At 42.4% G+C, this 144,179-nt stretch overlaps 2 protein-coding genes across 5 annotated transcripts; one reads left to right on the forward strand and one right to left on the reverse strand.

The window, feature by feature from the left end:
* Nucleotides 1–24,050: 24,050 nt before the first annotated feature.
* Chmp3 (charged multivesicular body protein 3) lies at nt 24,051–57,033 on the forward strand. 2 transcript variants are annotated; one of them, XM_052722039.1, is made up of 6 exons: nt 24,051–24,252; nt 31,364–31,424; nt 37,995–38,174; nt 51,237–51,358; nt 54,754–54,868; nt 56,506–57,033. In XM_052722039.1, the coding sequence occupies exons 1-6, from the start codon at nt 24,208–24,210 to the stop codon at nt 56,655–56,657; spliced, it is 675 nt and encodes a 224-aa protein (XP_052577999.1). In that variant the 5' UTR covers nt 24,051–24,207; the 3' UTR covers nt 56,658–57,033. The 2 variants fall into 2 exon arrangements, with proteins under 2 accessions (XP_052577999.1, XP_052578001.1); XM_052722041.1 differs by lacking the exon at nt 24,051–24,252 and adding an exon at nt 24,656–25,574.
* Nucleotides 57,034–65,872: 8,839 nt separating this feature from the next.
* Kdm3a (lysine demethylase 3A) lies at nt 65,873–110,589 on the reverse strand. Of its 3 annotated transcripts, none has more exons than XM_052719846.1 (26): nt 110,459–110,589; nt 109,681–109,896; nt 101,667–101,822; nt 100,358–100,468; nt 96,894–96,996; nt 96,178–96,302; nt 95,886–95,958; nt 95,697–95,785; nt 89,759–89,922; nt 88,208–88,722; nt 85,939–86,143; nt 81,671–81,885; nt 79,700–79,852; nt 79,462–79,557; nt 78,961–79,088; nt 77,423–77,618; nt 75,232–75,404; nt 74,688–74,924; nt 73,553–73,724; nt 72,773–72,866; nt 72,018–72,148; nt 69,909–70,028; nt 69,691–69,830; nt 67,531–67,707; nt 67,311–67,445; nt 65,873–66,555 (listed from the first exon to the last, which is right to left on the reverse strand). In XM_052719846.1, the coding sequence occupies exons 2-26, from the start codon at nt 109,864–109,866 to the stop codon at nt 66,475–66,477; spliced, it is 3,975 nt and encodes a 1,324-aa protein (XP_052575806.1). In that variant the 5' UTR covers nt 109,867–109,896; nt 110,459–110,589; the 3' UTR covers nt 65,873–66,474. The 3 variants fall into 3 exon arrangements, with proteins under 3 accessions (XP_052575806.1, XP_052575808.1, XP_052575807.1); XM_052719848.1 differs by having other exon boundaries at nt 110,506–110,527; XM_052719847.1 differs by lacking the exon at nt 110,459–110,589 and adding an exon at nt 110,120–110,289.
* Nucleotides 110,590–144,179: the final 33,590 nt, after the last annotated feature.

The following is a 144,179-nucleotide window of genomic DNA, read 5'->3' on the forward strand; positions in this document are numbered from 1 at the left end:
CATGGTGTCAGGGACCAAACATGAACCATGGAAAAGTACTAGCTAGGCCAGAGAACAAGCCGCAGGCCCTAAACCAGATGCCCCCAAAGATAAAGAACATCCCGCGGTCAGGTAGCATAGCAACAGCGTCATTGTTCATATCACTGAAAAGGACAAGATCACCACCAGAACACTGAAGGCCCAGATGGACTGACCCCATGCTCTGGTCCCAGCTTTCTTTTGTCGTTTTTCTTCTTAATAAAATTGCTTTTCTTTCAAAAAAAAATAAATAAAACATGAAACTCGGGGTTGGGGATTTAGCTCAGTGGTAGAGCACTTGCCTAGCAAGTGCAAGGCCCTGGGTTCGGTCCTCAGATCCGAAAATAAATAAATAAATAAATAAATAATTTTTTTTTTTTTTTAAAAAGTATGAAACTCTGAAACCTGTTAGAGGAAAACAGAGGACATACCCTTCAAGTTATAGAGACTGGCCTGATAACACAGGAAATAGTCCCAAGAACCAACGAATGGGACTTCATGGAGTCCAAAAGTGTCTGCATGGCAAAGTAACTCATCGGCAGAGCAAACAGCCTACAGGATGGGAAAAGGTCTTTTCCAGCTATTCCTCTGATGAGGGGCTGATACCTAGAATACATAAAGAATTGTATAAATTAAACACCAAGGACAACACAAACAATAAAAAACGAGCTAATGAATAGACAGTTCTCAAAAGAAGAACCACAAATGCCATTACAAATATTATTTTTAATTGTCACCATACTTAGCCATCAGGGAAATGGTAATTAAAACTGCATTGAGAGTCCATCTCACCTCAATTAGAGTAGCTAAGATCAAGAAAGCAAATGATGGGGCTGAAGAGATGGCTAGTGGCTGTAAGAGCACTGGATGTTCTTCCAGAGGACTGAGGTTCAGTTCCCAGCACCCATGTGGTGACTCACAACCATCTGAAACTCCAGTCCTAGGGGATCCAATGTCCTCTTTGGCCTCCACAGGGACAAGGCATGCATGTAGTGCACAGACATACATGCAGGCAAAACATCCATATACATATATGTATATTTTTTTAAAGAGGCATGGAGGTACAAACCTTTAGTCCCAGGACTTGGGAGACAGAGACAGGTGAATCTCTGTAAGTTTGAGGCCAGCCTGGGCTACAAAGTGAGTTCTAGGATAGCCAGGGCTACAGAGTGAGAGCCTGTTTCTGTTGTTGGTTTTTGGTTTTTTGTTTTTATCTTTTGGAGGGCCCACCACACAGCTCTCAAATAATTCACACATGGAGGCTTATTTTTAATTATGAATTCCTGGCCTTAGCTTGACTTGTTTCTTGCAAGCTTTCCTTAACTTAAATTATCCTGTCTATCTTTTGCCTCTGGGCTTTTCCCATTCTCTTACTTCTGTAAATCTTACTCTTACTCCGTGGCTTGCTGTGTAGCTGGGTGGCTGGTCCCTGGAGTCCTCCTCTTTCTCTGGCTACTAGATCTCTCCTCTCTCAGATTTCTTCTTCTATATATTCTTTCTGCCTGCCAGCCCCACCTATCCTTTCTCCTGCCTCTCTATTGGCTGTTCAGCTCTTTATTAGACCATCACGTGTTTTAGACAGGCACAGTAACACAGCTTCACAGAGTTAAACAAATGCAACATAAACAAAAGTAACACACCTTAAAATGATATTCAACAACATGCTTCAAAAAAGAAAAAAAAAGAAAGTGACAACAAATGCTGGTGAGGATTTGAGGAAAGAGAAGCTTTCCTTACTCATTGCTGGTGGGAGCTCAAGCTAGCACAGTCATTATGGAAATCAATAGGAGTTTTCCTCAAAACATTAGGAAGAAGTACCATATGACACAGCTAAGCCCTCCTGGGCACATGCCCCAAAGACTCCATATCTTACCACAGATACTGCTCTATTCACAATAGCAAGAAAATGGAGTCAGTCCATTATGTCCATCAACAGAATAGATAATGAAAATGTGATATATACATATATATAATACACACACATATATAATACATATATATATTCCTGTATCTATATATGGAATTATATTCAACTGTAAAATAATAAAATTATGAAACTTGCAGGAAAATAGATGGATCTGGAAGGCATCACATTAAATGAGGTGACACCGGCTCAAAAAGATAAAAATCCTGTTCTATCTCATATGCAGATTCTAACTTAATACTGTGTGTATGTAAATAAAAGTGTGTAAGCATTGGGATAGGCTAAGAAACTAAATAGGAGATCCTGGGGAGGGGGACAGCAGAGGGGCAAAGGTGAATGAGGAAAGAAGCTCCTGGGGTGAGAGGGTGCGACGGATGAAGGGAAATGGAGGAGAAGAGAGACAACAAAAACAAGTTTAGTTGGAAATGTTCTAATGAAGTCTACGTCTTTATGTGCTAATAAGAAGAGCATTTTTTGTTGTTGTTTTTGTTTTTTTGTTTTTTTGAGCAGGGTTTCTCTGTGTAGTTTTGGTGCCTGTCCTGGAACTCACTCTGTAGACTAAGCTGGCCTCGAACTCACAGAGATCCGCCTGCCTCTGCCTCCAGAGTGTTGGGATTAAAGGCGTGCACCACCACCGCCCGGCAAGAAGAGCATTTTTTTTTTTTTTTTTTTTTTTTTTTGGTTTTTCGAGACAGGGTTTCTCTGTGTAGCTTTGTGCCTTTCCTGGAACTTGCTTTGGAGACCAGGCTGGCCTCGAACTCACAGAGATCCGCCTGGCTCTGCCTCCCGAGTGCTGGGATTAAAGGCGTGCGCCACCACCGCCCGGCAAGAAGAGCATTTTTGAATAATCATTTTTTGAAAGGTCACTATAAGATTGGTGTTGGACTATTAAGAACTGCTGGTAGCAAAAGGCCATGGGAGCATACAGCAGGTGACAACTAGTGTTCAAAAGGTCAACCTATCAGAACCAAGGGTTCTGGTAGAGGACTAAGCCATCACTCAAGGTGTGTTGGAGTTACTGCCTTTTGAATGATTTGGCTGTTTCTGGTTGCAAACTACTTATTGTATATATAAGTATATAGCAATTACAGCTATGATATCTCCCCATTACCATGCATTTTTATAAAATGTATCTATGTAATCTCATGATTCATCTCAATCTTATGGGCACATATATCTGTGGGTGGTCAAGAAGATGACTTTTCACTTAGCTGTATAATTTTGATATATAGAAAATATACTAGGACATGCTTCATAGCCAGATCCATTGTGCCACGAGACTGTAGACACTTAAAGACTGCTTTGTCCCTTTTTCTCAGACTAACACAGAAAATAATAATCTCTCCTCAGTCTAACACAAACTGCATGCATTTAGCTCATTTTTACCTCAGAGCAAGTTCAAACTAGACTAAAGGCCTTTGTAAGTAGATCGTAAGTTTGAAACTTTACAGTTATGGCATGAGGTCAGAGTTGCAGGTGTCTTACCAAGGCTAACACAAAACACCCTAAGAAAAGCCTGCCAATTCTTTGCATGGCAAGTCTGCTGATAAAAAGCTACGTCTCAGAGACCTTGGAACCTTGTGTTACTATGGTAATGGCTCTGCTCCTTATCGTCTAGTCTAGGAATGTGCTATGACCTTGAGGGTTTTGAAATTTTTCTCAGGATTACAAGGAGTCTCCTGTTAGAAATGTAAGGAGTCAGGCAAGAAAGGAGCTAAGAATTAAGCTGAAAAGAAGCTGTAGATTTAGAGAAGCAGTAGAACAGAGAACAGCAGAGAGATCAGAGGCAAGTTGAAGCTACTTAGAACAATAAAATGATGGACTGAAAGAGGGCAGTGTACGTAGATTTATTGATACACCCTCAGATAAGCAGATTTTTTCATAGATAAGTAGATTTCCCAGCTGGTTGTAGATTTTTCCAGGAACTCTACGAGAAGGTTATTCGGGGCTGGACCCCAATAGCCTTCATTAGTAGATGGCTGGAAATGGCCAGGAGATGACCCCAGGTTTACCTTGCTTTCTCTTGAGACACAAGCAATGGATAACAACCCCTTTAGACCCAAAGGTTGGTCAGAAATAAAAACAGTTAGAGGCCTGGAGAGACGGCTCAGTGGCAGGTGCTTGCTGCCAAGCCTGATGACCTATGCTCATCCCCAGAATCTACGTGGTGGAAGAAGAGAACTGACTCCCCAAAGATGTCTTCTGACCTCTACAGGCATGACATGGCACAGGCTCCCCGCCCCCATGTGCACACACATACATAAATAAAAACATGTAAAAATATTAAGAAACAAAGATAAATCCATTTCAAAATTATTATATGTCATCTAGGAAAATTCTGTTTCCCAAGATTGGTTTATACTTAACATATATTAGAATGAAATCCATCTACAAGGTATAGTTTGGTTTTATTAGGCAAAAATTCCTACTAGTGGTTGGACTGTAGTTTTCTTGTCCAAAGCATTTCAGTTTACAGTCCACCCCATAAACAGGAAGACTGGACAAGAGGCTCCTAAGATGGGTGTCTTACAGAATGAGCAAAGCCAAACTGGGAAGCTGAAGAAAAATGCTTCTTTTTTTTCTTTGCATTTTCTCCATTTTCATGTCAGATTCAGAGAAGGATTAAAAGCATAGGCCTTGAAGTATCCCTTGAGTCAGGGATACTCATCTATTTATACTATTTTCAGGGATCAGGAGGAAAGTGCATAAAAGCCTTGGAAAATGTGTGTGACAAAATGTCTGTGTGAACATATGGCAGGGGCGTGTGATCCCGTTAAACACGTGCTGTGCTTGGCAGGAGGAAAGAGCTAGAGTGTCTGCTCACTTAGTTCTTCCCACCCCCTCACAAGTGCGAGTCTTAGTAGGAAGAAGGATACACAGCATGCTTCCTGCAATTCATACAAGAAGGACAAACTACAGCCACAGCAGTAGCTAAGAATGGGGACAACATCAGGGCAGGAGTAGAGAGTGTGTGTTACCGACGGTGGCCCCCAAGGCATGCGTGGAAAGAAGCTGCATGTTCTCCTCCCAGTTGCCAAGGAACAGCTATGCTGGTGTGCTCATGGCTCCACTAGTCTTTGTGGTCTTTCCATTCCATTGAGAGCCAAGTACCACATTCAACCTTCTTCCACAGGAGTGTGGCTTTAGAATTTGAAATGTCAGAAACTGGGAGGGCTGTTCCTCTTGCTGGGATTCCCTTCAGCTCTCTGCTAGCTCAGGCAGTAGGTTTCAACTGCCCAGGGAACAGTCACTGATTTCCTTTGTCTCCTAGTTATTTATAGTGTGTGTGTGTGTGTGTGTGTGTGTGTGTGTGTGTGTGTGTGTGTGTGTGTGTGTGCAGACACATGCATTATGAAGTAGGTGTGGGCAACTTGCAGGAATCAGATCTCTCCTGGCATATGGATTGAACTCAGGTCATCAGACTTGGCAGGCAGCCAGTGCCTACTGAACCGTCTTGCTGGCCTCAAGGTTCTTACTGTAAAAAAATAAAAATAAATAAAAGTCTAGAACATTGTACATTCTTTATTAATACTTTTCCTCAGTAGGTTATATGAGACTTGGGTTCACTGTTATTTTCCTAAAGCCCATAGGAATGCCTGATGCATAGCATTTGATGTGTTTTGTTGAGTATTTGGCAATCCTCCTGGAAACATCACTGGCTTATGGTTTTATTTTGTTTTAGAAAGTGGTTTATTCTTTAATAATTTATTTATTTTTATTTTATGTACATTGGTGTTTTGCCTGCATGTATGTCTGTATGAAGGTGTCAGGTTCCCTAGAACTGGAATTACAGACAACTGTGAGCCGCCATGTGGGTGCTGGGAGTTGAACCCAGGTCCTCTGGAAGAGCAGTCAGTACTCTTAACTGCTAAGCCATCTCTCCAGCCCAGAAGTGATTTATTTTTGAAAAGAAGAAAGGGCTGTGTGTGTGTGTGTGTGTGTGTGTGTGTGTGTGTGTGTGTGTGTTTTAAATGAGTGTGACATCACACTCATTTAAATTTATTAAAGAAATTCAAGTGGAAAACAATAAACAAAAAGATCATCAGACTAGTAAACAGGGAAATTAAAATTGTAGCCAGGTGGTGGTGATGCACGCCTTTAATCCCAGCACTCGGGAGGCAGAGGCAGGTGGATCTCTGTGAGTTCGAGGCCAGCCTGGTCTCCAAAGCAAGTACCAGGAAAGGCGCAAAGCTACACAGAGAAACCCTGTCTCGAAAAACCAAAAAAAAAATAAAAATAAAATTGTAAATAATATTTATGGACTTCTAGGGTAAGATAGCAGACTAGAACCTGCCTCCAAGTAATTCTGTGAGCGAGAATCCTGGTGACCGAGGACAGATTATTCCAGAAAGGAAGAGAAGAAACACTGGTGACGGGAAATCACAGAGAAACAGGAAGATTGAAGCAGGAGGCAGGGAAAGACTCTGGACTCCACGGCTGCTCCAGTCTCAGCTTCTACGGGCAAAGAGAAGCTGAAGCTGTGACCGAAATGGGGCCGAGGCAGCCCTGCTCGCCACAAGACTGGCAGGGAGCTCCCACTGCACAATCAGTTAGTGCATGGTTGGTATTCGTACAGATTTGCAGTCTAAGCCACAGGACAAGTTCAGTTTGCTTGAGTCTTCAATCCAGTGGAATACTTGTGACAGTGAGTTCTTCTGGGTAGCAAACCATACATCCACTTTGTCACTCTTAGTATCCTTGAGAAGGGGCCTATTGTTAGAGACTTACATATTCTGAAGACCTGAAGACAAGGGACAGTTACAAGGGGGAAGCCTGGGGACACTGCTAGAGTGACTAAGAGGCAGACAGCCACACAAGGCAGTGGAGGAGGAGGTTTATACATCAACATGCGGAGTGTAGTCAGCAGAACAGTTAAGACTGTGAAGGGCACAGTGGTTGGTGGCCCAGTAGCAAGCAGCAGAACCCCATCACCAGATGGTAACCATGGAGACTGGTGACAGTGCAGGGCCCATTGCCCGAGGGTAACTATGGAGACTGATGATAGTGCAGGACCCATCACCAGATGGTAACTATGGAGACTGATGATAGTGCAGGACCCATTGCCAGAAGTAACTATGGAGACTGATGATAGTGCAGGACCCATCGCCAGATGGTAACTATGGAGACTGATGATAGTGCAGGACCCATCACCAGAGGGTAACTATGGAGACTGATGATAGTGCAGGACCCATCACCAGAGGGTAACTATGGAGACTGATGATAGTGCAGGACCCATCACCAGAGGGTAACTATGGAGACTGATGATAGTGCAGGACCCATCACCAGAGGGTAACCATGGAGACTGATGATAGTGCAGGACCCATCGCCAGAGGGTAACTATGGAGACTGATGATTGCTGTGGGATGGTCTGTATGTCAAATGTGTTGCTGATTGGTCAATGAATAAATCACTGATTGGCCCGTGGCCAGGCAGGAAGTGTAGGCGGGACAAGGAGGAGAATAGAGCTGGGAAGTGGAAGGCTGAGTGAGAGAGACACTGCCAGCCGCCATCAGGACAAGGAAGATGTAAAGTACTGGTAAGCCACAAGCCACGTGGCAAGGTATAGATTAATAGAAATGGATTAATTTAAGCTGTAAGAACAGTTAACAAGAAGCCTGCCACGGCCATACAGTTTGTAATCAATATAAGTGTCTGTGTTTACTTGATCGGGTCTGAGCGGCTTGGGACTGGCGGATGAGAGAGATTTGTCCTGACTGTGGGCCAGGCAGGAAAACTCTAGCTACAAATGGCGTCCAACGTGGTGGCAAGAGTTTCCACCTAAAACCTGAAAAAAAAGATTCTAAAACGGAGCTAAAAACAGCTTCCTAATTGTCTCTCTCAAATGAGCAGCAGCTGCCGGTTTGAGCTACTGGCGGGTTGCTGGCGTGCACGCTCGACCTGCAGTATGGCGGGAATGAGGCCTCTGCAAGTGGCACATTAAGCTACATTGTGCATTTAGCCTTTGCTGGTACAAAACAAAAAAAGAGGTTTCTGGGCTACATGCTGCTTGGATAAAAGCATAGACCCACGATAGCTCCCAGAGCTGGCGGTAAGCATACTGCCGCCATGTTGGGAAGCTGAGGTGGGCGGAGCCAGCAGCCACAGCTGCTACAGCTTAAAGCAACAGATTCATAATAAGACAGATTCAGATGTAATAGTTTAAAATGTGTGTAAAATATACGTAGGCTTAAAAGAGACAAAAAAAAAGGTGATATATACAGTATAGAAACAAATACATGGTTTTAAAAAAAAAATAAAGTCTTTAAAGAGACAGTAAAATTAATATAAAAAATAAGCCACGTAGAGATGACTATTACACAGAGAGTCTGGATTGTGTTGTCTTTGGGACTCTTAACTACAGAGAGATATTTGATTGTAAAGGAAGCTGAGTTAAACCAGTATGTATATTTTAAAGATACTTTGACTTCAAAATTTGGATGTAAGGATATGTTGCTTTGGAAAAGAGTCTCTTTTGTTTCCACAGAAAGCAAGAGGCTATGGATTTGTTCCAAATTAAGACACATCAGGTTTGACCAGCCAAGACCACCTGAAAGGTCTCCGATGACACCATGGCCCAGATGATCCAACATCCAGAACCGTTTCAAGGCAACTGGCTCAGATGATACAGCCTCACGGACTACTCCATGATCCTAAAATTTTCTTTGTTTCCCCAGAAGATACAGCGCCCCCCTCCAGCAGGAAGTAGTAAGAGAAGCTACGCCCAAATTCCCAAATATACCAAGCTGACTTTGGAGATGTATAAAGGTTAAAACCTTCCTTTTTAAGAAAAGAAAAGGGGAGGTGCTGTGGGATGGTCTGTATGTCAAATGTGTTGCTGATTGGTCAATGAATAAATCACTGATTGGCCCGTGGCCAGGCAGGAAGTGTAGGCGGGACAAGGAGGAGAATAGAGCTGGGAAGTGGAAGGCTGAGTGAGAGAGACACTGCCAGCCGCCATCAGGACAAGGAAGATGTAAAGTACTGGTAAGCCACAAGCCACGTGGCAAGGTATAGATTAATAGAAATGGATTAATTTAAGCTGTAAGAACAGTTAACAAGAAGCCTGCCACGGCCATACAGTTTGTAATCAATATAAGTGTCTGTGTTTACTTGATCGGGTTTGAGCGGCTTGGGACTGGTGGGTGAGAGAGATTTGTCCTGACTGTGGGCCAGGCAGGAAAACTCTAGCAACAGATGATAGTGCAGGACCCATTGCCAGAGGTAACTATGGAGACTGATGATAGTGCAGGACCCATCACCAGAGGGTAACCATGGAGACTGATGATAGTGCAGGACCCATCACCAGAGGGTAACTATGGAGACTGATGATAGTGCAGGACCCATTGCCAGAGGTAACTATGGAGACAGACTATAGCAGAGCCCACAGCCAGTGTACTACTCAGTCTTTCCAGCTGCCTCCCAGCTGCCTGGATCACAGCCTGTGGGGCTGAGAGCTCTTGAAACTCAGCTTCCTCCCTCTTTCTGGACGGTTCCCTGTTGGGCAGGACCTGTATTATGTACATGAGACTGGTCCCCAAGTGGGGATGGCAGAATTTGGTTTGCTTCCCCAGCTCTCTTGTCTTGGATGTTGGCCACCTCAGCGCACACAAGCTAGGACGTCTCTGAAGTGACTGTAACAGTCACTTCTGGCATGCTCCAAAACTGAGTGTGGTACTCGAGACTCAACGACATGCTCCAAAACTGAGTGTGGTACTCGAGACTCAACGACACAACCATTGCAGTCACAATAACTGTAGTTACCTGCACTGAGCCCCACCAAGACTGGCCCCGTCAGTCGCCATGGGCGGGGAAGGAGCGCATAAGGCCCATCGCTTCCTGCTGAATCATCAGCTATTGATAGATTAGGGCAGGGGCAGTCATGGTCTCCAGCTGTGTATTCGCTGCTAAACCTGTCAGGCTCCTCCACACAGCTCCGAACCCGTGGTCACACAATGGTTCTGCTTAAGCTCAGTGGGTAGAAATCAATGAATGTGACGGGCTTGTGGGGAAGGGAGCGGGTAGATAGGGGTCCTAGGAAGATGGAGAGGGCTGAGAGAGGTCAGTCTGCATTACGTACATGTGTGAAATTGACAGCAAATTAATAAAGAACTTAATTGTGCCTTATTGTATGCCGGGGAAATAAACTCCATTCTCTACAGAAACAAACAAATAAAAATCAACAACCTCAGGGTGGCCATCAGTGGCTCTTGGTACACAAGAAAAACTTCTGAAATGAGTGGCAGCCCCCGTGGAAAACGGACCGGTCACTGACCAACCTCAGACCAGCCGACACTAAGACAGACATGAGACCCCAGCCTCAACTGTCACCTTTCACTTGGGAGAAACCGTACTAGAGGACTCTGGAAGAATCCAACACTTCATCATCTAAAAGAAAAACAAAATTTTCTTGTCCCCTGCCCCTCCCCCGATCCTCATACACTATTTCTAGGTTTGTTTTTATTAATTTATTTTGACAGGTTCTCATGTAGCCCGGGTTGCCCTTAGCTCCTGACCCTTCTGTCTCCACTTTCAGAGTGCTGACATTACAGGTACATACGTGCCACCAATAAAGTAAACCTGGCTTACTTTCGTATTTAAGAGCTCTTACACGTTTTTTTCATTTCTTCTACATTTACCTATTTTATTTATATATTTTTACTGTATAACCAGATTTTTATCTGTTTTCTTTTGCTTTCCCTAAAATCCATTTCTTCCCCTCACCCCAGGATTTTTCATTTATTTTACTTAACCTCTGTGGTGGTTTAAATGAGAAATGCACCCCCCATCCCCATCCCCCACCCTCCCGCAATAGGCCCCTATGTTTGTTTGGACACTTGGTCCCCAGTTGGTGGTGCTGTTTGGGGGTGGTTACAGAACCTTGAGGAAGTGGAGCCTTGCTGGAGGAGATGTGTCACTGTGGGGTGGGGTTGAGGTTTAATGGCCTGCAGCCAAGTCTAGTTCCCCCTGCTTCCTTTGTGTGGATGAAAACGTGATCAGCCAGCTTCCTGCTCTTATGTCTTCTCTGCTTCTTGCCTGGTTTTTTCTACCTTGATGGACTCTATTTCTCTGGAACTGTGAGCCATATGAGTTCTTTCTCTTCTAAGTTGCTTTGGTCGTGGAATTTTATCACAGCAACAGAGTGGGAACTGTGCAGCCTGGCTTCTTCCTGCCCCTTTCTGTGCCCTCCTCCTTTATTGTCATTGCTCTTATCTTGATTATGCTTTCATTTCAGAGCTTACTCCATTACTTTTCACACGCATGCACGATGCAGGGTCTAGTGGTGCCGGCCTATAATCCCAGCAGCTCAGGAGAGGAGAGGATCTCAACTTCAAGGTCATATTGGGCTACAGAGTGATATGCTGTCCTAAAATAAAAGAAAGGAAATCAGGAAATCAGCTCACTGATAGACTACTTTACTAGCATGTGTGAGGCTCTAGAGCATAACACCCAGTAACCACATAAATTAAAACACAAGATAAAATAAAAATGCTAAGAATAAGAGCAGAGAAATGATATTAAAATCTGTAGTAGGTGGTGTTGAAAACACCAACTCACAGTGGTAACTCATTAGAATACCAGATCTTTCAGGAGAAACTTTAAATGCCAGGAAAGCAGGGAATGATCTATTTCAGGCTCATAAAATAACTGCCAAAAATTTATCATATTTAGCAAAGTTATCTTTTTAAATCCATGAAGAAATAAAGACCTTCCAGGATGTCTTAGTGAGGGTTTCTATTGCTGTGATAAAATACCCTGAGCAAAAGCAATTTAGAGAGAAAGGGTTTATTCAGGTAACAATTTATCATCCAGGGAAGTCAGGGCAGAAACTCAAGGCAGGAACCTGGTGGTAGGAACTGATGCAGAAGTTATGGAGGAGTGCTGCTTACTGGCTGCTACACCAGGTTTGCTAAGTTTGCCCAGGGGTGGCACCATCCACAGTGGGCTGGGCCCTCTCACATCAATCATTAATCGAGAAAAGGCCATACAGACTTGCCTACAGACCAACCCTACGGAGGCATTTTATCAACTAAGATTCCTTCTTCCCAGATGACTCTACCTTATGTCACATAGATATAAAAAGTAGTCAGGGCAAAGGTTTCTCCATCTTGTCTCAGCTGAAGCCATCTTTGGTTTCTAATCCCTGCCCTGCAAAGTCCCGTGGGAAAGTGCACAACCCTGTTCTAGAAACTCGGGGTGCTCCCTCCTGCAACTGCCAGCCACGATGTAGTTGTTCTGTGTTCTTTGTCTTTAAAAACTACTCCCCTACTCCCTGTAATGTGCATTTGGCTGCTCTGTGAGGAGCGTTTCTCTCCAGGCAGTCTCTGAATAGCTTAATACAGACTCTCAGTTCGAATTTTGGTCATGCTGAGTGGTCTCTGGGTCTTTACCCTGTAATACCAGCACACAAGATAAGGACAAACTGAAACAATCCATAAGTCAGTTATGGAAGATACTTAAAGGATTCCTGCACACAATGAAGGAAGAAAGTCCCAAACACAGAAGCTCAGGAAAGAGCAAACTTCATAGGAGACACGGATGAATAAATGAATACATGTCCACCAAACCACCAACAGTATGGACAGAACAAGTAATATTCAGCCAACCAGGAAAACAACCAAAATGACAGGAATCAGCAAATGCTTCTAAATAACCTAAATGTAAATGGTTTACCAGGCTAGTTGATTGGATTAAAAGAAAAGATCCAAATGTTTGTTATCTTCAGGAAACATACCCATGGGCCAACATGCAGCTAAAAAGAAAACATAAGTTGATATGCTAGGTAAACGGAAGCTGAAGACAAGCGAGAACGGGGATACCCATGTCTGACCACGTAGACTTCAAGCCAAATTTAGTCTGAAAAGACAAAGAAGGCCACTACATGTTAACAGAGAGAAAGGCGCATCAGTAAGTTCTAATAATTATAAATATACAAGTACCAGACATTGGTGTATCCAATTCAATAAACACTATTGGACAGAAAGAGACAGAGAGGTCCAAATACACTAGAAGTGGGTGATTTCAGCACCACACTCTCATCATCAGCTAGATAATTCAGATAAAAACAATTAACAATGAGGAGCTGGAGAGATTACTGAGTGGTTAAGAACACCTGCTGCTTCATCAGAGAACCAGAATTCAGATCCCAGCACCCATAGCTGGTGGCTCACAAATGCTCGAACTCCAATAGATCCAGTGCCCTCTTCTGGCCTCTGTGGGCACATACACACATAGATACACACACACATACATTTCTCAACAGAGAAATGTTAAACTGTCCTATGGATCAAATACGCTTAACAAACATCCACGGCATATTTCTTCTGAAAGCTGCAGGGTACACATTCTTTTCAACATCCCATGAAACTTTCTTTAAAATGAATCATATTTCAGGCCACAAAACAAGTCTTAACAAATCTTTAAAAAAGTGAAGTGGGGCTGGGCGGTGGTGGCACACGCCTTTAATCCCAGCACTCGGGAGGCAGAGACAGGCGGATCTCTGTGAGTTCGAGGCCAGCCTGGGCTACCAAGTGAGTTCCAGGAAAGGCGCAAAGCTACACAGAGAAACTCTGTCTCAAAAAACCAAAAAAAAAAAAAAAAAAAAAAAAAAAAAAATGAAGTGGAGGCCAGAAGGTGGTGGCGCACGCCTTTAATCCCAGCACTCGGGAGGCAGAGACAGGCGGATCTCTGTGAGTTCGAGGCCATCCTGGTCTCCAAAGTGAGTTCCAGGAAAGGCGCAAAACTACACGGAGAAACCCTGTCTCGAAAAACCAAAAAAAAAAAAAAAAAAAAAAAGTGAAGTGGTATGTTGTATCTTACCAGATACTTGAATAAAACTAGAAACTGGAGGTGCAGAAATGGCTTAGCAGTTAAGAGGATGTACTACTCTTGCAGAGGGCCTGAGTTTGGTTCCCAGCACCCATGATGGCCAGTTCACAAAGGCCCCTAAGTCCAGCTCCAAGTAATCTGATGCCCTTCTCTGGCTTCCAAGAGAACTTGTACTCATTCATATGCACAGACATACACATACACAGACAGCACATAGTTAAATAGAGTTCTTTAAAATTAGAAATCACTGACAAAAGAAACTACCCAAAACTTAGATCATGAACAATATATCTTAAATGATCAGTGGGTCACACAAAACACACCAGAGAGAATTTTAGAATTCATAGAAGAAAATGAAAATGAAAACACAGTTTATCAGAAACTTTGAGATACAGAAAGCAGGGAAAAGTCTTAGAAAAACCTAAACAAGACAAATTCAAAATCAGGAAATGGAAAGAAATAATCAACATCAGAACAGAAAATGATGAAATGAAGAATAAAAGAACAATATAAGAAATCAGAGAATCAAAGAGCTAGTTCTCTGAAAAGATGAACAAGATTGACAAATTCACATCCAAAACAATCAAAAGTAATAGAAAAGACCCAAACAGATAAGATTAGAAATAAAACAGGACATTAATACAGCAAAGGAATCTAGAGGTCGGCATTAGGGAGATGGCTCAGTGGTTCAGAGCACGTACTGCCTTTCCAGAGGACCTGAGTTTGGTTCCCAGCACCCACTTTGGGCAGTTGTAACTAGCTCCAGTAGATCTGACACCCTCTTCTGGCCTCCAAAAGCACCTGCACTCACATGCAACCCCCGCTCCCCACAAACACACATAATCAAAATAAATCTGAAAAAGAAAGAGAAATCCAGCAGGTCATTAGAGAATATGATGAAAATGTATACTCCTCCTCACAATAACTGGAAAAATCTACAGGAAATATGTAAATTCCTAAGCACACATGCAAAATTAAATCAAGAGAATGTGAACAACTTAAATAGATTTATAATGAATGAGAAGACAGAAACAATAATTAACAATTCCCCAGTTGAGATAAGCCCAAGACCAGATGGATTCAGTGCTGAATTCTACTTGGCCTTTAACAAAGAATTAACATTCATGCTCCTTCCTACTTCATAAAAGAGAAAAGAGAAAATTACCACTGAATTCATTCTACAGCCAGTGCTACCCTGGTAACAAACTCAGATAAGGACAGAACAAAAGAAGGAAACTATAAGCCAACTTCCCTGATGAATGTAGATGCAACATTTCCCCAGATGATACTTGGAAACCAAATTCAACAACACATAAAAAGGTCATGTGCCATGATCAAGTTGATTTTATTCCAGGGCTACAAGAAAATTTCAACATATGCAAATCAGTTAGTGTATTAGAGCACATAAATAGACTGGGGGCTAGAGGTCACATGGTCATTTCAACTGATGTAGAGAATGCCTTTGGCAAAGGTTAGCATCTCTTCATAATAAAAGTCCTGAAGAAATTAGGAACATAATGAAGGCTAAATATAACAAACCTGTAGCCAGTATTATACTAAATGGGATGTAGCACGAATCCTAATTGGTTTTAATAATAAACACCCAGAGTTAGCCGGACATCCGTGGCACACACCTTTAGTCCCAGCACTTGGGAGGCACAGCCAGGCAGATCTCTGTGAGTTCGAGGCCAGCCTGGTCTACAGAGCAAGATCCAGAACAGGCATCAAAACTACACAGAGAAACACCAAAAAACAACAACAACAACAACAAAACCCCCAAAAAACAAAAAAAAAAACCCACAGAGTTAGGTATAGGGACAAATGCTGAAAGATCAATGAGACAAAAGAGCAAGCAAACAAACCACCTCTTACCTCACCAATTCCTCAACCTGAAAGAGAAAGAGCTCCTGTCTCCTCCCGCCTTATATTCCTCTCTCCACCCAGCCATATCACTTCCTATCACCACCTCCCTAGTGCTGGGATTAAAGACATGAGATCCTAAGTAAGTGCTGGGATCAAAGATGTGTGCCACCACTGCCCAGATCTGTTTCTTTTTTAGAGTGGATCAATCTTGTATAGCCCAGGGTAGACTTGAACTCACAGAGATCAGAGGTCCATCTGCCTCTGCCTCCTGAGTGCTGGGATTAGAGGTGTGAGCGACCACTGCCTGGCCTCTATGGCTAACTAGTAGCTTAGCAACACACTCTGATCTTCAGGCAAGTTTTATTTGTGGGATCACAAACAAAATATCACCACAAGGGGAGAAAGGTGAAAGCATTTCATCTAAATCCAGCAACAAGGAAAATATTTTCTCTGTTCATATTCCATAACTTGAAGACTTAGGCAGAGCAATAAGCAGGAGAAAGCAACAAAAGGGACACAAATAAGAAAAAAGGGTTAAATTCTCCCCATTTGCTGATGATAGCAGCTTATACTTAGAAGGCTCTGAAGAGCATCAGAACCCCTTTATATCTGGTCATCACTTTCAGAATATCAGAAGGATATAAAATTAACATCCAAAAAATCAGTACCATTATTATATACCAATAATGAACATGTTGAGAAATATCTTAAGGGGAAAGTTCCAATTCACAATAGCTTAAGAAAAATAAAAGACAAACACCTAGAAATAAACCTAACTGTGGTTTGAATGAGAACAGCCTCCACAGGCTCATATGTTTGAATACTTGGTCTCCAGTTAGTGGAACTGTTCGGGAAGGATTAAGAGGTGTGGCCTTGTTGGAGGAGGTGTGTCACTGGGGTAGACTTTGAGGTTTCAAAAGTCCGTAGTAGGCCCAGTCTAGTCGTTCTCTGCCTACAATTTGCAGATAAGATGTGAGCTCTCAGTTACCACTCCAGCACCATGCCCGTCTGTGTGCCTCCATGCTCCCTACTATGATGGCCATGGACTAACCCTCTGAAACTAAACAGGCCCCTAATTAAGTGTTTTCTTCTAGAAGTTGCCTTGGTCATGATGTCTCATCACAACATTAGAACAATAACTAAAACACTATCCAAGGAAGTTAAAGACCTCTGCAACAAAAATTTAAAACCCTGAAGGAAATCGAAGGAGAGACCAAAGATGGAAAAAGCTTTATGCTCATGAGCCCACAGAATTAATATTGTGGAAATGGCTGTTACTTCAAATGATCAGTCCAATTCCTATCAAAATTATAGTGACATTGTCTACAGAACTAGGAAAAACAACCCTAAAATTCATGTTGTGTGACAAAACTTACCCTGGGGAGATAAAACACTCGTGCCTACCCACCCCAGACAGGAGGCCTGCAACAGTCCAAAATATCAACACCATCAAAGCCTAACTTAGTGAACCAGAGTTTTACTGGGGTTACTTACAATAGTATGGGTGAGGAGTTACAGGAAGAGAAATTGAAGGGACACTAGCTCACTTGAACATGTGGCTCTGGCAGGCCTTGCCCTTCTCCCCATTCCCTCTGCCTTTCCAAAACACCATTAGATGGCATTCCTAAAGCTAGCCACCAAGGTCTAGTCCCTTACTTGGCCACTTCCTCCTCTGGAGGCTGACTACCAAAGTTCAGCAATCAAAAACCCCCTTTAGTTTACCTAATTAGCATTCCCAATTTAAAATGAAATGCCTCTTCCTAACACGAGGTTCCCCCCTCTTTACCTCATAAACCACCGTTTCCCTATGGGCCAGTCTGTCTCCTCTCTACCCAGAGGCAGTCCTCTGTCCTCTGGGGCAAACACCCCTGCCCCATTTCCCTGTCCCCTTCTCCTTCTCCCTCATCCCCATCTCCTTTCCCACCCCATCCTAGCCCATTCTAACACAGACCTCCCCTTCTTCTCCTCTTAAAAATTACACAGGCAAGGTCATTTGCTGCTATTTTTCTGCCTGAGTCAGAAAGCAGCCACTTTAACTTTTCTTTCTAGCTTAACAAAGGATCTCTCTGTGAAAACAGGTGTTTGGGTGTGATTTGTGCCCAATCTGGGGTCCAGGAGGAAGCCCTGCTGTGTGGGGGTCCTCTTCAGAAATGACTCAAAGACAGCTGCATTACCAAGCCCCTCCCCCCCAGGATTGGTGACAGCTCACAAAGCTGGGAACCTGGAGCACAGCCTGTTCAACAGGTTGGAGAGTGTCCTTCCCAGATGCCTGAGTTGGACTACACCTCTTGCAGGCAGCTGGTCTGGTCTGTGAGTTTTCTTTACAGCTTGGCTTGTCTGAGGGTCTTCTTTGCAGCTTTTACTGCTTTCTCTGGCAGGGTGGGGGTTGAATGAATCCGGTCAGTTTCAGGAACTTCCTGGAGCTATTTAGAGTTGTTTACCTTCATGTCAAAGGCGCTTCCCTGCAGGATGGAATGTTTCAATAAAAGGAAGCTGTTGTACAACATCTTTTGGACACAGAATTAGTCAAGGCTATTTGGAGTGAAAAGAGCAAAGCTAGAGGGTTTCCAACCACATCACAGATGCATAGGAATAAAAATGGCCTTACACTGTACAGAGCAACCGGCTACAGTGGAGAACCCAGAAGGAAGCCTACACACACAGCTACAGTTACCTGGTGCCCAAAGCATACTTTGGTAAAAGTCCACCTCCTACCAACAAATAGTGCTGAGAAACTGGATCGCCACATGCAGAAAAATAAAACTAGATCCCTATATCTTGGCTTGAACAAAATTAAATCCAAAATGCATCAAGAACCTTATTTTAAGACTTGAAATTTTGAACTTTCTGGAAGAAAATATAGGAAAAACTTTAAAACGTGGGAATAGGCAAAGTGTTTCTGAAAAGGACTCTAACCACCCAGGAAATAATTACAATAACTGACAAAAATGAAATGACATGAAATGAAAAAGCTTTTGTACAACTAAGACCAAAGAGACAGCCTATATATACAATGGAGAAAAATCTTTGCCATTTCTACATAAGAATATATAAAGACCTCAAAAAAATCAGTTCAGGCATGGTGACACCAGCCTTTAATCTAAGCAATGGGGAGGCAGAGGCAGGCAAACCTCCATGAGTTTTGAGGCCAGCCTGGTCCATATAGTGAGTTCCAGGCCAGTCAGGGTTATATAGTGAGACTCTATCTCAACAAACAAAAACAAGAATTAAAAAAAATTAAACACACACGCCAAACCAAGGGGAGAAAAGCACCCCCCCACCCCCCCACCCCAATCAACAAACAGGCGAATGAACTGAACACAGAGTTCTCATACAGGAGAAAAATGTCAACATCCTTGGACATTAATGAATTGCAAATTAAAGCTACAGTGAGTGTCCACCTCACTCCGCTGGGAAGGCCTTCATCCAGAAAACAAACACACACTGTCATGGATTCCGTGGGGGAATGAGCACAGCTTCGGTGGGAATAAAACAGTACCCACTACTGAAATCAGTATTGAGGAACCCCAGAAAACAAACAAAAGTTCCATAGATCCAGTCACTCCTTTAGATACATATGCAGAGCCGTCTGAGCCTACCACAGAGATACTTGCATGCCTCTACTTATTGTGGCAATATTCAAACAGCTGCTTTACAGAGTCAGTCTAGATGTCCACCAACACCAGGAGACAAAGAAAATGTGTCATAAATGCTCAATATAGTTTTACCCAGGCCATAAAGAAAAGTAAAATTAAATCATTTGCTGGGAAAAAATGTATAGAACTGGAGAACTTCGTCTTAAGCAAACAAACAAATACAGACTTAGACACATGTATCACACTTTCTCTCATGTGTAGAATCTAGTTCATGTGTGTCCACATCATGAAACTACTTTTGTGTGAGACTATTTAGGGATACGAAGGGAACCACTGAAGAGAGAGAAAAGACAAGAAAGATTAATGAGGTGAATAGGAACAACTCATGTAGTTCAGTGTAGCACGAATTCTAATTGGTCTTAATAAAAACCCAGAGCCAGATATCAAAGTAAATGTTGAAAGATCAGAGAGACAAAGGAACAAGCCACGACCACCTCTTACCCACCAACTCCTCATCCAAAAGCCTGAGCTCCAGTCTCCTCTCATCTTATACTCCTTTTCTCCACCCAGTCACATTACTTCCTGTCTCAACCTCCCTAGTGCTGAGATTAAAGACATGTGTGCCTCCCAAGTATTAGGAGCAAAGGCATGAGATCCTAAATGCTAGGATTAAAGGTGTGTGTTACCACTGCCTGGCCTCTATTTCTCTTTTAGACTGGATCAGTCTTATGTAGCCCAGGGTGGCCTTGAACTCACAGAAATCCATCTGCCTCTGCCTCCCAAGTGCTGGGATTAAAGGTGTGTGTCACCACTACCTGGCCTCTATGGCTAACTAGTGGCTTAGTGCCGCACTCTGATGTTTAGGCAGGCTGTATTTGTTAGATCACAAACAAAATATCACCAGAGTTCTGTCACATGGGAGCATCATAATGACACCCATCATTTTGAAACATGAACACATACATACTAATTTAAAATGTAAAGGGACACAAAATAGTATTAATGTCCACAGATTAGCAAACATTGAAATGGTTTTTGAGGCTTTATTTTTATTTTATGTGAATGGATATTTTTGCTTACATCTATGTCTATGCACCACATGCATGGTTGGCACCCCGGATATTTTTGCTTACATCTATGTCTATGCACCACATGCATGGTTGGCACCCCGGAGACCAGGGCACTGGATCCCCTGGGACTGGAATGTCAGATGGTTGTGAGCCACCATGTGGGGACTGGGAATTGAACCTGGGTCCTCTGGAAGAGCAGCCAGTGCTCTCAACTGCTGAGCCGTCATCTCTCCAGCTCCAGATCAACAAACAATCAATTCTATTCACTGTTAGCAAAGATTCAGGGGAGAACGCATTGTAAGCATTATTTGTATAAATTCCAAATAGTATAATGCTTATGTTCAGGCCACCTCTATGTCCAAATGAATCTGTAATGGTGATACTATGTTGAATCCCTGGAAGAAAAGGTAGTATATCTTAAAATTTCAGCTGTGCCTACATTTTGAACAGCCTTTAGTAAGGTAAAAATGAAAATAATGTCATTCAGCAGGGAAATAATTAAATTATTATATATTTTTCTATAGAATTGTAAAGCTATAAATATTGACACTGATGAAAATTTATGTAAAAAATTAAAGGAGATGCAGAACAATAAAAATGTTGACAAATGAGCCGGGCGGTGATGGTGCACACCTATAATCCCAGCACTTGGGAGGCAGAGGCAGGCGGATCTCTGTGAGTTCGAGGCCAGCCTGGGCTACAGAGTGAGTTCCAGGAAAGGCACAAAGCTACACAGAATAACAATACAAATAAATAAATAAATAAATGTTGACAAATGAATTGCAGACAATGGAAAGAGCTTCTGCCCAAAAAAGGAAACAATAACAACACACACACACACACATGCATGCATACATGAACACCCTTTACCCCCCACTAAATGGAGGTAGTATAGAGAATTTGTGGGGTATGGTAGTTTAAATGTAATTGGCCCCAATAATCTCATAGGGAGTGGCATTATTAGGAGGTGTGGCCTTGTTGGAGGAAGTGTGTCACTATGGGAATGGACTCTGAGGTCTTTTGCTCAAGCTTTGCTCAGTGTGACACCGACCATTCCTGTTGCCTGCCTAGCAAGATGGAAGAACTCTCAGCTCCAGCACCACGTCTGCCTGCACACTGCCTTGCTTCCCGCCATGATGATAATGGACTAAACCTCTGAGCTATAAGCAAGTTGTCCCAATTAAATGTTTTCCTTTATGAGAATTGCCGTGGTCATGGTGTCTCTTCATTAGAAACCCTAAGAGAGGGGTAAGATTTAAAATAGAGTTTTGCCAATTTAGAAACTAGACTTAAAACATTCCAACTATACTGAATAATGAAAAAATTATGAAAGTAGTAAAAGGTTAAGAATCTTAACACATTGTCTAAATTTTTTCCTCATTAATTTCTTGTCCTTTACGGTGTCTTCAATTTTGACAGCTTCCCAAACCTCTGCTGTGAATCTCTCATAAGTTAGCATCTCATCGTTTCCTTTCTTAGAAGCTTTTAAACTTTGGTGTAGCCTGTCTGTTTGTATTTAGTTCTGTCGCCTAGGGCTTCTAGTTTAGAGTGAAAAGGAATCAGGAGAGACTATCACATGTTCCCCCATTCTACAATTGTTAAAATAATTGCTTTAAATTAATGTAATAATTAAAAATAAGCCTCCTGATGTGCCAAATGGCACCTCTTACCAAATATTTCCTTTTTTTTCTTAATTTGTTTCTCATTTTAGTGTATTTTTTTCTTTCCTGAAAATTATAATCCTTTATGCTAGTTGGACAGATTTGTGTTTTGAATCAGATTTCTGTACGGAGTATGAGAATAGCTCAGGTGGGTTTCAACCCAAGGTCAGTTCTTCCCACACTGTCTCAGATTTATTGTGTAAATTTATTGGGATATAGCACGGCTGAAGACCCTGTGGTCATAGCCCATGTGTCTTCCCAGTTGAGCCAATATGGTTCCTTTTGACCAGAGTTGGGTCCGTTGTCTTGGGCTTCTCTTTGAGGCTACTGCATGTGCTGGAGAGAGGCTTCCTACACTCACCTTATTGGGCAAGAGAACAAGTACCCCTTATCGTCAGTATCTTTGTGATCAGGCTCTGATAGACTCTCTAAATTAAAAGAGGCAAGTTTGCTATAAGCAACTACAATTTGTTGTTGAAGGAGTGGGGCGGGGGGAGCTCAATTGCTAGCAAATAAACCAATGCTCTGAAAGCAAACAAAAATAAACAAAGCTCTGTCTGCATGCTCTGAAAATGAAATATCCAAGCAGTACAGAATAAACAAATGGACCACTGACAAAAAACAAGGAAGGTCCAGGCTTAGAGAGAACTCAACATCACCTGAAAAGAACTCAACATCACTTAAAGAGGTAGCTCAGATAGGTGCAGAAGACTTTTCCTTGGTATCTTGTGCCCATCCAGGTGACGCTTTGAGTGAAAGTGGATCCATAAACCTTTTTATTTTAAAAGAAATTAGGAAACAAAAGGCCAAGGAAGGAGTTGGGGGAATCAATCTGAACAAAACATTACATTCATGTATGAAATTCTCAAACAATAAATTTTAAAAAATGAAGTTGTGAAGAAAAATGGACACATCAATAGTTTGGTCAAAACTGGAGGTGTCTGATTCCCTCCCCACCCTGCCAGTGGCCATATTACAATTTATGGAAAGATATGATACAAAAGCTAGAACATATGAAGACTTAACTGTAAGATACACTAACTGGTCCCTTCCCGGAAGAAACAGACCAGAGCCTCAGGTTGTCCCTGTTCTGTTAGAGAATAGTTATTTAGTTTTATTTATTTTTTTTATCATTAAGGTTTCAGTGCGTAAAATAGGGTTTTAAAGAGTTCTCTATTAAAAAAAAAAAAAGAGCAAGATGATTCTGGAGAAGTGGCTCAGCATTTAAGAGCACTTCCCGGCTCTTCTAGTGGGCCCAGGTTCCCCTGCACAGTTCCTTCTCTATGAATCCATTTCTTTGATAGGTGCAGAATGGAAGTCTTTTTTTTTTTTTTTTTTTTTTTTTTTTTTTTTTTTTTTTTTTTTGGTTTTTCGAGACAGGGTTTCTCTGTGTAGCTTTGCGCCTTTCCTGGAACTCACTTGGTAGCCCAGGCTGGCCTCGAACTCACAGAGATCCGCCTGGCTCTGCCTCCCGAGTGCTGGGATTAAAGGCGTGCGCCACCACCGCCCGGCCAGAATGGAAGTCTTTTGTCATCCCTTCTTCAGAAGTTAGCTTCGGCTCTGACACCTACATGTCTATGAAACGTTAATCCTAGAAGTGTCTGATGTTCTCGGGTTTCCGCATAGATCACTGCTACAGATCTGGAAATGGTGGCAGCCCGAAGAAACGCTTCCAGAGTTGGGATGCAATGGGAGGGCTGAAGTTTTGACTCGATGAAAAGTTAGAACTTTTTTTTTTTTTTTTTTTGGTTTTTCGAGACAGGGTTTCTCTGTGTAGCTTTGCGCCGAAAAGTTAGAACTTTTGAGACTTCCAAAAACGAGGAAAGAAGATGACGGTCGAGCTTGTGAGCTAGGCGCTACGGGGAGGGTAGGTTTGCAGCCTGTGAGGTGACTCCCGGACAGACGAGGCTACTCACAAATATCTGGGAAGTGGTTGTAAATGTGGGTGACAGCGTTGAGAGACAGATTTCTAGGATAACTCACAGGTCTTGAACGCAGTCAATAAATACAATCACTTCTATACTTCACTTAAGCGCCCTGAACTTGCGCAATGGCGTCACCGGATTGTAAACCCCACCCAACTCAACTCTGCGCCTGCGCAGCGCGCGTGCGTACTACCCCTGCTGCCGCCGCGCCCTTCTCCGGGCGTCTGGATTCCCTTCCTCGCGGCCCCGCCCAGGCGGCTGCCCGTGACCTGCCTGGGCGCAGGGAGCGGAAAGTCGGAAAGGGTGAGGGGAGTCCAGTTCGTCATGGGGCTGTTTGGAAAAACCCAGGAGAAGCCTCCCAAAGAGCTGGTAAGGGCGGACGACCGGGGAGCCTGCGCGCTGGGCAGCGGAGCTGGGGACGAGGCGGCCGCGCTCGCAGGCTGGCCCCTATTTCCGGGGCCTTCCACTCGGTCGAGGGGCCGAGGGAAGAGTTGAGGAGCGGGCTGTGAGGAAGAGCGCGCGTTCGCTGCTCGGCGCCCGACCAGGGTGCGAAGGGCCAGTTTCGGAACGCCTCGGCCTCGCCCCCGGGCGCTGAGGCGAGACGCAGCCGGGCCCTGAGAAACCACTCCCCCCTGTGCGCGGTGGTACGGGCCGCCCGGAACCTTTCTCACGCACAGGCCCCGCCCCCGTACACCGGGGACCACCCGGAGGACCTGCCCCGGACCGGAAGGTTGTGTACGTTGAACCGGGTCAGGAACCCTAGAAGGTGCAGGCAGGCGCCTGCAGTGTAGGTGCTTCGTTCACCTCTAGGTACAGGGAAGACCGACTTGTGTTTGTTTCAGAGGCGCAGTAGTTCTGCCGGGACCCTACCCATAAGAATGCTGCCGAAAATAGTTCTGGACCTGCTCAGAACTCTTAGGTCTGCCTATAAATTGAGTTATTCTGAGAATCAGCCTATGTTTGAGTCCTACTTTTCAGACATCTTGGCACCGTGACCTCGAGAAACTTGTCCGAGCCTGTCGAATAGTGCTCCTGCAATAACCGACCATTAAAAGATGTGAAGTTTGAGCTGGTAGTGGTAGTGAAAGCTAAGTACATACCCAGCCTTGTTACTCACACACCAGCAGCAGCAGCAATAGCAGCACCCGAGCATGTTAGACTTGTGGGGTCCCATTACAGACCTACTGAATCAGAGTTTGAATCCTGACTACCCCCAGTGGTTAGGATATGCCCTGATGTTTGAGAAGCATAGTTTCTCCAGCACTCAAAACTTGTCCCTCACGTCCTTCAGTAGTTGACTTTACCTGTTCAGGTACGGAAGGCTCATTCATCAGCTCTGCCATTTTTCTGGTGCGTGTTCTGTTTCTTAAATGTTACTCTACTGGAACAGAAACTGATATCGCGTTCTTAGCAATTACATTTATCATTTAAAATAACGAAAATGTTATATAAGTAACGCACATCAGGCATAAATTTAAATAGTCATGATACTGTTTTCTTTAGACTCTATCTTAGTTGATGGATGACAAAGCTAAGTCCACACCCTAGTAATTTGTATACTCAAGAAGAGTATATTCAATTTACAAATTCTGCAAAGTAGGCAGCTACATAATGTTCTAAGGTGAAACTGAGTGCTCATCTAGTTTAAGCTCCACAAATTCAATTTTATACCGCTGAGAAAAATGTAACAGGTGAGTGCTCTTAATAAAAGGTTTTAAGAGGTGCAGTGGGGCATGCTCGTAGTTCAGCTACTTGGATGGCTGGGGATGGAATATTCCTGAAGGCAAGAGTTTGAGGCCAGACTGGGCAGTTACTCAGAAAGCAAAGATTTTAGGGAAAAGTCTGGGTGTTGTAGAGTTCCTGAGATAATACCGTGCATTTTTAAAAAATGTAATCCCTGCATTAAAAAAATAACATTGTAAATATAAAGGCCATCGAGTTGGTTGGTCTTCATTTTGCATGGTCTGTGTCTTGTGCTTAGCTTTTTTTCTCCGTGTCATTTTTTTATGAAATGGAAGTTGGATGTAAACTTAATGAGATCCAAGTTAAACAATTTTAGCAAGAATGCCTCCCAAGGAAGCTGTGAACTTCATACTAAATGATGTTAAAAATAAGTTCGGGGTGGAAACCAAAGTGACCACCACTTCAGCTGAAGTTTGCTGTGTCTGGACAAGGCAAACCTCATTCTTATCCTGGTGTGCTCGGAGGATGGAACCCACAGAGACAAGAAGTGCTTTGTTTTTATTCTAACTCGGGTGGTCACTGTGTCTTTTTCCACACTGCCTGGGGGCTGACTCACAGTCTTAGGCAGTTGGCTAGACCGGAAAGAATTGACTTACAGGAAATGAAGGAAGAAGGGGAAAGGGGTCCCTGCTCCAGCTAATTCCTGGAATGCAGCGGGAGGCCTTTGTGTAAACAAAGATTTTACCTGCTCTGTGTGGGGTTGAAACATTTGTATAAAAGACTTAAAAGGTGGGGAAGATGAAAAGATTTGAATTCCATGTTGTAGACACAAGTTTTATAAGTATATGATAGAAAAGACTGATTTTCTATTTGTAGCATGTTACACCAGAAGGCATATGATGAATAGTCTCATTTGATTGGTTTGTAAACAGGGTCATACTGTGTGCTCTGGATGGTTTTTGTCAACTTCACACAAACCTAGACATAACTGGGTGGGGGGAATTGCAATTGGGGAATTGCCTATAGGCAAGTCTGTGTGATATTGTCTTGATTAATGATGGATGTGGGAGGGCCTAGCTCTCTGGGCTGTACCACCCGTGGGAGGTGGTCCTGGATGGTCCTCCATGGCCTCTGTTTTAAGTTCCTTCCTCCAGGTTCCTTGACTTTTCTTCGTGATGCACTACAACTGTAAGCTGAAATGTACCCTTTCCTCCCCAAGTTGCTTTTGGTCATGATGTTTATCACAGTAATAGAAATCCAAACTAAGACATCATGTAACCCAGGCTAGTGATCCTTCTAAATACTGGTATTACAGGTGTGTACCACTGTGCTTGGCTGCTAGTAACTTTAGCCACCTGCCTCAGGTCATGTCAGCCAGATAACCTGTGTTATAGTTTTCCTTTTGTTGCTAGTCAATAAAAGTTTGTGGGAGGCTGTACTTGGATTGAGCATCCGAATTGGACCCATTAGAGTCTACCAAACCAATATAATTTAATCACGGTTTGATTAGTTGTAAGAAATGCTGCAGCCAGTTAATTAACAACTGCTTAGTCACTTTTTTTTTTGGCTTTGTGGGGAATAAAATTATATTGAAGTACATACACACACACACACACACACACACACACACACACACACACGTGTGTGTGTGTGTGTGTGTGTGTGTGTGTGTGTGTGTGTGTGCATGTGTATATGTATCTTTGTTCAGTTCCCACTCCTCACATGGTAGCTCATAACCATCCCTAACTCCAGGTCCAGGGGATCTGATTCCCTCGTCTAAACTCCTTGGTAACCAGGGATACATGTGGTACACAGACATGTAGGCAAAACACCCATACATATAAATATATCTGATTTTTTTCGATAGTTAAATTAATGGTTTTTATTTATTTTTGGTATGTTTATAAGTATCTTCTTCCCATTTGTGATAATTTTCTTTAATTTACAGATTTAGCAAAATAAAAATTTGTAGTTTCGGTTTAAATAAAAATGTCAGCCCTTTCCTTTCTGATTATTGCTTGTGTCTTTTTTTTTTTTTTTTTTTTTTTTTTTTTTTTTTTTTTTTTTTTTAAAGATTTATTTATTTATTATGTATACAGCATGTATCCCTGCAGGCCAGAAGAGGGCAGCAGATCTCATTACAGATGGTTGTGAGCCACCATGTGGGTTCTGGGAATTGAACTCAGGACCTCTGGAAGAGTAGACAGTGCTCTTAACCTCTGAGCCATCTCTCCAGCCCCGCTTGTGTCTTTTAAAACTTAATTTTAAAGATTTACTTTATTTTTTAAGTTAGTTGTGTGTAGGGTGTGACTGTGGGTGAATACATGTGAGTCAGGTGCCTGATGCATTAGGTCTCCTAGAGCTGGAGGGAGTTACATGGGTGCTGGGAATCCTAGGGTCCTAACTACTAGACCAGCTCTCCAGCCCCGTTTCTTGTGTTTTAAGGAATCCTTCCCTAACTTGACATCATGAATGTATTTTCCTCCTCCTATAGACCTGGGCCTTGAAGAGAGGGCTTCATGGTGTGTAATAGGCAAGACTTCTACCACTGAACTGCATCTCCAGCCTTCTAATTATGTCTACTGTAACAATTTTTCATTTCATATTTGTGTTTTCTTTCTTTTTTCTTTAAAGATTTGTTTATTTTATGAGGGCTCTGTGTCTGCATGTATGCAGTGGGCATCAGATCCCTTTACAGGTGGTTGTGAGATGTCACATGGGAATTGAACTCAGGTCCTCTGGAAGAGCAGCCAGTGCTCTTAACCACTGAGCCATCTCTCCAGCCCTCATACTTGTGTTTTCAGTCCACCAGAGTTAACTTGGTGGAACAGGAATTTGGACAGTTGGTTTCTGTGTGCCGTTTGTCTCAGCACTGGTTGTAGGCGATGTCTTCTTGCTGGCTTCAGTTCCCTTCGCCTAGTTTGTGTCTGGGATATAATAGACTTAGTGAATGAATGTGAATAAAGCACTTACCTGATCGCCTGAAACTTTCTGTAGGTTCCTTATGATTTTCACAGTACAGTTTAACTTACTAGTTGATTTTAAAAAATTTATTGCTGCATTCCTTATGTTCTCTTTTACTTATTTAAATACTTTTGATTTGTTAGTAAAATACTATTGAAACTAAGTAAATACTTGTTGAATTTCTTTTTATCTGTTTTGAGTTTTTTCTACTGTATCTGTACAGTCGTGAGACTTGTTTGATACATTTTACTGAGCTCCTGGTCTTGGACTATGTTTCTTAACCCTAAAAGAATATTAGAATCATCTGGATACATGTAAAATGCCAAGTGTCAGTGGGCTGCCTCAGTTCAGTTAAATTGGTATTTTTTATTTATACACAAATATTCACAATAGCCAAAGGTAACAGCAAACTCAGATGGTCATCAGTAGATGAAGAGGGAAGAAACAAGGGTGTAGTGGGTACATAAAATGGGATGAAAGTGAGACATAAAAAAGATTGACATACGCATATATGCCACAACATGGGTGAACCTTGAAATGAAAAGAAAGATCTGGAACCAGAGGTCACACATTGTATGAATACTTTTATGTGAAATATTCAGAATAACCAATTCTGTAAAAACAAAGCAAATTATTGTTTGCCAAGGAATTGGTGAATGGGAAGATAAAGGGTTATTTAAGGTGCGTACGTGTTCCAAGGTGATGAAAAAGATTTAGGGGTTGATGGCAAGTTGCACTAAATTTCACCACCAGTTATATACTTGAATCTGATTAATTGCGTATTATATGAATTTCACTTAAAATGTACATAAACCTAACCTGATTAATAGTTTTAAAATTGTGTTAAGCTTACAGTTTTATTTATGTTTTTAGTGTGTGTGTGTGTAGTGTGTAGATGCCACTCCTGTGCATATTGCAGAAGAGAGTGTCAGGTGTCTTGTTTTGTCACTTTTCTGCCTGGAGACTAAACCTAAAAGCTCATTAAACCTGAAGCCCACCATTTTGGCCAGGTTGGCTTGGCCAGTGAACTCCAGGGCCCACTGGTCTCTGTCCCAGCATGGGGTTGTAAGCACTCATGGTCATTCCTGCCTTGGCCAGTGAACTCCAGGCCCACTAGTCTCTGTCCCAGCATTGGGGTTGTGAGCACTCATGGTCATGCCTGGCTTGGCCAGTGAACTCCAGGCCCACTGGTCTCTGTCCCAGCATTGGGGTTGTGAGCACTCATGGTCATGCCTGGCTTGGCCAGTGAACTCCAGGCCCACTAGTCTCTGTCCCAGCATTGGGGTTGTGAGCACTCATGGTCATGCCTGCCTTGGCCAGTGAACTCCAGGCCCACTAGTCTCTGTCCCAGCATTGGGGTTGTGAGCACTCATGGTCATGCCTGGCTTGGCCAGTGAACTCCAGGCCCACTGGTCTCTGTCCCAGCATTGGGGTTGTGAGCACTCATGGTCATGCCTGGCTTGGCCAGTGAACTCCAGGCCCACTAGTCTCTGTCCCAGCATTGGGGTTGTGAGCACTCATGGTCATGCCTGGTTTGGCCAGTGAACTCCAGGCCCACTAGTCTCTGTCCCAGCATTGGGGTTGTGAGCACTCATGGTCATGCCTGGCTTGGCCAGTGAACTCCAGGCCCACTGGTCTCTGTCCCAGCATTGGGGTTGTGAGCACTCATGGTCATGCCTGGCTTGGCCAGTGAACTCCAGGCCCACTGGTCTCTGTCCCAGCATTGGGGTTGTGAGCACTCATGGTCATGCCTGGCTCTAAAGTGCTGACACGGTTCTTTCAATGGCGTCATTGCTGTTGTAAATATTTTGGAGATTTTGGTAAGTAATTATTAAATGTTAAGCTTGAAATTTAATGGAAATAATTCATGTATCTGTGGATGAATGTAATGGTTCAGTGTTCTATTCCTCTAGAATTAATATAGAATTTTTTTTATTAGACTTAAGTACTGAAAAACTTTTGAGTAAGTGGCTCATAATGGAAGGGCATTGAAGGAGCAGTGTCACTCAATTCTCTGAGTATATGTGCTCAAAAGCACACAACAGTTTAATAGAACTTAATTTTTAATTTACTTTTAAATAAAATAACTTTTAATGATCCATAAGCTGACACCTCAGATTTTTCCTCAGTATTTTTGAAAAAAATTGAAGAATTGGAACAGTTCACTTTCATGAGAATGTGCTAGTTATTAGAGTTACCTACACTACTATCTCTAGTTGGCCACATTTAGTGCCTCAGAGGTTATAACCTGATAGGAAGAAAAATAACACATAAAAAGATGAGTTCTTGGGGCTTGAGAGATGGCTCAGTGGTTAAGAGCACTGAACTGGATGCTCTTCCAGAGGACCCGGGTTCAATTCCCAGCACCCACATGGCAGCTCACAACTGTCTGTAACTCCAGTTTCAGGGGACCCGACACCCATGGCAAAACATGAATGCATATAAAATAAAAATAAATTTTAAAAAATGAGTTCTCAGTACACAGATAGAGTAGTTTATAAAATAATTATGTGTAAAAGATGAAAATCTTCAGCTGTCCTAAGACTGTCTTTGCCTATGCACCTTGTGAAAAACCCTTGTATACCGCAGAGTCGTCTGTAAAGTGTCCTTCTTCCCTGCCAGCCTTTGAACAAGTTTCCAGTGTCTGCGTACTGTTAATAAGAGTTGGTCCCTAAAACCAAAATGGACCTAAAGGTCTTCTTCAAAATTGAAAACCAAAAAAAAAAAAAACAAAAAAATTGTATTTAAACTCAATGTAGAATTCCTAAAAATGTGCAAAATTTGCTCGGAGTGTTTGCTTCTCTGATAATTGCCTATCTCAAATTTTCCCCAGGTCAATGAATGGTCATTGAAGATCAGGAAGGAAATGAGAGTTGTTGACAGGCAAATAAGAGGTAAGTTGCTACTTTATGTTTCCTTTTTATACTCCAATGCTGCTTTTCATTTCAGCACATAAAAGTAAGCTTATGTGTACATTATAAGACACAGTTTATTCCCATACTGATTCTGTGTATTCTCATTATTTTGTTTCCTAATTCTATATTAGTATAGAAAGGGTAATGATTGAAATAGACTATATTGTAAGAGCAAAAGAAAGCTCTTGGTGTTTGTAAACAAAAGTCTTTTATGAGTTTTAATTAAATAAATTAGGCATAAGACGACAATGCAATTTCATTATCTCTGCTCTGCCTGTTTCAACATAACTTTAAATTGGGAACAATACATTTCTAAATAAAAGTTACTTTTTTTAGTACCATTTGAAATTAAAGTGAATGGCCAAGAAATGGTAATGCTTAAGTTTTTTTTTAAGTTTTATATATTTTGACAATTTCATACATATAAGCAATGAGTATTGATTATACCCACCCTCAGATCCCCCTCCCATCCCCCTCAGGCAGTCCATGTCATCTTCCCCCACTTCATATTCATATCTACACTTCCACACCCATTGTAATCCATGGAGTCTAGTTAGTACTGTCTTTTGGTATGCTGACTGACTTTGTTGGCTTGACCTTGTGTAGGTCTGTGTAGGCATCCACAGCTGTAGTGTGTAGATGTAACAGTCTTTTTTAAGTAAGAAACACAGAGCCAAATGCAGAATTAAAAGCCCAAGAGGTCAGAGCAATAGCTAAGAGTTAAAAACTCTTTCTTACCCTTCACTGCCGCTGCTGTCCTTCCCCTCAACAAGAGACCTACTTCCAGTGTATCTGTCTTTTTATTGACTTTCTGTTCTGCCTTCTCATTGGTTGTAAACCCAATCACATGACCTCATCACTGCCTGTCTTTATAGACCTCCAGGTCTTCTATGGTTGGTATTGAGATTAAAGGCGTGTGTCTCCATGCTGGCTGTATCCTTGAACACACAGAGATCCGCATAGCTTTGCCTCCCAAGTGCTGGGATTAAAGGCGTGCGCCGCCACCACCGCCTGGCTTCTGCTATGGCTTGCTATTAGCTCTGACCCCCAGGAAACTTTATTTATTAACATACAAATAAAATCACATTTCAGTACAAATAAAATATCACCATAGTAGTGAGTTTATGCGTGCTATGGCCATGTCAAGTCCAGAAGACAACATTTTACAGTACTCCTCCATATGCTTACATTCTTTCCACCCCTTCTGAGATGTTCCCTGAGCTTTGGATGGGATGTTGATATAGCTGTCCCATTTAGGGCTGAACACTTGAAGTCATTTATTCTCAGCACTTTCACTAGTTTTGAGTCCCAAGTTATAAGGCCAAGGTAGAGGGCAGCACTAATCTCTCAACATGATCATTTAGCAAGCTGTCAGTAGGAGGTTACACTGTAGGGCCTAGACATCCTAAGTCATAGACCTTTGACCAGGTTTAAAGTACTAAATAAGAATTTCCTCCTGTGGATCAGATGTCCAGTCCAACCCGAAAGCTACTGGTTGCCCCAGTATCCTTCATGCATTGTTAAAGTAGTGACTATCTCTGGCCTGGCACGTCAGTATTGGAGTATGCAGGGTTTGCTGCTAGAAAAGGACATTGAGGACTTCCTTTGCCCCACAATGCCTGCATAGCACTTTCTAGCACTTCAAGTTAGCCAGTAGGGAGGAAGCTTTCAGGTCAGTTCCAGCCTGACTCCTCTGTGTTTTGTAACCAGAATATGTCATGCGTCAGCAGTAAGAGCTTACCATCTAGTTCTGGCAGGCGGCCAGAAGTTAGCCGGTGTTGTTTTTAGTGCTTCTGGGGTCTTCCAGTTACCACAGGCAAGCCTAGCACTGAAATTTTTATTTACTAATCCATGTCTTCTGGGAGAAGTATTATTCATCCATGCCTGCTATATACATTTAAATGCCTTAAAAAATTTTGTTGTTGGTGCTGGAGAGATGGCTCAGCGGTTAAGAGCACTCACTGCCTGCTCTTCCAGAGGTCCTGAGTTCAATTCCCAGCAACCACATGGTGGCTCACAACCATCTGTAATGAGATCTGGTGCCCTCTTCTGGCCTGCAGACAGAACACTGTATACATAATAAATAAATTTAAAAAAAATTGTTGTTGTTGTTGTTGTTTTTTAAGACAGGGTTTTTATAGAGCCCTACCTGGCCTCAGACTCACAGATCACCTGTCTCTGCCTTCCAAGTGCTGGGATCAAAGGCCTGCCTCAGCCCTGGGTAGTAGTGGATTTCCCTAAGGGTTTTTATAGCCTTAGTTTTGGCTAATCCCTCCCCCTCCTGCTCTATCCTTTCTTAATATTCCCTTGCCTCTACTCTTATATCATAGGGGTTCTATTATCCTCTTCCTCCTTAAAGGATTTTTTTAAAACACCTTCATGAATAGAAAAGATTAAAACCAGGCAAGTGTCCCAGTATTACAGTATCACAGCTTTAAAAAAGAATTAGAGATGAGAATTCTATTTAGCTGTGGTGATCCATTTTAGTCTTACACTTCTACTTCAATAGTCAATGAAAGTTTGAACAAGATAGCTATGAACCAACCGCTTTCCACCTGGACAGATGACTGTCTATTGAGAAAAGAAACAGAAAGAGAACCCTCAGAGTCCTGTCTTTCTGTCTAGAGATACTTTCTTGAATGGGGTGTATGGGAGGGATTCCAGAAAGAGGATGGTGGTCTCACTGAGCTGAAGACTTGGAGATGGAGTGAACGAGGCTAAAATATGTTGTTCAGACTAATAGAGAAAAGGAATATAACCAGGGAGAGAACTCCAGATAGCTCCTTGGGATCTGAGTGTGTGGCTGAACACTGATCTGTGCTTATTTAGAGTGATATTTGCAGAGGCTGGACAAAGAATGATTAATGGGAACAGAACAACTACCAGGAAGTTTGAAGCTGAGCAATTCCCACAGCTAACAAAGGGTTGGGAGCAAAGACAGTAAAGAGACCTTGTGAAAATCTGGGATACTCAGTATCGACTGGAGAAGGGCCACGTTTAGTATTAAGGTAAATGTAAGTGCACCATATGAGGAAAACTTATGAGCAGGGCTTGAAGTTGATCTGCAAGTGACTTAGCTGCCAGTCAAAATAAAACTTAATACTCTTTGAAGAACAGTGAGGCATTCTCTATGACAAGAATCCAGTGAAAAGGCCACTGCAGGGAAGCAGAAAAATGACCCACATGGGTAAAATAAATAAAGTAGACAATAAAAATAGACAAAAAAGCAATTAAGCAAGAAAGGATAGGATATATGCTGAAGAATTTAAAACAAAGCCATAAACAAAATGACCTAAATAGAAGATGCAGAAAAGAAAATGTAACTCTTAAGATAAAGGAAAACTTACTAAATTGACACAACAGCAGATTAGACACTATAAAAAGGAAGATCAGCCGGGCGGTGGTGGCGCACGCCTTTAATCCCAGCACTCGGGAGGCAGAGCCAGGCGGATCTCTGAGTTCGAGGCCAGCCTGGGCTACCAAGTGAGTTCCAGGAAAGGCGCAAAGCTACACAGAGAAACCCTGTCTCGAAAAAACAAAAAAAAAAACAAAAGGAAGATCAAAGAAATTCAAGATAACACGAGCTATCCAAACTCTGCTACAAAAAAACCAAACCAACAGAGCTACTGTGACCTGTGTCTATGTAGTGAGTTCCAGAACAGCCAGGGCTATGTAGAGAGGCCCTGTCTCAAACAGCAACACCAAAAATAAAAATAAGTACCCCATACAATGGGAGAAAATATTTGTAAATCATATATATATCTCCTAAAGTATACAGAGAATTCCTAAAACTCAAAACTGTTCAGAAATAGGGAAAGTCCTTGAAGAGACATTTCTCCAAGGAGACTATATACCACTGAGAAACCACTTAAGATCATTAGTCATTAAGGAACTGTAAGGCACTGGGCAGTGGTGGTGCACGCCTTTAATCCCGGCACTTGGGAGGCAGAAGCAGGTGGATCTCTGAGTTCAAGACCAGCCTGGTCTACAGAGCGAGATCTAGGACAGGCCCCAAAACTACACAGAGAAACCCTGTCTCGAAAAACCAAAACAAAACCAAAAAAAAGGAACTGTAAGGCAACCACAATGAGATATGTACTACTGCATACCTAATAGGTAACTGTTCTAAAAAAACAAAACCAAACCAGAAAACAGCAAGTGTTGGCAAGGATTTGGTGAAATTAGAACTCTGATATGCCGTTAATAGGAAAATAAAACAGTGCAACCACTTTGGAAAATACAGAGTAGGTCCTGAGGAAATTAAAAATAGGATTATCAGGTCTGGCATGGTGGCACCTTTAATCCAAGCACTTGGGATGTACAGGAGTTTGAGACCAGTCTACATAGAGAGTTCAGGATAGATAGCCAGGGTTACATAGAGACCCTGTGCCCACCCCCCACCCCTCAACCCCCACCTCCCAAAAAAAGAATTGCCATATGGCCCAACAATTCTTCTTTTGAGTATATACACAAACAACTGAAGGCCAGATCTTGAAGAGATATTTATAAATAAATATCTCTGACAGAATTAGTCATACTAGCTGAAGTTTTTATAAGATTTTTAAAAAAAATACGCATGTTACATAGCAGAAAATATTTACATGCTATATTGTGGATAAAAAGAGAATATATGCTAAGTAAAATCAGAAAAGTACTAATGTTGCTCTATTCCACATTCACAAGGTAGCTAAAAACAATCACTTTATAAGATGGTAGAATGCTGCTTGCCAGGACTAGGAAGAGAGGAGAGTGTGGTTTCTGGTTAACAGATGTGTGTCCTGAGAATGGAAGGTACTGATGGTTATACAGCCATGTGAATGTCCTTATACTATTTTGTTGAGAGCTGGACCGATGGGCTCAGGCTTTCCCAGAGGCCCTCATAGTATGGAAAAGGAACACAGCCCCTTCTCAAAGCCAGGAACATGTGTGGCTGAACCAATCATAGCCTGGGGCCAGGGCCTTGGGAGCTTTTTCCTGAGGCCTTGATGTATAGAGAAGGAACAGAGCTACTTCTCTAAAACCAGGAAGTGGCAGAGCTGGTAATGGCTTGGGACTAGGACCTTGGGGGAGCTTGGTTTCAGATCCTGAGAAACCAATTCTTTCCACTGCAAGGGACTATTGTTATCATTCCCAAGGCCATGTGTGCTCTGTCTGTAATGTTCTTGAGATACCCCATGTTCCCTTGGTGTAACATTAATTAGCTTCTTGCGGACGTCCCACTGTATGATAGTTTCTGCTGACTCTGTTTCATTTCTCCCTTAAAGTAGTATGTAAGTTGCTGTACTTTAAGCTTGCTTGGCTTAAGACATAGCTTGTACAAGACGTCCTAATCACAAACTTTATTATATTCTCTATCTTCTATCTTTATCTTCTGATCTCCTAGTCCTCTCTCTCAGGACCCTGTCACTGAAGAATGACCAGAGCATTATTTAATTGTACAATTGAGAATGGTTAAGATGGTAATAGTGTTACATCTGTTTTGCCACAGTTTTTAAAATCCAAAAGTTTTTACTCGTTATAAAGCATGTAATAGTACAGACTTGTCTAAACTCTAGTTGATGCTGATACAGTGCTCTAATGTGTTCAGATTTTCCTCACGTTACAGATTTTTTATAACAATTATTGCTCTAATACTTGTAGGAAAGCTGCATACTGATTGTCTGAATTAGCTCTGGGATGCATGTACAGTACATTCTAAAGCTCCTTAGTATAGATGGGTAACAAGCAATGTTAGAGCGGACTCACAAAAGGGTTTTAAGAAGTTTTCCAGGTACAATAGGATTATACTACTGTTTCTTGTCAAACTATGTTAGTCTTCTTCCAGGAAATAATAAATACCCATACATTATTTTTATTTCCTTTATATCCTGTGATAATTTTTTGTGTGTGTGTGTTTTTTTTTTTTATTTGTATTTTTATTTTGCAATACAGTTCAGTTCTACATATCAGCCACGGATTCCCTTGTTCTCCCCCCTCCGGCCCCCCTCACCTTCCCCCCAGCCCATCCCCCATTCCCACCTCCTCCAGGGCAAAGCCTCCCTCGTGGACTGAGATCAACCTGGTAGACTCAGTCCAGGTAGGTCCAGTCCCCTCTTCCCAGGCCGAGTCAAGCGATCCTGCATAGGCCCCAGGTTTCAAACAGCCAACTCATGCAATGAGCACAGGACCTGGTCCCACTGCCTGGATGCCTCCCAAACAGACCTGTGATAATTTTTTACTTAGAGACATTTAGATTATAATAAAAACAGTCTGAGTGCTACCAAGCCTGATTCCCCACCCTCCCCCTCCCCCCGGCCACGCTTGTGTGTGTGTGTGTGTGTGTGTGTGTGTGTGTGTGTGTGTGTGTGTTTGCATACATGTATGTGGGTGACTGAAGACTCCAAAAGAGGGTGTCAGATTCCTTAGAGCTGAACTTAGAGGCATTCTGAGCTCCCTGCTGTAGGTCCTGGGGTCTGTACTCTGGTTTTAAGGTTGAAAAGCAAGTACTTAATTGCAGAAACACCTTTCTAGCCCCTACCCATGGTTTTTGATGTTCTATTCTAAATTTAGATATCCAAAGAGAAGAAGAGAAAGTAAAACGGTCTGTGAAAGATGCAGCCAAGAAGGGCCAAAAGGATGTCTGTGTGGTTCTGGCCAAGGAGATGATCAGGTCAAGGAAGGCTGTGAGCAAGCTCTATGCATCCAAAGCACACATGAACTCTGTGCTCATGGGCATGAAGAACCAGCTTGGTAAGGCCCAGGTACCTGACATCTCCTAATAATGCTGCTGTCATTGTTACTGTTTACACTGGTTTCCTTGCGTAGGAAGAATAGGCTCAAGTCTGGTTTTTGCTAACTAGGGTACTGTACAAAGGTAAAATATAATTGATTTTTTTGCCAATGTTTTTGAAATAATGACAGACTCTCCACAGACGTCTTTGTTTAGAAGGTAGAATGTATTGAGTGTATGTGTTCAGCTGCAGTCTGTACTCCACCCGACACTTGAATGCACTTTATAAAGTGAACATGTGCTCTTGAGTATTCTGTTTAAGATACCATGGCTTCTCACTGCATGTGAGTAAAATTCAGACTCTCAGTTTGATCTTGGAGGTCCTGTGTGCTCTGACCTCATCTTTTCCTTGTCTCCTTTCTTCTCTCTATCCGTCTGTGCTGTTCTTTGTGTTCCTGGAACTGGACCAGCTTATTCTTGTCTTAGAACCTTTATATTTGGTGATCTCTCTGCAAGTACACACTGCCCCCATCTCTTGATGGTCCTTGTCCTACAGGTCTCAATTCAGATGAGGCACACAGTAAAGCCTTTTCTAAAGTGTCTCTCAACAGCACATCATGACAGTGTCTTTAATTTCTTTATTAATTCTCTTTTCTTCCAACAGTCCTGGCTCTTCTGAAACTTACTTTGTAGACCAGGCTGCCTCAAACTCAGAGATCCGCCTGCCTCTACCTCCCAAGTACTGAGATTAAAGGCATGTGCCACCAAGCCTGGCTTCCTTATAACTCTTCTAAGTATTCATTTCTAATGAAATTAACTTGTTTGGTTATTTTTAATTTTTTTTTTTTAACAATGCTAGGAATTGAACATAGAGCCTTGTACTGGCTAGGCAAGTGATATACCACTGAGCTGTATCTCCAGTTCTTTTTTTGTTTGTTTAAATTTTTTGAGTCTCAGTATGCAGCCCTAGATGGCCTGGAACTCACATAGATCCATTTACCTCTGCTTCCTGAGTGCTGGAATTGAAGGCGTGCGCCACATGCCCAGCATTCTCTTATTCTTTTTTTTTTTTTTTTTTTTTTTTTTTTCGTTTTTCGAGACAGGGTTTCTCTGTGTAGCTTTGCGCCTTTCCTGGGACTCGCTTGGTAGCCCAGGCTGGCCTCGAACTCACAGAGATCCACCTGGCTCTGCCTCTCGAGTGCTGGGATTAAAGGCGTGCGCCACCACCGCCCGGCCTCTTATTCTTAATATATACATTGTATCTTCCTATTAGAGCCAGAAACCTGTCTGTCTAACCCATATCTGTAGCTTAGAAAAGGGTGCCTGGTCATGCAATGTCTATGAAGAGCATACCCACAAGCATGCTCGGTGTTAGTGACTGTTGCTCTACGGTATGTAATTGGTTTTCATATATACTCTTAATATTAGACGTGTAGCAGAATCCTTTATTCATTAGTTCACCTTTTAGAGACTTTTATTATCTATTTTTAAAAGATTTATTTATTTAGCTTTCCTTTATGTATATGACTGCATCCATGGCTGTGTACCATGTGCGTGCAGTGACTGCAGAAGAAGGCATCAGATCCAGTGGAACTGGAATTTTATACAGTTGTTAGCTGCCATGTATGTTCTGAGAATCAAACCCAGGTCCTCTGGAATTGCAGCCAGTGCTCTTAACCACTGAGCCATATCTCCATCCCTTTTATTTTATTTTTTGGGGGTGTTTTTTTTTTTTTTTTTTTCCGAGATAGGGTTTCTCTGTGAAGCTTTGTGCCTTTCCTGGATCTTGCTCTGTAGACCAGGCTGGCCTTGAACTCACAGAGATCCGCCTGCCTCTGCCTCCTGAGTGCTGGGATTAAAGGTGTGCGCCACCACTGCCCGGCTTATTTTATTTTTATTTGTGTGTATTCATGTTTATGTATATGCACATACTTGTGGGTGCTGGCAAAGGCCAGAAGAGGGCATTGGAGCCCCTGGAGCTGGAGTTACAGATGGTTGTCAGTCAACTGATGTAGATGATGGGAACAGAGATCCTGTCCTCTGCAAGAGCAGCAGATGCTCTTAACCACTGAACATCTCTCCAGCTGTAGTTAGTAGTTTATTTTTTTCAACTAGTTTTCATATCTTTTTCCCCTTTTCTTTTCCTTCATTTCTCCTACCTCCCAGTTTTGATCTTAGAACTTCGAATCTCAGGAAGCCCTTCAGCACATGCAGACTACATGATATCTCAGTTTAGATCCTTATCTAGCAGGTGTCTGGGTCTAAGTAGTCTGTACTGACTCTGTTTCCAGGTGAGGCTTGCATAACTCATCCAGGTTCAGGCACCTTCACTGCCTATTTTCATTGTAATTACTTCTCATACACATTGGCTGCTTGTTTTTTAGGCATTTGTAAGAGTCTCAGCAATAGTGTGTTATTCCTGTATTAACTGAAGGTTGCAGTTGTGAATAGTACCTTTTGAATCTTGGTCTCTTCCTTGACTGGTTATGTCAGAACTCATTAGGCTTATTTGGAATGTGTCATTTTTGTTAGTGGTGGTTGTTTTTGAGACAGAGTCTTATTGTATACTTAGCTTGGTCTGGAACTCCTGATTTTCCTGCCTCACCCTCCTTGACTGTCTTCCTTTTGTTTCAGTTCAGTACATTTGCTTCTGATTTTCAAGGGTATTTTTGCCTGTTGTGCACATGAAGTGTTGTCATCCTAGAAATTCTAATACTTGGCAGCTAACAGACTCCCATACTTAGAAATAATGGATGAAACTTTTTACTTTAAATTTTGACTCAGAAAATTATATTCTAAATTTGAATCTGCTTTAGGAATCTACACTTTATGTTTTACCAAACTAATTTCTGAGTAGATCAAACATTGAAGATAAAAAATAAATTCACAAAAGCACTAGAAGGAAATATGTTTAAAATGTAAGAAGCTGAAATGGAAAAATCTTTTCAGAGTGAAATATAAAATCTTATAAAGGAAAAGTCTGATAAATGAAGCATAAAACATTTAAAGTTTCTGAACAAGTTCAGAAGTATTCCCCACAAAGCCAAAAGAAAAAGTGACTAAGCAAAAAGCTGCTAAGAATTCAAACTATGCTATTTCATTACAGGGTCTCATGTAGCCAAAGCTGGCCTTGAACTCCTTATGGAGAAGATGACTTTGTACCTCTGTTCTTCCTGTTTCTACTTCCTCTTAAGTACTAGGGTCACAAAAATCTATGTCTGTGGGCCTGGTTTTATGATGCTGGGAGACTGAACTCAGAGTTTCGTGCAACCTCAGCAAGCACCGTACCCATTGGGCCACATCCCTAGCCCCAGATGTACTTTGAAATGAGATAATCACATTCTGTCAAAGGCTCTCAGCATAAAGGTGCTTGCTGCCAAACCTAACAACCCAAGTTTGATCCCTAGGACCTGCATGGTGAATGAAACAACTGACTCCTACAAATTATCCTCCAGCGTGTACACACACACACACACACACACCATGCATGGCATGCCTGCCCCCCTCCCCAGTAAATATTTTTTAAAAAGGTATAGCAACCTAAAGTAGACTCGTGCTGATCATGATGAAATCGACAGAAATGTCTTGGAGTTTGCATTTGCTCATTTCGATATACTTACTAATTGATTCAAATTTTTTGAAAGTCATTTTGGGTACATCAGAATTTAAATATATACCTCCTTTCATAGCAAAACATGCTCTCAAGCATGAAAGTATTTGTTTATAAGAATTGTTAGTTGGACATGTTAGTACAATGCCTATAATCTCAGTACTTGGGAGGTAGAAACAAGTCAGTGAATTCAAGGCCAGCCATTTTCTTTCTTTCTGTTTGTTTTGTTTTGTTTATTTTAAGACAGGGTTTCACAATGTAGCTCTGCCTATCGTAGAACTCACTATGTAGACTAGGCTTGCCTCGAACTCACAGAGATCTGCCTGCCTCTGCCTCCCAAGTGCTGGGATCAAATGCATTTGCCACCACTGCCAGCAAGGCCAGTCATTTTCTTCTGGCAGATTTTCCAAAGGAGTCAAATAATATATTCTTTTTCTTGTGATTTTCCTTTGCGAATTAACAAATTTTAAATCATCTTTCATTATTTTTTATAAACTTGACATATGTGTCTATAGGTCATGTTATAATCATTTGCTTTCATGAGATTTTGACTTCCTTATTTGCATTCTGACTTGGTGCCAAATTTAATCATGGCAGTGTAATGTGAAAAGCAAAGTCCCAGCCAGACATGATAGTGCACACCTTTAATCCCTGCACTTCAGAGGCAGAGGCAGGTGGATCTCAGTTGCAGTTGGAGGCCACTTGGTCTATATAGCCAGTTCCAGGACAACCAAGGCTACATAGTGAGACCGTATTTCAAAATAAGAACAATTTAAAAAAAGTGGAGTCAAGGGGCTGGAGAACTGTTCTTTCAGAAGTCCTGAGTTCAATTCCCAGCAACCACATGGTGGCTCACAACCATCTGTAATGAGATCTGGTGCCCTCTTCTGGCCTGCAGACATACATGCTGTATACATAATAAATAAATAAATCTTAAAAAAGAAAAGAGTGGAGTCTAATCTACTGTATAAATGTTCTTGCCAAGTAAGTTCCATTGAATGCAGTAATTTTCAGTAATCTTAATAGAGAAAAAGTGTCGTCAAACATGCAAGACCTTGTACAGACACATGGTTTTCCAACAGTATCACCTACCTGTAAAATAATAGTTTCAGTGAAGCATCACATGAAATTTAATGTGAATTTGTTTGATTTTGAACTTTCTTGATGTTTCATTTGTTTTGCATTTGATAACTGTACATATTTGTAAATATAAGAAAAATTTATCCAATTAGTAAAATATAGCTATTTAAAGCCAACAATGAAAAGACATTGCTAGTAGGGGAATTGATAGCATTTTTTTCTTTCTTCAGTGAGAGATTGAGTTGATAAATTATGGCATATTCAAGCTTGACGTAGCTCTCTGCCAACAGGAGGATGCTGGGGATGCCATCATAAGAAAGCAAGACTGGCCAGGCGGTAGTGGCACACACTGTAAATCCCAGCACCCGGGAGACAGAGGCAGGGGGATCTCTGTGAGTTCAAGACCAGCCTGGTCTACAGAGTGAGATCCAGGATAGCCAGGGCTGCACAGAAAAACTCTGTCTCGAAAAACAAACAAACAAACAAACAAACAAAGTAAAAAAAGAAAGAAAGGCTGTGGTAATATGTACAGCACTCACTGCACTCTGAGGGTAACTGGAGTATGTATTTGTGTGAGTCTAAGTGGGCCAGCACATCAGAAAAGATGCTCCAAACTGAGGGGTTTCAGTAAGGGCAAAAGAGCTTCATTTGTTCTAGTAAGGATTCTGTGTTGAGTCTTTGTGAATTATTTTCTTTTCAGTTCTTTATTATGGTAGATTTTAAGTCTCTGCAAAACTAGAGTAAGTAGCCTGGTAGAATAGTAGGTATCTGTCATTAGCTTAAAAATGCATTTCTTGTCTAATTTACTTGTGTTCCCACCTAGTTCCCTGCTTTCTCTCTGGGAATCTCAGATCCTAGTGCATCTGTTCTCCCATGGTTTTCTTTTTTTTTTTTTTTTTTTGGTTTTTCGAGACAGGGTTTCTCTGTGTAGCTTTGCGCCTTTCCTGGAACTCACTTGGTAGTCCAGGCTGGCCTCGAACTCACAGAGATCCGCCTGCCTCTGCCTCCCGAGTGCTGGGATTAAAGGCGTGCGCCACCACCGCCCGGCTCTCCCATGGTTTTCTAAAGGGAAGAGTTATGTAACTATTTCTTGTGGTCATTTCTGTTTGGGAACTTGAACCCTTCAGTTCTTGTGTGTGTGTTTCCTTTTCACTGTCTTTTTTTGAAAGGGATTTTAGTCATTTGTTGGATTTTTCAGACTGATCTTTTAATTCTCATTCTCTCTCTCTCTCTCTCTTCAAGACAGGGTTTCTCTGTGTAGCCCTGGCTATGCTGGAACTCACTCCATAGACCAGATTGGTTTCAAACTCAGAGATCCACCTGCCCCTGCCTCCCTAGTGCTGGGATTTAAAGCATGTGCCACCACCGCCTAACTCATGTATATATATTTATTTTGAAGATAATTATATTCAGATTCTTGGTAGTGTACACCTTTAATCCCAGCACTCAGGAGGCAGAGGCAGGAAGATCCCTGTGACTTTGAAGCCAGCCTGGTCGCATAGAGTCCCAAGTCAGCTAACACTACATAGAGAGACCCTGTTTCAAATAAATAAATAAACAAAGACATAAATAAATGAAAAGAAGTAGTTGAGGAGTGGGAGGCCGAGGGGAGAGAGATGGCTTAGGCTGGTTAAGTGTAGGCTTCATGAGCCCCTATTCAGTCTTTTCATGCAGATAGACTGAAAAGCAAAATACGTTCTTTCTTCCTTACTTTCTTCCTATATTCCCTCCTTTCCTTTTCTTGTCGCCTCTCTCTCTTTTTTTTTTTTTTTTTTTTTTTTTTTGGTATTGGGATTGAAATTGTGAATGGTACAAGCACAATTATTTTAGGAATAGACTAGGAAGTGATTAATTTGAATAAATTTAATAAGAAAACAATAAGCTTGATCAAATCAATATATGTTTATAATTGCAAACTGATAGGCACTAGAAGGCTGTTAAGGGGAAGTAAGAATCAAGGGGGTGTCTTTTAGGCCCTCATGAAGTCTGAAGCAGGATATGAGGCTGAGTGCATGTGTATGGTGTTGGTCGGGGGGAGCTTATTCCAAACTGAGAGGACTGTATGTGTAAAGGTCCTGGGGTCAGAGAGAACAGGGTGTATGTAGCACTGTAGGAGGCCCTGGGAGGTTGGGATTCTGAGCAGGAGGCAGAGGTGTCTGGGAGGAAGGGGCAGTGAGGTGCAGAGTATTGTTTTTAGAGCTGTTAGGAGACTGGTTCCTTTAAAGAGCTCCAAGAGGTGCATGCTGTAGTGACAGGACAGATAAAGGGCACTGGGAGTTGAAAGGTGGGATATTCTGGGGAGCTCGAGGGAGGCATTGGAGTGGAAGGATTAAGTGCACGAAGACAGCTGAAATATTCAGGCTGTGTTCAGGAGACAGTTTGACAGGAGTACACTAAGGAGAAAGTTGGAGAGTGGAGCTGGAAAGGAAGGTTGGAGTCAGAGTTCTCAGAGTTAGCTTGAGGGATTTTACCTTCATTTTGTGGGTATGGAGAACTCTGGGCTATTGTGAGTACAGACTGCAGGTGCAGGGAAGTCTGAAGCGGAAGATGGGGGCCTGGCGGCCCGAGAGGAGATGGAATGAGAGTCTGAGTAAGTGAGTGGAATGAAGAGTGGATCTGGATGCAGAGTGAAAAGGCCTGGTGCAGACTAAACAGGCTTGGGGGAGGTGATGTGAGCGTTGGGGGCCTGCAAGACGGCAGAGCCATTAATGAAGGACACTGAGAGCAGGAAGGTTCCACTTGGGACGACCGGGCTAGCTCCGTGACTTCAGTGGCTGTGGGGGAGTGGTGTGTGCTAGGAGATCGAATACAGCTGAGGGGTAACAGGATGGAACCCAAGAAGGAAGCAAAGGGAAGTTTCCATTCTAGGAGTGGAAACAAGAAAATAGTATACCCAGAGCTCCCAAGCACTGTCTGTCAGTCTTGGCCCCAGTGTCCTGCATCCCAGCCCCAGCCTGGGACTGTTCTGAAGTGATTTTTTCCCTTAAGATGTTCTCCTGTTAAAATGTAGCTGTAGCACCACCTCAGGTGGGTGGTGTTAAACCTTGCCAGCTATTAATATATTGTCGTGATTAGATACTTGGCAAGCCACAGCTTTCTGACAGCAGCTGCTTGCAGAAAAAGACAGGTGATGAGCATGTTTTGATGGGGGCAAGAGTTAAGGAAGAGGTTCAAAGGTGGGGCAGGTTCTGCTTCTAGGTGTGTCCTCGAGAACTGGAAGCAGAGGCTCAAACAGACATGTGTACCATCAGGTTCCTAGGGATTCATTTAGCCGGAGTGGAAGCAGCGCAAGTGCCCATTGTGGATGGAGAGAGAAAGGATGTTTCCTACACGTTAAAAAGGTAGTCAGCCCTGGGGCTGGGGGATGGCTCAGTGGGTAAGAATGCCTGCTGTGCAAACGAGAACATGAGCTTGAATTTCTAGCACCTATTAATAGCTGAGCAGGGCCACTCACACGTGTAACCTCAGCGTGGGATGGAGGGCGGTAAGAGACAGGCAGATCCCAGGAGTTTACTGGCTGGCCAGCAGGCCTAGCCAAAATAGCAAGCTTCATGTTCAGGAAAAAACCCTGTCTCAAAAAATAGAGTAGCAGTAGAAGAGAAAACCCAGTGTCTTCTGACCTCCTCATGTTCAGGTTATGCAGATCCGTACATACTTGTGGACATACAGCATGCACATACAAAATAATACTCATCCTTAAAGAGGAGAAAACTCTGACATAGGCTCCAGTGGATGAGCCTTAAACACAGCTCCCAACGAAGGTTAGAGAACAGCCGCACATACCTAAGGACCCAGAGTATGGGCTTATTATTTAAAAACACCGCAGCAGTTTATAAAGTATATGTTCATACCCTGTTTGGGCTTCAGCCCCACTTTCTCTGTATACAGAACCTGCATTGTTACAGGAGAGGAGGGTGGGGTCACTGTCCATCTGGGTGACACTGTGGGGCAGCATATGCATAGTCCAGGCTCGTGGTGTCCTTGGCCCCTGGAAGATAACGTGTGAATGGACAACTGTGGCTCTCTACTCACTGTGCCTCTCCTTCTGGCATGGGTTGTTCTCCCATGGGAAGTCAGCTTCTCCATTTCCTGTGTGGTTTTGAAATGGATGTGGCTGTTGTCTACTTGCTGTGAGTAATCACAGTGTGTCACCACTTGTCAGACAAGTTCTCTTTATCGTCTCTAGGATTCTTTCAGAAAGGTAGAATTGTACCTGTGGGACCACAGCCCCGTATTCCCCATAGCTCCTTTTAGAGCACCATCTGAATTACCCCACAGGATTTTGGTTTTAGTCTAACATTATTTTATTTTATACACATATATACATGCACATGTGTGTGAGTCCAGAACCTCAAAGGAAATACTTTACCATGTACTTGGCATACAATTATTTATTTTCTGACTAACAAACTATAATTATAATTATTTCCAGGATAAAATGTGTTTTTGGGGCAGTGATGTCGCACGCCTTTAATCCCAGCACTCAGGAGGCAGAGCCAGGCAGATCTCTGTGAATTCAAGGCCAGCCTGGTCTACAGAGCGATGCCAGGACAGGCACCAAAACTATACAGAGAAACCCTGTCTCGAAAGAACCAAAAGAAAAAAAAAAGAAAGAATGAAATGTGGTTTTGATCTGCTAGGTCAGTTAGCATATTCACCATCTCACTTGCCTGGAATTTTGACATTGTCACAGTGCTGAGGACTGAACCCCATGCATATGCTGAGCAGTCCCTCTACCACTGGCTTGTGCCTCTAGCCCCACTCTACGTTACTTTGAAATATATGAATATGTTATTATTGACTACAGTTACCCTACTGTGCAAAATACATTTCAAAAGCAGTTCCTCCTGACTCTGTGGCACTTGGCACCCTTTGGTCAGAAAAACTCATTTATCCCCTTCAAAGTCCCTTGTGCCTGGCGTTTTCTGGAAACCATTAGAGCCGTTGTTCTCCACGTCTATGATTTTAGCTTTATTAGCATGTACATGTAGGTGGTGTGTGCCATCTGCTTTCCATGTCTCCCATATTCCACTGATGTTTATGTTTTCCAGATCCATCCGTATTGTTATGAGTGACAGGACTTCCTCCCCCTTTAAAGCTGAGTGTAGTATTCTCTTGTTTTATTAGTTTGGTGTCACTGTAACCAAGATCCCTGACCTATGGATGGCAGGTTTATTTGGACTCTTGAAGACATTCCCGTCCACACGGTAGAGAGGGCAGAGCACATTGGATTAGCGGCTGCAGAGAGCATGAGGAACACCGGGGCTGGATCTAACTTACAGAGGCAGAAGCCCTCTCCTAATAGCCCACTTCTGCCAGGCAGACCCCAGTTCCCAAAGTTTCCAGAACCTCCCAAATAGTGCCACTACTAGGCATCTAGCATTTAAAATGAGCCAAAGCAGATTGGGCTGGGGGTGGGAGTCAAGGTAGAGGTGGGGAGAACAACACTTCAGATTCAAACCAAACAAGTTTATAAACTCTCTTTATCCATTCGTATGTTGATGAGCGGTGGGTTTGTTTCAGGCTGCAGTGAACACGGGAACTCAGATACCCTTTTGAGATTCTCATTTTACTGATTCTACTGTGTGTCTGCAAGTGGGTTCCTAGGTCACGTACTCTTCGGTGTTTTTAAGAATCTTTATACCATTTTATTGTGGTTTTTTGTTTTGTTGCTGTCTGTCTTTTGAGACAGACTCTTTGTCCTGCCTAGTTTTATATCAGCTTGACACAAGCTATAGTCACCCAAGAGGAGGGAACCTCAATTAAGAAAATGCCTCCATGCAGAGACAGTAGGATCTCTGTGAGTTCAAGGCCAGCCTGGTCTACAAAGCGAGTTCCAAGACAGGCTCCAAAGCTACAGAGAAACCCTGTCTCAAAAAAACCAAAAACCAAAAGAAAAAAGAAAAGAAAACGCCTCCATAAGACTGGGCTGTAGGCAAGCCTGTAAGGCATTTTCTTAATGTTTAGTGATTAATGGGGGAGGGCCCAGCCCGTTGTGGGTGGTACCATGCCTGGACTGTTGGTCCTGGGTTCTATAAGAAAGCAGGTTGAACAAGCCAGTAAGCAGCACTCCTCCATGACCTCTATATCGGCTCCTGCCCCGCCTGGGTTCCTCTGTTGGCTTCCCTCAGTAGTCTATGACTCAGGCTATGTAAGCCAAACAAACCCTTTCCTCCCCAAGTTGCTTTTGGTCATGGTGTTTCATCACAGCAATAGTAGCCCTAACAAAGACAGTTTTGCAGTATAACCTGGCTATTATGTAGCCTAAGTGGCCTAGGACTCACCATGTACGTTTAGGCTAACTTCAAGCTTAGGGTGATCCTCCTGTTTCTGTCTCTCAGTTGCTGAAATTATAGCTATGTGCCTGCAGGGATGGCCTTCGTATAATTTTCCATAGTAGTTGTACTAATTTATATTCTTATGATAAAAGTTCCTAAGTATTTAAATTTTCATGTCCTATTGTAGATGAGATTGTTTTCTTTATTTCCTTTCTAGGTGATTCATTATTTGTCCATAGAAACAATTTGTTTTACTCCAGACTCATAGTTCTGGAGGTTTCTATCCTTGCCTACTTGGCCCTGTTGCTTTGAGCTTTGGGTGAGATAAAACACTGGCAAGAAGCCAGGAAGCACTGAAAGAAAAAGAACTGCTACTGATTTTTATATGTTGATTTTTTTATTTAACTTTTTAGTGATTCTTTGTGAAATTCACATTATGCATCTCAATCCCACTCATCTCCCCCCAAATAAAAAAAATAATAAAATTTAAAAGAACAAACAAAAGAGTAATCTTGTGGAAGCTGCAGTGTGACAACAGTGAGTCAGTCACACAGTAAACTCTTTAGTTCATATATCTTACTTGCAAGTATTCATTGCAGTGAGTCATTGATCTGGTCCGAGGCCTCTGGTTTCTGCTACACTATTAATACTAGGCCCTCACTGGGACTGGAGGTCCTGCAACTTTGGGTCTGCAGAACCAGCCCCTTCCCATGCTCCAGCAGATCATTGATGGGGTGGATGTTGGGATGGGCCAACTCATAGCCCTGGTTCTGGGCCTGGGTGGTTGCTAGGTTGGTCAGCCTGCAAGCTCTCCTTCATCCTTATCACCAGGGCGAGCTCTTCAGTCCCAGGTAGCTCACCCTATGCAGATGTGAAAGCTTCCTGGGGTCTGGATTCTGCCAAAGTTAAATTTTCAGTGCCTCCTGCCTTAACCAGGTACTGCAGTACAGGAAAAGTGTGTAGCTTTCAGTGAACAGCTTGCTTTATAGTAAGTGAGTGATTCTAGGAACTTGAAATCTTTTGAAATTCCATAACACATTAGGAGAGTTGCTCACTTCTTTACTTGACATGTTAATAATGAACACCGAGAGAGGAATGGCCATTTGCTTTTATGACAGTTTCTTGGAAAGAAGAGATATACAGTGTGAGACCACAGAAGGCTTTTCCCTAGCAAGGAACGGTACCTGTATGTTGACCCACATAACCTTACTCTGTTTTACCTCTGTTTATCTCACTTTTCTGAGGACCAGCAACAGGTTCTTCACAGAACAGGCACTGTCCATCATCTAGTGGGTGGGAGATTGTGCTTGGGTAGCTGGAAGTCTTCTGTTTTCTACTGTGGTCCATATCTTAGTGTAGAACCTGCCTCTCATTTGCAGCTCGTCTCCAGGTGTCAAACTAAGTCTCCCTCCCTGATGGTCAGTTGTAGACCTTCAGACCACTCTCCACAGTGGCCCATTGGTGTTACTGCTCAAGAGAGTTCACACCATAATACTCCAGTGTCTTAGTTTGGGTTTCTATTGCTGCCATGAAACACCAAAAAAAAAAAAAAAAAAAAAAAAAGCAAGTTGGAGAGGAAAGTGTTTATTTGACTTCTGCTTCTACATCAAAGTTCATCATCAAAAGAAGTCAAGACAAGAACTCTAGCAGGGCAGGAACCTGGAGGCAGGAGCTGATGCAGGGGCCATGGAGGGGAGCTGCTTACTGGCTTGCTCCTCATGGCTTACTCAGCCTGCTTTCTCATGGAACCAAGGACTGCCAGGTCCTTGGATGGTGCCAACACAATGGGCTGGGTCATCCCCCATCAATCACTAATTAAAGAAAACACCCTACAGGCTTGTGTACAGCCTGGCCTTATGGAGGCATTTTCTTAATTGAGGTTCCCTCCTCTGAGATGACTCTAGCTTGTGTCAAGATGACATAAAACTGCTCAGCACACCTAGGTAGGACTTAGTTTCAAAGAATGACCTCTCAGATATCTAGCACAGGAATATATCATAAAGGCATGGCAGTGAGTTTGGTAGTCCACCTGCTAGAGCGGCCCTGAGCTGGGCTCTTTCATTGCACATTCTGACTTTTGAACAATCCTGGGTGATGCAGCCTTTCCTTTTCAGCGGTCCTAAGAGTAGCTGGTTCCCTGCAAAAGAGCACAGAAGTGATGAAGGCTATGCAGAGTCTTGTGAAGATCCCAGAAATCCAGGCCACCATGCGGGAGCTGTCCAAAGAGATGATGAAGGTGATTGGGCTGGTTGTGCTGTCTCCAAACCACTGAGAGTCCTCTGAGCTGGGGCTGGGGCTGTGGCTGCGTGGCTGTGACTGGGGAGGGTACGGCTGCTCCACAGTGTTTTGAGAAGAGGAGCAGATGTTATCTGGTTGAAACCACTGCTGTGCAAAGCATAGCAGAGACCGGGTGGAATTGTAAGTGTGGGGAAGAAGCACACACATGCCTAGATCTCCAGAGGAGGAACATCCAGTGATGTAGTCTGTGGGCTCCAGCAGGAGGGAAGAGACAGAGAAACATTAATTTTACTGTCTGCTCTGAAGGTGTTAGTGAAGCTGGCAGGGAGGTGATTGCATTCTCTACAATGCCAGATAACAAACACGTGTTAGCTTTGATGGCCATTCTTATAACAACTCAGCTTTGCCTGTCAGTGTAAAAGCAGCCCTAGATAGCATTTAAATGAAGTGACTGTGGCCCAAATTCTTCGTTTGGGAAACACCAGATCTGGCCTGCAGGCTGTAGTTGTTGATGCATTTTTTTAACCACAGAAAGGAGAGACTGAGAACCAAATGGAAAGTATATAGGTACCTGGCAGCCTCAGGATAAGGGTGTGGCGGGAACTATATTAGTGGCCCCCAGACGGGGCCAGGGATGAGAGGAGAGCATTGTTATTGAAGCACTGCTGATAGCACATGGCAGTTTGGCCTATCTTCTTCTCTCGGTGCTCTTTTGGGGTATTTTACATAGGGCATTGAGTCTTGAAGTTACCAGGCAACCCAAGGTGTCTCAGGTTGTAAGTCGGGAGCTGGACCACAGGTGTGTCTGCCCTCATCATGAGCAAACATCTTGTATGAGGGCTGTTTAGACCTGTGGTTTGACAACCAAGAGTATACAACTCAAATTCCTGTGTGTGGATCTCCTTGTGCATTGCAGTGTGTTTTATCTGTGAATGTGAACCATACACTGGGCACTGGGGACAGGCAGAGGGGGTGTGGAGGGGCTGGAGAAGAACAGATAGAAAAATATCGTAAGAGCCCAGGGCTCAGCTCTTTAGAAAGAAGAGGCTTGGGCAACAGCAGTTAGCAGGGAATGGATCAGGAGGGCATGTCCTTTATATCTGGTATGTACTCAGACTGGAGATCACTATGCAGTAGAGGCAGATGATGGCGTAATTCTTGGAGTGACTCCAGGCCTGCATGCTTTAACTTAGGTAGCCCCCAAAATATGAGTGAATGAGTTATTAAAACAAAAACAAACCTTTCAGATCTTTTTCACAGTGGTTTATGAACACTAAAAGTATGATTTGAAGGGAGCTTGTATATTGTAGATTCTAGGGACTGAGGCCAATAGTGATACATGACTGGGTGTATATTGAGGCTGTCTATAGTGACCCAGCTCTAAAAGAGTGGGGACATGTTCTTAGACTTTGCATTTGTCCCCAGTACCTGGCTCTGTTACACAGGCCTGGAATCTGATGAATCACTGCTGATTAAATGGAGAAGTAGATAAATGATAACCTCTTTCTTTAGAATGAGGAGGGCGGTTACAGTTTGGATTCGGCTAAGTTCTTTTAACCAATCAACAGTTTGTAGCTAGAGTTATCTCCAGTCCTGCCCAGGCTGGCAGCTACTCAGACTCAAATAAACACACAGACGCTTATATTACTTATAAGCTGAATGGCCGTGGCAGGCTTCTTGCTATCTGTTCTTACATCTTAAATTAACCCATTTTTATTAATCTATAAGTTGCCACGTGGCTTGTGGCTTACCAGTATCTTACATCCATCATGTTTCTCCTCCTGGTGGCTGGCAGCGTCTCCCTGCCTCAGCCTTCCACGTCTCAGAATTCTCCTCTCTCCTTGTCCCGCCTATACTTCCTGCCTGGCTACTGGCTAATCAACACTTTATCAATCAATCATCCACAGCAACAGTTATTTATTGATCTCCTTTTTTTGTTTGAGTTTTTGGTTTTACTTAGTTGGTAGGGTTTGGTTTTGTTTGAGACAAGCTACAAACAGTCCTCATGCTACAGCCTCTCCCAAGTACTGTTTGTTGAACAGTAGACCCCAGCATCGAAACAACTTCCAGTTAGCTAGGCTGTGGGGCTCCACCTTGGTGACCATGACAGGAGTTTGTTCATTTGAGTAGGGAAGGGAGCTAAGATTGGGCTAGGACTAGCTAGATCATGTCATGGCGTCACCTTGGGTCAGGAAGCACCAAGGCTGGCAGGTGAGTGGGTTTCGGGGACAGGAGCAGAGGCCAGAGCCATCCCTGCCTCCGGTGCCTCTTGGTTTGCAAGGACACGAGGGTTCCCTCTGCCGCTCGTCTGGGACCCCTTTCTGACATGGGAGGGTGCTTTAATGACCCTTTGCTCTGCTAACGGACACTGAGTGGCCTCATCCGGAGCTGGGGACTTTGGAGAGCTTTTTGTTGGCGTCTCACAATGGTCCCTTGCTATTTCCTTGTTTCTAAAGTGTGTACATGCACACACATGGATGAGCACTATTGGATGATGGTATGCACACACGTGTTGGGGTATTTGCATGTGGAAGCGGATGTTGGCATTGGGTACCCTCCTCTATTACTCTCCACTGCTTTTTTGAGATAGACTCTCACTGAACTTGAAGCTCCTCAGGCTGGCCGGGTAGCTTCAGAGACCACCCTGCCTCCCCAAAACACTTCCCCTCCTGCAGAGCTGGTGCATGTGGGCTGTCAATGCCTAGCTCTTTAAATGGGTTCTGGGGATTTGAAGATGTCCCCAAGTTTTATGGCACTTGACCACAGAGCCATCCCTCCACCTCCTTGCTACTTTCTGAAAAGCAGGCTGACCGCCAGGCTTCCAGGCACAGGCTTCCAGTAAAGTGACTGGCCTTGCTTTGTAGGTCAGGAACTCTTGACTTCGCTTGAGAAGAAGAGGTGATCAGGGTTTGGTGATGGGCTGATACTCAGCACACCCACCCACCAGCAGCTAACCTCCTCCAGCAGCAGTGACCTGCCATGCTGCCATGTTTTTTTGAGCATTTTCTAGTCCCTCCAGGCTCACACCTTTGTTACCCTGTTGTCTCTGGTGGCTCCAACCAGTTTTCAACCCTTGCCCTCTCAGTCCTATTTGCAGTGTTAGGCCAGTTGCTTTCCAAGCAGCTCGGGGGTGCTGCTGAGGACTGCTGCATAATCGGGGTTCTGCAGGAACCGGTAGCTGCAGGCTCCAGCCCTGTGAGTCTAGAGCACTCTTTCCCTCTGGGTCCTTGTCTGCAGAGAGGCCATCCTCCAGGGTTTCCTTTCCACCTGTCTTCCTTGTCACCTGGGCAAGGTGGCCTAGACACAGAGAGACTCGAACTCCTGCTGCTGCTGTCCAGGGGTGTTGGGAACAGATGTAACATTGAGGGAGGTGGCCTTTTGTTCTCTGTTCAGGCTGGAATCATAGAGGAAATGTTAGAGGATACATTTGAAAGCATGGATGACCAGGAAGAAATGGAAGAAGCAGCAGAAATGGAGATCGACAGAATCCTCTTTGAAATCACAGCAGGTATGGCCAGGAGAGCCCTCCAATGCTCCCCGTCTCACCCCTTCCCGGTCAGTCACACTGGCTCCATCTGCATTTGTCCTGTGTTAGAGTATGCAAGGTATTTCCTAAGGAATACCTTAAAGCAGTACCAGTAAAGCAACATTCAGTTTTCAAGAAACAAAGGATTTTTAGTTTCTGATTTTCACATTAGCTGAAAACAGCTGTAAGGAATTTGAGTCAGTATAGACTCGACTTTAGTATAAAACATGCCTGTTAAATATAGGAATAAACAAAAATAGTTATTTCTGGGAACTTTATAACTTTTTTTTTTTTTTTTTTTTTTTTTTTTGGTTTTTCGAGACAGGGTTTCTCTGTGTAGCTTTGCGCCTTTTCCTGGAACTCACTTGGTAGCCCAGGCTGGCCTCGAACTCACAGAGATCCGCCTGGCTCTGCCTCCCGAGTGCTGGGATTAAAGGCGTGCGCCACCACCGCCCGGCCTTTATAACTTTTTTAATTCTGGGTTTTCTGAATTTTATGCTTAATAAAATGGTGGGTTTTAATTTTTGTTTTAAATTGTTGGAAAAAAGGTATTTTGAGAAAATATTTTATGAAAATTTAGAAATAGTTTACATTTTTCTTTTACTTTTTATTTATTGGATTTGTTTTGGTGTTTTGAAGTGTCTCTCTTTGGTCTCAAACCCTCTTCTTGCCTCATCTGGAATACGGGATTACAGGTGTGCACACCACACCTGCCTAACAATGTGCTTGTTCGTTTGACCTTGTTTCCTGTGGCACTGGGGATTGAACCTGGGCCCTCCCACACATCAAACAAGCAGTCGACACGAGCTATCTTCCCAGCCTGTATTTTGAGATAGGGGCTCATTAAGTTGTTCAGGCTGGCCTTGAACGTCACTCTGTAGCCTAGGTAAACCTTGTTTTCTGTCCTCCTGTCTGAGCTTCCAGTTAGCTGAGATTAGAGGCCTGTGCCACCCTGTCTGGCTTCAACAATTAAACTTTATTCAGAGAAATTAAAAATTAGATTTTCGCCGGGCGGTGGTGGCGCACACCTTTAATCCCAGCACTCGGGAGGCAGAGGCAGGCAGATCTTTGTGAGTTCGAGGCCAGCCTGGTCTACAAGAGCGAGATCCAGGAACGGCGCAAAGCTACACAGAGAAACCCTGTCTCGAAAAACAAACAAACAAAAAAAATTAGATTTTCAGTAGTATTTAGAAATTTAAACTAGGAACTTTGGAATTACTTACTTTTTTTTTTTTGAGATGAGGTCCCACTATTTTGCCCAAGATGGCCCCAAAATCCTGAGCTAAAGTAACCCTTCTGTTCCCAAGTATGTGGTCTCAAGTATACAGCACCTTGCCCAATAGTCTAGACATTAAAATTCTTAAGATTTGGGGGTGGGGGTGGTATTACTCCTGTAGTAGTAGCTACTTGGGAGACTGAGGCAGGATCACTCCAGGACAACGTAACAAGTCCGTCTGTCCATCTGCACTGTTCTTTCTCTCTGCTGAGATGTGCAGTCAGAGGAAGCAAATTCCCACTCTGGACAGCAGCTGGACTGCGGTCCTTGAATGAGAGGAGGCTGGGAAGACCGAGGGCCTTGTTCTTATGAAGTGTGTTTAAGCTGTTCACTCTCTCTTTAGGAGCCTTGGGCAAAGCACCCAGTAAAGTAACCGACGCCCTTCCTGAGCCTGAACCTATGGGAGCGATGGCTGCATCAGAAGAGGGAGAGGATGAGGAGGATGAAGAGGACCTGGAGGCCATGCAGTCCCGGCTGGCCACACTCCGAAGCTAGGGCCACCCAGTTGTGGCCTCAGCTCTGTGGTGCCCTCCTCTAGGTGTGGGCACAGCCTCCGGGTTGTCCCCGTTTCCTGTATCTCTTGCACTACACCTCTGTTGTGAAGCATTGCATTTTGGAGAGGTTCTTTGCTAGTATATCTTCACTGTTTGCAGAGGTCTTAAGGACTGTTTTTATGAAGGTGGTGTAATCAAATGCATTATTTTCAAGATCATAAATAGCAGAAGTATCTTTCTTGGGGGAGGGCAAAGAAACGCATTTTCTCATGAAGCAGTTCTTAGAAGAGTCAGTTGAATGTTGAGGACTCTCTACTGGTGTGTGTGTGTAAAATACTACGTAAATGGATGTCAATAAACTTCTACTTTAGCTCTTGGTCTCATTGTAGATGTCGTGTGCAATGAACTCAAGGTGTTGATCTCCCCAGATGTCTCAGTGTTGGCTCTGGAAAGAGGAAGTGCCATCACTAGGCGTCAGAACATAGGAGCTCAGCAGAAGTGCCTTCTGCTCAGGAGCTGCTGGTCCTGATCTGCAGACCGTGTTCGGGGGCCACTCCTGGCAGTTGTCATGTTTAACCAGTGGATGTTGGTAATGCGCTGTGTTGGCTGGGGAACTGTATAACGCCCCTGTGCATACATGGGTAGCTTTGCAGCTGTTAGTCATTCCTCCCCATGGCAAGTGTCATGTGGAACAGACAGCTCTGGGATCAGGACTCTTACCCCCCATTCTCGCTTGGAGCCAAGTGTCTTGCACACAGGGACATGGCCTAACCATGAATATGAAGAGCTAACGAGCGAGAAGCTTTGGTTATGCATTGAAACATACACACCACGACATGCTTTAGATGCACTGAGAAGTAACCTGGCAGTTGCACTGTGCGTGTGACAGTTTGAAAAGCTCTTTGGCATGATTGGTCTCATGCAGTCTTTACGGATGAGAACAGCTGTTTGCTGAAGTCACAAACGCTAATGTACAATGGCCTGTGTCCACCATTATTGTGGTACAGAATGGCTTTGTTACCCAAAAACAATCCTATGTGCTCTGTTCATCCCCTCCTCCCTGATCCCGTGGCATCCATTGGCCTGTTGACTATTCTCTGTGGGTTTTCCTTTTCCAGCCTTTCAGGCTAGCTTCCCTCATGTACTAATGAGCATTTAAGTTTCCTCTGTGTGAGTTCGTGACTTGACTGTTCAGCTCTTCTCAGTGAGCAGCATTCCATTTTCTGGAAGAACCACAACTTGTCCTGAAGGGCATCTGGACTGGGGATTGTCACTAAACCTGAAGCAATGTCTGTAGCAGTTTTCCTGGGTGTGAGTTTTTAATTCCTGTGGATACCAGGGAGCTCAACCATAGGACGTGTGGTCAGCACATACTTGGGGCTATGAGAGGCTCTACCAGCCTTGCATAGCACACACTGTCCACCTCCCAGGAGGAAGAGTTCTGCAGTTCTGCATCCTTGGCAGCATTTGTCATGAGGGATTTCTGTTGTGTTGGTACCTTGTTTTAATCTGTAATCCCCAATGAAGTATGCTGGGCATCTGTTTTTATACTCGCCTTCTCTGTATTTTGTTTGAGAATGTTGAAATAGTGGCCTTGAACTCATGACCTCTCTGCTCTGCCACCATGCCCAGCTTGCCACCTGTATTTCTTCACTGTTGGTGTTTGTTCATTTTATAAACTGGATTGTTTTCTGATCACTCAACTTTAAGGTCCTCTTCCGTATTTTGGACCAGTCGTCTATCAGATTTTATCCTATTCTCTGGTCTGTTCACTCATTGTTGACAGTTGCTCAAAGCTGACGTTTTTTACTTTTAATAAAACCCTGCTTCTCAATTATTTATTTTGTGTATCATGCCTTTGGTGTTTTTTGTTTTTTAAAAGTGTCACTACAGGGGCTGTACTCAGTGGTAGAGTACTGGCCTGGCATGTACAAGGTCCTGGGTTTAATTTTCAAGTACCAACACACACACACACACAAAGATTTAAATGTGTTACCTAGTAGTATGTCTTGTTTTAGTTACATGTGTTTATCGTGGTGGGATGTGTGAGCCACAGTGTACATTTGGAAGTCAGAAGACAACTTGTAGGAGTTGGTTCTCTTTCCACCATATGGGCTCTAGGGATCAGACTCGGGCAGTTGGGCTTGGAGGTGAGCATGTTTTTTTCACTGGGGCAGCTTACTGGCCCTTGTGTTTCAGATTGAGGTCTATAATCCAGTTTCAGTTGATTTTTACAAAGGTTTTTATGAAGGTGTTTATAAAAGTCTGTGTGTAGGTTTGTTGTTTTTTTGCATGTGGATATTCAGTAGTTCAGGATCATTCATTGAAAAGACTGTCTTTCTGATATATATATATATATATATATATATATATATATATATATAGTGTGTGTGTGGTTATCTTATCTACTTGGATTGAGAGACACTACTGGGCATTTCCAGAGCGAAATGCCAAGGGGGAAAGACCTACCTCCCGTACCTGGGGGTATATGCAGAGTGAAAGGGAAAAAGAGAAGGCCCACCAGCTCTGGGCTCAAGCTGAGCTAAGTTGTCTTTCTTCCTTTGAGTTGATTTCGTAGGTGTTGGTCTCAAATGATAAAGGAACACATGGTGCACTTCCGTTTCCCAAATCAATCAGTTGTATTGTGTGACTCTTCTGGGCTCCCTGTTCTATTGTCCCCTCTTCCACCCCAAGCCATGTGTGAGAGACACATGCGCACACACCATCCTAGCACTTGGAGGCAGACAGCAGGATTGCCTGAGCTACATATTGACCGTAGCTCAAGCAAACGAGTCAGTCAACCAAAGACTGGTGATGTAGCGCCGAGGTGGAACAGTTACCTAGCATGGATTCAGTTCCCAGCGCCACAAAAGAAAAACGTGTCTTGATGGCCAAAGCAGCTTACAGTAATTCTCAGTCAGGTCATATCACCCTTTGACTTGTTTGAGACAGGTTCTCATTATGTAGCCCTGGCTGGCCTGGAACTTGCCGTGTAGACCAGGCTGGCCCAAATTGACAGAGGTCCACCTGCCTCTGCCTCTGGAGTGAGTGCTGGGGTTAAAGGTGTGTACCACCAGGCCTGGTATTCTTGTTTTTTTAAAGTTATGTTGGTAATTCTGGGTCTTTTGCGTCTTGATACAAACTTTAGATTTAATTTACTGAGATTCCAAAAATAATTTGAAATCTGTGAAGAACTGATGTGTTGCAATGATGCCACATGCTTTATAATGAGCCCCAAGTTTCTTTACAAGGTGACACTGGCATTAGCTTGCCCATTTCCCTGGTCACTTTAGTTTGTATGTTTGCTGATAAACTTTAGCCAGGGAGATGACAGTGACAGCCAGTCTTCCAAGCACTCAGTGAACAGATCATGTTTTCACATTCCTGTTTTCCTACTGAGCAGAGCAATTTTTGGCTGTTTGCCATGTATTTCTTTTTCTCCTCATATGCTTTGGTGGCATCATGGGAAGCAGTTCGGATCTGCAATCTGTCCCTCCTCTATCCCAGTAACAGATGCAATAACCGAAATACTGGTTTTTCTGCCATCCCATCAGGACCCACTTGGTGCCTAATAAAATGATCCCATCCTAGAGTACCTAAATTACCACTGTACAACCCTAGCTCGATCACTTTAAACAGTTACTCTGAAATAGCTGCTCTCCAGCCCAAAGTGTGCGCAGTGCACCCTAGGCAGATGGCTGAGACCTTCCCTGCACCCCTGCCCCAGCCCAAAGTGTGCACACTGCACCCTAGGCAGATGGCTGAGACCTTCCCTGCACCCCTGCCCCAGCCCAAAGTGTGCACACTGCACCCTAGGCAGATAGATGGCTGAGACCTTCCCTGTACCCCTGCCCCACCCCTCCATCTCACAGCCAAGCTGCCTCTGTCAGAGGCAGATGAAAAAAAAACTTCAAAAGCTTTTATTATCCTGTTTTCTATGCTCAAGTATTTTGTTGAAAAGACAAGAGTCTGGAGTGTGTACCCATTGAGCTTAACATTACAGATGGCAGTCTCAGGACAGACACAGTATTTGAAGAAATAATGCCTGAAACCCTCCCAAGTAGTGTAAAAACTTTCCAAGAAGCACAAAGTCACAGCATTGAAAGAGTAAGGTAGAGAAGACCAACTACTAGATACTGCTTTATTGGGGTGTGTGTATGTATGTATGTATATATGTGTGTGTGTGTGTGTGTATATAGTGATTCACTTAAAGCATTGTCTAATACTGCCTCCTGCCAAGCACGACTTCACTTGCTACCTGGAACAGAATGCCCTGGAGAAAGAGCTGAAACAATGGATCACTGCCATTAATAACCTGACAATTCTTGCTTGCTTGCCCGCCCCAGCTTGTGGTTTTGGAGCATACAATGAGAATTCCAACTGGACGCAGCACCGAGGCCTTTCAGGGCCATCCAGGCCTTGGCCCACTGGTGACATCTCATCCACTCTCTGGTGTCAGAGTGCTCATTCCAGAGCGTCCCACAACAGCATGCTAAACTCTTAAACTCTAAAGGGACTCATACTGGGACATGTGACAGTAGAGGCCACAGAAGAAAGAATCTTTAAAGCTGCCAAAGAGTAGGTAGAGGGATCTTCAGTAAGATTTACAAGTAGTTTTTGGTAACAGACCACCGTGGCCAGGAGATTGTAGGATAACATTTTTTAGAATGTTAAAAAAAAAAAAAACCAACAGAAAACTATCTAGCAAAACAGTTCCTTCAGAATAAAACAAAACAAACAAACCTAAACATTCAGTGCTTCTGCATCTCCCCTGCAGGAAATGCATAGTCCTCAAGGCTAACATGATACTAGACAGTAACTTAAAGCTGAGGAGGTAGGAGAAAAAAGGAGGGAATGTACCAGAGGCTGTAAGGGGCTGAGGTGAAAGGGAAGGCTGAGCCAGGGGCACACACCTTTAATCCCAGCACTCCAGAGGCAGGTGGATCTGAGTTCAAGGCCATTGTGGTCTACTTAGAAGTTCCATGACAGCTGGAGCTATAGAGACACGTCTCAAAGAGGGGTAGGGTATTGCTGGGTACAGAACTTGTGTGTGGAGTGATGAAGAAGTACTAGTGTCCACTACACCAAGCGGTGTATTGCCACTTACTTGTATACTTTTGTTCAAAGCAACAAATCTTACGTTTCTGGTTTGGAATGTATTTTGTGTATGTGTGTGGGCATACACATGATGGTCAGAGGACAATCTGCAGGACTTGGCTCTCTCCACTCACCAAATGGGTCCCAGGAATTGAACTCAGGTCGTCAGGTTTGGTGGCCAGTGTCTGCCCATGACCCATCTCACCAGCTCCTGGAGTGTGTGTACTTTTTCACAGTGGTCTGTGTTCAGCCTCCACTGTGGTTTGGTAACGTCTCAAAAAGAATGTGTAAAGCAGGGAGGAGGTGGCATATGCTTTTAGTACCAGGACTTGGGAGACAGGCGGATCTGATCTATACAGAGCAAGTTCGAGGATGGCCAGAGTCAGAGAAACCCTGTCTCAAAAAAAAAAAAAAAAAAAAAAAAAGTGTAAACTGTCAGTAGTTTATGTGGATATTCTAATATCAAATTGGTCTTGCATGTATTTTTCTGTCATTCCAGTTTTAACATCTTGTTGCATTTGAACTTACCAATATTTTCACCTAGGATTTTTTCTTTTTGTTCGTGAGAGTAGTGTTGACTTGTAATTTTCTTTTTATACTTTGCGAGGTTGACATTACATCCACAGGGCTTTCAAGAAGTTTGTCTGCTTTGTTAATGTCTTTCTCCATGGCTCACATTCTCTCCCTCTTCCATGCACTGTACTGTCTTGGTTGCCACATCCCATGAAACCTTAACGAGGTCATGGCTTTAGCCTCCGGAACTGAGCTAAACAACCCTGTTCTTTATAACATGCCCAGCTGGAGAACACAGCGTTAGCCAATAGAAGATGGGCAGATGTATGGCTCACATTTAGTCCCAGCACTTGGCAGGCAGAGGTGGGTGGATTTGAATTCGAGGCCAGTCAAGGCTATCTTTGACAAGTAGAGGACATATTTAGTCAGCTTTAAGTCATTTCTGTCTTGGCAATTTTTCTCCTGAAAAATTTTTCTCCTGGGTTAGTTCTTTAAATATTTTCCATCTCTTTACAAAAATAAGTAAATGGTTTAGGTCTGTATGTATTCTAATTCTTAGCTGTATTCTACAAGCATTTTCCTTCAGTTCAGAGCATCAACTTAGCTGCCCTATTTTTGTGGCTTCTGCATCTTGAGATTCCTGGGTCAGTAGCTCCATCTTCATCCACACCAGCTCCAGCAAGTCCCTGTTCTACTGAGTCACTGGGGTGATTAGTGATTAGGCCAGAAGAGACCTCCAGACAGCAGCTGTTCTGCAGGGCCTTGTACAAGGCAAGCACACCTAACAGGCTGTCTCCAACATCTCTTAACTTTTATCCATAGAAGCAGAAGGTTGTCACTTTTTTTTAAAAAAAAAGTCTTTAGAGATTTAACAATTTTAATCTTTGCAAACAATACATTTCTTACTTTTAAATATTCATTATTGTATCATTGATAATTATTTTTGCCAAGTTTGGTGAAGTCTTCTCATATGTATGTGATGGCAAATCTTGGTTGTCAGTTTGACTACAGCTGAAGTCCACTAAAACCCAAGTTGCTGGGCTGGCCTGTGAGGGATTTCCTTAATTAGATTATTTAAAGCAGGAAGGCCTACCCTAAATCTGGGTCGCCTACCCTAAATCTGGGTCACACCTTCTGATGGCAGTCCAAATAAAAAAGATGTAGAACACGGTTTTGCTTTTTGCATATTTGGCCTCACTCTCACTGGCAAGTCCATGTGTCCTGTTGCCGAGTCCAGTATTACATCCAATTCCTTCAGAATTCCAATGCAGACTGAGGACCAGCAGCTCTCCAGAAATTCCGTAGGACTTCAGCTCCATATTGTGACTGCAAAAGCATCCAGTCTCGTGGCTGAACAACTAGATTCTTGGCCTTTCTGTTGAAAGGCAGCCATTGTTGGATGGCAGACTACAGCCTGTAAGCCAGGCTAATAATACTCCTTTAACCTATATATTGCTAGCTCTGTTTCTATGGAGCACCCTGGCTAATTCATGCTATAAATTCCTAGCACTATTTTAACTGAATCACTGTGTTTCAGGAGTTGAACTTTTATATTTCAGTTCCAAACACCTAGCTTCTATTCTGACTTTTTTCTTTACTTGATGGCTTTATTTAGATGTTAGTCCATTCACTAACATTGGAGGCATGGTTTCTATTGAATAGCTATCACTTATGCAAATGATAGAACTGAAAAGTACGTTGGGGCATCATTAGGGGCCATTTTTAGGTTACATTTATTTTGTGTAGTGTAGTCAGTATTGAGTGTCTTCCTCAATTGTTCTGTACCACTTTTTTAAATTTAAAAAAGTCTGATTAAAAAGTTAATTAGGCCGGGCGGTGGTGGCGCACGCCTTTAATCCCAGCACTCGGGAGGCAGAGGCAGGCGGATCTCTGTGAGTTCGAGGCCAGCCTGGGCTACCAAGTGAGTTCCAGGAGAGGCGCAAAGCTACACAGAGAAACCCTGTCTCGAAAAACAAAAACAAAAACAAAACAAAAAAAAAGTTAATTAGTATTTCATGTGCATTCCAGATGCCTGTGGGAATTATAACGAAATGGCATCAGAGTCCCTGGATCTCAACAAGCAGTTGTAAGCAGCCCTTTGGGCCTCTATAGGAACAAGTGCTTTCTGGCCCCATTTATTTGATAATTTCAAATACCCAGTGTCTGAATTACTTTCTGACATGAGTCTCTCACTAGTTTTGAAGCTCAGCAGCTGGTTAGGCCGTGGTCAGGGATCCGGACTACAGGTACCAACAGCCATGTCTAGGTTTGTGTTTGTGCTGGGGACCTGAACTCAGGTCCAGCAGCACTTCATAATGAGACTCAGCTCTCTCCAGCCTCCTAGTTTAAATTTATTGCTACATTTTAAAGTTATATCCTCACTGATTTAGTTGGGTTTTCTCAATCTGATGACATGTCAAATACCGGAAAATCAATACCTCTGAACAACCAATTCTGTCACTAAACATTCTTCTGTCTTCCATATTAATTAGCATCTTTTTTGTTTTCTGATATTCAGTGTTCTATCACATTGCTTTTTCCCCCCAATGATCTAATTTGCAGAACTCTTTACTCTTGTGTATATTTTTTATTATTATTGTTGTTTTAATTGATATAGGTCATGTGTGCCAAGGTTTATGTGAAGAAGAAGCCAGAGACAACTGGAGTTGGTTTCCCTCCTACTCTAACGTGGGTTCTGAGAAACACCTTAATGTAACCACTGGGCCATCTCACCACCTCTCACACTGACTTTCTATCCTGCTTCATTTTAAGTTACATGCAGCTTTTTTCCAAATGTGGTCATTCTGACATCTCTTAGACACATTTCCTACACTCTTCTTTGAACATACTAAAGATTTCAGAGTAAGGATTAGCTTACTCCGGAATCAAACTTGTCAGGGGTAGAGGAGGATGTGAAAGCTCATGCTGGCTCTTGCCTTTCTTAGCTCTGTTATTAAGAGAAATTTGGCTGAGTAACAGTTCCTGTAATCCTGTATGGAGACCTGTTACAGCAGGCTTGAATGTGGCTTCCCCCCTGTATTGTTCTGGCATGGCTGATTTCTAAGGAAGAATGCACATTCTAGATCCAGATCTATACAAGAGCTTGGAAGAAATCCTCAGAAAACTTCCTATAGACTTAGACATTCCTCACTGACCTCCCACTCAGCCCCCAGGTTAACGCCTGCACTCTAGGCCTTGTCTACTTAACTGATAAACAGATTCCTTCTGCAGTTACAGTAGTCCAAAAGAGGGACCACAGAAAGGTAAGACCAATGCTGCCCCTTCATGGAGATGGGGATTTTAGGTCCAACTGTCCTAACCCATCCAACACTGCCGCTTCCTCCTTTGTACACACAGGACCAGAAGACAGACAAGGACTGTTCAGGTGCAGTTACCAGTCACTGTCTGGGTTTTGGTTAGTTCCAATTTCCAAACGTGGTGGCTCTTCACAAAAGCAGGACACATCAGTGCTGTTGTATTAGTCACTAAAGAAATGGTGATTACCTATTTCTTTGCTTTTAAGAAAGGCTCCCGCACCAATATTTTAGGCCTACATTTTCTAGAAGGTGTGCAAACACAGAAAAAGGCCAGTGAACCAAGCCGAAGTATTATATGAATATTTTAATGCAAAATGCTTACCACTTAAAATTAGCAAAGCTTCATTTAAATTAAAATTCCTTTAACTAGAGATGGTTAACCCCAGAATTATACAGTAGTTATTTCCGCTACATAACGCCATCCTATGCAGTACATTCAGAACTGCACCATTGGCTGTCAGTCCCTCTGGTGCTCTTCTGGACCCTAGTGGGTGAGGGAGGGGCTCCAACGAACATAAGACAAAATAAAACCCCATTAAACTCAGCAGTGATCCCTAGTAGTTAAAAAATCCATTTGAATGAGCTGTCCAAACAAACAGCTAGGGTGTAACTGCAAGTGTTGTTTCAGAGCCAACAGGTCTTCAGCTAGGTAGAAGATCTGCACTAGGTGAAGTCACAGTATAAGGATGCGTGGTCTGTAAATAGTTACTACATATACACACTTAGTGTCTGTAAACACTAGAAATATACATTAGATAGAGACAGTACCCTTGCAAGTCGGGTGTACTTTAAAAAAGAAGATGAGGTAACATGAAATCTCAAAGTCCACAGGAAGCCTGCCTGAAGAGTTTGATCAGCTGCCAATAATTCATCTCCAATGTCAGAGAGGAGTTAAGGTTTGCCCAAACTGGCTTCACTGGCTTTCAGCATAGCAACTGCATCTTTCACTGCATGGTAGATAACATTCTTCACCTAGAGACAGAAGAAAGAGATGACTGCTTCGGTAAACCTAAAATCCCTCACTAAGAATAACCTCGCCAATCACAACTTTTTACTCTCTCAGAAATGAATTCAATACTCAACATGTAATGCCAAGGGTCCTGGTTCCCACAGACTGGTATGCCACATACATACAATCCATGCCGTCTCTGGAGAACTTACAAAGCTTTTTTCCCTTAACTGGTTTTGGTCAATCAGACTTTAACAATTACTGTAGTTTTCAAATATGAAGCAATATGCATTAATTCACTGTTAACTGGGTTTGAATTGTGGTCTTGCTGTATAGCTCAGGGTGGCTTCAAACCCTAAAATCCCCCTCAGCCTCTGGATTAGAGTAGCCGGGACTGCAGGTGAGCCACAGCACACAGTATGCTGAAGTTACCACTCAAAACAACATCTCTGAAAACACCCCTTCTGATCCCAGTGTTGACTCAGTCCTGTTCTATCGCTGTGACCAAAACACCACAGCACTAAAGGCCAGGCACTGTGTTCCAGACCCCTGGTTAGTGGCTAAGCCAGGGACCAAAAGTCCTTATCCATTTCACTACTAAAGACTTTCAGTGCCTATGACGAGGGGAGGCTTCCTCTGGGCTTGTAGCTCTGTCACTCAACTGGACAGAAAGCTGGTTCACTATTCTAACTGTGATACGGCCAAGGATACTCTTATAAGGTCACTACTGGTCATGAAGCCATAGGCAGCAAGTACCAGGAATTGGTGCTATTTTTACCTGTAATTTATCTTCGTGGTTGGTATGAGTCTGTGACAAATAACGGAATTCCTGAGTAAGCCAGAAGCAGTGTTTAACATGCTCTGGAGACACAAAGTCTTCAGCCACTTTGATACAACTGTATAAGTTATGAACCTGAAAAACACCAAGCCACAGCTGTAACAAACCCACAATTTCACAGTAGAAAGGCAATAAATAGGAATTAATAACTGGTTCTGACCTGATGTGGCGCTCCTGCTGGGATAAATACCACATCCCCAAGAAATTGTACAATAGCCCAGCCTTGAACTCCATACTCTTGATACAGGCGCTTTCTTAGTGATCGGTCTAAATACCAGCTCTGATCATGAATAGGATCGTGGTCTGCAGGGTTTTCTTGACCCTGCTCTTCTGATACCTACACAATACATTAAAGATAGTACAACTTAGCAAATGCCAAGAACCAAAGAGGGTGTTTTCCCTTCCCAAAATACAAGCACTCAATAAGCATCCGGCCGCCACCAAGCTCTGCATTCCCATTGGCAGAAACAGCACTCAAACACATGGACAGAATAAATCAGAATCAGAGGAAACCTGGCCTGCCTGCTGTTGTTACCTACAGTCTGGATATGTTCTTGGACAATAGTGTAAGTCCAATTTTTAAATGTAAGTAGATTCCTTATGAACCAACTTGTCTTGCACTTATTGAAGGTCTATAAACACTTACTAGTCTGAGTTATGAAACAGTTTCAAAGACACAGACTAAACTTCTTTATTCCACGTTCAGTGTCTGGAAAAGCATACTTAAAAAAGTGACATTATCAAGGGAATATGGTGACCAGGAGGTCAAAGAGTCAGTCTTTAACAGAAACACTAGAATTCTAGCAACTGGCTATTAAAGGCCCTACTTGATGTCAGGACCACAAATGGGCCAGGAATGTTTCTATGACTCAGGTATGACTAGAGAATGTCAGTCAAATATCCCTGATTTGTAACCAGCAGCCTGAGTTTAAGATAGAACGGTCCATCTTTCCAGTGCCAGGAACCTACACCTAACATCCTGCAACTTCAGTGACAGAGTCCTCCCAACTCCTGCCGCCCTCTGCAGCACAGTGATAAGAGTCCTCCCAACTCCTGCCGCCCTCTACAGCACACAGAGTCCTCCCAACTCCTGCCACCCTCTACAGCACACAGAGTCCTCCCAACTCCTGCCGCCCTCTGCAGCACAGTGACAAGAGTCCTCCCAACTCCTGCCGCCCTCTGCAGCACAGTGACAAGAGTCCTCCCAACTCCTGCCGCCCTCTGCAGCACAGTGACAAGAGTCCTCCCAACTCCTGCCGCCCTCTACAGCACACAGAGTCCTCCCAACTCCTGCCGCCCTCTACAGCACAGAGTCCTCCCAACTCCTGCCGCCCTCTACAGCACACAGAGTCCTCCCAACTCCTGCTGCCCTCTACAGCACAGAGTCCTCCCAACTCCTGCCGCCCTCTACAGCACAGTGACAGAGTCCTCCCAAACCCTGCTGCCCTCTAGAGCACAGTGAGAGTCCTCCCAACTCCTGCTGCCCTCTACAGCACAGTGACAGAGTCCTCCCAAACCCTGCTGCCCTCTAGAGCACAGTAAGAGTCCTCCCAAATCCTGCTGCCCTCTAGAGCACACAGTGACAGAGTCCTCCCAACTCCTGCCACCCTCTACAGCACAGTGAGAGTCCTCCCAACTCCTGCCGCCCTCTACAGCACAGTGAGTCCTCCCAACTCCTGCCGCCCTCTACAGCACAGTGAGTCCTCCCAACTCCTGCTGCCCTCTAAAGCACAGTGAGTCCTCCCAACTCCTGCCGCCCTCTACAGCACAGTGAGTCCTCCCAACTCCTGCTGCCCTCTAAAGCACACAGTAACAGAGTCCTCCCAACTCCTGCTGCCCTCTAGAGCACAGTGAGTCCTCCCAACTCCTGCTGCCCTCTAGAGCACACAGTGACAGAGTCCTCCCAACTCCTACTGCCCTCTAGAGCACACAGTGACAGACAGAGTCCTCCCAACCCCTGCTGCCCTCTACAGCAGGGTCTCTCACCAACTGAAATTGGTGATGTATTGAGAACATGAGAGCTTGGGGCCCAACACTGACTCATGAACTAATGAAATGCCCGTATTTTCAAGGTAGTATTAAAAAAAAAAAAAAAGATGCCAGGTGATGATCAGACAAACTCAACTGAAGACAGAACAAAAACCTCCCAGTGCATTACCATAGAAAACAAATACAGAAGACAAGTCCTCCTCTTTTTAGAATCCTGGTTTCTTAGCAACCACTGACAGCCCATCCCATTGATATGGATTTGCATCATGTGGTAATTTACAGTATTTCTATTCTTATGCTCTCCTCACATGGCACAGGGTAAGAAACACACCTTTTTAAGGAATTCTCTTATCTTCTCCGTGTCCTTAGCAGCATATATGTGCCAGAGGGCTCCTGGCTTCTCTTTTCCTTCAATAAATCGCTTAATTGTGAGTTCATCAGAATCTCCATCTTGGATGGTTCTAAGGACTTCTAGAGGAAGAGAAAGCAAGTGTGAACCCCAAGTCCTCACTCAGACAGTAAGCCCAGCTTCCATGTTTTAGACCTTACCTTCTTCCTGCTCACACTGTCCTTTGGGAATTCCCACATAAACCATAACATTAGCTGCATCAGATACATCTAAGTGAAGATTTGTGGTCCCATATTTCCGATCTTCAGGAGTGATCAATCCTGTAAAAATAAAATGCCCGAGTGTACCAGGATACTTGGAACCAAGAACACAAGTGAGGGATCGGAGTGGTGAAGTGACCTGCAGGAAAGATTTGCTCAAAGGACGTTTCCAGAAACAGCTGAAGTCAAGCTTTGGCTTCATAACCAATGGAGGCTCAGAGACAAAAGACATCAGCTCAGCTCACTCAAGGAGTTCACTGGGCGTTGCTTCCACACACAGTGCAACCTCAGGCAGCGCCACTCAGTAGGAGGGAACACTCCTCAGCACACTGAGTCCCCTGCAGTGCTCACAATATGTATCCACAGGACAAAGCTCCCCTGCTCAGTGGCCACTGGGTACTTTTGACACCAGGACTCTCCCTCTAAAGCATGGCAGGCACAGGCCTGGTAGTCTCAGAAAGGTTTCATTTCTGGCTTGCTAGTGCTTGCCATCTGAGGGAGGCTACAACTGAGGGGTGGTGGGTTTATGCCAACCTGGAACCCTAGAAGCCAGCTACACTTTGTTTCCACCTTGCTGAAACACCAGCCCCAGGAACAGGTAAAGCCTTAGATATTTGCTTCACATCATGGAGTTTGAAATGTGCTTTACAATGATAAAAGAACAATATAAAGGGAAGACACAATGAAACACCCGGAACAACAGCTGACAGTGGTTTACACTGGATGAGGAGCATATGAGCCTCTGCACTAGACACTGAAGTTTTCAATGAGTTTAAAGATACTCCTATGGTAAAAAGTATAAAACATAGGCTTAAAAAGCAATTAACATGTCAAAAATAAGATGAAACAGTTCTGTATGACCACACAGAGTATTTTGAAAGTCAGATTCTACTTAACATAAAGCTCACAAGCAGGCTATAAACAATACTATGACAAAAAATAGATTCACTCCCCGGGCAGTGGTGCACGCCTTTAATCCCAGCACTCGGGAGGCAGAGGCAGGTGGATCTCTGTGAGTTCAAGGCCAGCCTGGTCTCCAAAGTTAGTTCCAGGAAAGGCGCAAAAGCTACACAGAGAAACCCTGTCTCGAAAACAAAACAAAACAAAACAAAAAAACAAAAAACAAACAAACAAAAAAATAGATTCACTCTCTTGAAAACATTTTTATGTGTATGAGTTTGTGTTGAGTATGTGTCACATGTGTGCATGTACCCACAGGTCAAAGGTCATGAGATCCTCTGGAGCTGGAGTTAGAGGCAGTGTGTGCTGCCGACAGGGGTGCTGGGAACTGACCAAGGTCCTCCGGAAGTGCAGCAAGCACTCCAACCACTAAGCCACCTCTCTAGTCCCAGAAACATATCTGATAGTTATAAATATGAGAGAACGATAAACACAGACCTCAAAGACAGTGACCGAGGACAAGAGACTTAGGGTGGAGCTGGGAGGAAGAGTGTCCAAAGAGAATGGAAGCCAGGGACTGCAGGCTGTTTTGGCCAGTGCAATAGTGGGTAAAATGAAAGGTTGTAACAAAACCAAGATAAACTGACTCCTGCTCAACCTACGATACTGAAACCAGCCTCTAAATGAGGCAGCCTCAACTTGAATGGAACCAGGATTACACAACTACCTCCCCCTCCAAATCCTAAGGCGTCTCAGAAGTTTTTTTTGTAGGGAAAGCTTTTGCAGACAGTGCCACCTATCGGTGCCTGGGAGGAACAGATCTACCTGCTGCTAAAATACTTAAAGTCAGAAATGTTAAAAACAAATATTGAGAATTGAAAAGGCTAGCAAAACGGATCTAGATATCACCAAGATTCAAATGACTACAGAATGTAAAGATTCTGCAATTAAAGTTGATGTTGAAGACAGAAAAACATAAAATTGCAATCTGCCTTAAAACTGCAGCTGTGCAAAAAAGCAAATACATGTACATGTGACCAAGAAAGAATGTGCAAGAACTGAGGCAGTGTCTGGCTGTTCTCAATCTAAGCATTTCTACAAATACCTTGTTTCATTTCCATTATGTTCAATTAGACATTTCCTTCTTACCATAAGCATTGTACATCTTGGGGCCCAGGTCTGGCCGTACAAAGTAGTTTGGCAGTCTAGAGGCCAGATTCAGTTTGCCATCTCGCCTGGTGTACTCGGGTAGTGGAATGTTGGCCATCAGATCATCAAACCTAGAACAGGAAACCAAGAATTTGCAGAGCAAGGTCCTTTTCTACTCTAGTACTCTAGGACTTCCTTTGTCCCCTTCTCAACAAAAGAGCAGATCGGAGACAGCGAGGGTTAGCCTTGGTATCTAGACGACAGCAGTCACCAACAGATGTCGTCTTTCCTGCGCCACACGGATGTGTCAAAATGATCTGGAATGTTTCAGGCTACAGAGCTGATACGTACTTCCTGAGGGGAGCTAGCACTCAGGCTGACACTTTACTCCTTAGTTATGAGGCTCCTTTCTAAGGTTTTACGCTTAACCCGAGAAAATGGATCTACCAATTCAGATGTCTTAGTGTGTGATCCCAGGACTGCCTGAAAACCAGTCTCTTAAGTTTTCAGGGCAGGGCACTTCCATATTAAATATGCAGACCATTCATTAGCCAGATCTAAAGTCATTACACCTTTCCATTTCATTTAAAAATATACTTATCTCCTAAGGGTACAGATACAATGTAAATATAAATATAAATAAATTATATATATATATCTCAGAACAAATAAAACCATGAAGTACTTTCCCACTACTGGAGAGACTGTATGACCAAGCCAAAGACAGAATTAGCTCAGCCACACCTGAGGCCTACCTGGAAGGCATCATGTCTCTGAAGTCTTCACCTGGCGGCCAGTCCTTAAGCTTCAACACCATTGGTTCTTTTTCTTTTTCATTTTTCAAACGGTCTTGAGATTAACCAGAATAAAGGAATTGTTATTCATACTTCAGAAACAAAAAATGTTAAGTTAGTTTATACCTTAATATTGCAAATAGAGTATTTGATCTGTACAATGCTATTTCCCTCTTGCCAATTGCCAACTCTCATTTTTATGAATTCAAGAAATAAAGCTATACCTTGGAGAGAGCAAAATAAAGACTGCTAGTTAAGGCCTACTGGGTTCCTGTTTTTGAACACACAAAACTTGTCCCTGGAACCCTGATTTTGCTTCTTCGAAGTGTTGTGAAAGTACCAGCACCACCCCAACTACCCACCACCTTCCTGCACAATCAGAACCCTCGGGGGAAGGGGGCTCAAAAGCAATCTCCAATCTCCTAAGGTCAGCATGAAACAGAAACAGCTTGTTTTACTCAGAAAGAGGTTGAGCCCACCTCCCTTCGGTTCAGGGACAAGAGGGCCCGTTAGGGTCCTCTATGCCCATCTCTGGACTATACAGGTCAGGTTTAGTCAGAACTGCTCTCTTATACTAGTACCACCACCAGTGGCAGGCTAGTTCAAATGCATAAACTTTGTAAAAACAAAGAGAAGAAACAGAGAGCAAATTTTGAAGTCCTGAATCCATAGGCTCCTGCTATTCCCATGTCCCCTCTTTACACATCCTTAACCTCTTTGAAAGATCTTTATAATACATACTTGGAACATCTTCAAATCCGTCCCAGAAGTCTCCTACTGTGGCTCCTGTGATGATTTCATTGGTCCTACAATTGACTAGGTCCACTTCCTGCTCACCAAACTCTTTCCTGAAGGACTCGGGTTTCCAGAGTTCAGTGTTTAATTTGTGATGCACCCCCGACACCATCACTGGCTAAAGGAGGAGGAGGAGGAGGAGATGTAAGTCTGACCTCGACCAGCTCTGCCCTCGTTGAGCAGCTTGTCCTCAGTCTCAGCTGCTGAAATGACAGCTAAGCCCTCTGAGCTTCCAGTGGCTGTATCCTCACTATCCACCTGCTACATGCTTTGCTCTTGCCGTGTGTAAGAATCCCTGGATTGTTAATTACGCTGCTAGGAGAAAGGATCACTCTTCTGATGGCCCCCAAGGCACAACACCAGGCTGGGTATGTATGAACATGACATATAGGCCAAAAAGTGTTACCCACAGGCCATGAACACTGTGACGGGATCACCCACAACTGAAGAGCCAACGGAGCTGCCCTTGAGAGCAGGCACCACAGGCGAGGACACAGCGATTCCAGGACGACATTATATGGCCGTGGCCCATGCAGAACTGCCTTCAGCACAGGCTTTGTTGTTCTGTTGAGAGTTTGGTTTATTCCATGTCTATCTGTGTGCCTGTGCTTGTCTTGCCCCCTGTGTTCAGGGATACCTGAGGCTGGAAGATGGTGACACAGGCAGCTGCAAGCCAATCATGGGGCTGGGGACTAACTCAGGTCCTCTGCAGCAACAGCAGCTCTTAACCACTGACCGTCTCCCCAGCCCCCAAGCACAGGCTTTAATCCACGAAAGGGGGATGTGTGATCTTCTTTTTAAATTGCATTTGTCAAATCTCTCAAAACCCAATAGCTTCTCAGTCACTTTCACTGTTGAGGTTGATCACACAAGGTCACTCAGGCCTATCTCCCATCAAACCCCAAGAAATGGCTAGCTAAAAGCAATCAAATTCTGAGTGGGAAAGAGTGCAGCTGAGTCGGTTTATACAAGGAAGCCGCAGCCACATCCACCCCAAACACACGCAAACCCAGGAGGAGAGGAAATCGACGACACCGCCAAGGAAGGAAAGTGGGGGTGGGGGCACAGAGGCCACTCTTACCTGCCCTTGCTTCCAGCATTCCCTGAACACATTCCAGTTGCTCTTATTGTTGGGGTCTTGCAAGCACAGCAGGCGGTTATCACATAGCCAGTAGTGAGGCGTGTCAAAGCCAAGAATGCTGGGCTTGATCGTCAGCCCCTGAGGCCTCTTGGGTAAATCAGAAGAAGTCTTGTTTTGCACCAAAGAGGCAAAGATGTCATCAAGGATTTTGGGTGTGTTTTTGAGTCCATTTTCTGTCTGAATTTGATAAAGAACACAAATCTTAACTATGCCATTCTCTATTGTTGAAAAAAAAAAGTCTCTCTATCTCTATAATGGTACGATGACGACGAACACATATCACATATTCACAAGAGACCAATCAGAGAACCCAGACGAAGAGGCAAGTTCTCAACTCACACACCTGCACACCTGGATTTAAGAAAGTGAAAGTAGCCGGAAAAAAGTGCCCATTGCATCCCTAGGAGCCTGCGGAGCACCTATGGTGACACTACTTTTTCTACTCAACTTCGTAAGGGGTACCAATAATAAAACAAGCACATACCTTTCCTGTGGAGGAATTCAAGAGATTTCGAAGGAAACCAGAATTATTGTTGCTCACAGGTGTCAAAATTGTGCTGTTAAAAGTATGGAGGACCGTACTGGACTTGTTCAAAGGGGGCAGGGGTGGAAGGCATTTGATTTCATTCTTTAAAATTGGCATAGTCAGCTGTTTTTCTAAAACAAAAACAAAATATCCAGATGTGTATTCAAGGCAAACTCCCTGTTTGTCCCTAATAGAATGGCTCTAGGGTGTAGCTCCCTCTCCTAAAACAAAACAAAACAAAAGCAAACAAAGAAAAACCCTCTACAAGGATAAACACTAACACTGTGTGTTAGGTAAGAGTTCAAGAGGCTGGAGAGATGGCTCAGTGGTTAAGGGCACTGACTGCTCTCCCAGAACCTGGGTTCAAGTCTCAGCACCCACAAGGCAGCTCACAACTGTCTGTAACTCTAAGATCTGACCATCCTCACACAGTCTATGTACATGCAGCAAAACACCATTGCAAATAAAAATAAATTATATTTTAAAAAAAAAAGTTCAAAACAGAATCAAATATGCAGGGGAAACCAGAAAACCACACGTGGTTTTTACCTTTATTTTATGGATGTGGGTCCTTTGACTGCATATGTGTCTGATCCCCATGAAGGCCAGAAGTTGGGAGCGTATGGATGAGTGAATGAGAATGCTAGGAATCAACCCAGGTCCTCTCTAAAAGCAGCAAGCACTCTGAAGGCCTACATCTCTCCAGCACCATAAATGGTATTTTAAGAATAGTGTGAATGCCGTTATCACACTGGTCAGGACTCCCAACAGAGTGCTTCAAACAATAAGAACCTTCATCTTATTCCCAAGTACAAGGAATCTCTTAAAACAATTTCAAAACAAGTTAAGACAGGTGTAGCATTTATCCACCTGTGTCCTAGCTACTAAGGAAGCTGATGCAGGAGGATCAACTAAGCGCAGGAATGGAAGACCAAACTGAACAACATAGTGAGGTGTTTCCCCACCACACCCCCAAAATCATTATTTATAATGCTTGCTGTGAGCACTTTTTCTGGAGAAACCCTTAATGATATTCTCTTCTAGTCTCAATTTCAGAGTTCCATAAAAATTACAGGTGTGAAACTTCAGTTTTTCTACCTCTCATCACATGGCTTTCTTCTTCAACTTTCAGATGTTCAATTATATGAACATATCTGAGTATGGCCATTCATACAAATTATTTATAATATCAGATCTGATTCAGAAAAATTTTAAGATGTCTTCATGAAAGAACTGATTTGCAATTTTTCTCTTTCCAGAAAGCAAAATTACCTAAATTCTTGTCTAACTTTATCTGATTCCAAAGCCCATGTCTTTGTATTTACTTCGAGCCATTCTGAGACAAGGATGTAAGAAAAGACAGCATACTGAGACTAAGACAAGACAGGACAGTGAGCCATCACTTAAAACAAGCCGGAGACCTCCTCAAGGATCAGGACACAGGAAGAATAGGGAGCACAAAGAATTAAGAACCAGAAAATAGGGAGAACGAAGGCCTACGAAATGCCATCTAAACACCACACAGCCATAGCCATGAATCACAGCCTATATCCCCTACTGGCATTGGCCACACAGATCAGGCCACCCAACAATTGGCTATGGATGGGGTGGGGCACTTTACCAGGGCCCCGACACTCACTGATGAACTAAAGATTCTAGTAGAGAGGGAAATATAGTACCCAGTTGAGCACACACTGGAGAGCTAGCTAGGTTCTAACAGCTAATTTCAAACCCATGACTTATATAGACAGTCCTAGTTAAACTCTGTAACTAACAAAACAGAAAGTCACTGAAAGAAATTTGAAGGGAAGAGGCAGGACTGTCAGGGGTGGGAGGGAGGTAAAGACAAAGGGAAAGTACCTAGAATGCACTATGTAAACGTATGCTATGTCAGGAGGAAGGATAAAAAGTCTCAGCACCACTCCATTCTTGCCAAAATGAATCAACTTCACCAAAATTCGATGAGGAGGTAAAGCTCCCTTCTCAGGTGCTGCATAAACAGTCTTATGAATGCCATGTGCCTGTACCTGGATAATCGGAGGAACACTTCCCATGATGCAACACTCCTAGTCCTGTTCTCACCGCAGTGTTAGCTGCTCAGTCTCTCTGTGATTGTACTCATGTACTCCAGAAGGTGGGAAGCACTCACCCTTGTTTTCCTTGTTGACATTCCCACTGGTAAGGTCGGCCAGCCAGTTTAGAGGCGATGTGTTGGCGGGACAGGCGGGCTTCACGCTGCTGGCTGGTTTGGAGACTATTTCTCCACCCACACCCGCCGGCTCCAACACAGGGGAACTTTGCTGGAGCATGGTTCCAAGAGCTGGTTTTTCTCCAGACAAGGATGTCTGTAAGTGTACAAGCAGAATTAGGTGTAAACTGAAGACTGGCATTTTCCTTTTCTTCTACCTTCTCCCCTAACAGTTGACACACAGCTGACACAGTCATCCAGCAGCCCCAGCTATGTGACTGGAGCAACCTTCTGGTAATAACACAGAACAATAACGACAAGACAGAAATTTCCATTTTTAGCGTTCACGTATTACTAATGAAAACACAAGCTGTGGTAACAAACACCCTTTGGTATTGCCTCACTCACCAGACAGGCTTGAACACATTCCTATGGCCCCAGATACCAAGAGGCTTCAAATGATTGATCTGTGCCTATCTTCCCTGGGAACTCAGCCAGAATCCAGAGCAGGCACTCAGAACATGCATACGGAGTCAACAGATGAGGTGGGTACTGAAATGAGGGGGCTCAGCAGTCAGCACACAGATGGGATTCTCTTCTGACTAAGCTTTAAATGTGATGAACTGCTCCAACACAAACAACTGGGAAGAACACACCACTTACTCTGCCACCTGGTTGCAGAGTTTACACAAATAATCAGAAAGGAAAAAAGGACTATTCAAATTCCTGTGGTGGTTCTGGCCCTTTCTTTCTGTGATGTGCCTCACTCAGGCTATCTATGCAGCCTCCAGGACTTTCTACCACTGTGTTCTTACTGTAGGCAAGCTGAAGCAATGAAAGCCAGTGGGTGAGAGCCAGTGACAAATGGCAGCAAAGAACTCAAGTTCACCAAGTCTTTAACCCCAGCACCAGGAAGCGAGGGCAGGTGATCTCAGTCAGTGTGAGGCCAGACAGGACTAGAGAGACCTCATTTTAAAACAAATAAAAAGAACTCAAGTTTAGTTCTAGCATCAAGCATCACAGCTGTCTAAGCCCATGCTGCCCTCAGTAAGTAGTTTTAGAAAATGCACAAGAGTTGAATCCCGAACACAACGTACAGTATGACGACTGGAGAAGGGCAGGAAGGAGGCTCAGGATAGGTGTGATGCTAACAATACTACCAGGAAGAGGGATGTGGAGTCAAGCACTGGGCATAGAGGGTTCATTTTCAACAATTCCTTTAATTCTTCCGACATTGTATAGGTAAAATACAAGAATTAAATTTAAACCTTGTGTTTTTGCTTTTCAAGGGATAAAAATACTAAGAAGTCACAGATGAGTACACAAGTAATATGAAGAGTGAGTGAGATGCTGAACTGTCACAGGCAAGAATGAAGCCTCTCCCCAAACAAAGTGACTGCTGTCCTTATGTTCCTTTCAAACACAGTGACAGAACCCCTGGGTCAGCTGAGAAACAGACAAATGACAAGGACAGTGACCTAAGCAGTAAGCAACAGTACCTGTTTCAGGTCTTCCTTTAAGGCTGGCTTTGAGAAGAGCTTGAACTGCCTGCTGGAGCAGGGACAATTGGCCTTTATACCCCATTTTGCTCTGATAGAATGCACAATGTCTCCAACATCATAGAGGGCTGAAACAGAGGACAGAGGCAAGTAGGTCAAGCCAGGTACTGTGTGCACTTTCACCCTCCACAGAGCAGAAAATGACTTTCCCATAAGACTGCTTCACTCGGTAGCATGATGCTCCCCCCCTCCCTTTCGTCCTGCCTTCCTCAAGTGCACACTTTGTTTCCTTCTACAAAGCTGTCCTCGAGACCTTAAAAAGTGCAGGGACATTTTAAAACGTTTTCTAAGTATTTTCAGGACAATACTAAAAGTTAGCATGCAATCACACTATACCTAGTAAAACTAAACTGAAGCCCTTGTAAGCTACCCAACACGAGGTGTGTGCCTTTGTGTGTATGTGGGGATGGGGGTGTGGTGGCCCTGCCTCACAGGAAATACCTTTGCCGGGGATGATCTGTGTGGGCATCAGGTTCTCAGGCTCATGTATCTGACTCTTCACACACCTTATCCAAGAGAAAGTCTTGTAGGCAGCACCTGCAAAAAACGGACTTGTGCTAACTGCTTACCATAAACCTTAGAGTCCCAGTGCTTCAGAAACCTATCAACCACAAACCAACAAAAGACTTAAGCCCAGTCTGTCAGGGGCTGGAGGAGACTCAAGTCTGTTCACACTCACCCTGTTGGCAATTCTTCCTCTTCATCCGATAGCAATCCACACACACTCCAAACCCACACCGAGGGCACACCCAGTGCAGGTTGAAAATGGTTGTGTCACACACATCACACATTTCTCTAACACCTTTGACAGCTCGCTTCCAAGCAACCTGTCCTGCAAAAAAATCAATAAGCCATTTATTGCTGAGGTACATACAGAAGGTTTCTGAAATCAGACATAGGTGGGGGTAGAAGTCCTCCCTGGGTCCAGCGTTCCCACTGATCTGTGAACTTCCTCACAGATGCTGCTGTCCCATAAAGCTCCCCTGAATCCCTGGACATGCCTGTCCAGTCTAATAGTGGATACCTATTCTTACTACCAAGATTGAGGGGAAGCCTTTTTGGTAGGGTGCCATCTTTCAATATCACTCATGGCATTTCATATCCTTCTCTAATGCAACCAGCTTGTTACATAAGAAAGAGGAACAGGATGATCACAAAAGCAAGAAAGAAAGGTCCACCACGCATAGGTTTTCACAGAGAGGATTCCTTCATTATACTCTTACCAGACAATTCCCTGTGCATAGAACAAGTGTCTGTGCACTGTAGTCAGAGGTGGACTGCCGTAAGAGCAGTCAGGTAAGACGTTTCTTTACATAGAGTACTTTTACCCAAACCTGTTTAAGAAGGAACCCATCAGTGCACATGAGACACTTATCCTATGCAAAGCACAGAGAAAAAGTGTAGCAAGACCGCTGACTTCTCAACACATAGACGGAAGCCTAATTCTAAAGCTGCTCCTTCCTTCAGAGTAACTCCAGCAGCCCCAGGAGCTCTTGATTCCCAGGCACACTTCTGGATCCTATTCCTTAAATCTAAGGAACAGGCCTACAGAGATGGCTCATCAGTTAAGAGCACTTTCTGCTCTTGTAGAGGACCTTAGGTGGCTTATAACATCTTTAACTATAGTTCCAGGGGATCTCTTGGCCTTCCTGAGCACCAAGCGCACACACAGTTCATTTACATAGATGGAGGCAAAGGCACTCACACAGAAAACAAAAATAGATAAATCTTTTTCAAAGTCCTGAAAAATATATCAATCTAGTATTTTGTCTGAAGCTAGCTTCAGTTTGTTTATGGCAAGTACAAGCAAAATTCTGAGAATGGATAGACACTGTCATTCAAACACACTTGGTTATTCAAAATCCAAAATGGTAAACACTATTGTTGTCTTTCAGTCACTTGGGGGAGGAAAAACAATCAAAGAAATCATGAGACTTATAAGACAGGAGTCCCATGGTGCTTTTGGCTTGATACCTTACCTCATTTCTCCAGACTATGCAGAAAGGGGGAAAAAAAAAGTTATCCTTCCAGACATCCTATACCTTGAGGTGACCAAAGGAGGTCCAGTTCTTCTATGTCACCAACACTGACCCCTAAGCTTACTAGACTGCACTAGTGACGCAGTGCTCTAGAAGAGTGGAGGGCAGCCATACACTGAGCTAGCAGCTGTCCCTTCAGATCTTGATGTGGGAACAACTGTCTCCATCTAAGCTGGTTCCACTCTCACACCCAGGTCTCTACGGGACCTAGCCCCGCACAGTGGGACTCGGGAAGGCTTAGGGTATGCCTGTCCACTCTTACTGTTTTTAAACTGTACTGTGAATTAAGACTCTCTTGTCTGTAACCAATCTGAAGTCTCACCTTCTTCTGATGAGTTTACACAGCTGGTGAGGCTGTGCAAATGTCACTACCACCTCACACTGACCTTTCAAAACAAAAACAGAATGCTCTTCCTTTGCTAACTGTCGTACAACAAGCCCACAGACAGCACAGCTCAGAAGAAACCTGTTACAAAAGGAAAAGTGCAACCTCACTGTACCATCCACCCAGCCTTCTGGTGAAAATGCAGTCGGAGCAACTGGGATTAGGTGTCATGAAGAAACAAGTCAAGTTAGACTCAAACATCCTACCCCCTAAGAGATGTTCTTACTGTGAGGCTCAATAGTTGACATGGCTTCCTTCTCAGAAATGACCATTTGACAGAAGTGGTCCCCAATATTGGCCAGGATATACTTTGCTGTGTCCAAATCAGTCCCCATGACATTTCTAGTCAAAGGCAGCCACAAGCCGATGGCTTCACTGTCGTACTTGTTTGGTGTTAAGAAGCCTTCTACCCGCAACACACCGTGTTTGTTGAACTGTAACCTAGAAGTGGGAAAACACACAAGATGGATTTATAACTTGGACCGACCTACTACATAAAAACTATTTCAACCAACAAAGTCCCTCCTGGTCTTCTGCACTCTTCACAGCTAATGACAGCCAATTACTTGCTAGTGACTGAGAAAGACTTTTTAAAGTAAGTAAAATATAGTAATAATAATGTTTTTCTCCTAAAAGACAAATAAGGCATGTGAGAGAGATGTCTATTTTGAAATCAATCCAAGTTATCCTATAGTCTCCAGAGACAATCTCTACCTACTAGATTTGGATTTTAGCAGCAAAGACAGTAACAGATAAAAAGAAGTGAACCAACAACCAACACCCAGCGAGAGAGGAGAAGTACCGCTTCAAGACTGATGCCAGCAAGGAAGGAAGGGCTCTGTGCCATCCCTGAAGCTATGACCACGCGCATCTGAGGGGTGTCTGCTGTCCACATGCACCCTAGAGGTGTATTACAGTGGGAGCTTCCAGAACTTTTCAAAAGAAACATGAAGCTGGAACTCAGAACCTAAGAAGTACACTGGTAGGCAGAACACGTTCTCAGAACACCAATATCTGGATGGTTTGAGAAGCTATGGATTAGCTTTGAATATTTTTTTAAACCTAACATTTTACTTGTAGCTGGAAGCATTAAGAAGTTGACATAAGCCGGGCGGTGGTGGCGCACGCCTTTAATCCCAGCACTCGGGAGGCAGAGCCAGGCGGATCTCTGTGAGTTCGAGGCCAGCCTGGTCTCCAAAGCGAGTTCCAGGAAAGGCGCAAAGCTACACAGAGAAACCCTGTCTCGAAAAAAAACCAAAAAAAAAAAAAAAGAAGTTGACATAAAACACATAGTGACAAAGAATATGATAAACATCATGACAGTCACAGGAGAAAGTGCTGACTCTGAGTTTGGCAGGGCTAATGTAAAGAAAGCTGACTTCAGGTAGAGACAGTAGTAACTAAGCTTGCCTTGTAAGAAAAGGGAGACAGCTAAATTCAGCAAAATATTCTACATAAGCAAGAAAGACAGGTGCAACAAGAGAATGGTTAACAAGGGATTAATTAAGGTTTTATTTGCGAATGTAAAGATCAAGAGCTTGAAAGGGTCTATTAGGGTCAAATACTGACAGCCTTTAACATTTTGCTGGGGGACTTCAATTTCTTTGCTGGGCAATGATTAACTATCCAAATTCTATGAGTCTATGAGACACACAAGGAAGTTTCAGAAGAACCACTTGTCAAGGAACACCAATACCAGTGTATGAAAATGTCATAATGCAGCCATTATTTTCACACACACACACACACACACTCCCCTCTTCAAGAGTACAGAGTAAATAAGACAAGTCCCTGGGAGCTGTATAGCAAATGCAAAATGATTTCCATTTATCCAAAGGAGATGCAAACTGACAAGAGTCCAAACCAGAAACAGCCACACCACCTAGATGTGGATACACACCTCTTAACTCCAGCATTTAGGCTGAGGCAGGAAAATCACAAGTTCAGGTCCTGACTTAGCTAGAGCGAGTACAAGGCCAGCCTGCACAACTTAGTGAGCACAGCTCTAAACTATGAAAGAGTAAAGATTGGGTTAGGGATGGAGCTCACTGGTTGAGTACTTGCTCATTAGCACATGAAGCTCTAGGTTCAATCACCAGTACAAAAAAACAAAAGGAAAACAAACAAAAAACATTTTGTGGTTTCTCCGCAATACATGGAAGTACAAATATGTGTACATCGTAACACACTTATTTGGAAAAGAAACAATTCTGAGAGGAAGTAGATTCGAACTAACTTTATCAAGAAGCTCTTCCGGGCCAGGGGTCATTCAGAAATGCATCATGTGCACATGACAGCAGCTCTAAATGCTACACACATTACCATATTTGTGCAATGACTCGGAAGCAAATGGGGCAAGCTAGTGTCTGAAATGCCCCCAGTTTACTAAATAAGCCAGTGTGAAAGCTACTTGCACACGCTATATGCAATGATACTTGAGTATCATTTTCCAAGACCATAGTAAGACCTCTAAAGTGGTCTAAATGACCTGTACATTTAATCCAGCTCAGCAGTAACTTTTCAACTTACATTTAAAATTCTATTTTCAATTAGATTACAAGACAAAGACAACAGAGAGAGAGAGACCAAGACAAAACTTGTTTATAATGAAAACTAGCTGAACATGAAAAACATCACAAATGAGAAACTGTCCTACCTAACCTTCATTTACACCCAGAACATCATTCATTCATGTCTCAACAACAGAAAACAAAGTTGTTTCAGTCTGGACAAAGGGATTTGAATAAAATGAATCTAACTTTTAAATAGTACAGTATAAATATGTAAGTTTGTCTATAAAATTGTAAGCATTAAAAAGAAAACGACCAGGTTTTCTCTTATATGCAGAACCTAACTTTGAAAAAAAAAACACATCAAAGCAGAAGAGGGGTTATTTGTGAAGTGGGAGGGATCAAAGAAGGGAATGCAAGGGAGTAATCTGGAGATGAACAGAGTCTAATTCACACATATGAAAAGGTCACCATAAACTCACCTCATGCTCTTATACAGTGTACATCCTAATGGCAGAAGCGAGATAATTCCACTGGTAGAGTAAGACATCAATCAGAAGTGATGACTAAGAATTTAAAGGCTAAGAGGGCTTTAATACTAAATTATATATAGCTGCTGAGCAGTTAAACAGTGATATGTTATCTATGTCGTTATAGTAAAATTCTGTAAACTATTTTTTAATTGTGAACAATCTGGAGGAGGGGAGCATCATTAACATACTGGTTTAGGAAAAGAAACAGCAATTTTATTTGTCTACTTTTAAAACATCAGCTTATTAATGATTAAGTTCTTCTGGTCTCTCTAGGTTTCACTTTATTTTACTACAGTACTACCTGACAAATGATTAACAACTGCTAATCTGATTTAAATAGTCATGGAACAGAATAGGGGTAACACTCAAAGAGAAAAGTCAACAAACTACATAATGTGAACAAATATGAATGCAAGAAAAAAATGAACACAAGAAATTATTCACATGCCTCTCCATCTTGGCAGAGGGACAGACAGACACGCTTGATCTGCCAGTATGCCTGGACACCGGTGTACCCTTCCTGCAGAGCAGCTTGGCAGAGTCTTAACACTCAGTTAACCCAGCGATGCTACCGCTAGAGATGCCTTCAAAGTAGATGTGGGCACGGGATGACCACTCGAGACAACCACTCTAGTAAGTTCTAGTGCATACAAGACAGAATTCCAAAATATTTGCATATGGTGATATATGATCAAAATATTCAGCCGGGCGGTGGTGGCGCGCGCCTTTAATCCCAGCACTTGGGAGGCAGAGCCAGGCGGATCTCTGTGAGTTCGAGGCCAGCCTGGGCTACCAAGTGAGTTCCAGGAGAGGCGCAAAGCTACACAGAGAAACCCTGTCTCGAAAAAAAAAAAACAAAACAAAACAAAATATTCCTTCTTATGATTTGGTAAAGATTCAACAGTTTATGCAATACACCAACTTGGTTAGGTGTGCCCAAACAAACTTTCTGACCAAGCACTAAAAACGCACTGTAAAAAGAAGTTACCTATAGTGATTTTCCAGAAACTTCTGCATTTTTCTATGACAATTATCTGAAAAGAATTTGTAATGTGGGTTTTTGCTGTTTTGTTTTTGATTAAGATATATATAAATATCTATATATAGGTATATAGATATAGATATATAAACTGAGGGCTGGGGATTTAGCTCAGTTGGTAGAGCATTTAGCATGCACTGGGGTTACTTCCATCCCCAGTACCACATAGACCAACCATGGTTTCTGCATGCCTGTAAATTCCAGCACACTAGAAATGGAGGGAGGATTAGGAGTTTAAGGTCATCCTTAGCTATACAGGGAATCTGAGTCCAGCCTGGGATATATGAAAAAAGGTGTAAAAGAATAATACACAGTTAAGTTCTAGATTGCCAAACACATAGTAATTTCTACATTCTAGATTTCCTGTTGACAGGAAGAAAAAGTATGCACTTTCCTCAGACACTTTCCTCACCTCCTAAAGTGAAAAAAGCGACAGAACACAGGCGAGTCCTTCTGCTGGTCCTTATCCTTGCGCAGGCTGTCTAACCGACACTCACGGCACTTGGGCAGCTGGGCCACAATGTTCACACAGGAGTCATCCTGAACAAAGGCCTCTCCGCTCTGCTGTAGCTTTCTGAGTTTATCAGGGTCTGTCAAAACTGACTTCCGGGCTGGGGCTAGAAAAGAAGAGAAAGGAAATGAAACATCAAGTTTCTGAAGAGAACACCAACCATTTGACTGAATTCTAATAAAAAAGTCAACATTCCTAAAGAAAGCATATTCTTCTCCATTTTTATTTCAGCTAAAAGTTCTTCTATAAGAAGATAAAGAAACAACTAGCAAAGTTTTGCTCTTTGTTAAAAACAAACAAAAAAACCATTTTGGCAACCTAAACCACCAAATTCAACAGCCAGACTCACAAGTGAGAGTCAGCGTATCTGTGTCTTCCCAATGCTAGATGAGAACAAGGGGCTAGCTAGAAGACCTCCTCTAAATCAGACTTGGTGCAGTCATGGCAGAGGGGGTTACACCCACCCAGGCCAGCACCTCCATTTTCATGTTCAAAACAAAACTATTTTTCTCTGTAGTCCCTAAATGGAGCAAGGGAACAGAATCTTCCTCCAGAGTCTTTGTGTCCACAGGCAACTGTAGTGGGCACAATCCAGAGATCCTGATGGGCTGCTGACCCACAATCGATGGCAACATGTGCTAGTCCAGATAAGGGGCAGCTGCACAGCACAGTGAGATAACGCTGGACTCCAGAGCTCACTCAGATACCTGCCATGTGTTTACTCAACTATGATTTTCATTCCCTCTTCACAGAAACTAAAATGACTTGCTTCAAAAGCTAGCTGTGAGAACTGGTGACTCAAAAAGAATAAATAGAACAGATACGTGGTTATGAATATTCACTTTCTCTTGGGAGTTATATAACTCCTAAAATGGTATGAATTTTATGTCATTAATTTTAAGCAAACTAGCTGTTTTATCAACTTGAACCTCAAGAATGATGAAGCTGGGTTGAAAGAATCCCTAAACATCTATTTTTCCAGAGCTATACTAAAAAGATCTACAAGCCAACTTAACCTGCTATCACACTAGTGTGGGTGTGGTTGTCTATGCACTCATAGCACACTTTATACAGAAGTTCAAAGGACAACCTGAGGGAATTATTCTCTCCTTCCACCATGTGGTTTCTCAGGACTAAACTCAGGGCATCAGGCTTGGCAGCAGATACCTTTACTCAACTGAGCCATCTCCCTGACACTATGGTTTGGTTTTGTTTTTTTCTGAAAAGCGTTTTTGTACTAGGGTTTTAAACAACTTTATAAAACCCACACTGATTTTTTTCATATACTGATAATTCAGGTTACCTTCTTGTAATAGCTCTGCACCTTCTCACACACTTAGATTCTTTTCAATGTCCTAATCACAGTAACAGTACTTCTGATTACTGCCCTCATTAGAAATAACGGGCAGCACAAGTTGAGTAATCCTTATCCAAAAGGCTTAAGACTTGAAGTGCTGTCAATCTACTGTTTTGTTTTTTAAATTGGGACTGTTGCATAAACAATTTATTTACGTTTCTTAGTGTGCCCATCCTGTTACTACAATTCTATCACATGAGGTCAAGAATGGAATTTTCCACTTGTAGGGTCTTGTTAGTGCTCAGTTTCTGATTTTAAAACATTTATGAACTGGATTAGGAATGTTCAACTTGTAAGTATGAACCATGGTGTACTAAGTGAGCACTTAGTTTGAAAACTGAGTCTATCAAGACCTACCCTTAACAACTGTGCTCAGTGTTTCCACCCATGTCCGAGATGGGGGAGAGGTAAGAGAGGGAGAAAGCGCGCGTGAGCGCGCGCGCACGCACACACACACACACACACACATGAACTACCTGGTATGGAGCACAAAGCCCAACTTCTCCCACCCCAACCTGGATGCTACAAAGACACCAATAGTCTGAAGACAAAGTAATCACCAGATCACTTTAGATTTTGCTTCAAATAGGATTTTCTTACAATAAAAAATTAGGAACCCTCTGACCCATTTTAAGTCATAGGATAAATGCATGTAATGGAGTCCTTGCAGCATTAAGTGTTACTAGAAACTTATACTAATCCACTGGGTAAAATGAATTCATTTCTATAACATGGCTTCTTTGAACTTGTTTCTACTATCATTCACAGGGGAAGAAACATAACATTTGCCAATAAAGATTTTAAAACACTTACAAGTCTGGGTTTTATTACCGCTTCTTGTACAACAGCTTTCATTATCAACTTTTACTGACGTTTCCTTTAAATTCTGTGACTGGCACCCTACACTTGAAGGTTCGATCTTCTTTTCTACACAACTATTAAGGCTACTGACACCTCCTTTCACTTCAGGTTTCTCTGAAAGATCATCAGATGTGGAAGCTGCATGCTCTAGGTGTTTCTGCAGTTCAGGAGTCGGGGCACCATCTGGTTCTGCCTTAGAAGAAGCCTTTGCAGGAAAGCATTCCTTTGGAGGAAGGCCAGTGACTGGTTGTAGAGCAGATTCCAGTCTGCTCTCCTCATCAGTGCTTGTTTTAGGCTGGATACAGCTACCTTTGGGCTCACTCAGAATTTTCAAGTCTCCAGCCCCAACCTGAGAAGATTTTGAAGAAAGCAATCCTGCTTTGCAGACATCCGGTTTTGTTCTCAGTACTTCAGGCTGTGTGTTTAGACAAGAAGAAAGTTCTTCTGGTAAACTCTGCTTATGGCATCTGAAAAACATAATAGGGAAAAGTAGCATCCTGGTCTTTCTTATCACTTATCATCCTAAAATAATTCAGTTTGCTATGGCAACCAGCAAGAAAGAAAAAAGAAAACTGTTATGGTAGAAACTTTTGGATAGGTTTCTGTGAGCTGGAGTGGAGAACAATCCATCCACGGCTCTGGAAAAGTGTCTTACACACTAAGAAAAATGCAATCCTAAATGCTCCGAGCATGCTCTCCTGACACTAACTGCTCAAGCCACTTCTGCTTCGTAAAGCATAATGAACCTCAGCTTTCCCTCAAAACAAACGGAATCAGAAAACATATGCATATACTGAGTTAAGAAACTCAGGAGTTTTTAATGTATCAAATTAAAAGTCTACACAAGGCCAATTACCAAATCTCTTCTTTTTCTATTTCAGAAAAACCTGTGCTGATGTCTCTTATATAATAAACAAATTTTTCATTTAAATTTGAAAGAGAAAACTAGTATTCTTGCTTACCAAAACTTGAAAACTCAATCTTACAGCTGGCAGATGTATTAAGAAAAAAGCTTTAAAGTATGTATGTATATTAGAAATATCAGAAATTCCTTCAAATACAAGATATAAACTTGACACTACTACATACCACCAGCAGCACAAAACTCTTGTTCTCCTATGAGTAACAAGCCACCATGAGTGGCTAGAACCCAAAGCAACAGGACAATCTCATTTCTTGCTTGTACATGGAAATTATTCACTATTTCTCCTACTTTTTAAAAAATATTTTTATTTATTCCTTGAAATTACCATACATTTATCCAATGTATTACTTTATTCAACTGATTCATTTGATGTGTGTTTTGACTGACTGAATGTCTCTATGTGCACCACCTGTGTACCAGGTGCCTTTGCAGGCCAGAAAGAGGGCACTGGATCCACTGGAACTGGAGTGACGGACGGTTCTGAACATGGTGCTGGGAAGAAAGCCCAGGTCTTCTGCAAGAGCAGCAAATGCTCTTGAACCATCTCTCCTGAACATCTTGAACAAAGCACTACTCACCCTTGAGGAAGTTTTGCTCCAATGTTAGGTGGAGAGTTGGCTGCCTGGGGAGTATTTTGCTGTCTTGGGTCCTTGCTAGAAGGAGTTGCTGCAGTACAGCCAAGCAGGATCTCCTTAAAAACTGTTGTAGGAACAGATTGTACGGGGCACACACTGGGAGAGGCCTAAAAGATACCAAACCAACAGACATTAAATACAAAATCCCTACTGGGAAATAATGTTAATGAAATTAAAGATAATTTCCTTTGTTTAATGCAAAGCAAGCACAAAACCATTGCCAAATAAAGACCAGCATAATAAACAAGTGATAAATCAAACACCAAGAACTCTTATACCATATAAGTGATCCTACAAGATTACAAGCTGATCTTTTCCAGAACTCTGCCACTGTGTAAGGAAGAGAGATGTGGCAATTGCTTTATTAATGCAATGCATAGAGGTGAACTTTTACGTGACAGCATCAATGGCTGCTGCTTCACATGCAATCATCTGGCTATGACTCAAGTGCCCACCACGCACTTACTGCGTAGATTGGCAGGAGACCAGACCACATAGGACTCTTGTAGGCAATGGACCTACTGGGTACCACGATAAGCCTTGGCAATGCAATAAAGACTGAGGACACGATTCCTTTTCTTATGTGGCTCATCAAGTCACAAAGGTCACCCCAAGCTGCAAAAAATATTAATTCATGACTGGCCTATGGGAAAAAGCTTTCCCCCTTCCCTTTCCATGTAATTTTACCTTTGTAAAAACAAAAACATTAGAGATCCACACCTTATATTTATATTAGCTACAGAAATAGAATTCCCTACCATAAGGAAAAAACCAAACAACATCTAAACTCCAGACAACTTTTGTATGGTGGACTGTGCAGTCAGTTGACCAGCTTTTACTGGACTCCATCTGTACACCAGTCCTAGGCCTTTCTGAGAAATGTCATATGCCATGACCTCTATTTACCAAATCCAAACCTAAAGTCTTCAGTTCTTCATCTAATAACCTCTAAACTGTGACACACAACTTCCCTCAAGTTTTTAAAACCTGACAATTGCCAACATGTTAAATGCCATCTACACATGAATCATTTTTGCATTTACTCTAGTAGGCAACCTTGAAAAGACTTATCTAATACAGAATTTAAAAAAAAAATAAGAAAAATTTAATTATCAAAGTTCTGGCTTAGTTTTGATAACCACTTAATAAATCACTAGTCTCCAAAAGCTGAATTACCACATCATTATAAATGCGTATTCAAGGTTTGCTTTTATCAACACTTCTTCCATCTGTCACCTCCCTTCCTTTGGATCCATCTAGAGTTGATGTACTGATACTTCAATCCTTAAATTACACTCTAAAAACAACAGACTTAAAATTTAGATTGTAAACTGTAGGATATATTTTTACTCTGTACAATATCCATCAATCTGTTTAAGAAACTCTCTACCTTCCTCATTTCCCACATCCGATCAATAAATCATGCCTCCATTTTCAAAGTATCCATTGAATCTTTCCATTTTTATGACTCCACTACTGTGTTTCTCCCAGACTAGTCTGACTTCCTTCCACTCTTGCCAATCCTAATCTTCACGCTTCTACCCAGATCTACCCCACTGTAGACTAACCTTTACAGAGCATTCATCAAGTAAGGCTATCTATCCCCCACTACCTACCTACAAGAACCACACCCAGTCTAGCCTCCTGCCAGCTGTCGCTCCTCTCACTGAACTCTTCTGCTCACACTCCTCCAACTGAGCTGGCTTCTCTGTCAACACTCTTCCGAAGCCTTTTCAGTCTGGGCTTTGTCCTTGCTGTCCCTACTGTCTACAGTTTTCAGTGGCTGGCTACTCCCAACTTCTTACCCTTAAATTGGCTGAAGTGCTTGCTATTCCTCAGAATCTCAGGTTACTCACTGCAATAGAGTGTTCTAGAAGTCCCTCCTTAGCTTTATCACAGCCTCATTTCCTTTCCCATACACAGCACCTGTTACACTAGGAAAGTATCTTTTCTTTAGTTGTTGCACAGTGTACACTAGGGGTATAGGCCACTCTTTTATCCTGTCTGAACTCATCAAGCCAGACATAAGCAGATGATCAGTAACACTGGTGGGATGATAGATGCATGACCAGATGGATGACACAGTAACACTTCGTATTAAGTAGCTATAGGCTAAGTGTCAGAGGTTACCTGAAATGATAGGCAGCAGTAATGCTCACCACGGTAGATCAGTATCTCCCACATAGCACTCAGTAAATGTTCGTTGGAAGGGGAGATAGAGGGAAGGAAAGGGGAGGAGTCTGCTGCTTTTACAACGGTGATTCGTCAAGGAAAAGGATGTGGGGAGAAGTAACAGCAGTAGCACAGTGGGTAAAAGCACTGGATTCTGGTGTCAGACCTTGGTTTGAAATCCAGTTTCCGACATTTCTTAGCCACTGTTCCCATTTATACGGTGATGTTAACATTTACTACAGTGCTTGGCACACAGGAAAATCAATTTTAGAGATAAGCTCATAAAGCAGTAAAATCTTGTACAAATGTTCTTGATTATGTCACTGTGTGACAGAATCAGCATTACCGAGACTGTTTGCTTTAAGAATATGAAGAATACCTCTCCATACCCTGCCTAAGACTCAACAGGGACAGGACTCCTGATCCCCAAACCCATCTTCACGCACACACTTCTGCACTGGCCTCTGACTTGACAAAGGTCAAAGTTTCTTCTTACCTGAAGAGTTTTCCCTGAAGGTCTTCTATACCAGTCATGGCAATAGTTCCTCCCTGCCAGCAGACGGAGATAATATAATTGAGTGTACGACAGTATTCTAAAAAGGTCACTGCTGGCTCGCACTTTTCAGCAGACTCTCCCAATTAACCCAGCAGCATCATAACTCTGAGGAATAGTCTGCTAGGCAGAGAAGACCTTCAAGGAACAGATGTCACTGGCAAGCATGTTTATCTTAACCACACCACAGCCAAATGTCTCACCTACCTAATCCCAAACTCCTGTCTTCCAAAGGCCACCCTACAAGTCAACCTGTGCCAGTGCAAGGTACTTGGGAAAATGGTGCCAACTGCTACTGTACTCACCTGTCTCTGACATTCACAGTAACTGCCTGCTTTCTGTTTCTTTACCTGTTCAGCTCTCCTAAAAGCTAGGTCAGGCCAGTGTTTCCAAAACTTTCTCAATTATAAAATCACTCTGAATATTAAAGAACACTGATACGGGAAAATATTCACAAGGAATCAAGGAGGATACAGGAGTTTCAAAAGAGACATTCTAACTCCAGGCCTCTGTGATACATAAAAGGAAGGGCAAGAAGAAGGAGCCTAGAGGAACGGCTACCATTTCTTTGCTTCACTATACTTCTCTAGACTAACCATAAAATTTGAAGAAATAGTGCCAGACCCCTAAAGCCTCGAAGACACAGGTAAAAACCTACTACTGTCAACTTCCTTTAGAATAGCCTGACTGTGGTTAAGAATTAAAGTTGCTATGCTTCTGCTAGCCTCCTGCTCCCAGGTCACCCATGTTGATGACAAACTGAAGGTGGATAACCAATGAGCATATCACACTATAACCCAGACTCAAGTGATCCTCCTGCCTCAGACTTCTAATAACTGGGACGACAAAAGTTCACCACTGCGTCTGATAAAATCTGACATTTTTAAAATATGAAATGTCCTTTCTCATTTTCCATGTATAGGTTAACAAACTATCTATTATCTCCAGGCCAAAGTTCAGGTTTCATTTTTAAATAGTCTCTACTCTATCCAACAATCAGTTCAAGAGCACACAAACTTACTAAGCATGAGCATATAATACAGACATGCTCATCAAAGTTAAAAAGTCTTCCTTCCTTCCCTACCGGTGTGAGTCAAGCAGAGGATCACTATGTATCAGTACGTTTTACAAGAAGTGCCTTAATCGTAAATTTACCTGGCTTAATCGCCCTTCCTGCACTCTGAAGAACTGACATACCCCCGAGATGTCTCTACAGACCCCACTTCTGTCAGCATCTCAGGACAATTTCCCAACATCCAATCGAGGTGCACCATTCCCATTCCGTGACCTTCCCCACGTGCAACTCTCGTTCTCACACGTCTGACAGGGAACTCAGCCAACCGGCCTTTCATCACTTCCATCACAGACTCAAAACGCTCTCCTGTCAAAAGCTGACAGTTTATAACTGTACTCACTCTGACTTAGCTTCTCTCTCACAACCCTGACTGACTTGGCAAGATCCTCTCGGAGCTTCACCCTAAGATGTACTGCATTCATTTTCTCTTTGTAGTCCTTTAATACTTCTCCCTTTAAAAAAGCCTTACTACTCACTTCCTCCTAGAACAAGGAGCTCTAACCAGCTCAGACCCTTCTTACACTGAGAAACTACACAGTACTATACGTGGTCAGCTGACCACATCACTTGAGTCAAATTAACGCTATCCTCTTAGGTTACGACCTCACTTGAGATGCATTTACGGTAGCTAGTGTCATCAACAGTACCAGTGCCCATGTCTCCACTGTCACTTCCTCCCAAATTACACCATACAGTCAAGACCCAATTGGGGCATCCCTTCCACCTCTGAAGGTGCTTCCTTTGCTTCTCATGCCTCTTGTCCTCCAGCCATGACGAACTACTTCCCCTTAAGTAAGCACAACAGGTTCTTTCTGAGAGCTGCTTGTGAGGTGCCTGCACAACTCTTGAAGGCGCCTCTGGGAATCTATCTTTCTCTTTAGATAACTGGCTCGTCAAGAAGGAAGTCCGAACACCTTTTAGTCTTCAAGACTAGATATCTAGCACATAGTAAACACAGTATCTTTCTGGTTTCCTGGATGGGTATATTTGAAATTAAATGAAAAAATAATAATATTAATTTCCACAACAACCTCTTCACTCTTTCCTGAACAATATGAGCCTCAACCAAAGAGGTTCAAAGCCCAGACATTTGCAGCGAAGACAAAAAACTCTAATTACCTTGATTCAGGTAACTTTGGGCAAAGTATCAAAGTTCTTATTGTCTTAACATAGACGAGAGGTTCAGGAAAGGTCATTAGACTCCCAAACTAGTCTCCTGGGTTTCTATAGTGAAGTGCTTGCTTTGACTCTACCTGATCCTATAATCTCCCCTGCACTTGATACAGAACCCTAGCTAGAGTCATTCACTGACTCACTCTCCATGCTATTTTTCCTTGCCTTAACCCCCTAATAGTCAAGTGTCCCTCTTAAATGTTGTAAGCAGTCTGTTCGGTATCATTCTAGTGCATAATTTTGACTTCTAAACTCTAACCTGAAGCATCATAATGTGGGAAATTATTCATCACCACACGTTCATTTGGATCCCTAAACTGTACAATTTATTAGTCCTGTAACAGATCCTACAGACGAAAGGATGAACAGCCCCAAATAGTATATAAGAAGAGAATTAAATAAAGTAACTGAACTCACGTGGCATCTTTAAAAGCCAGTTTTTCTGAGCCAAAATTAATCAGCCATTTATTCTAAAAGGTAACACATCTATATATTTCATCACAACTGACCAATGCGAGTCATCATTCTCCTAAGATGAGGATCCTATTTCAACAGACAACCTTCTCACAATCCTAAAGTTCTTCCCTTTCTCTCACTCATGCCAGGCACGTTTCCAACTTAACCATACAACTCAATTACCTTCAGAAACACCTCCAATGAGTGTCACATACTGAGAATTTTCACCAAACAACTAAAAAATGAAACTTTTAGCCCCAAAAAATAGTGAACTAGAAATTTATATTATCTCCATCTGCTTGAGTATAGAAATTATGGCCAAGATCTGGAACTTCAAACAGCAGCAGACAAGACAGCACAGAAGAGCAGAAGGAACTGCTCATCACTATTAAAGACTAGCCACGCAATGTTAAAGTTAAACAAAGCTTCAGTAACAAAAATCAGTCAGTTACCTCGGAGCAAGATTTTGCTTGTTTAGAAACCAAACTTCCATTATTCTCAGAAGACTTGCGTTTTACAGCTCCGACTCTTGTAGAATTACCTACAATATAGAAGGGTGGGTAAGTAGGATTCCTTCTTTCTCTTACTGTGAGGAAAAAGAAAGAGGAGGAAGAAGCATCGTTTTAATCAATGTGTCTTACCACATGTCACAAAGTTATCATGTACAACTTCAACATGAATCAGTGCAGGGTCGACAATTTTCAGTGCTGGAATCTTAAAAATAAAACAAATAGACTGGAAATTTTTAAAATGTTGAGAACAATACTTGGAAATTAACACAACTAACACCATACAAATAACTTCTTTTTATAATGACTGTTAACACTTTTTATTTCTAACATTTGATAAAAAGAAGAAAGGGTTTGACACCAAGAGCACAGCTCTGCACGGTACCCTACCCTATAAGATGATGTCAATTATCACTGCTTTTACCTCCTCACAGTTGACTTGAAGAGTTTTTGATGTTGGGTTTCCATTTACAACAGTTGCTGAAAACCACTGAGTAGATGGATCCAAGCTATAAATTTTTACTTCTGATCCAACAAGGTTCTTGTCACCTTAAAAAGAAAAAAAAAAGGAAGGAAAAACAATTGCATTCTCCCTCTTAAGAATGGCAATATTTTATATTACTATATTCTATGGAACCAAGAAGTACCACACTAGTCACCAAAGGTGAGCTGTCCCCTGTAGTTTTAGAATAATCTAATGCAGGAACCCCAAAGAGAACCGCTAAGGCAAAAGCCAAAACAAAACAAAACAGAAACAAAACTAAAGTAAAATCTTAATGGCTATGAAGCTGACTGAGAAACTAGTTAACAGTAAACAGAAAGGTGAAGATTACCAGATAATGTCTTATCAACTTCATATGACAAAAATTCCAAATACAGCAAATCTATGTCAAAATATAGCTGATTTTGTAAGTGCCACTTCTGAACTCTCAAAATTTATTTAGCATAATAAAATCCATTGGTCACCTAGTACCATATAGAAAGCAACAAATTTGTTTTCAATTTTTGAATTAAAATTTCCAATTTCCAGCATCAAAAAATATTTCTTCCAATGAGTAAGTGAAAGTCTATAAATCCTAGCTTCTCACAGGTCCATCATTGGCTAACACATGAACTGTCAACAACAGATTATCTACACACCTTGTAAAAGATGGCTTTCATCCAAATGTTTTACAATCAAAGCTTGAAATTCTTTACTGACTGTCTGATTATCAGTAAGGGAAAGCCGAAGACTGTTTACGTCCTGTAAAATCAAAGACCACAAGAGTTGTTTATGAATGTTAAGAGCTGGATGTTTCAATTGCTTCAGTCAGATTAGTTAAGACAGCTTCTACTAATCATTTGATTGCATGAACTACTGCAACTCTAGTGAACTGAAGAGATCTAAAAGTCACAAACCACCAGTCACAAGTATTCAGCAGACTGAAGGTAAGTCTCCCAAGTCAGGAGCATGAGATGAACTACAGGTTGGGTTGGAGAGATGGCTCAGGGGTTAAAAGCGCTTGCTGCTCTTCCAGAGCACCCAAGTATGGTTCCCAGCACCCATATCAGATGCCTGTTAGCTGCAGCTCCAGGGGACTCAATGCCCTTTTCTGGCCTCCAAGGGCACCCATACACATGGCATACATTCATACAAACACAAAAATAATTTATTTTCAAAAGGTATTCTAGAAGTCAACATGACATAATTTTGGTTATGGGAATAATACACAAATCAAACTGACCAATCCAAATGAAAATATTCTCTATCCCAAATCCTGTTAAGGATGGGGAAAAGCCAGAAAATACACAAGTCAGATGCATACAGTCAGTTCATCAAAATTACTGGTTTTATCAAACAATTTATTTCACATAAATCACTTCATCTAACTACTATTCTAAATGCACTTCTCTTGTTATAGAAGGTAGAGGGACAAACAGAAACTCTGAATGATAGCCTGAGACTTCAGAGAACGCCTGTTCTGAGACACTTCGCTCTTGGCAGTAGCTCCATTCATGGTACTGCTCCATAGCTCCCTGGTTTTGTGTGCACACCCAGTTATGACAAATTTATACAGAAACTGTCCCATCAATAGGAGTAACCTGCCAAACCCAACTTCTAACAGGGCAAAGAAAAGGGTGTTAAGCAGAGAGCCCTCCAGTAGCAAACCTTGAGGCTTTTCTGTGACTTGGTAGCCAAGCATGGCTCACTCATGTCTCCCACTAGAAACACTAGTCTCAGAGTAAGAGGTCATACTAGAAAAAACTGCATTTCTCTTTACCCAGGTAACATCAGATAAAACCTAGAAGCTCCATAAATACTCAATCACCAAACACTCAGCTGTGGGTGCTTTTACTTCATGCACTTACAATTTCATGCTATTTACAATTTCAGGGGAAAAAAATTAAGATGATTCTCCAATTCCTACTACAAAACGAAACAATGTACTAACAAAGATAGCTCCACAGGGCTCTCCAATGAAGCAGACCAATTCTAGTCTGTTCAGGAGGGTTTTTAGGGCCCAACAAATGCATCAGTGGGTTCAGATACCCTTTTCTTACTCACAAATTATCATATTCAATGTCAAGGCAGACTGAGAGTTTCAATTCCAACTTCTGTGTATGTCAAAGGATTTTTCAGGAGCAATCTACATTTCTTTAGAGCAAGCATACCACAGGGTAATCACAGTCTCCACATGGAACTTGCCAGAAAAGTGCCTTTCTACAAAGAAATAAACTTTGACCATTCTTTAGTCAGAGTAACAAATACACATTATATTCTTCAATTAATTATATGTTGACAGTAACATTATGTAATTACATTCACACTGATAACCACAGTGCATTTTTCCTGAGAATAAAAACTTCGCCGGGCGGTGGTGGCTCACGCCTTTAATCCCAGCACTCGGGAGGCAGAGGCAGGCGGATCTCTGTGAGTTCGAGGCCAGCCTGGTCTACAGTGCGAGATCCAGGAAAGGCGCAAAGCTACACAGAGAAACCCTGTCTCGAAAAACCAAAAAAAAAAAAAAAAAAAACTTCAATCTCAATTTTTTTAGTCTTAAGAAACAGAACTAAGAATTCTACTTCCACTGAAAAGGTAGGACACATAAAAGATGTAAACTCTGAAACAGTGCCCAGAAGTAAAAATTACTCTTATTACTCAGAAAGTAAAACATCCACTTCACTGGTAATTCCCTGACCCTTACTTATGGCAAGTCATTCTTCCATTTAAAGCAGGAAAAATCCCTTGCCTTGAGCCTCCCTAACACACAACCTGCATCGGAAACTAACTCAGGAGCAAGCACGTTCCTGTGCCAATACCTGAAACATTATCCAGTACATTCATTATCAGCCTTGTTTTTCAGGACAAGGAAGTGACACACAAGAAAACCAGTGTTCTAGGCTTTCCAATATAGGCCTAACAATCCTGTTGACCACTGATTCCAAATTGCCTGTTAGCAAATGGAGATGTTTAATTAACTCTGCATGACACAGAAACAAAGAGACTCCAAATCACAAAGCAGAAGTGGAAAGGGGGGTTAGTAAAGCTTAATAAAATGCAATCTAAAAGATGAACGTTATCATGAAGCCAACATTATTCTTAAGGTAGCAATCCCTCCCTTCTAAAAAATTCTTAACAAGCACCTATGAGCAAGATCCAAGAGCTTATACAAGATCCAAGAGATTAACTGTTGTAAAGAAGATCTGAGTTTTGCAAACTGATTGCACGCACACTGTGACTACTGCTGATACTGAGAAGTGACTACACACTCGCTAACAACACTGACTAGGGAACACAGAACAACTGCTCTGAGGAGATAGACACCAGCTTGGTGAACCTCTAGTCTACATTTCATCAGCTGATCAATATGCAACAATTTTATGTAAACATCTGTTCAGAGACAGATGTCTCACTTAATATATATTGCTATCCCATTAACCCTGAACCTCATGGTTGAACGAAACTTAGTATCTAATGTAACTTTTCTTTCTTTACTACATTCTTGCACCAGACAGCACTTAAAACAATGAAATTACAGGGAAAAAAAGAAAAAAAAGGAAAGAAAAAGAAAAGGAAGAAAGAAAAAAGCAAAGAAGGGGATGGGAGAAAATGGAACAGAAAAAAAGCATCACTAAAATGCATGATGAAATTTCTTCACACTATCAAAGCTGAAAAGGGCAGAAGACAATCTCCCTGTGTGACTTCAGCTGGGACTGGCATTGGGAAAACTGAAAATTGTTGCTCTGTGCAGAACTCCACAGGGCCATGCACCACATGCAGCAATTGGGGGTTATAAATACATTTGAGCAAAAACGCAAACTCACAAGCTAAGACCCGTGAATGAAGATTACATGTAATACCTATATAAATAGTAACTTTGAAAAATCATTTTATATCGCATACCTTTTTCCACAGCCCACAACACATCAAAGTGATACTGCTGTCCTTTTAATTCCAAAGGGACAGCACAAACCCACAGGCTAACACTAAGAGATGCTACCCAACAACTTTTGGTAAGTTTTTCCCTATTAGGCATCTGCATGAGGGCAATGAATAAGAGTGTTTTACTTCTCCCATTAAGAGAACTTCTATTTGGATGTTAAATACTGTTCCTGTGGTTTACCTGTATAGGCTTCAAAAGGTCTTTGGAAACAAATACACTTTGTTGATCTCCAAGGAACCGAACAGAAGTTATGGATCCCAAGCCAGCTTTGTCTAGTAGAGATTTGTACATCTAAAAACAAAACAAAAAACTGTTACGTCACTGTAATTGCTATCAACAGCATTCTGGAAACAGGAATGGGCAATTTTCCACACATGAAGAACGTGACAAAGCCATTAAGTTTTTATTTACTGCAAGGATTTCCTAACATTTGTGCTGCCACCAGATTACAACATTTATTTAAACCCAGTAACTTAAACCAGATATACATTTGGAAGTTATTAACAAACAGGTCTACAGATCCATGATTTCCCAAAAACTTAAGTTGGAAAAAAAAGTGTACATGTTTTTCTGAGAGACAGGGTATATTTTTAGAAAATTCTTAACAGCTGGGAAAGAATAAAGGGTGAAATACAATCACAACCCCATATTGCTCAAACATCTACAGTGGCTTTTCAATTAGAGACAAAATATAAACTTTTGCTAGCATCCTTCACAATCTGCCAGTTCTCCATCCGCTTCCCAGCTTTTCCAACTACTCCATACATGACTCTTCTTGTTTCCAGCTCCAGTTTCCCATAAAATCTAGCCTGTCCTCTCCAGACCTATGCATCACTTTTTTGTTGTTGTTTTTGGTTTTTCAAGACAGGTTTCTCTAACAGCCCTGGCATTCATTCTGTAGACCAGACCAGCCTCTGCCTCCCAAGTGTTGGGATTAAAGGAGTGTGCTACCATGCCTGGCTGGATCACTTTTGCTCCATACTTACAATGTGGGTAAAGCAAAAGCCTATGAGTTTACAGACTCTTGAGCTCTTTCTTTCCTCCCTCCCCACCCACCACCTCAGGTCCTCTTTAAACGCCCATTGAGTCCAGTTAACACTGCTTGTTAGAATGCACTTGCCATACTTTTAAAAAAGTTAGCAGCAAATTCCAATTTTCTTCAAGTGCTGACCATCTGGTCAAACCAAAGGATCTGTGTGAATGTACGTCTGCTATATTCTAACTTGTGACCTTGACATTATCTCCACCTCTATTTCTAAGTGAAGAAAATAAGGCCCTAAAAAGTCATGGGACCTGCCTAGAGCCACAAAGCTCGTAGCAGGGTAGGCAGAAGATCCTGAGTGCCTTTCTAACTCTTCCGTCTTGTCACACACATGGCACTGTAACTGTTTCCCTCAAGGTCAAAGGGGCATTATATTTCCCTTGTTTCACCCAAAATGTTAGATTAAATGTTCTCTATTTGTCAGTTTATGAAACAAGTTTTACTCACTATTGCAGGCCACTGAATAACTCGCTCAGGAATTTCAGGTGATTTTCGTTCCGCCAGAACCAAGTTATGCTCTACTAAAAACACTCTCCTCAGAAGGCTGTAGACATCTATCCATCTTCTCTTCCTCCAAGACTCCCCATCCAATTCTACACACACCTAAACACAGTAAAGCAAAGTCAATTATAAATGCTCTCATTATTCTACTTGAATGCATGATGTTTCTACTGGGTATGCTATCCCCATTTCACAGCTATAATATGAATGATAGATAATCACAGTCACACATGGAACAAGCTCTGGCTCCCAGTATACAAAAGTCTAAAGCACTTAGGGTCAGTGCCCTCAAGATGACCTCTGGAAGTCCCAGAACTCAAAGAACCCCCAACTAGAAGGGTTTTACATATGCTAATTAGTGTGATCTTTGGAGTACAAGGAATTTGAAACCCAAAATACTTATTGTGCTACACTGTAGTGTTAGCATTAAAAGCGTGTTTAAAATGACTCCTACACAAGAACCTACCTTTAGAGTTCTCCACTATCAGAAGAACTTAGCACAAAGACTGATATACATGGCTTCTCTTCAACATTCCTTCCAGCTAACCTCGAAAATTCACCTCAGAGTTAGAAGCCTAAAATTAACTTCTTTACTCCATAAAGAAATATAGACATATCTCTAAAGGCCTGTTGCTGTCTGATTTCCAGTACTGAGAAAGAATCCAGGCAAGTGCTCCATCACTGAGCTACAGCCACAACCCATACAGTTCCTTACATGAAAATTATGACAAAATATACAAGCAAAACGGGGGGAAAAAAAAAACTAAAAACAGAACATAACCACAAAGCAGGTCTCTGTTAGTATCCCTGAGTCAGGAATTGATCACAAGTCACAAGATTTTAAATTATATAAAATTACTGAAAACACCCCATTTCTCTAAGTCATTTATTCTAGATATTTAATCTTCTTTTTCAACAGATTTCAATAAAATAATTAATATCCAATGCAGAAAAATCAATTATTTTTATTTAAAATTTCTCCTCCTACAAACCAGCCTCATTTTGAGTTTCAAGGATTAATCAATCTTTTATCTATGGAGTCTGCTCATGACTCCCACTCCTCCTCAGCAGTTGACATTACCAGCTCACTTCATCTGCTAAAAGCTAGCGAATCCTTTCCTTGAAGGTCAACATCTCCTGTTGTGGACGAAATGAAAACATCTACCATTCTTCCTAACTCTCATGCACAGCAATTTTGTGGAAAATTGATACATAAAGTCTAATGGGTAAAAGTCTGTGTCTGCTTCTGCATACCATCATGTATCCCTGGCACACAATTTCTAATTATTAACCAGTTATTAAAATGAATAAATCAACCATTTTTCTCTGAACTGGCTCGTTTCTCTTATCTACTTAAAGGTGATGAGTTCCCAGCTCAATACTATTAACTCCAATCCTAAACCTTCCTAGTCTGCACTGAAGCTGTGGGCAAGAGATGGCTCAGCAGTTAAGAGGACTTGCTGTTCTTTTTTTTTTTTGGTTTTTCGAGACAGGGTTTCTCTGTGTAGCTTTGCGCCTTTCCTGGAACTCGCTTTGGAGACCAGGCTGGCCTCGAACTCACAGAGATCCGCCTGCCTCTGCCTCCCGAGTGCTGGGATTTTAAAGGCGTGCGCCACCACCGCCCGGCTGACTTGCTGTTCTTAAAGAGGACTGGGGTTTGGTTCCCAGCACCCAAACAGGGGCACATAACTTAACTCCAGCTTCATGTTCAAAGACCACCATGTTCCTGTTTCCTAGCCAGAGAATCAGTTCACAAATCAGCCTGAAGCCTAACCCAGCCTTCAGTGACAGTTTTTTTCTATGTATCAGAAATGTAATAAAAGGGATAACCAGAAACAAAAGTACAGAATTAGAGATGTGGGCTTGAATTCCAGCTCCAAAGTTTTATTAAAATGATTTTACATGAACAAAATCAACATAGGAAAACAGGTAACCTGAACCCTAGCTAAGAACCCATCATTTTGTATGATGTATAATAATAAACTAGGTGAGTCTGATGTACAGCATGAGGACACAATTTCGTATTTCTAGCACCCACAAAAGGCTGAGCACGGCAGCACATGCCTGTCATTCCAGTGCTGGGAACAGAAGATCTGGAGGTTTGCTGTTGGCCAGTCTTGTTTAGTCAGTAAGTTCCAGGCTCAGGGAGATCCTATCTCAAAGAGTAAGGTGAAAAGTAATAAGCAAGACACTTAGCATCAACCTCTGGTCTCTACCACACATGTGCACACACACCTGCATATGACACACACATACACTCAAAAGAAAGAAATACATACACTGGTTAAAAAAAGTCTAAACCTTAAATTTAATTCTTTGAATCTTATTTTACTAGCTTCAAAATAAAAATAGTAACATCTACCTCTCACTGAATTTAGACTTAAAAATAATTATGAAGTATTTCTGGGCTTTTTTTTTTAAGACAGGGTCTTATGGCTCTAGCTGTCCTGTAGTTCAGCTGTACAGACCAGGCTAGCCTTACAAGAGATTTGCCTGCCTCTGCCTCCCAAGTGATAGAATTAAAGTATATGCCGCTCTGCCCAGCTTAGACCTCATGGTAACTCTCACTGCTAGATCATATGTTAGGACTGGGAAAGAGTCCACAACATGATCATAGACTATCTAGCTATATTCACAAGGAATAGGGGAAGGATTCCCTTTAAGATACTAAGTAGCTGCCCAAAACTTAACTAACATCACAATTATTATCCAGTCACTATTTGAAGCTTAACATAACCTAATTAAAAAATCAAATGAGAACACACTCTCAAATTTCAGGTACTTACAGAAAAGAAGACTTTAACTACTGAAAACTGTCCAACTTTTTTTTGTTTGTTTGTTTTTTTTCAAGACAGGGTTTCTCTGTGTAGCTTTGCGCCTTTTCCTGGAACTCACTTGGTAGCCCAGGCTGGCCTCGAACTCACAGAGATCCACCTGCCTCTGCCTCCCGAGTGCTGGGATTTTAAAGGCGTGCGCCACCACCACCCGGTGAAAACTGTCCAACTTTTAACACTGCAAAATGATAGCATCATCTACAAAGTCTAATTCCCAAAACCACACAATCGTGTTTTTAAAAAGAACAACAAAAAAATCTCTAATATTTTGTTTACAATTTTTTGTTGGGCTGCATTTATAGCTACCTTGGGGCACATGCCAAAGGTTGGACACATCTACATGACGTTCAAGTATTAGGTTGTGTTTGGCTAAAATTCATATTAGCTCTGGCTTAAAAAAAGATGACTTGTACAAAATATATACTGTAATCTAAAACTTAGGAGCTTTCCTCAACAATTTTTAGTTTCCTATCAAAACCCTGTATGTCTTTTAAAAGCCAAGGTTGCAGCTCAGTGGACGCTTGCCTACCATGCCTGAGGTCCTGAGATAAAAAAGTCAGGCACAGTGATGCAAAGCAGGGGGACCAGGAGTTCAATGTCTTCCTCAGAGACAAATTAAGTACATGAGATCTGTCTCAAATTATCAAAATTAAGGGCACTCCTCAAGATACTCACCTGCCAATTATTTCTATCAGAAGATACTCGTACTCAAAGACAACTGTATGCCCTATCAACCTACCCAGTTCCCATTGCGTTCTTTCCATGGGCGTACAAAGAGATGCTACTTATGCTTAATTACCTATGGTTCACTACCTATACTTTCCAAATTTGCTTTTCTTTTAATGGAGTATTTATAAGTAGTACCTATCAGTCTATCAAATCTTGATCAGATGTTGGATAGTTCAAACTATTTCAAGCTAATTTTCCTCCCAACAGTGAAATCTTTAAGCTAATGGAGAAATGTTACATCTGATCAAGCTAATCTCCAAACCTACCAATTTTGGTTTAAACTCACTTCACCTTGGTATTTAATTATAAAGCCTTTGGAAATGCCAAGGAAAATGTGTCCAAGTTCACAGTAGGATGGCATGGTCAAGCAGAAGTTCTGATTATACACTGGCTCTATGCCTAGCTCTACAATGCAGAGCATTAGTAGTTTCACTACTCCGTAAGTTAAAAAAAAATTTAGTGTGTGTGCATGTACTTATGTGTGCAGTGCTACTTAAAAATCCTACAACCTAGCTGGGCAGTGGTGGCGCACACCTTTAATCTCAGCGCTTGGGAGGCAGAGGCAGGCAGATCTCTGTGAGTTCGAGGCCAGCCTGGTCTACAGAGCAAGATCCAGGACAAGAACCAAAACTACACAGAGAAATCCTGTCTGGAAAAAACCAAACAAACAAACAAAAAATCCTACAACCTAACTAACATTCAATTTTAAGAGGTAAACGGTGTTTACTGCACTGTGCTATGAGTTTCTAATTTTTTATAGCTTCAATGGCAGTGGAATCCAGTTTTCCAGTTCAATTGGTATAGAAGGGCAGAGACTGGGCACCATCAAAGCATCCAATTGCTGGCAGTAAGAAAAAAATGGTATATACAGGAAATAAAAACTACTTATTTTCTAAAGAGCCAAAAGAGGGGGCAGAAAACTCAAGAAACCGCCCATTTAATGGAAGCTAAAGACCTACACAGGCAAGGTGGGGTAGAGGGGCACTGTCAACAGGCACATGTACCCTTTAGTAGAGGGGCATTGTCAACACGCACATGTACCCTTTAGTAGAGGGGCATTGTCAACAGGCACATGTACCCTTTAGTAGAGGGGCATTGTCAACAGGCACATGTACCCTTTAGTAGAGGGGCATTGTCAACAGGCACATGTACCCTTTAGTAGAGGGGCATTGTCAACACGCACATGTACCCTTTAGTAGAGGGGCATTGTCAACAGGCACATGTACCCTTTAGTAGAGGGGCATTGTCAACAGGCACATGTACCCTTTAGTAGAGGGGCATTGTCAACACGCACATGTACCCTTTAGTAGAGGGGCATTGTCAACAGGCACATGTACCCTTTAGTAGAGGGGTATTGTCAACACGCACATGTACCCTTTAGTAGAAATGGTAGGGTAAGATAAAAAAAGTTCTTAAAACTAGGAAATGGCCACTACCTCATCAGTAAATGATTTGTTTCCCCATAGTAAAAGAAATGGTCTTGTAAGTCCTTCATTTATGTATCCAAGTATTTGACCACACACTAACTGCCAAGCCAAGTTCGAGGTGTTAGACACAAAGCATGTAAAATAAAGCACACTAATCCCATTCTATCTGAATATTAAAGCCACTGTCAGAGGTCTGCTGGAAGAGTGGGCGTTATTTAACTTCCTTAAATCTCAATTTCCTACATTAAAAAAAAAAATGTATCTTACCAATTAGGACACTTACAAAGGTTCAACTGGCACTTGCCACATAATAACCATTTGATAATTAATGACTTCACCATAACTTCTTCAGAATCCACTATTACATATATTGCTTTTCTAACCTTTAAAATCACTTTGTTACAAAGTCTTTTTCTAGGGGAAACAATGTTAAAATGCCTTCACTCTAGTTATCCTTCATCTAACTGCAAGTCTAGAAAGGCTAGTATTATTAGTACTAACAGTAAATGGACAGTTGCATACAACTTGAAATTCCCCTGAATTTAGCCTAGTCACTCCATGACCAAAAGATACTGCCTAAACCCTCAATGTCCCTAAACCCAGATGTAAACATAGTCTTAATTACTTGATTCTTGCTTTAATCTCACTAAGCACAACTTGGTTCTAGATTTTTTGGTCTGTTTGTTTTGAGACAGGATTTCTCTGTGTAGTTTTGGTGCCTGTCCTGGATCTTGCTCTGTAGACCAGGCTGGCCTTGAACTCAGAGATCCGCCTGGCTCTGCCTCCTGAGCACTGGGATTAAAGGCATGCACCACCGTCGCCCAGCGGTTCCAGAGTTTTAAGATACATTTTTGTTAAATATAACGTGCGCCTAAACTTAATTACTTTTGCTATTCAACTAGGGAAGGCAGTGATAAATGCTTGTGAAAAAGGAGATTTGCACCTTACACAAAGACTTAAGTCATAAAAATTTCTCAGTAAGGCAAAATCCTTCGTAACAAAAATTTTCTTCAACTGAAATCCCAGAATACACACTGGCAAACATGGATTCAAATCCTCCCACTATCATTTAGTAACTAGTTATACCAGCCTGGACCAAAGACTGAAAGTGAAGCTCTCACCCCCTCAAAGGCTTCTGGAGTCAGGAATTTGGAGATGAAAATACACGTTAAGGACCTTTTGCATTGCATGTGTAATCCAACAGGTCCTTAATCATACGAGAAGGAAATACCTAGTTGCCTGCCAACTTCCCAAGAACTAAGGACTATAAAGTTTAAATACTGCTCCCATTTAGACGAGATCAAACAAACATACTAGAATTTTCTTTTTAACATGGCAGGTGAAAAAAACCACAACCATGATTGAAATCTAGTACACAGCCCATTTTTTGTAGAAAGGTTATTAGCCAAGAGCAAATAGAATGGTCATCCCCCAGAATTCACTATCTCTAAAACCAGACTTGGTAGAATGAGTGGGATGGAGGAGAAAAGCTACACTTCAAAGTATGTAGCAGCAGTACCGCTGTGCACTGCTCTCAGCAGGCAGCATGATGGTAATGGGGGAAGCCTCGGGAGGAAAACTTCCTGAGGTAGAATATGTTAATTCCTAAGGTGGAGGCCCTAGGCAAATAAACTTAGTCTTCCCTATGCACAAGATCTTTATCTGTAAAATGGGATCAACAACAGTACTTAGTAGCCCAAAGTACTGCTATAAGAACCAAAAGAGTGTAGCTGTTACTGATCACAATGATGCTTGAAATGTGGTTTAAATGCCCAGTGGTCACTCTTCCCTTGCAACATGAATACAAGGCACAAGGTGAAAACGGTAAATACATAACCAAATATCCTTTTCCAATAATCCTCTGAAGACTTGTAACAGTATAGGCATGCACTGTCAAGTCTGTGTTCAAATGAAGTTTCAGAAATCAACACTTAACTGACAATGGCTAAAACTTGCTTCCTTTGAGTAGTTTTCAAGAAAAGAGAAAAAACATAATGAAGTAAAGATCCCGAAGCATGTATATTACTCAGGGTAGAAGTCTTCTGTCCTGACAAACTTCCTTTAAGTTATCACCACTTTGGAGTCTTTGTTAGGAATCTTTTCTCAGATGTTTTTGCACAAGGGAGTCATTGATGACACAATGGCTTCCTCACTACTTGTTTCCAGACTATCTTTTCACACTAATACTTGTATGAGAGTAGAATTCATCCTTTCAAAAGCTCTAACTGAAAAAGCTTCCAGTGTCATTCACATTAAAAATATATTCACTGGTCACACCAGTTTCCTTTCTCTCCTTCCTCCCAAACCCCCACATGTATTATTTCTGAAGGTATTACTCCCAAACACCCAGAATGGGACAGCTCCACCCAAGGCCTCCATATATGGTCATATCCACACCAACCCAGCCTCAATGACAACAGGAACTCACTCCTGCCTCACTAACCATACACCAGCAAATACCTACCCTAACAAGCTGAACAGAGCGAAGCTCCTCCTTCTACATTCATACTTCATTTCCAAGTTGTAAAGTTCAAAAAGTTGAGCGAACAAAAAAAGTACTTCTAGGCTAGCTCTAGATAACTAATGATTCTAAACGTCACCCACTTCTCCAACCTATTACTAATAAATACTTCTCCCGTTGGGGACATAATCAGACAGTCCTGGTGGGACCCAGCGCCTGTATTAATGAAGCATGTCTGAACAATCCTAAGCCCATTATTAATCTCAGGCAGCTGGAGCTCTAGGCCAAACACACCTTGACGCTACACACCATTTCAAAGACTTTCAAGGTCTAGATTTCTGCACCTTTAGATCACATGCCAACTTTCTAGTGGCCCATTTCAGAAAAGAGAGGGAGGGGCGCTTGACTGCCGCGTTACCAAGGTAACTGAAAACCGTCTGACTGCCCAGCCCCAGGAGATGGGTCTTTTTGTTTGTTTGGGGGTTTTGTGTTTTGTTTTTGTTTTCTACCTTCAGATCTTTCTTGGTAACGTCAGTGTGGGAAACCGCTCGAATGGTTCCCGACAGCCAGGGCCACTCTGCGACTCGCTCCAAGTCCCAGCTGTCGTGGGCGCCGTCGCTGCCTTCGGCTGCGGACAGACTGAGGAATCGCTTCCCCACCAATACTGGCCAACTTTCTCCGAGCGTGAGCACCATGGTTTTCACGCCAGCAGGAAGGGCTCCTCCCTGCAAAAGGCACAAAAACAAAATGCGATGGGGGCGGCCGAGGTCGGAGGCGGCCCGAAGAGACGAAGCGCCTACGGGGACCAGTGGAGTGACACCCCCGCAGGTGGACCCCGCACCCCAAGCTGCCACCCGCGCCTCCCCACCCCCTTCAGCACTCCCCCGCCGCAAACACCGGCCCGAGTGCCGCGTGACCCTCTCGCCCCAACTTTCGCTTTTTCCAAACCTTTCTGAGCTGGACGCCGAGGGAGAGAAGGGAGGACTGAGCCGCAGAGCCAGCGCTTTTTCCTAAGTGTTCGCCCCCTCGCCCCGGCAAAGAAAAGGCTCCCCTAGTGCAGAGGGCTCGTCCCAGCGGCCGGTCCCCGCCCCGGGCGGCCTCGGAGCCGCCGTGGACTAGCTCGCGACTCGACACTTGCCGCGCCCCCGCCCCCCGCTTCCGGGCCGCCGACTCGGGCGCACCCCCGCCCGGCCTGCGCCGTGAACCGGGGCGACGCAGCGGCCGCCCGCGAGGGCCCTTCACCTCTCTCCCTCGGTCTCCCGCAGCTGAGGCCCGCGGCGCGCTTACCCCGCCTCCCGCCTCCCTGAGTCACCCGCGACGGCGACAAGAGAGACCTGCCGCCCAGCCGACTCCAGCTCTGACTTGGTTCAAGAGCTCTCTCTCACAAGACACGCACAGCCTCCCGGGCCCGCCCCCTCGGAGCCGCTGCCACCGTTCATTGGCTGAATCGCGGGGGCTGGGCGGGGCATCTGAAGAAACTATCCGTTTCTATTGGCTAGGATGAAGAGGGCGGGGCGAGGAAAAAAAAACAATTCCTTGGCTGCCTCCTCCCTTTTCTCCCCCTCCGACTCGAAGCCGACCCCCCATTAGAGCGCGCAGAACGCAGACGGGAGATCCCTCCGCCGCTGCTCCATTCTTCCATTTGTTGCCCCGCGCTACGCAAAAAAGTCCCGCCGAATCGGTTATCGACTTTGAAGCCAGACAGAAAATCGCACAGGCTCACAGATAAGACTGAATGGGGAGACCCAGGACCGTGCGCGCCTATTGGATCGCGCGTGAAGCGCGTAGGCTGTCAACCGAAGACGGACCTGCCAAAGGCGGAAGAATCTCACGGGAAAGGGGCGGGGGCGGTACACAGTCTGCGGGGGAGGGACGGTATGGGACGTGCGGTTTCAGGCGTACGCAGCTAGGGGGAGGAGCGACTAGGCTCCGGAGGCTCGTGCGCAGGCGCCAGGAGGGGCGGACTCCGAAGCTTGGGCTGATGGGTGAAATGGCCGCTGGAGGCGCAGGCGCACGTGGTGCTGACCGTGAATGTCTAAGTCCGCCATTTTGAAGGATAAGTGAAGAAAGGCATGGAGTTACTGGAAAATGATGTTCATTAAATCTAGAGGCAAACAATCTATTAAATGCTGTGTGGGGTGTATTTTTTTTGATGTAAAATGGATAGAAGATGTTCTGAGACTTAAGAAATTTAAAAAGTAGATGGAGTTTATGATGAAAGTGATAATGGAAGAAAAGGTGACTTTGAAGGACAAAAGAGAGAAAAGATGATTATGTGGTTTGTACCAGAAGATTCTTGGTTGAATGAAGAAATGGAATGAATAATTGAAGACTTCTTTATGAAGCCTGGTGCTTGACCCAGCATCACATTTAATCCTTAACATAAAATAAGTGGAAATTTCCTGTTTTACAAATGTGAAAATGGAACATCAGATAAAGTTCAAAAATGTATTAAACTGGGCGTGGAGGTGGCGCACACCTTTTATCCCAGCCCTTGGGAGGCAGAGCCAAATGGATCTCCGTGGGTTGGAGGCCAGCTTGGACTACAGAGCAAGATCCAGGACAGGCACCAAAACTACACAGAGAAATCCTGTCTCGAAAACAAAACAAAACAAACAAAAAAATGTATTAAGTAATGGATATACAATGCACATTAGTACCAGATGTTCATTTTGAAATATATTTGGTCTGAATACATGACATTAAAAAGTTAAAGCTTGAACAGTGCTGAAGAATCAACTGAGTTGGATTTATAATATGCAGACCATTATGAGGTGGGAAATGGAATGAAGAAACCTGTCTACTTCAACAGAAGGCAGAAATGGGACCAAGAAAAACAAAAGAAAAAAGAAGAAAGTATGGTAAAAATAAAATGACAGGAATAAGTCCATTTGTATTTACAATAAATATAAATGGGTTAATTTTATTCATAAATGTGGAAAGGTACTTAGCATTATAAAAAAATAACTTCAGACACAAGAAAACTGCAGCATAAAAAGCTTGAAACAATTATGATAAATTTTTATCAGAAGGTAATCAAAAGAAAACTACTTTAATATCTCTGTATAGTTATATATCATTTAGTAAAAGATATGTTCTGAGAAAAGTTTCGGTGATTTCATCACAGTGATAACATAGTGTGCTTAAAGAAGCTTACATGTTACAGAAAACCTTATGGGATCACCATTGTATATATAGTATGTCATTTGACAAAATATTGTCATATAACTAAATAAAAGTAAAAGCCTAAAAAGAGGCATGGTGGTGCATGCTTTTAATCCTAAGCACTCTGGAGGTAGAGACAGGCAGATATGTGAGTCCCAGGCCAGCCTGGTCTACAGAGCAAGTTTCAGAACAGCCAGGGCTACACAGAGAAACTTGAAAACTTGTCTTGAAAAGCAAACAAATGAAAGAAAGAAAAAGAAAGGGAATAAAATCCTAAAAAAAGAAAGGATTTTATACTAATAAAAGATTGGGTTCATAAAAGAATATATAATATTGAACTAATCTTACTGAAAATTTGAACTAAAGTTAATAGTACTAAGTTATAAGAAAATTTTGATGATTGATAATCAGCATAAATGCTATAAATCCACCTATTTCAGAAATAAGCATCTTAGATTTTAAAAACAAGAGAATGTGGAAGTGATGTAATTAACTCATAATTAGAAAAGTAATTGCTGAGGCATAAATTCTCCTAAAACATAAAAAACAATTTTGTTTTCTTCATTACTCCAGAACTCAAGAAAAGTTGGAAAGATATCCAATGTAATTTATGAACTTACAAAGTCCTATTACCAAATCTGAACCAAAAAAGTACAATAAAAGAAAACTGACTATACTTACATAGATGGGAAATTCTCTTGTTTAGTTGAGTTATTGAAAAACATTCATGTTTGTTGCTAATTATTAACATAATCATGTATAAAATAATGAGTTTCATTTGGAGATTTTCATAGGTAATTCATTTTGGTAAAATTCATTCTTATATTACCCTCTTATTTTCTATCTCCTTCCTGCTAGTCAGAACTGCCTAGAAAACTAGAAATATTAAAAGGAAATTGAATGTTCATGAGCTTAAAACTTTTATGAGCATCCAAGAAACCAAGGTGTATGTGTGTGTATGTATCCTGGGAAGCTACCTAGCAGATATGGACTGGAAGATAAGACAAAATAATTAATTTTAGTGGTCAGCTTTCAGTGGATGTAGGGAGTAAAACAGAAATAATCTAAATGTACTTCAGTTCAAAAATGAGTAAATAAAGTGAATAAAAGGAACCAGCAGTAATTCCAGCACTTGGAAAATGGAGGCAGGAGAATCAGGAATGGATAACTAGCCTCAAGCATATAGGAGTTCAAGGCTGGTGTGGGTTACCTATGATTGTGTCTAAAAAATAAACAACGAAACATAGGAAATAGATTAAAAAATAAATGGAATGTGGTCTTTAATACTGGAAAGTTTCAGAGTACTTGAAAAGGAATGAAAAATTCTAAATGTACCAATGGATTACCAAAGCCTTTTGAGGAAAAAGTACTGCAGTTGCCATTATCACTACTTAATAATACATACACAAAAATACTCTATATGGTCCATTAGTTATAGAAAATTTGTACACTGGTTACTGGTATGTGGAGGCACATATCAGAGTTGACTGTAGTAGTCGATGATTAACATTACTTATGGTCTGATTTCTTTTGTATTTTAGTTTTTTACATTAATTTAAATTAAGAAGTACAGCCAACACCACTGTCAAGATTCAGAACACCTGCATCATCCCCAAAAGGGATGTTGTGCACATTAAACAGTCCTCATTATCACCCTGGTAGCCATTAGCTTGTTTTTTTTCTCTATAGAATACCATATTCTGGAAATTTCATATAAATAAAATCATATAATATGTGTTCTGACTTCTTTCAGTTAGCAGAATATTTTAAAGGTCTGATCATATTGTAGATTTATAACTTTTATGGTCTTCATTATAATCCACTGTGTGGATAGGTCATGTTTTGTTCATTCGCTAATTAGACAATAGGTGTTTGGATTGTTTCTGCCTTTTGATACCACCAATAGTGTTATTATGAATATCTACATTCATAGGGTTTTTTATTGGTTATCCAATTTTTTTTAATTCTTTTGAATGTAAAATAAGTGAAATTACTAGCCATAAGGTCAAGACAAAAAGTGTATCTAATAAGCCATATTTGTGTGTGTGTGTGTGTGTGTGTGTGTGTATGGCAAGATGACTGGATAAAGATGCTAGTCGCCAATCCTGAGGACCTGAATTCTAGCCCAGAACCCACACAATGAAAATTGGCCTCTGGCCGCCCATGTTCAAACTGTGGCAAATGCACGCAAGCAGAGTCAGGACATTACACGTGGTATCACCACACCTGGCATTTTAATTTTTTTGAATTACTCCCATTTATTTATTTTGTATGTGTGTGTGTTCCTGTGGAGATCAGAGGACAACTTTTGATAGGACAACCTTGCCAGGCTGCTCTTGGCATTTTTACATGGGCTCTTGGCATCAAACTCAGGTCTTAGTGCTTTCAAGGCAAGCACTCTACCAACTGAGCTACCCTTGTGGCCACTCCTACCCTATCAGTCCAGATCCCAGCATTAACAGCATGCTGAAGACACTTGCGAGTGGAGAAAAGGACCATTTACAGAGTAAGGGCTGATATGAAGAGCCACAGAACAATGATTGAGACATATCAAGGCTTGCAAACACAGGACCCATTACCAACCATGGCCTAAAGGGGCAAGAGAACTGTCATGGCTATTTTTGGTTGTCAGCTTGACTATATCTGGAATAAACTACAACCCAGAAATGGAGGGCACACTGTGATCCAAATCTGGAGGCTGGAAGACACAGGCTTTTGATCCAGATCTGTTTCTTAGTTTGTTTGTTTTGTTTTGTTTTCAAGACAGAGTTTCTCTCTGTGTAGTCTTGGCTGTCCTGGACTGGCCTCGAACTCAGAGATCTGCCTGCCTGTGCTTCTCAAGTGCTGGAACCAAAGACATGTGCCACCACACCTGGCCTTTGATCTGGATCTTGAAGTGGGATGATGTAGATGTAATTCAGTGTAGATGTAGCCAACGGTTTTATCAAACAAGAAACACAGAGCCGATTCAGAGAAGAAAGCCTAGAGGTCAGAGCCAAGAGCCTCACCCTTCCTGATTCAGGGATCCTCCTCAGCCCAGCGAGCTCTCCGAAAGAGAGCCCTACTTCCTGTGTGTCTGTCTCTATAGTCTCCTTGTCCTGGCTTCTCATTGGTTGTAAACCCAATCATGTGACTGCCTCGTCACTGCCTGTATGTACCGCCCTCCAGGTCCTTAAAGGCGTACGCCACCACTGCCACGCACTTGCTATGGCTCTAATAGCTCTGACCCCAGGCAACTTTATTTATTAACATAAAATACTACCACAGGATGACACAGGCCTTTATGCAGGTCTCAAGGCATGAGGACACACCTTTAATCTGGGCCACACCTACTGCTGGAAGCCTATCTAAGAACAGTGGAAAAGCCTGCTTCCTTCCCTTGCCATTAGATCTGTTCCTTCACTGGCATTGGAGCCTATACTTTGGGATCCCAGCATATACAGAAGACCAGATGAGACACCCAGCCTCATGGGACTGAGGAAGTACTCGATTTTTGGACTTTCCTTTTTTTGTTTGTTTTGTTGTGGCTTTTTTGAGACAGGGTTTCTCTGTGTAATGGCCTTGGCTGTCCTTGAACTCTTTTTGTAGACCAAGCTGGCCTCAAACTCACAGAGATCTGCCTGTTTCTTCCTGGGATTAAAGGTGTGTGATACCACGCCCTTGATTCTTGGACTTTTCATTCACAGCTAGTCATTGTTGGATTAATTGGACTACAGCCTGTAAATCATTCCAATCAAAAGCCCAGCATGGGGGGTGGGAATTTAGCTCAGTGGTAGAGTGCTTGCCTAGAAAGCACAAGGCCCTGGGTTCGGTCCTCAGCTCCAAAATAAATAAATAAATATTTTTAAAAAAAGCCCAGCATGCCACTCTTTAATCCTACTGCTGGGGAAGCAGAGACAGGAAGACCCCTGGAGCTTGATGGTCAGCTAGACTTGCCAAATCAGCAAGCTGCATGCTCAGTGTTAGATCCTATCTCCTTAAGATGGAGAGCAATAGAGGAAGATGTCCCAATATCAAAGTCTGGGCTCCCATGGAAACATAGGTGCACACGTATGTGTATACCCACACACATACAAACATGTATACACATGCAACACACACACACACACACACACACACACACACACACACACACACACACACACTCCAAGTTGCCTGAGGAAGACAAGCACCCAAACTGATTTTTTTTCTGAGATATTATTTTATCTTGTATAATATTAGAGGGACCAGCCTTAATATTATACATCCCAGGGGCTCAGGAAAGAGAACTACGAATGGCAAGGACTATTTTCGGGAAATAGAATCTCAGCACACCGAGCTCTATAGTCCACTTGCTTTAATTCCTCTGGCATAACATCCTATTTACACAGCTTCAGTTCTGTTCTCGTGCCTAGCTCCTTTCTTGCCTGATTTCTCTCTGTTTATTAGTAATCTGTTTATTATTAATCTCCCTATTAAGTTCTATCTTAATTCTCTCATCTTAATTCTGCCTCATCTAGGTCCTTTTCACCTTGTTCTTACCCAGCTAGGACTTTCCCATATCAGCTCCTCTCCCATCTCCTTCTCTCTCATCTTATTCTTCCTCATCTTGTTCTTCTCCATCTGGCTCTTCCTCATCTTCCATCTTGTTCCTCTAGTTCTCTCTTCTAGCCCTTCAGTCTAGTTCTTCCCCATCTCAGTTTGTTCCTCTCAAGTTCTTACCCATCTAGTTCTTCCATTCTCTTCTCTCTTCTCCGTCCTGTGCCCTGCAAGTCCCGTATATAAAGGGAGGGTCCGAGCCAAATTTTGTAAAGCTATTACTTAACGTCCACCTGACCTAGGTGGTGTCTCCTTGTGGAATTTACCTGAAGTCAGGAGACTTGCACATGGGCTGTTATCACTGTTATCCTCAGAAGTTGGGTGCCCACCTGGTGTTTCCTGTAGTCCTTGAAAGTGGCTAAGGGAGATATCTGATCCCAGAGAAAGCCTTCCCTGAGGCTGTTCTCCAAATTCCTGGAATGTGTATGTCCAGAGAGTGATCGGTCCATACTGTTAGCCCTTCTTACGGAAAAGTCAATTGGGAAAACTATGAAGGCACACATGATTTTCATAACAGAATACAGCTGATATATAATAAGCCAAATAATACCAAAAGCTCCTTGGAATTTGGCTTCCTCTGGAGGAAATCCTTGATCCCTCCAGATAGTGACTTTGCCATAACCAGCTGAGTTCTTATGATATATTCCTGAGGCCTGCAGCAATTTTAATTAATTAATTAATTTATTTATTTATTTATTTGGGGGGAGGTTTGAGACAGGGTTTTTCTGAATAGCTTTGTGCTTTTCCTGGAACTCACTCTGTAAACCAGGCTGGCCTCGAATTCACAGAGATCCTCCCGGCTCTGCCTCCCGAGTGCTGGGATTAAAGGCATACACCACCACTGCCCAGCATTATTTTATTTTTACTGTGTATATGTGCATGCACACATGTGTGCAGGTGCCCAAGGAGGCCAGAGAGGGCATCAGATCTCCTGGAGCTGGAGTAATAAGCAGTTTTGAGCCACCTGAGATGGGTGCTGGGAACTGAACTCAGTTCCTGTGGAAAAGCAGCAAATGTTTTTAACCACTGAAGCGTGTCTCCAGCCCTTCCGAACAGTTTTGGAAAAAGTCATCTCTTTCAAAGCCCACTACTTCCTAATCATTTTTGTCTTTGAAGCCACAGTAACACTTAAACAAGGTTAAGATTTGAATGCAGAAATCTGATTGGCTGGAAAGCTAATCAAACCTCCAATTTGGTCAAACAGAACTTTAGAAAATTCCAAACTGTGCTTTTCACAGAGATACAGTCAGCTGGAATCACCAACACTGGATTGTTGTTAGAATATCCAAGGTCTTTAGGTAGTAAGGAATACAGGCATCCTTTTTTTTCCCCCTGGTTTTTCAAGACAGGGTTTCTCCGTGTAGTTTTGGAGTCTGTCCTGGAACTCACTTTGTAGACTAGGCTAGCCTCGAACTCACAGAGATCTGCCTGCCTCTGCCTCCCAAGTGCTAGGATTAAAGGCCTGTGCCACCACCGCCTGCAGGCATCCTTAAACAGTTGTTCATTGTCCTCTCTTTCCAGTCAGGTATTGAGGAGTATGTGGGATGACACCAGCAACAGCAACTGTAGCCTTGATAAGGGAGTCATTGCGAGGGAGGAGGGTTACACTTTTCCTCCGTTTTGATGTAATCCTGCCAGGTCAAGTACCTCTGAGTTAAGGTACAAGTGGCAGTCATACCTCTAAGTCCAAGTCCAGGGTGTTTGTCCTAGATTTTAGATGTGAGTAAACGCAGCCCACAGGGAATTGCTAGCTACTCACATAGATTGAGAAACCATCTTTGTCTTGGTATTTCTGGAGTCGTTTCTAGCCTGATCACCAACCAGTAGGAGTTCTGCTGAAGCTCAGACAAGTGAGGTAGGTAAAGATGCTTGCTGTCAAGCCTGATGACTTGAGCCCACACAGTAGAAGACTGATCCTTGTAAGTTATTCTCTGACCTCTACATTAACACCCACTGTGGCATATACAATAGATAAATGTAATAAAAGTTTTTAAATAGTGATATTAATTTAACAAGAGTGGTAAACAAAAGACCTTAAAAGCAAACACAGAAAGCTAAACAGGTATAGGCCTAATTTTCTGTCTTGCCAGCCAGCTCCCAAATAAACACACAAAGACTTATTATTAATTATAAATGCTCAGTCAGTAGCTTAGGCTTGTTACTAACTAGTTCTTACAACTTAAATTAAGCCATATTTCTAATCTACATTCTACCACATGGCTTGGTATCTTTTTTCAACACAACATGTTCATCTTGCTTCTCCCTGTGTCTCCTGGCAACTTCTCCCTTCTTCATCCCCACACTCTCTGACTGTCCACAAGTCCTACCTAACCTCTTCCTGCCTAGCTATTGACCATTTAGCTCTTTGTTAAACCAATGAGAGCAACACATCTTCACAGTATACAAAAAGATTATTTCACAACATTTTCTCTTTTTTGTCTAATTAAAAAGGAAGGTTTTAACTTTAACATAGTAAAACTATATACAACAAAAACAGATATTAAGTAAGAATTATAGTTACAATATCCAATCCATTTATATATGGCAAATTTAAAGAAAATATTCTATTATTTATCTTATCTTTGTGAGTTTAAAGTTTTATACCTAATTTACTTTTTATCATAACTAAGGAAAACTATAAGTCTAACTATTTAGTCATTGACTCCATGAAAGACCTTAGAAGGATGTAATATTACCTAACAACAGGGACATCTGGCTGTTTGGACAGTTACCCAAAGTTCCTCTGCAATATTGGGGCATCCATCTTTGACCTACAGGCCTAGTATATCTGACAGACATATCTGAGAAGCAGGGAATTTTGAACGACTATCCTATCTTGTCTTGGCAAAGTTTGGCAGTTGTATTCTTTTGTATCCTGTTGGTCCTGTTTGGACAGCATTTTGTCAGCAGTAAAGGCAAGGGCAGTTTTTTTTTCCCCAAATGGCTAGCTTTTTCCATAAAGAAAGCAAACTCCATATGGAGGTTCTTTGATGCCCATTATCTTCTCTCAAGTAGATTGATGCTGTAAGGAGCAGATGTATCTCACTGTCATAAAAAGCCTTATGTTATGAAAACATTTTAAATGCCATATTCTGTAAGTCTTTGAAGTGTTTGAAGACCATCTATCTATCTAAATATATGTTTAACCTTGAAAACATACCTAATATGACTACAAGTTTGATTATTATAGATGACTAACTACTAACTTGTATTCTTAATTATACATTACATTTTTAAATGAGTTGTATAATCACAATACCCCAAACAAGAGTAGAAACATACATACAGTATAACAAAACTAAATTTGTATCAATAAACCAAAATCCATACCAATGTAAATATTTGAGGTTAATAGTTGTTCAAAAGTAGACTCAACAATCCACCCTTTTATCTCACCATTTCTATACTATATCCCCCCTTCTTCCTGTAGAAAGAGATCTTTGAATCTAACTCCTTTGTTTAGCTTTTTCCCTGACCATGTAACCAAACCCCCACCAAATGATGACAAACATCCACAACCGATCAAGTGACCAAAAACAACCCCATGTCTTGGGAATGTGGGCATTGTTTTTCTTTTTTCTTTTCTTTTTTTGGTTTTTCAAGACAGGGTTTCTCTGTGTAGTTTTGGTGCCTGTCCTGGATCTCACGCTGTAGACTAGGCTAGCCTCGAACTCACAGAGATCCCGCCTGACTCTGCCTCCCGAGTGCTGGGATTAAAGGCTTGTGTCACCACCGCCCAGCAGGCATTGTTTTTTCTAGACTGTTTCCTGTTGTCTGGCATGCTGGTAACTTTAGGGGACACTGAGAAACATCAGGATAAGAGTTGAGTCCTGGTTGGAATAGTCTGTGAGGCTGGATCATCTCAGACAGCAGCCTTGAAGCTCTTTTGGATGTAGAACTCTGAGAAAACTTTAACAGAGGCATTCTGAGATGCTGGATCACCTGGGCCATTCATTTTCATTGGTGTCTGGTCCCCTTGTTCCAAAAATACATAAACTTTCAAAGGTAGCTTATATATCTGCATTAATACAAGTACAGACTGTGCATTGTACACAAGTCAGCCAAAGATAATTTTTTTGTTTTATGTTTGAGTAGATAAAATACATGTAACCTGTCTTGTAGCTTTTCTAGGTTTATTCCTTTATGTCTGTAACCAGGATTTTCTGAGTGGTCTTCCCTTATCAAACCTGATGTTTTTTAATCTTGAACAAATCCACAGCCTTTCATTTTCTATGAAAATAAAAGCATAACCTCTCCATCAATGAAATATATTTTTTGACTTCCATTTTGAAGTTGATATTTTTTATATATATAGGTTGGTTTAATGTAGCAGATTCCATAATCCAATGTCTCTCAGTAGCTGTAGTTCCTTCATCAGCAATCAAAAATTTAAAGTCAGACTCCCTATGTATTTCTCATCTCTACACGGTTTATTTTTTTTTATTATTTTACTTCTCTCTTACTATTTTTAAACTATTTTTTCTATGACTGTTTATACTCTTTTTCTTTTGTTTCTTAAGCCTTTGTACATTTTAAACATACTGTAACATGTTTAGAGGTTTTTTCCCATCTGTATCTGTCTTTACTGAGCATCTGTAATATTTTCTGATCACATGAGATGAATCTTATACTGCTATGTCAGCTGTTGGTGCATGGTACATTATAATGGCTGGCTCCACCTTGCTAGCAGCTGCTGGGAGACACATCTCTGTACTGTAGTTGGCATGAGACTGTGAGAATAGGCAGCTATGTTTGGAAATGTTTTTGTGTGTTTGGAGCCTTTTCTTAAGTTTCTTAAGGTTTTATGTGGCTGGACATTGGGTGCCATTTGTACACCTAATTTTCTGTCCCACCAGCCAGCTCCCAAATAACCACACAGAGACTTATTATTAATTATAAATGCTCCCACAATGGCTTAGGCTTGTTACTAATTAGCTCTTACAACTTAAATTAACCCATATTTCTTATCTACATTCTACCTCATGGTTCAGTACCTTTCTTCAATATGGCATATTCGTCTTGCTTCTCTCCACATCTCCTGGTGATTTTACTCTTCTTCATCCTGATGCTCTCTCTTCCTGCCTGTAAGTCCCATCTGACCTCTTCCTGCCTAGCTGTTGGCCATTTAGCTCTTTATTAAAACAATGATAAAAACACATCTTCAGAGTGTACAAAAAGATTATTTCACAACACATGGGTATAGAAAAAATAGCCCCCAAATAAAATATATGGCCAACAAGACAGAAAGCATAGTCTTCTTACTGCTCATGCTAACAGGGTAAAGAACTTGCATAAATTATTTTGTAGTGATGTAACAAATACCATAATGGGTACCATCAAACTCAGATACTCATGGAAACAGACTTTGTGATGAACAACATATGGAAACACAGAAATTAGGCTATATAAGACAGTCTAAGAAGGAAGGAAGGAAGGAAGGAAGGAAGGAAAGAAGGGAGAGAGGAATGAGAGAGAGAGAGAGAGAGAGAGAGAGAGAGAGGAAGCAGGTCTATTTTCTGACTAGTTCTCATCACCTCCCCTGCCACCATTAACTCCCACCGAGACCCCCAACTCCTAACTTCTGCTCTAGCCCCGAGAATCATCCTGATCTAAGGAACAGCATATGATTTTTTTCTGAAAACCCTTCTCTGGCTTCGCATTTAGCTCAGACTAAAGTCCAAAATGCTTACAATGCCTATAAGCATGTGTCCTCTCTCTACATTGCTTACTCTCCCAAAGCCATTTTAGCCTGTGTGGGACATGCCATGTAAACTCCTCCCTTAGAGAGCTGGCTGATCCTTCTGCTGAAAAAGCTCTTTCCCAAGTTGTCCTTATGATTTGTATCTTCATACATTTTGTGTTGCTGTAACAAAATATCTGAGGCTGAGTAACTTCTTAAGCAAAGATATTTATTTGGCTCACAATTCTAATAGCTAGAGGGACCAAACAGCATGGTTTCAATGTGTTGATGGGGGCCAACATGTGGAGTGTTCTAATTTATTTTATTTTATTTGTTTATTTTGAGACAGGGTCTCACTATGTAGTAGTGGCTGGATTGAAACTCACTGTGTAAATTAGACTGCTCTTGAACGCAGAGTCCTGGGATTAAAGGTATGCACCACCACACCCAGCCCAATTTGTGTTGTCCATATAATTATAGCTGTGGGGTCATGCACTGAAGTGCAGTTGACCTATCCACCCATTAAAGAGAATGACTCTCCCATTCACAGAAGCTGTTGACTGCCAATAGCTCCTCAGATGGGCCAGAGGTTACAGAGTCCTTACCATGTCCATGCTCAAATGCTGACTGGCTTGATTTTGTTCTCCACAGTGTATCCTGATCACACCCACACCCCCTTTTGATTGCCCCTCATTATTCTTCAAAACCTTCCATGCCCTTCCACCTCTGCTTCCATCCACCTGGATTAAGCTATTGTTTCCATGCTGTTGCTACCAACTCCTCCAATACACAATTCACCATACGGCTGGCCACTGAGATTCTTCAAAATACAGATTTGCTTAGTTTCTTATCTAAAAATTTTCCTTTACCTTCAACGTAAACTCTCTGACATGGTTCTGTAGTGGGTAGCCACTCCAGCTTTGATCTGGAAGTTCCAACCCCCATTGAGACTTCAGCAACTGTCACGCCTACAAGGCGGGGCCAAGGGAGGCACCTGGAGACCTGAGATCTGGATGGGCGGTGAAGGTGGGCCAAGCAAAGCTCCAGAGAACACGGCTGGACTGTGATACACTTTCCCCAGACCCCGCGACCTACCTATCCCTTAACTTGTAAGTTACACCATTAAATAAATCTCCTTTTAACTACGTGGAGTGGCGTTAATAATTTCACCAATATCTGGTGCCCAACGTGGGGCAAATTCCAAAGGCCTGGGTGGCTCCCACCCTCAGCCTCCTCCCCGGCTAGCAGGTACCTAAACCCGCCTACAAAGTTCCATATAACCAGGGAACGCCTACACGGTTCCATTCCCGAAAAAGGGAGCAGCTAGTCCGGTCTCAGTTCCCTAGCTTAGCCCCGAGACCAGCGAAAGAGGCACTCCCCGGCTTCCTGAGTGCCGGCGCCAGCTCCGGCTCCCGCCATCTTGACTCCAGCGAGCTGCAGTCAGCCAAGATCACCAGCAGGCCCTGCTTTGGAGCTGTACCAGCGCCACCTGCTGGCTGAAAAGTGCTACTACACCCTTGAAAACCACGAAAGGTAAGCATATTGTTTCAAGTAAAAGTACTTGATAATTTTACACCTTAAAATTGACTAACAAATTTTGAGTAATTCTTGTAATATGGCTGACAATATTACCTCACAAGAATTTGAAAACCTTTTTGCCTGTATGATGAATGACATCTTCCTGGAAATATACGACCTTCCTAAGGCATATCTGGCCTGTACCATTTTGGCATTCATCGTAATAATTCACACAGTGTTCAAACACTGGTTTAATAACAAGAACAAAGATGAGTCATTATTGGGACTGATACAGGATTTAAAAAATAGCAATGAAGGCCGGGCGGTGGTGGCGCACGCCTTTAATCCCAGCACTCGGGAGGCAGAGCCAGGCGGATCTCTGTGAGTTCGAGGCCAGCCTGGTCTCCAAAGCGAGTTCCAGGAAAGGCGCAAAGCTACACAGAGAAACCCTGTCTCGAAAAACCAAAAAAAAAAAAAAAAAATAGCAATGAAGACTTACAGAAAAAGATTCTTTCTCTGGAATCTGCTAACCAGGATTTACAGGCTTTCAAAGATAGCAATGAAGGCTTACAGAAAAAAGATTCTTTCTCTGGAATCTGCTGATCAGGATTTACAAAACAGGCTTGTACCAAAAATTGATCTTATTGATAATAAATGTGACTATTTAATGGACAGAACACTAACTCTCCAGACACTATATAAGGAAGAAAAATTATCATTAATTGATAAGATAAGGTCCATGGAATCATGTATTTCTGAGGAACATAAAAACTTCTATGATTCCATGAGAAATCTGGAGTCCCTTGCCAGAGAGGAGGTTCACTCCCTAGAACAGACCCTAGGCACTCGTTTGCAAGCCTTAGAAGAAACTCTCAGTAAACATGACAAGGGACCTAATAAGCAGAAGGGCAAGACCATAGAGGTTGTAACATCTCCAAATGGATCTCACACAATGGCTTATCCTGTTATCATCCATGAGAAGCCAGCAGATGACACACACCCCGAGCCATATAATACATATACATTACAACCAATTTCAACAAGGGACTTTAAAAATATAAAGGAAGCAGTAGTTACCTATGGGATACACTCCACATACGTAAGACAGATGTTAAATTCGTGGTCTACCTCACATAGAATCATCCCAGATGACTGGCATCAGTTAATTTCAGCTGTTCTAGAATATAGCCAGCAGCTACAGTAGAAAAGCTGGTTGAGAGAAGAGGCAAAAAATTTAGAACAACAAGGTAAAATCAGAGGTTTTGTGATCTCCCAAGATCAAATACTTGGTGAGGGATGTTTCACTGACAGGAATGTACAAGCCACTTATGATGAGCATACAATATCCCTATGCTGTAGAGCAGCTCTAAATGCTTGGGAAAAAATTCCAGAACCTGGAAAACCAACTGAGGTATACACAAAGATATTTAAGGGACCTCACAAACCCTTCACCGATTTTTTACAAAGGCTGAACACAGCTATAACAAAAGCTATATCAGATAAAGAATTAAGGAAAGTATTAACTGAGTCCTTGGCGTTCGACAATGCTAATGCAGAATGCAGAAGAATACTTACACCATTAAAGATCAGATCAGCTCCTTTGGAAGAATGGATTCAGTATACTAATGGTGTTGAGTCTCGTAACTACAGTAATGAGGCTTGGATAGGAGAAACAAATCCCAGAGGTGAAAGAAGGCCCCGTGTTACCAAATGTTTTAAATGTGGTACACCAGGTCATATAAGTAAAAACTGTATGTGGGGTACTCCTAGAAGTAATACTCCTTTTAGGAATAGCCTAAACAGGAGACCCCAACCACCTCCCGGATTATGTAGAAGGTGTGGCAAAGGCCGACATTGGACCAGTGAGTGCAGATCAAAAATAGATATACGAGGCAACCCTTTACTGGCGGGAAATGCCTCAGGGGGCCTCTTGCAGGCCCCCAAATCAAATGTACTACGAACATTCCCAGCCACTGTGGAAGAAATTCCTCTCCAGGACAACTGAATAAAACAATGCCTAATGTAAAAACCGATACTGCAATGGATGATAAAACAGCTCTGATAGGTGGATCACAGTTTAGAAAGAACGCTATGAAACAACTATTTTGGCAGACTTCCGTAAATGAACAAAGACCAAAGCTTAGAATTCAAATTAATGGCCTGGTTCTGGAGGGCCTGGTAGACACAGGTGCAGATGTGACTGTAATTACACCAAAATCATGGCATCCAAATTGGCCTCTTCAAGAGGTAGATGTCCAACTTTGAGGGATTGGCACCCTATCTCAGATAAAACAGAGTTCGAGATGGGTTGAATCCATAGGTCCAGAAGGACAGAGAGGTAGGCTGAAGCCATATGTAGCAAATGTAGCAGTAAATCTTTGGGGCCGAGATCTGTTACAACAGTAGAATACCCAGATTAAAATTTCTACACTTTCAGAAAAGGAATACATACCAATGCATGTTTCTAGGAACGATATCATGACATGCTATAAAAATCAGTCACCAACCATTCAGGCTGTTCACAAACAGAGCATGACTGCTGTTGAACTCTCAGAAGTACCAACTGCCTTACCTTTAAAATGGCTAACTAATAAACCTGTCTGGGTTGGACAATGGCCTTTGACAAAAGAGAAGCTACAAGCTTTAGAACAGCTGGTTCAAGAGCAGTTAAATGCTCAACACATTGAAGAATCTACCAGCCCTTGGAATTCTCCTGTATTTGTTATTTAAAAAAAAGTCTGGTAATTGGAGAATGCTGACAGATCTGAGAGCTATTAATAAAGTAATTCAGTCAATGGGCTCCCTACAGACTGGGATGGCCTTGCCCTCTCTGCTACCTAAAGAATGGCCTATAATAGTTATTGACTTAAAAGACTGTTTCTTTACCATACCCTTACAAGAAAATGATAGAGAAAAATTTGCCTTCACAGTACCTAATTATAACAATTCTCAGCCAGTCAAGAGGTATCAGTGGAAGGTCCTCCCACAGGGAATGTTAAACAGCCCTACTTTGTGCCAATACTTTGTGCAGAAAACATTGGAGAAAATTCGTGTAAAGTTTCCACAATCTATAATTTATCACTATATGGATGATATCCTATTAGCTGATCCAAAATTAGATACATTAGAAAGCATGTTTGAAGAAGTAAAAAAAGTTTTGCCTTGCTGGGGACTGCAAATTGCTCCTGAAAAAATACAAAGAGGAGATTCTATTAATTACTTAGGATATAAGATAGAGCTACAAAAAATTAGACCCCAAAAGGTACAACTAAGGAGAGATCGATTGAAGACTCTTAATGATTTTCAAAAGTTATTAGGAAGCATTTCCAACTTACTGGGTATCATGGGAATACCCAAAGATGGACTACAAAATTTGGCTAATACTCTAGAAGGGGACAAAGAATTAAACAGTCCAAGAGAATTATCAGCCGAAGCTGAGAAGGAATTGGCTCTATAGAAAAGACAATTTGAGAAGCACATGTGGATCGTGTGGATCCAGAACTTAAATGCATTCTTGTCATATTCCCCTCCAGACATTCCCCAACAGGTATTTTGATGCAGAGGGAAGATATTATATTGGAATGGATATTCCTACCATGTAAACCAAATAAGAAATTAAAGACTTATATAGAAAAGATCTCTGATTTAATTCAAAAAGGTAAACTAAGACTTCGCCAGTTGACAGGAATGGACCCAGCAGAAATTGTAGTACCTTTAACTAATGAAGAAATTTCATCACTATGGAAAGATAATGAATACTGGCAGAGAGCCTGCAGTAACTTTTTGGGAGAGATTAACAACCACTATCCCAAAAGCAAGAGAATAGAATTCATAAAGAAGACTGAATGGGTCCTTCCTCACATTGTACGACAAAAGCCAATTTCTGGAGTCCTCACATTCTATACTGATGCAAATAAATCAGGGAAAGCAGGATATAAATCAGGAGACTTAAGTAAAGTAGTACAAAGTCCATACAGCTCTGTACAAAAGGCAGAACTGTATGCCATTCTTATGGTACTGATGGACTTCACAGAACCCCTCAATATAGTCACTGACTCTCAATATGCTGTGTCGCGTCTGCCTCGACCAGCAAGGAAGACGCGACGACAGGCTCTTCTCCAAGCAGTTTATTCAGGAACCTTGAACAATCTTCTGACCCCGGGGAAAGCCATCTTCTTCTTCTCTCTCTCTCTCTCACTCTCTCTCTCTCTCTCTCTCTCTCTCTCTCTCTCTCTCTCTCTCTCACACACACACACACACACACACACACACACACACACACACACACTCTGATCTCCTCCCTCCTCCGATCTTCTCTTGGGGAAAGCCAGCCCACGCCCTTTATAGTCACTGGGCAATCAAACCGTAGTGCCACGTGGACAATGCTGATAGGGTCAGACATACGCAAGCAAGCCAGATTAGGTCCAGGTGTGCGGAAGCAAGCCAGATCCTAGCCTTAACCGAATAAGGAGCACCTGCCATCGGGAAGGCAGAAGACAGACGCCGCGCCATCTTTGAGGCACGGCCGTGCACGACTCTCTACAATGCAGAGAGAGTTGTTTTACATATTGAAACTGCTGAATTTATTCCTGATAATACAGAATTAACTTCATTATTCATACAATTGCAGGAAATCATCAGAAAAGGGGAACATCCTATATATATAACACATATCAGATCCCATACAGGTCTGCCAGGACCTCCAGCACAAGGTAATGATGAGATTGATCAGTTACTAATAGGTAATGTGCTAGAAGCTTCAGAATTTCATAAGAAATACCATGTAAATAGCAAAGGTTTGAAGAGGGATTTCTCCATCACTTGGCAACAGGCTAAGGATATTGTGAAAAAATGTCCTACTTGTTCCATCTATAACCAAATTCGATTACCTGCAGGGAGCAATCCGAAAGGTATACAAAGAAATGAAATTTGGCAGATGGATGTGTTTCATTTTTCAGAATTTGGAAGATTAAAGTATGTACATCACACTATTGACACCTATTCAGGATTTCAATGGGCAACTCCTATGAGTTCTGAAAAGGCTGATTCTGTGATTACACACCTATTAGAAGTTATGGCCATCATGGGAATACCTGTACAAATTAAGACAGACAATGCCCCAGCATATGTCTCCAATAAAATGAGACAATTCTTTGCCTATTACAATATAAAGCATGTTACAGGTATACCACACAATCCCACAGGCCAAGCAGTCATAGAAAGATCCAATCAAACTTTAAAGGTTATGCTAAATAAACAGCAACGGGTAACAATGACTCCTAGAAATAGATTGCATAGTGCTTTATTAACCTTGAATTTTCTCAATGCTGATGAGAAAGGAACAACAGCTGTGGAGAGACATTGGACGACAGACAAAACTCCTGAGCTAAACCAACCGGTTTATTTCAAGGATGTGCTGACCTCAGAATGGAAACCTGGATATGTTCTACGTTGGGGAAGGGGTTTTGCCTTTGTTTCTGCAGGAGAAGAAAAGCTATGGATACCAACAAAATTAATAAAAATTCGATTTGAACAGGAAAAACCCCTTGATGAGGAGAAGTAAAAGATCATCCACCAATGTGACATCTCTACAAGTTGTAAGAAAAATTTAACAATCAAAGGTTGGGGTAGGGTTCTGTTTTTGTCTTTCCAGGATAATGGAAATACCCATCTTCCAAAAATCATAAGGCCTTGGATATCCAGATGTTTACAGCAGAAAGAATGAATCTATTGGTACCAATCTACACACGGTAAAATCTCACAGTCTAACATCTATCTCTCTATCAATCTAGAAAAGTTGTGGTTCCAATTCGATTATAAGCCAAGCTGGCTTTGGAGATGTAATTGGCTCACTCCTTCTCTAAACCCAAGCACATTGCTAAAAGAAAAGCTTGAGAGATTCTTCAGTCCCATATCAGAAGAGCCCTCTGGTGTGGGACAGAAGGAAACCAATAAAAAGGGACCATTGTCTTCTAGATTCTAATTCTCTCCATGCTTAGTCTTGATTTCTCAGAATCCTTTCTTACATGCTATGTCCTCTTTAAATCCAAACCTTCCATTTTGATAACAAATAAGTTTTTCTAATAGCAATCTCAGAAGTCTCCAGAAGGAAGATGGGGCCCCAACAACAACTCTACCCAATCCAGAATGATGCCATGGTAATCATCATTATACTACACTTCTTACCAGAATTTCAGACAATCTTACCCATTACTCTAAGACTTGCTGCAGAACCTACAGTTAGTCTAACTGAGATTTAACTATCTGAGCTTTCTCACAGTACCCAACAGAGATAACATCACCCCCTAAACAGCAGGAAGCAATTCTAAGAAAACGACGCCCCTTCTCCCTTAGGTTTCATAATTCTCAGGGTTATGGATGATGGTTATAGGGTTGGGGGGTGGAAGAAAATATTAAACAGTATTCTAAAAAAAAGGGGAAAAGAAGAAATGGAATGGATAGGTATAAGATATTATGGTAGATTATTGTATATACTAGTAAACAAATTTAGTAAAATAGCAGCCTTAAATAATTTGCACTGTAATTTGCACTGTTATGGATTCTTATATGTTGATACAAATGTAAACTATTTTTATATTCCTGTTTAAGATAATTTGTATATTGATACAAATACAGAACTATATTTGTTATAATGTACATATATTTCTACTCTTATTTGAAATATTTGTATATTGATACAAATGTAAATTTATATCTGTCATACTTTATGTATGTTCTACTTCTGTTTAGGATATTCGGTATATTGATATATATTTAAGATTATTGTCATATTGCATATCGCACTACATACTCCTACCTCTGTTATAAATATTGATATATTTAAGATTATTGTCATATTGCATATCACACTATATACTCCTACTTCTGTTATAAACAACTTGTGTATTGTCACAATTTTGAAGTCATCGTTCTTTACCATACATTTGCTTATAGACTGTTTACCTTGTTTATGTGAAGCCTTAGTCCTTAGGTTATTTTGGTAGATAAGACTTAAAGATTTATAGTCACCTATGCTTGTCATCTCTACAGTTACATTAGTTAGGTTATCCAGATTTACAGATACATAAATCAGATGGACAGATAATCTTCAAACACTTCATAGACCTAGAGAATATGGCATTTAAATAACTTAGAATTCTGTTGACATGAGACACAATTGCTCCTGGCTACACCAATTTGATCCCGAGAGAATGTTGGGCTTCTAAGACATTTCCATTTAGAAGTTTGTCTTCTTGGCACAAAATGGCCTACTGGGCAAAGAACTGCCCTTGCCTCGATGGCTGACAGTACGAATGCAATGCTGTCCTTTCTGGACAAGTGGGACACAAGGAAAGCGACCACTGTACTCTGCCAAGACAGGGTAAGATGGTCTTTCAGAATTCCTGCTTCTGAAAATGGTCTGTCAGATACTTTAGGCCTGTAGCCAATTTGAATGCACCAACAATGCTGAGAAACATTAGGTGACTGTCCAGGCTGCCAGCTGTCTCAGTCTACTCTTGCAAGATTCCCGAAAGTTGCTTGCATCCATCTACCATTTCTCAGGTACCATTATATTCCTTCTCAGGTCTTTGATGGGATTGAACACTAGCAGTTATAGTTACAACTTAGTAGATAGAACATATTAAGTAATACATTCAGGTTCTTTAAGGTAGGACACCTTTTGGAATGATCTTTGTAACATGCCATTTACATACTTCTCTGGATTTTAGTATGTGTTTCTTGCTTGATATTGTTTGCATTGGTTGTAGTTCCATCTTATCTAGGTCATTATCCCTCATTATTCCTGGACAATATTTGATAACCATTCCTTTGTATATAGTCTTGTATTAGATTAGAACCTTCTTATTTAGACAAAAAGGGGGAGATGTAGTGGGTAGCCATTCCAGCTTTGATCTGGAAGTTCCAACCCCCATTGAGACTTCGGCAACTGTCACGCCTACAAGGTGGGGCCAAGGGAGGCGCCTGGAGACCTGAGATCTGGATGGGCAGAGCTCTCACTCGGTTTGGGTCCTTGGACGGTGAAGGTGGGCCAAGCAGAGCTCCAGAGAACACGGCTGGACTGCTATACACCTTCCCCAGACCCCGCGACCTACCTATCCCTTAACTTGTAAGTTACGCCATTAAATAAATCTCCTTTTAACTACGTGGAGTGGCCTTAATAATTTCACCAATATGGTTCTAAAAGCCTCAACCCCTTCTATCTGAGGATTTCCCTTAAAGACATGAAAACTTAACAAAGACTCAATGAGAAGCCAACAATGCGAAAGTATGACCTGATGCAGTGATTTGAATGAAAGGTCCTTGGAGTCTCTGGAATTTGAATACCTGGTCCCCAGTTGGTGGCTGCCTGGGGAGAGTTAGGAGGTGTGGTCTTTCTAGAAGAAGTATGTTACCACCTGTTACCTCCACTCAACCGTCATAGACTCTAGCCTTCTGAAACTGTAAGCCCCAAATAAACTCTTTCTTCTTAAGTTGTCTTTGCCATGGTGTTTTATCAGTGTAATAGGAAGGCAACGGATACAGATGAGTTCATTCAAAGTCTGGTAAGATATATAAATTACTGAACTTGAATGCAAAGTGTTAAAAGTAACTTAAGATGAAAGAGAGAGAGAGAGGGAAGAGAAGGAGGAGTGGGAGGAGGGAAGAGCAAGGGGCCTGGAGATGTAGCTCTGTGGTAAAGCATTTGCCTATCATGTATGAGGACATAGATTCAATCCCCAGTGCTGTGGAGGGGGAGGCAATAAACAGAGTGTGAGCACTTGAGGTATGGAGAACAATACCAAGAATTTCGTATATGTGTGAATGTAGTCCCATAGAAGAAAAGAAGTAGAATGGAGTAGAAAACATTTGAAGAGATAAGAGCTGACAATCTTTCTAAAATTAGACTCACAGACCTAAGGGCTCAGTTTGCTAAATCTAAAGAAAACTACCTGTAGGAACTGCTGAAAAATCACTGGGAAGCAGAATACCTTGAAAAAAGATCTGTCTGGTTACCAAAGGACACATTATGTGTAGGTGTGTGTGTCTGTATGAGTCTATGCCACATGTGTGCGTGGTACCCACAGATGTTAGAAGAGGGTATCAGATTTCCCTGGAGCTGGAGTTACAGGCAGTCTCTGACATTTGATTTCAGACCATGCTACATAGACACTCTTCCTGTGCCCCACCCCATGCCATGCTTTACCCAGTGAACTGTCTCCTCACCCTACTCAGGCTCAGCTTCTCACAGACCAAACAAAACCGCCCTATTCACCACCCCGCTGGGGCTCTTGTACCCCATGCTGGGTTGGCTTGTGTTTGTCCTTACCCCCTCTGGGCTCCGCCTCCCCCAGTTCTGGGCTACCTCCTTACTCCTTTCAGTACCAATATCCCACAAAGGCAGTGGGCTCCTGGTGAAAACCTAGCTTTCTCTGTCCTTTCTAACGGCTTTAGGATTGAAATGTTCAGGAAGGAGAAAGGAATACAAAAATATTTGACTTGATTTTAAAATGTGGAGATCTGCTCCATGTGGACCTTACTTTTATGAATGAGTTATGAGTTTCCTATTTTTCTCTAGTGAATAACCAACAACCTCCAAAGTATTAGATAGATTATTATTTGCCTTTGCTAGAAACACCACGGTAATTATAAAGAAAATTTTGTATATGGGTCTATTTTGTATTTTCTTAACTATTTGTATATAGCTATCTTGATTTTCCTTATTGTTTACCTTGAGGGGAAATGCATCCCTGTGTGTATGTGCATATGTGTTTATGTGCATGCACAGGGATGTGGGCAAACATGCACATGTGTGGTTTCTTTTTTTCTATCACATGTTCTAATTGGTGCTTGATTTAAATTTTTCTTTCCTTTCCTTTTTTTCTTTTTTCTTTTTTTTCCTTTTTTTTTTTTCTTTCTTTTTCTTTTGAGACAGTGTCTCCTGGAGCCCTGGCTGGTCTCAGGCTTTCTGTAGCTAAGGGTGACCTTGAACAGCTGATCCTCCTGCCTTCTTCTCCTATATTCTGGGATTTCAGGCATGTACCACCATGACTAGTGAATGCAGTAATAGGGATTAAACCCAGTGCCTCTCACATTCTAAGCAAGCACTCTACCCTACTGAGCTATAACTCCAACTTCTTTTTTTTTTAATTTTTAAAAGATTTGCTTTTATTTTATGTTGTTAGGTGTTTTGTCTCCATGTATGTTTGTGCACCTCATGTGCACTTCGTCAGAGGAGGCCAGAAGAGGCGTCAGACCCATGGGAACTGGGTGGTTGTTAGCCACTGTGTGGATGCTGGGAATTGAACCTGGGGCCTCTGAGAAGACAATTAGTGCTTTTAATCTCTGTGCCATCTGTCCAGCCCCATTTTATTTGTTTATGGGACAAGGTCTCTCTATGTAGCCCTGGCTAGCCTGGAACTCTATGTAGACCAGACTGGCATGCAAATCCACCTGCCTCTCCATTCCTAGTACTGGGCAGATCAGATGTTCAAAAAACAAATAAATAAAAAGAAGCTGGGAGTATAGCTCAGTCAAAGGCATGTGCCACCATGCCCAGCCTCTTTTTGATTTTTACTCACTGATTTTTTTCTTCCATTACTTCTTTTGTTTCCTCTGTAGGCAATTTTTGAAATTTTATTTTTGAGATTATAATAGAATTACATTTATTTTATTAGTCCCTGTAGGCAGAGTTTTCTGTCCCATCAGTCAATTCCCAAATAACCACACAGAGACTTATTATTAACTATAAATGATCAGCCAATAGCTCAGGTTTGTTACTATCTAACTCTTACATTTTAAATTAACCTATATTTTTTATCTGCACTCTGCAATATGGCTCGGTACCTTTTCTCAGTACGGCAAGCGCATCTTTTTCTCTTCTCTCCACATCTCCTCAAGATTCTGAGACTCCTCCCTTCTTCTCTTTCATGTCCTCTTTTTGTCTACAATCCTGCCTAACCTCTACCTGTCTAGCTATTGGCCAGTCAGCTTCTTTATTAACCCAAATCACAGTGACATGTATTTACACAGTGTAAAGGAATATTCCACATTTCCCTCTTTTTGTCTAATTAAAAAGGAAGGCTTCAGGTTTAACATAGTAAAATTATATATAACAAAAACAGTTATCAAGTAAGAATTACAATTACAATATCCAGTCCATTTGTAGTTGGCAAAATAGAGAAAATACTCCATCAGCTGTCCTCTCCTGAAGAGTCCAGAGTTTCATACCTAATTTACTTTCTACTATGATTAGGGAGAACTGTAACTGTAACTTCTAGTCTTCAACCCCATCAAAGACCTGAGGAGGATATAATATTACCTGAGTAAACAGGAAGTACAGAGCAAGTGACTTCAAAAATTAAGAGATGACAGAAACAGCTGGCTTCCTGGACAGTTACCCAAAGTTCTTCTGTAATGTGGGGGCATCCATCTTTGACCTACAGATCTAGTATATCTGATAGACATTACTGAGAAGCAGGGAATTTTGAAGGACTGTCCTGCCTTGTCTTGGCAAAGTTTGGCAGTCACTTTTTTCCCCCTTATCTGTGCTCTGCCATATGGCTCGGTAACTTTTCTGTTTTGTTTTGGGTTTTTTTTGTTTGTTTTTTTTTGTTGTTGTTTGTTTTTTGAAACGGGGTTTCTCTGTGTAGCTTTGAAGCCTGTCCTGGAACTCACTCTATAGCCCAGGCTGGCCTCAAACTCACAGAGATCCGCCTGCCTCTGCCTCCCGAGTGCTGGGATTAAAGGCATACACCACCACTGCCCATTGTAAATGGTCTTGTTAAATAAGAAACACAGAGCCAAATACAGAGGTAATAGCCAAAGAGATCAGAGCAATAGCCATGACTAGCTTTAGCTTACCACCAGCAGTAGCTTCCACAGAGAGAGAGCTTCTTCCCGTCTGACCCGTGTTTTTATTGCCTTCCTGTTCTGCCTTCTCATTGGCTCTAAGCCCAGCCACATGACTTCCTCATCACTGCCTGTCTATACAGACCTCCAGGTCTCTATGGTTGGTACTGGGATTAAAGACTTGTGTCACCACACTTGGCTGTGTCCTTAACCACACAGAAACTCTGCCTGCCATGTGATCAGATTAAGGGTGTGTGCTACCACCGCCTGACTTCTGTTTTATGGCTATTTGAGCTCTGATCTCCAGGCAATTTTATTTATTAACATACAAATAAAATATCACATTTCAGCACACATAAAATATCACCACATATTTTTAAACAGGGTTATTTGTTTGTTTGTTTGTTTGTTTTTAGTTATCTATGTACATTTGGATATTAGCTCCCTATCAGATGTATAGTTGGTAAAAATCTTCCCCCATTCTGTAGCCGGCCACTTTGTCCAAATGATGGTGTACTTTGCCGTACAGAAGATTTTCAGTTTCATGAGGTCCTATTTATTTATTTATGTTCTTAGTAAATGGCAGTTTACTTTCAGAGTGACTCCAAACCTCATTTGTCCTGTAGACCATAAAAATCTGCTGCAGCACAGCTGGACACTTGGGAGTCAGGAAAGAGGAAGACTGTTTCTTGCTGCCCCTCCCAGTATTGGCTGTAACTGTCCAGTTCCAACATTGTTTTAGCAGCAAACTAACTAGTTGTCCTTATCCAGTGTCACTGCCCCCAGCTCTACACTGAAGCTATAAGCTGCTGCAAGTCCCCAGCCTGGACTTCAGAATTGCCGATCGCCTGTTGTCATTATTGCATGCTTACAAAAGTTAACCACTGGCAGCTAGGGACTGCATGCCACTAGCTGCTGATCATGAGATTGTCACAGGGGGCTGGGGGTATAGCTTCGCTGACAGAGTGCAAGCCTAGTCTACACAAAATTCTGACTGCATGCCTCATGAACTGGACATGGTGGAACACACACCTGTACCCTCAGCACTTAGCAGGTGAAGGCAGGAAGACTGGAAGTAAGTTCATCCTAATAGACATAGTAAGTTTGAGGGCAGCCTGGGTTCCATGAGAGAGACGCTCTCTAGAAAAGAAGCATGTCATATATTGCCAGTCAAGAAGGTGGAGTTCCATCCAGACTGATGTGACCCAAATGTTGGCGCTCCTGATAACCTTGAACTCATCACAGTCTCATTGTGTAGTGGTTGGAATGAAAACTGTCTTTTTATAGGCTCTGGCTTTTGAGCACTTGGTCGTCAGTTGGTGGCGGTGCTTGGTGAAGGTTGGGTAGTGTGTCCTTGTTAGAGGAAGTACATGGCAGGGGGAACAGATTTACGATTAAAGCCTCACACCACACCAGCCCCCCACCACCACCACCCCACCCCCCACGCACCCCCCGGCCCCCGTACCCCCTGTGTACTCCTGTGCCACCTTCTCCCTGTCTGTTTTGAGGATGTGAGCTCTCGGCTTCCTGTTCTGGGTGCCTTGCCTACCACTGGCTGCCATGCTTCCCCACTTCTGGAACCACAAGCCCAAATAAGCTCTTCCTTTTACCTGTAAGTATTTGTGCGCTCCAAGCAGGCCCTAGGATGCGCCTGTAGGGTCCCCTGGCATGCCATCGCCTGTTCTGTTACCATCAAAGAGGAAGGCTAAAGCCGCAGATCCAGTCCAACCAGCAGTCTACTGAAAGGCTCCTGGTATAGGCCTGTGGCCTCTGCCCTTTCCTGTCTGCTCCCACCCTACTTGAGTGACGGGCTGTCTGTTAGCATGTAGAGTTTTCAGCCGGTTTCTATTATAAATATTGTACTACATCAGGGTTTTGTGGGTTTTTTTTTTAATCTGTCTTACAGGTTGGTTTTGTTCCCATTTCCTCAACCTCTCTTCTACCATTTTTTAATCTCTCTTTAAAAAAAAATGAAATGATACCTAAGACAAGTGAGAGGCAGAATGTCACCATTTTACAGCAGGAAGAACCAGGAGAAACCTAAGTCAGGGATAGTGTACTTTCATCTGCAAAGCCCTGCTGTTCAGGGTAGGAGGATGGCAACTCTGGCCCCTCATGCCTTTCCTTACAAGATCTCCATGAACGTTACCATGAATTAGGAGCATTCTTGGGGTAGCAGTCCCTCTCACCCACCATCATGTGAAGAGGAAGTTTGATAATGTCAGGTCTATGCTCACGTGCCATTTATTAAAGTTCTGTGTGCTTCTGATGTGAGTAACCTTATATTCTCACCCACTTGCAACTGTGCTTGAGGCTATCGGGGCAGGAACAGTCAAAGGGATGTTCTGCAGACTCAGAGGCAGCCTGGGTGAGTTGGATTGCCTGGATCTTGAAGAATGGCAAGGACAAAGTCCATTTGTGCTAGAATGAAGGTCTCCAGGGAAATTGTGGCTATTTGGCTGGAACTTACAGCAGAGACAAGGCTATCAGGAACATCCATCCTCTCCTTGGTGAATGAGGATGTCTTGTGGAGCTGTTTGATACCCACTGTGAGAGCCCTTATCGTTTCCTTCCACAGCATGGGTCAGATGTATTCTGTAGCACATAAAGAGAGTGATAAACTGTTGTTCATTCTTGAGCATCCTAATAAAGAATTATGTTCATATTTCATTTTTTTTTTTTTTTTTGGTTTTTCGAGACAGGGTTTCTCTGTGTAGCTTTGTGCCTTTCCTGGAACTCACTTGGTAGCCCAGGCTGGCCTCGAACTCACAGAGATCCGCCTGGCTCTGCCTCCCGAGTGCTGGGATTAAAGGCATGCGCCACCACCGCCCAGCCATATTTCATTTTAAATGAAATAAATAAAAATACAGTATTAGTGGGTCAGTACGATAACTCCCTGGGTAAAGTTGCCAGTTTTCAAGCCTGAGTTCAATCCTCATGGTAGAAGGAGAGATCCAACTCCCACAAGTTGTTTTATAACCTCCATATGCATATCATCGCATGCACATACCCACACACAAAATAAATGAAAGCGTAATAAATTTTTTGAAAATATTTCAGAGAAGAACTAAGGAAGTATTTAAAGCATGTCATGCCAATGAGTCAACATTGCAAACTGCTGCAAACACTCCCCTTGCAGTTCTGCATGTGTGACTCTAAAAGGGGTGTTTCTATGAAGCATCCTTCTGGACATGTTTAATTGGCTCTGCAGATGAGAGGCCTGGCGTCTTCAGTCACAGCGATGTCAGCTTCCATGGGAAGGAGAGGTGGGCTGCCCTGGAGCCACTGGGAGAGAGGCCAGAAGTGCTTGCTCTGTGTGGCCCCCGTCCTTGAAGCTTTTAGCCCATCCTGGATTCTTCGGGTGTCTACGATTACGTGTCAAGTGGATGGACTCAGGTATTGCTGGGAAGCAAATAAAGCATAATTTTGAGATGTGTCTGGGATTTCTGAAGAAGCTTAGCATTTTAATCAGTAGACTATGTCAAAAGGATCTACGTCTCCAACATGGGTGGACAATCCACTGAATGCCCAGAGAGAAAGGCAGAGAATGAGTGATTTGTTTTCTTTCTTTTTTTTTTTTGGTTTTTCGAGACAGGGTTTCTCTGTGTAGCTTTGCGCCTTTCCTGGAACTCACTTGGTAGCCCAGGCTGGCCTTGAACTCACAGAGATCCGCCTGCCTCTGCCTCCCGAGTGCTGGGATTAAAGGCGTGCGCCACCACCGCCCGGCTCGAGTGATTTGTTTTCTTAAGCTGGGATGTTTATCTTCTCCTGGTCCTCAGGCCTTTGAACCACAGGGCCCACATTAGCTTCCTCCTCTCTTTGCCCTTGGTTCTTAGGCTGTTGGACTATGAGTTACTTGGTTCTCCTGTTTCTGGTCTTGTACTGAATTATACCACAGGCTTCCTGGTTCTCCAACTTGTAGACAGCAGAGGGTTAACTGGCTTGGCTTTAAAAATAACATAAAACATATATATGTACATATCTATATATTCAATCATACATGATATACATAATGAGCATAATGAGAGTATACATTAAATATGCATGAGAATACATATGTAAATATATACACACATACACTATTGGTTCTTTTACTCTGGAGAGTATGCGATTAACCTGGAGCTCCCTTCTCTGGCATTTGGCACAAATCGTACCCTTGTTCGCCTGCTGCCCTTTGGGGTTTGGGTGGTCCTAGCTAACAAGCTTCCCCAATGGCGACTTCTCCCCTTCAGTCTGATCTGTGCCCCTGAGGGGCTCTAGGCAGCACCTCTGCTTGAGCTGTTTATTCTGACAAACCTCTACCTGGCAAAGAGTGGGAGCAGACCAGTGGCCTGAGTCAGACACAGTCCGGAGTCAGACTACCAACCGGCCATGAGTGTATCTGTCTCTAAAATTTTGAGACAAGTTTTAGAATTTGGGAACTTCCTCATTCCTTGTGCCTACATTCACTGTCAGTCATTATCAAGTATTCCCTTCACAGAGGTAATTAGGCTTGGGCATAGGGGCATATGTCTGTATTCCCACAAGGTGGAAACAGGATGAAGGAGAGGGTTGTAACCAAGGAGTGGAGTCTGAGGTGTTCTCTTCTAATTGAGTTATATAACCATTTCTCTACTGTGTGTCCCCCTTCCCACAATGCATCTGATTGTAATCATATGTGAGCCAAATTATACATAGTCATACAATTATAAATAAGAGATTCTCCCTAAAAGTTCACTTTGAGGACACAGTTTACCTTACTGAGTGTGTGTGTGTGTGTGTGTGTGTGTGTGTGTGTGTGTGTGTGTGTGTTGGGCACACAGGTAAGGGTCTGAGACTGACAAGCACATTGTTTTTAGAAGGGGGAGTGCACTTATAACCCAAACCAAGTGGAGTCCCAGGTTACTCAACTATTCCCTATGCTTGGTTACCTCAATAGTACAACAAATCTCGGCATTTTATCCTCACTGTGTCTGGACTGAAACTCTTCGCCCCAATATTTTTTTCACCTCATTGTCTCCCAGCTCTGGGAGAAGCTCTCCTACCCTTCTCAGGAACCTCAGGGCTCTTGTGTCCTCTCTTTCAAAGCACTTTCTTCCACAGTTTTGGACTAGCGCTTTTCTTCATATTCTACCGCCACGTCAGTGAATTGAGTACCCACCCTACCTCTGCTGGGTCTTGGGTCCTTTCTGATCCTATCCCAAGAGATTATAAAAGTCAGGACGGATGCTGGGATATCAGAATTCTCCTTTGAAAGTGTCACTGATGAATCTCCTGACAGTTATCTCAGTTTCAGATCCAGTCAGTCCTGCCCTGGGGAGTGACCGCATGCTAGGCAAACACTGTACCAGTGAACTACATGCCCCTATCTTAATGTCAGGAGACATCAATACCTGTAATTATAGGCACTTGTGGTCACATAATGAAAGAACCCCAATGTACTATGGAGCAGACAAAAGAGGTGACCCAAATTCTGTGTGTTCTAAACCATGACTTAATATGACCCTTTTAAAGGTTACCGTCAAGGAAATAAGATAATTGTTCACGTCATGGACATGCATTAAGCTGTAAAACCACAACAATTTTCTGGAAAATTACGGGATCAGGTTTGTTTATATTGTCAAAAGGCATTGCCAGGCAGGGTCCCACTCGAAAAGAAAACAAGAAAAACGCAAGCAGACTGTTCTCATTAGGAAAAGACAACATATTACTGATATCATCAAAACAGAATTTTATGAAACCACGAACTTGCTCACTAATTATTTTTTGCTGATTTACGTATTTCCTCCACAGTAAAGTTTAATATGGTTCCATACGGTCATTATTCACATCCGCAACCTCTAACAGAAGCCTCCTTCACCTGCTTTTGCGATACTGCATTCTGGCACTGGTATAGAGTGGTATAGGTAACATGAGTGGGACATCAGTTCCCAGAGTATGCCAATCCAGCCAGGAATGGACATAGGAGAGCAGTGTGGCCTTAGTTGTCCTGGGGAGCCATGATCTGACAGCCACTAACCCAGATACAGCACCACCAGCAGACCCAAGAACAGCACCACCCAAGTCTGGCTTACTGAGCCAATGCGTTTAGTTGGGGTTGGTTATGGGAGCATGGATGAGAGGTGACTTGCAGGGTGTGCAACTTATACATAGCTATACCAAAGAAGAGTCTCCCTCTTACATATTTTTGGTGAAGGGTTAGACCTCATAACTACTCCTGGAACCCTCAGTCTCACGGGCCCAATGTTGAAGGGTCTCTTGTGAGCAAGCACAGATGCTCTGGATGGCCATGTCATGCCCAGAGGACAGAGATCCACAACATTGACCAGAACTTTTCTGTGGGATCATCCTCATCAGAACTTGGAAGAGAGCCCTGCTGTCTCTCTGGTTGCAGAAAACATAGATGTGAAGCTGGAACTTTCCATGGCCAAGTCCCCTATTCCATGAGGGAGCCAGTCTATGAAACTAGCAAGAAGACAGATAAGATCAGGTGTGGTCGAGTATGACTGTAGGCAGCAGACCCTAGCAAGGACAAAAGTTCAGGAATGAGACAGAGAGAGTTCAGTGGTTAAGAGAGCATACTGCTCTTACAGAGGATGATAGTCAGGTTCCCAGCGCCCAAGTCTAACAGCTCACAGCCACTGCAACTCCAGCTCCAGGGGATTAGGCCCTTTTATGGCCTCTGCATTCATGTACAGACACAGACACACACACACATACATACATACATACATACATAAATGTAATTTTTCACTTAAAAAATGGAAATAGAGATATATCACTTTCCCTCCCCCTTCCCTCCCTTCAGCCCCTCCCATGTCCCCCCACTCTCAAGTTGATGGCCTTGTTTACTTTGATTATTACTGTTACATACACATGTGTATATATATATATATATATATGTGTGTGTGTGTGTGTGTATGTTTATATGTATTGTATGCACAAATATATATAAATATAACCTGCTGAGTCCATTTCTGTTGTTTGTGTATGAACAGTTTCAAGACTGACCACTCTGCACTGGACAATCTTTTAAGAAATCCAGGATAATTCAGGAGTCGGGCATGATGGCTCATGCCTTTAATCTCAGCACTTGGGAGGCAGAGGCAGGCAGATCTCTGTGAGTTCAAGGCCAGCCTGGTCTACGAAGTGAGATCTAGGACAGCCAGGGCTACACAGAGAAACCCTGTCTCAACAAAAAAAGAAAAGAAAGAGAAGAAAGAAAGAAAGAAAGGAAGGAAGGAAGGAAGGAAGAAAGAAAGAAAGAGCGAGATCAGGAATAATCCTAGCAGAATACAAACCCTGTACCCTGTATCCACTTGAACCTGAGGCTAGATCTCTTCCTCCCTCCTCTTCAGTACATTTCTGCAGTGTCTCCCCAGTGTTGAAGAGTCTTAATGGGCAAATCTCTCTAAGCAGAAGCCACATCTCATATTGATTTGAGCTTCATTACATCTACAGTGATAAGAGTGAGGGTTTGATTAAAAACTAATAGAATAATTATCTGAATCAAATATAACTGATCAATTTCCTGGAAATCTCCAGTATAGCCATGCAGCCGTGTGGGAGCCCACAAAGGTTTCCTAGTGAGATCTGAGCTTGCTTCACACAGCAGGGCTGCAGTAGGGGATGACTTGACCACATGCATGGTCTCCAGGTGCCTGGGATGGTCTGCACTTGGCTGTGGAGGTGGGGGTGAGGGGTGGGGGGAGGCAGGGGCGTGTCTTTTGCTCCACCCCTTGGCATTCCTTTAAAAGCCCTTCAGAAGAGCCAGAAGGAACTGGTGAGTTTTGACCCAGGCCTTCCTGAGGCTATCCTATGTTTCTAACTGTCTCTCTCCTCTATATTTCTATCTATATATTCTTCATTTCTCCCTGCTCAAGAGTACCCTGGGGGGAAAATGTGGGGGCAGGTCTCCCACACAGCTGTACACAGACATACATTATATACCCACAGGCAGATCTGCTCTGGCGTTCTTCTTGTAGTAGGCTGGGAGAGTGTGACCATGTGCATGACCAACCATATTCACACATATAATCAAATACTTCATTCAGGGAACACAGAAAATCTTCAAAGGTCAACTTGACCCAAATTGACTTAGGGAATATAGTCAGGATTATATACAACACGAGGTCAGAAAAGCTGCCATGTTTCTGCTTTCCCTTGAATCTAGAATCTGTGCTTCATAGTACAGTTCCTCTCCTTTGCTTCCCACAAAATCCCATCAAGTAGATACTA

This window comes from Peromyscus californicus, unplaced genomic scaffold (assembly GCF_007827085.1).
Source record: "Peromyscus californicus insignis strain IS unplaced genomic scaffold, ASM782708v3 Scaffold_6__1_contigs__length_162567912, whole genome shotgun sequence".
NCBI classification, from domain to species: domain Eukaryota; kingdom Metazoa; phylum Chordata; class Mammalia; order Rodentia; family Cricetidae; genus Peromyscus; species Peromyscus californicus.

What these genes read in the sequence shown, in the direction of transcription:
- Kdm3a (XM_052719846.1), bottom strand. Translation starts at nt 109,866, where the DNA reads ATGGTGCTCACGCTCGGAGAAAGTTGGCCAGTATTGGTGGGGAAGCGA. An exon ending in TTCAAGTCAACTGTGAGGAG is followed by an intron (nt 95,959 to 96,177) that starts GTAAAAGCAGTG and finishes TTTATTTTTAAG; the next exon opens with ATTCCAGCACTGAAAATTGT. An exon ending in TGTCAACAAGGAAAACAAGG is followed by an intron (nt 75,405 to 77,422) that starts GTGAGTGCTTCC and finishes TTTTTGTTTTAG; the next exon opens with AAAAACAGCTGACTATGCCA.
- Chmp3 (XM_052722039.1), top strand. Translation starts at nt 24,208, where the DNA reads ATGGGGCTGTTTGGAAAAACCCAGGAGAAGCCTCCCAAAGAGCTG. An exon ending in AGAAGCCTCCCAAAGAGCTG is followed by an intron (nt 24,253 to 31,363) that starts GTAAGGGCGGAC and finishes AATTTTCCCCAG; the next exon opens with GTCAATGAATGGTCATTGAA. An exon ending in TGTCCAAAGAGATGATGAAG is followed by an intron (nt 51,359 to 54,753) that starts GTGATTGGGCTG and finishes TTCTCTGTTCAG; the next exon opens with GCTGGAATCATAGAGGAAAT.